Raw genomic sequence first — 144,179 nt, forward strand, 5'->3', positions numbered from 1 at the left:
CACTGCACACAGTGTCACAGCATTACAATACGCATTAACTAACACTTAAATAAGACAGGCAGACATTTATGCTCTTATGTTTATAAAATGGAAACCATTAATTCAGCAGACTGTGCAATCATCTCAGCTTTTCATTTTTCTCTTCCCACATTTCATTAGTACTTCTTGACTGTCTATGCAGTAAAATAAGCAAATGTGAAGAAATGGGTAAATATTTTAAGATGTGTGTTCTGAACTTACAGCCATTTTGCTGTCCATTCATTACCTAATATTGGCACAAGATATTCAACATGGAAAAGATTCAGTTAGAAAATTGGTTTTTTGGGTAAAAAGGGGGGAATGATGTATCATCTCTTATCAGAAACTGTTTTAATTTTGTGCTATCAGTCATTGCGTGGGAGTGTGAATCACTTTTTTCGAACATCTCGTTTTCAAAACACCTCGTTTTCACTGATGAGGTCATTGTGAAGGCATCGAGTGCTTTCCCTGGCATCATTTTAGACCACTCATCCACTCGAGAGCAAGATTGATGCGGCACGCAACTATGATAATGATTTTCAGTGGTGATTTTGAGCCTTGATCCTTATGGTTCTGATAGTAAATACTGTCTGGGATTCACTTTCATGCTCATTTCCACTTTGTAGCAGGTTATTTCAAAGGCCTTGAGATGCAGAATTACTAGTGTTATTATCATTATTATTTTTTTTTTATTCTTGTTTGGTCCAGTGGATTCATGCTGGTTGCTGAGTCAACCAGTGATCAATGGATGGTTTAATTTTTTAAATTGGCTTTAGGGTTGATTTGACAAAGATTTCCAGTAAAAGGAGGCTATTCTATTGCTATTCTTTTTTTCTTTTTACTTATACACACTAATAGGCACTGGGTGAACATTAACCCAATTTTGGTCTGTAAGTTTACATTTCATTGTATAGCACTGAGTCAAAAATAATGATATTTTAGTTGACATAAATAACCCAACAGTTATATATATATAGCTGTACTCTATATAAAAGATAACAGCAAAGCAGGCCAAAACCACCCACTTGTGCTGGGTAAAGTAACCCAGATTTGAGTTGGTGTTATATTGACCCAAACTGGATCAGTTTTCTACCCAGTGGTTTTTAGTGTGTATACTTTAACCTTTCCCCTATGAATTATACTATATTATCAAATTAAATAACATTTACTGAACAGAACTATTTATCAGCGGTAAGCCTTTTAACTTTCCTCGACCTTCCTGTGCTGCAAATATTCTATTTTGATTTATGATGAATAAAACTGCCTCATTATATTTGTATACACCTTTAAGCCACATGTAAATATGAATACACCCTACCTATAATCAACTATTATTGTGGGGGTTTTTTTTATTATGTTTGAGTGAAACTAATCAACTAAAGGACTAAAAACAAATGTTCCAAATGTTCAGAGTACATGTGCAACATGACTGGATTTACCTTATCTCTGCTGTGCTCTTACTACAGCCTTTTGAGAGGGTTTGATTTTAATTTGACGATAGAGGGCGCTAGTAAGCAAGGATAAAGCCACTGCTGGAATTCAGACAGCCGTCTGAGAGAGATGCAGCTGCTGAGACTGGCTGCCTCTTTTCCTCTTCCCCTCCTCCTCCTCCTCCCACCCACCCTCTATCCCACTCTGTGCCTCACTCCTTCACTCTCTCATTACACTCGTTCACTGTATAATTTCACAGACACACACAGCGCCGCACTGTCCCTATATTAAAACAGGAGAGCATCCCAAATCCCAAGTTAGAGAAGGAAATCCTCCCGCACGCTCACTAAAGCACAAAAATCCGAATTTCGTATTTTTTGCACTTCATACAGCAGCGCAAATGCGCGTCCTTGTAGACTTACTAGATGAGTCCACGCAAGCACCGAAAATGTGCTAATTTCCCTATCTTGCATTGTGCACCTCTGGATATTTTAAGCACGATGCTAGACAGAGTGCCCGCCAGCATCACATGAATGTTTGCTCAACACTGTACCCATCACAGGCACTTGGATGGCAGCTGTGGAAGGACACACACCGCGCACACTAATCTGACACAGGGACTTGGGTTTGCGCAGTGGCCGCATAAGAAACCCTTGCTCGGATCGTCTGAAAGGGGCCATGCAGGAGGGATTTCTGTCTTTATTCCTCTTTACGCAAATTAATTCATAGTCACAGTCTCAGATTCCTGGATGTAGAGTGAGTGAAGAGCATACAGGAGAAAGACATCGAGCCCGCTGAGCCGGAGAGTACAGCCACTGGCGACCACACGCATACATATTAGTAACCACAGGGAAACCACAGCACTGCGCACACAGCCATCCCCGTCCCGTCTCGTCTGTCCTGCAGCGGCTGTGCTGTGCGCTGCTGAGCAGACATTTGGAACTGTTTCACACTGTACTGAAAATACAGATAACTTACGTCAACCTATGAGTGCGTAAAAGTTATACTCTGAATTTGTCTGTCACACGAGGAATCTCTTGCGGCAAAGCCAGCAGCCCCGCGCCACTCACTGCCCAGCCTACAAAACGTGATAACGTTACGATACAGTGCTTATTATAAAGCATAAACACATCAAATAGATAGTTTTTTTGACGGACATCTCGACATATCGTGCACGGGATCATTAGGCATAAATATGAAGCATCCGAACTGTGCTCAAAGTGTCGAGCCACGTCTCGTGAAAATACCGGTGAAAACGACCATATTAAGGCATCTACCTCCCGTGTCCCTCTTTTCGTCAAATATTGTCTGCTGGCCCCTGGACCCGGCGATCGAGACCAAAGTCCGACCCTGTTTACGTGCGCTGTTGGGTGAGAAGAAACCAGAGGGGGTGGAGAGAGGGAGTGAGAGCGAGGGAGAGGGAGAGAGAGACTGCAATATCATTTGTGAATCCCTCTCACAGTGCTGCAGATAGGGGCTGCCAACACATGCGGCGCGTCTGCAGGTGAGGGAACAGGCTGAATATGCTGGACACACTGAGGAATTCAACCAACGTTTCCTAAAAACTGCGTCGGATATACATCTTTTTGTTTTTTAAAGTTCCTTCGTTTCGTTTTTTTTAACACAACCCTGATTTTTGAGGAGGTTGTGCATCGTGGAGTTGGCTCGTAATAGGAGAGAGAACTATACTGTCTGTTGGTTGCAAGTGACTTGGAGGAAAAGAACAGGATAGGCAACCAGGCAGGTAATTTGCTTCATATTCACATCCTCGAGACCGGAGAGTTGACAGGCTCCGCGCAGTCATCACTCTCTGAATGATGAGTTTGGAAACTGCGCGGGCATTTAAATGATACTCTGACATATGTGGACATATCATCGGATAGAGGAATATTGCAGCCTCACCCAGAAAGGAGATTCTAACACCAAACTGTGAGTAAAGCGGCGCGATATGGACTGATTACACTTTCTGGCGATATGATGTTAGGACAATAACATTTTGGCTTTTACGCGCATGAAATTCACATAGGCCCTTTTTGTGGCACAATCCAGAGCGCACGGAGCATCTCTGGTTTGTTTTTTTTTAATGCAATTGCATTTTTTTTTACTAAAACAAGGAAAGAGCAACTAACATCCAGTGCTGGAGGTGGAAAAGCAGAGGAGTGAGGGAAGCCCGTGCACTTGCTGCTTTTCACTGCAGCAGCAGGAGCGATGTAGGAAGTCGTCCGGAAGATGAAGTCTCACACATCCCTAAACCGAGGGCTGTGCTCTTAATGAAAGCGATATTTCATTTCTATTTTCGGACTTTTCATTACTAATTTTTTTTTTTAATTGACATTTTTTTCCAAATCCAAGTGGACATTTTCCAGGGGAGAACAATGAGGACTACTGGTGCAGTGGACTATTTGTACTATTGCATGCTCATCCTGCAGCTTGTGCATCAGCCCGCTGCCAAGCAAGTGCTCCGGTACCGTTTGGCTGAGGAGGGACCCGCCGATGTGAGAGTAGGAAACGTAGCCGCCGACCTGGGCATTGTTGCCGGGTCGGGCGAGGTGACATTCACGCTCGAATCAGGCTCAGATTTTTTCAAAATTGACAACATAACAGGTGAGCTCACCACTAACGAGAGGCGGATAGACCGTGAAAAATTACAACAGTGCCAAATGATATTTGATGAAAACGAGTGTTTTATAGATTTTGAAGTGTCAGTCATCGGACCAGCCCAGAGCTGGGTCGACCTGTTTGAGGGAAAAGTCATCATATTAGATATAAATGATAATACCCCGTCTTTCCCTTCCCCTGTCCTGACACTATCTGTGGAGGAAAACAGACCGATTGGAACCCTTTATCTGCTGCCCACTGCCACAGACAGAGATTTTGGCAGAAATGGAATAGAGAGATACGAGCTTATCCAGGACAATGGGGAGAACTCAAGGCGCTTGGGCTCTTCTGGGGATTCATACTCGGGGAAGAGGAGATTTGAGGAAGGCGCGAGCAGGAGCAGCGTCTTTGAACTGCAAGTTGCTGACACTACTGATGGAGAGAAGCAGCCTCAACTCATCATTAAAGGAGCCCTTGATAGGGAACAGAGAGACTCATATGAGCTCACACTGCGTGTCAGGGATGGAGGAGATCCCCCTCGCTCCTCCCAGGCCATTCTGAGGGTGATGATCACTGATGTGAATGACAACAGCCCTCGGTTTGAGAAGAGTGTGTATGAAGCTGACTTACCAGAGAACAGCTCCCCGGGTGCTCCCATACTCCAGCTCAAAGCGGCTGATGCAGACGTGGGGGTTAATGGTCAAATAGAATATGTGTTTGGGGCAGCCACAGAGTCAGTGAGGAGGCTGCTGAGATTGGATGAGAGCACAGGGTGGCTGAGTGTGTTGCACCGCATTGACCGCGAAGAAGTGAGCCAACTGAGGTTCACAGTAATGGCCCGTGACCGAGGCCAGCCACCCAAAATGGACAAGGCCACTGTGGTGTTGAACATCAAGGATGAGAATGACAACGTTCCTGCTATAGAGATACGGAAAATTGGACGCATTTTCTTAAAAGATGGAGTAGCCAATGTGGCCGAGGATGTGGTGGTGGACACACCCATTGCCTTAGTTCAGGTGTCTGACCGTGACCAGGGGGAAAATGGCATAGTGACTTGCACAGTGGTAGGGGATGTGCCCTTTCAGCTCAAACCAGCCAGTGAAATGGAGGGAGAGCAGAATAAAAAGAAATATTTCCTCCACACGTCTGCACCACTGGACTATGAGGCCACACAGGAATACAATGTGGTCATAGTGGCTGTGGACTCTGGAAGCCCGAGTCTGGCAAGTAATAACTCTCTTATCGTCAAAGTGGGTGACACTAACGACAACCCTCCTATCTTTAGCCAGAATGTAGTAGAGGTGTCGTTTCCAGAAAACAATGCCCCCGGCGAGAGGGTGACAACAGTGGCAGCCATCGACGCAGATAGTGGGAAGAACGCTGAAATAGCCTATTCCCTTGACTCATCAGTAAATGGGATTTTCTCTATCGATGCAGACAGTGGAGACATCCGAGTAAACAGCATTCTGGATAGAGAGCAAACAGAGCGCTACGAATTCAAAGTGATAGCCAAAGATAAGGGCATAAACACCCTTCAGGGCTCTGCAACGGTGGTTGTCCTTGTGGCCGATAAGAATGACAACGAACCAAAGTTCATGCAGGATGTGTTCACCTTCTATGTCAAAGAAAACCTTGAGCCAAACAGCCCAGTTGGCATGGTTACAGTCATTGATGCAGATAAAGGCCAAAATGCAGAGATGAGTCTTTTCATTGAAGAAGAGGAGGACATCTTTTCTATTGAGAATGATACTGGGACTATTTTCTCCACCCTGTCCTTTGACCGAGAGCAGAAAACTACATACACTTTCCGTGTCAAAGCTGTGGATGGTGGTGATCCGCCCAGATCCGCCACCGCCACAGTCTCACTCTTTGTCATGGATGAAAATGACAATGCACCAACTGTCACTTTCCCAATAAACAGCTCCTACACCCTTCTCCCTCCATCCAGTAACATCAGAACAGTTGTCAGAACTGTCATAGCCACCGATACCGACACCGGTATTAATGCAGACCTGAATTACAGCATCATTGGGGGAAACCCCTTCAAGCTGTTTGAGATTGATGGTGGCTCTGGGGTCATTTCACTGGTGGGGAAGCTGGAGCAGAAGCACTATGGCCTCCACAGACTGGTGGTTCAGGTGAACGACAGAGGGCAGCCTTCACAGAGCACCACCACTCTGGTTCATGTGTATGTTAATGAGACTCTTTCCAATTCCACAGTTGTGGAGGCCCAGGTGGCTAAAAGCCTGAGCACGTCTCTCAACACCAATATCGCCGGTGACCCCAACTATGATCTAAGCAAACAGCGGTTAAGCATTGTAATCGGAGTAGTTTCAGGCATCATGACAGTCATCCTCATTATTCTTGTTGTAGTCATGGCCCGTTACTGCCGTCCCAAGAATAAGAATGGCTACGAGGCTGGCAAGAAGGATCATGAAGACTTCTTCACCCCGCAGCAGCATGACAAATCCAAGAAGCCCAAGAAAGATAAAAAGAAACAGAAATCTAAACAGCCACTGTATAGCAGTATAGTCACTGTAGAGGCCTCCAAACCAAACGGGCAGCGCTATGACGGGGTCAACGAGAAGCTGTCGGACAGTCCAGGCATGGGCCGCTACCGTTCAGTCAACGGAGGGCCCGGGAGCCCAGATCTGGCCCGGCACTACAAGTCCAGTTCGCCACTCCCGACTGTCCAGCTTCACCCGCAGTCACCAACAGCTGGAAAAAAGCACCAGGCAGTTCAGGACCTGCCCCCTGCCAATACCTTTGTTGGCACCGGAGATAACATTTCCCTTGGATCTGACCACTGCTCTGAATACAGCAGTCAAACTATCAACAAGTACAACAAACAGGTAAGAGGACATGTCTCCATGTTTTTTTTTTTTCTTCCCCTCCACTACTCTTAAATGTCTTCTGTTTCTTCCTCTTAGTGTTCTCTCTACCATAATGCTTTCTGACAGGGCTAGTCTCAGTAGTCTTGTTGCCTTTATGGTGCTAATGTGTGTCAAGTTAGCGGTATTGATCTGTTTTGGTTTGGAGTGCCATTCACATGTAATATTGAAAAGGGAAGAGAAAGGTTTAGATTAGCTTAGGAAGGTTTATTGTTACCACTCGTCCAAACACGTCCAACTTTTTTACTTTTATCTCGGAATGTGTTGAGGCTGCCTTTCCAGTCAGGGGTGTCACAACTACTAACCTTAGCAAATATGTGTCGGAGTGTTCCAGACAGCTCACATAAGGGTTTGGTTTGCAGTTATTTTATCCCAGAGGGGAGCGTGGCAGGGGCTGGCTACACTCCCCTTAGCCATGTCAAGCCCTGCCCTGCCCTCTGTCTGTGACAAGGCTACCTTTTCTTCTTGAGAAAGTGAGAGAAAAAAAAGACGAAAGAAGAAAGGACAGAAAGGTAGATGTAGGTTGAATGCAGCACAACTACGGCTTTGTATTTTTGTGAGTCAGTTTTACAGTCTTGGCTTGAGTAGGAACATCTGGCCAGCACGTCATATTAACATTCTTCTGCACTTCGGGGTCTGCATCATTTCATTGACCTAGCAGTGAAACTAGACATTTTTATATCACCTCCCATATTGTGCCTCAGTTTCTTTTGCTCCCTTATCTTTTTTCCCCTCATATATAAACGTCTGCCATCTTCTCCCTGCTTTCTCTCTCCTCCACTCTCCAGCTAGTCTTACGTCCCTTCTGTTTTGGCTTTTTTTTTTTTCCCTTTTCCCTCTCACTAACTCTTTTCTTCCATTTGTAGTGCTGGAAAAAGGTGTAGGTGGAGTGATGTGATATTCAAATTCCAGGAAATGTGTGCTTTTATCAGTTCAGTCTTTAAATTCCTTTTGGCTGTTTTTGCACTATTAGGTGCAACAGCGGTGAGGAACACAGTTAATACATAATGAAGCCAGCTGATTTGCGTTTTCAGGAAAAAGAACACTGTTGTTTTATGTGTTTTCTATGGCAGCCTAATGAATTATTGATCTTTCTTTTACTTGGTGTCAGCAGCTACTCCTTCAGAATTCTGGAGTGCTGTTCTCTCCCACAGCTGGATTATTATTGCTTTTTTTTTCGTTTTATGTTTTTCTTTGTTTTTCCTCTCGATATCTTTATGTTTACGTTTTTAGATTCTGTGCCCACTGTCGCCTTCCCCCCCTCAAACTGTCCTTTGGCCCTGTGTAGTACACCCTTGCATGCCTTGCAGCCACCCGTGCTGCCTGTTTTCCGTCTGTGTTCCTTTTTCTCTCTCAGTGTTTTCAGCCTCCGCCACATCATACCCCTTACAATGGTGCTCTCTGCCTTGCCTTTTTTTTTTCTTGCAGTGGTTTCTTTTTTAATCTCCACTCTCATCTCTCTATATCCCTCTCCCCTCCCTCTTGCTATTTCTCCTCTCAAATCATTTCACTCCCCTTTTTCTTCTCTCCCTTCTCCTCCCCTGCTCTTTCTCTAACAGCTTCTAATATGGTGTATTCACTGAGCTGCTTCCCAGGGTGTGAGGAGTGCTGTTGCTTTCGGATGTCTCCTGCATAATTAAAAGGGCACTCTATTTGCTGCTGCGGCAGCAGCATGTATTGTGTGTCACTATGCTCCACTTATATAATTATTTATTTACTCTCTACATTAATGCTGCAGTAACTTTTTATGGACTGTGCGTTTGTTAGAATACTGTGTCTCAGACAAAACTTGGTGTGCACTGACCATAAAGAGAGTTTTCTTGTGATCTGGGGATCTTAGTCTAAATACTACAATTGTAGTAAAATAGTAAAGAAAGTGTTTAGTGGCCTACTGGGCAATTTCATCCATGTTTACTGTTTAGTGTAGCCTGTTAGGTTTTTAATATACAATAGCGAGCAGATATTCAAATTGCCTTTTATATCCCATGGGCTCAGTAAATACTCACTGTTGATACATTCAGTTGAGGTGAATAGAACATAATTTAATGGCTGCACAAGAGAGCTAATTGAAGAGAAGGTGTGTGTTCATGTGCTCCAATTACGGCATTAAATAGCAACCTCTATATTAGATTAAGTAGTGAAGTGGTCATGCTCTTGAATTTAGGGACGCTGAATCTAAAAATATTCTGTTGTCAGGTAAGTGCCACTATAGCTAAAGACATAATAAAACACTCAAGGACACTTATGTGCCTTAGTTAAGGGAACAATTTGATCTGGATTACTGGAAGCAAATTATGACGTCAAAGAATATCATTAACATTACACTTTTAGTACGTTTTCTATTTCTCTTAGAATGTAAGGTGATACTATTTTACTTCCTTGAGATTTAGTGGCATTGATTTTACTTGAATTTTACCTTTTAAACAAATTTTGCATCAAATGAGGTTGAATACTTTTAAGATTTATGACAAGTGATAAGGGATATTTTTCACTGTGTGTGTTTTCTCTCACACACACACTACATGCATGTGCTTTCCTTCACCCAGAAACCCTTCTCTTTTACCGCTCCCTCTCTTTTTGTCCGTCTGTGGGAAGAGATAGAGACAGGCACAAGAAAGACGGCCCTGTTAGTGGTATAGAGAATGGCCCCTACTGTTTCACAAGGGACTTGGGGTCGGGTGGAAAAAGAAAGACGGGGAGGGAGAGGGGGAATAGTGCTGACCATTGACTGTAATCTCTAAGGTATCGGGTTCAGTCTTTTTCTCTCCTCGCCTACCTAATCCTGCTCGGGCAGGTAACCAGGCAACTGAAGGAGTTTATCGGTGAGGTGAGCCCTTCTTTTTAGCCCGTCAGATATTTAAACAGTCATTAAGCTGAGCTAACATAAACGCCGGAAAGACAAAGGAGATGGTGATAGACTTCTGCAAGAATATGCCCCAGACTGCAACGATGAACATCAAAGGATTGGATATTGAAATAGTGGGAGTGCACAAATACCTGAGTGTCCACTTCAACAATAAACTGAACAAAAAGGGCCAAAGTTGTCTCCATATGCTGAGAGTAAGTTCCTTTGGAGTGTGCAGGACACTGTCAAGAATACAACACTGTGGTGGCATCAGCAAGCTTTTACACAAAGACAAAGACTCAATAAACTGGTTTAGAGAGCTAGCTCTGTCCTCTAGATTCAGTAAAGGAGGTGGGTGAGAGGAGGATGTCATCCAAGATGCTGTCCATCTTACACAACTCCTCTCATCCCCTGCATGAGACTGTGGGGGCCTTAAGCTGCTCCGTCTGCAGCAGACTGCTACACCCACAGTGTAAGAAGGAGCGCTACCCACAGGTCCTTCATCCCGACTGCAGACTTCTTAACAGAAGCATACTGTAACACTGTGTTTGTCTCTGTCACCATCACCCAGCAATTATAACATCACAACTACGCAGCACAATATATCTCAGGCAATATATCTTATTCATTCATTTATCATTTTGTCATTTATTTATCATATTTATCTTATACTTCAGCCGAGTTTTTTCAGTCATCCGGCCTCCAGAGCAATATTTTAGTACAATGCTACACATCATGTGTGTATTCCACTGCAGTTCATATCTGTAAATGTGATAACTGCACACAGTGTGTATGGTTTTTGTTTATCAGTCACTCTTTTTCTTCTACTTTTGAGCGGCTGTGACAAGTGAATTCCCCCTGTGGGGATCAATAAAGTTTCATCTTATCTCATCTAACTGTGAGAGAGGAGCCGGTATGTCACCCAGCAGCTGTTGAGGGCTTGAACAGGAGGGGCAACAGACCTGACTTTTCATCTCTTTCTGTAACTACAGATTGCAGCTTGTGTTATTCATGTTTTGTTTCCAGTTCTTTTGCCGTGTGTGGCTACAACACTGTGCTCGGTTTATCTGCTCTTTACATACCTGTGTCCAATCCTTCCATCTGAAGGCTAATGAGAAATGTATGCACTTAACAGAACACTTAACTTTATTACTTTTGGCAGTAGCTTCTGTTCTACCCAGTGCCAGAAAATAAATGCTGCCTAACCATAATGTAGTGAGGAATGGAATCACTTAGCCATTGAATTAGCAAAAACCATCAGCTTTTGTTTTATCATTGCACTTCAAAGCACCACTCGTGCCCAGGTGGATCACTTTTAATCAGTGGTGAGCCACAGCAGCTTGTATTCTGTGCTCTCGCAGCGCTGCCCCTCAGGGTAGGCAAAGCCCCCGTCCACAAACTTATACCAGGTTATCTTGCTTCAGGGCTGATGCAGCAAACACAACTGGACATTGCCCTTAACCCAGTCCCCTGTGTTCACCTCCCGCGCTCTGGCCAGCTGTTCCTCCTGTGCCGTCTCATAGCTGCAACCTCTACTGCACAAGCTGAATATGCTGCAAAGCACCCAATTTGCATAGGGCAAATCCTCACCCTGACAAACTCACGTAGGACAAACGATATCACCATGCAAATGGCAGTCACCCGGATGGTGTTTGTAGCCAAAACACGGGACGGGATTGCCCTTCAAGCTCCAGGAAAGATCAGGAAACCAATATGGAAATGTAATACTTTGCCTCTGGCCTCATTTGTGTTAACCTACAAGATGTATCTGCCTAAACACCAATGAAAAGCCACAACTGACGCAATTGAAACTTGCAAAGCCTCAGTGACCCTACACATCAAGAGTCTTCAGTTTTATATGAACATCTAGCTGTAGGATTAAACAACCATGCCTCCATTGTCCAGACTTCTGTGTTTTTTATTCTTTAGCATTCATCACCACGTGCATTTTACAGGCACCGAACTCCCTCGATGCTGCTCGTGTGATTTTATCTGTGAAATTGTTGAGGCAGTCAGTTACTCATTGAGCTCAATAAGGTAATTACTTGATAAGAGGTTCCACAGGAGCTTTAAGTTGTTTGGTCATCCCCCACCCTCCCATTGACGCTGATACAGGTCAGCTTATTTTTGGAGAAAGCAGAGAAAGTAGCCGTTGTCTCTCTACAACTTTGCTTCATTTTCAATAGAATTTAATCTCCGTAAGAACGTTCTCGGACAGTCAGTTTGCAAAGTCATGCAAGAAATCAGCTGACGATCACAAAATATGAAACATAGCAACTTCTCTGGAATTAAGGATGCCAAAAGTGGAAAAGAAAAAAAAAAATCTGGGAATCTTGTGTTTCATAAGAAATAAGATTATGTGCAATGAGCTGGTTTGTTTATTGCCACATTATTATTTGCACTTGTCCTTTGTGTGGTGCTGTGTACCGCCGACTGTGGCTAATTTTATCAAAATCGTTTTGGATCTATTACAGCTTAATTCAATCTATGGCTGCTCAGGCTTTTGTTGTTTATGTTCTGAAAGGAAAATGGAAGGAGTAAGAGTGCACAGTAATACTCATGAAATTGCAGCGGGCAGCATTTTCTGGTATAATTTGGTTTGGTGATTTGAATGCATTCGCTCTAAGGCAATTACTAATCTAAGGATTAGACTTACCTGATATGCAGGCAGAAATGGTGGAGACTGAGAGAGAAAGTGGGGGAGAGATATTGCTATAGCTGGTTTCTACAGTTTCTGCGATATTACTCTGCATAATATGTTAATACTGAGGCTTTTTTCCCACTTCCTTTACCTATAGGGGAAACCATGAAAAGTATTGCTTCACTTGTGTTTCTTTGTCTTCTTTTCCCTTCATCTTTAGCTCGCCCTCTCTTCTCTACACACAAAAAATGTGCCAGTGAGCTCAATTGTCTTCACATGAAAATAAATACTCATAAGTGAATCAGCTGAAGAAGCTCTGGACTCATCCGCAACATTTGTCATGATAAGATGCCGAAAGACAAGGATGGGGGCGGGGGGTGGGGGGGTAAGTGAGGGAAGACACAGACAAGAAATTTAAGCCGCATGCCACCTTGATTGCTCTCCACGCTGCTGATTGTAAGTGGCAGTGTCGAGGATGCCACCTTCTTCTCGCCGCTTCTTTCAATTTGATGTCATCGAAAATGGAATTTCATTTCATACCAGCAGCGATCGCATTAGATAGGGCTCACCAGGATAAAGCTGATTCATATTTGCAGATTTGCCTTTCCTGTGGCACTATCAATCATTGCAGACTCACCATATTGCAGACTTGTTTTTCACACAATTGTTAGGAGGAGTTTGTACAGTAAATTGACTTTTACAAGGCTCCCAAGGTCTGTGATATGCTATGCTAGTCTTGTTGTTTTGTTTATAGCTGTCCTCTTGTATCGACTACAGAAGCTAGAATAGTTCCCCGTCGACGAGCTGGATCACAACACAGATCAGACGTAAGGGTTGTTTGCGAGACTAATAGGCAAAACAGAAGTGTTTTGTTTGCTGTGACACTATACCTCATCAAAATTGCAAAAAGTATCAGAGTCAGCCCCATAATAATGGGATTTTTTTTGTTGTTGTTTTCCAGAAAAGGTCACAGGCCATTTGTGCTCTTGGTGTTGTTTCACAGAGGTGGCAGAGGGGTCTTTGTATTTCTGCTTTTTTGCCGCATTCTCAGACGAGCAAAGTTTCTGTTTAGCCCAGCTTCAGTTCATGTGTGTGTTCTGTGCGTGCCTCCCCTCTGTCTCCATTTCTGCCTGACTGTGGAGGAAACGTTGTGATGAATCAGATGAATCACTCGCTGTCAGCGTTGCTCACATGGGTCCAGGATGTCAAGGGAACTGCCAGCAGGGTCCGTGGCCCCCCGTCAAGAGGGCGGCGATTTAAACCCCATCGAGAATCAACCACATTGTCACACGCGGCCTTCGTGAAGATGAGAATACGCGCCATGAAAGCCCGGAACACTGATCCATAATTTACCCCTAAGTGCCACCTTTTGCTCTGGCAGCGAACTGTAAAGCTCCTTAGTGCAAAATGAACTTGTTTATTAAGTAGCGCTGACAGGTGAAGAAAAAGACATGCCAGATGGACAGAAGAAAGACGCTGGACTTAGTAAGACGATAGGTAGTTGAGCGTGTCTACACAATGGTGTTGACAGGGGAAAAGTTAACAAGTTCAACAGTGTAATTGGAGCGTATTTAATAGGTACAACCTTCACCCTGGGTTCAGGTTCGCATTGATTTTTTTAAGGCCCTGACAGACATGCACCTGCTCTGCCTCTCTTCGCACATACTTCCCGTTTTGACTTTGACCTTCCTCTTTTGTATTAAGAAACTGCTAAAATATTAAGATGCGCTGAGACCTCCCGACTGCATAAGACACATTAAGAATCGTCCAGGATAAATAATGCATCCGAAAGCTTTGTGTTTTTTTATCCAAAGGATATACCTTGTTATTAACAGACTGCAGTCATACATATTTGCTAAGCAGCAGACTATAATGGATATGACTTGACTTGGGAAGGGGAAGAATAGGACAGCTTGACTGCTTCTATTAGCCCTGTTTTGGTGCGGCTCCCACCATGTGGCCCCCAAATGAGATTATATGTGTATGAAACAGGAGGTAGAGCACTCACCGACCATCCATCAAAGCCTGGGGGGACCTGTGTGAAAGTTTGTGCATGTGTACTCAGCGGGTACACTCACTGTGTTGATGCGTGTGTGCATGTGTAAGGGTGTGATAAAGTGTGTGGGTGTACAGTATGAATGTGTGTGTGAGAGTGTGTGTGTTTGTGTATCCTGTGAGGGCTGGAGAGGAGAGCAAACGGGGCCTCTACAGTTCAGCCTCTCCATCATCCTGCACGGCAGGCACACGCGCTGCGACATGCCTGAGAGGGTTTCAATATCCTGTGTGTGTGAGTGTGTGTTTGTGTTCCTGTGCTGCTGTGTTTACCCAAGGAATGCAGTTCATTATATCTGTATGTGTGTCTGGTTATTACATATACTCTCTACACACATGCGTACAGAGGCAGATGGAGCCTGAAGGCTAGAGCAATACTTTATCTTCACCTGTTAAAAACCCGCGACAAGCTCGAGCAGTCTGTGATGCGACGCCTTCTCGTCACTCTCGGTAATCAAAAGTGCCCTCGAGCAAGGCACTGGGAGCTCCTTTGCCCCAGCTGAACTATTTATTGGACACTGCTCTGACTACAATGTGTACTTTAACCCTATTCAATTTGGACATGCATGTACCATCTGTATTAAACTCCGCAGGTACGTGCAAAAAGGCAGAAATATTCATTAGTAAAGCACTGGCAGGGGCAGGAGGAGCCCCTGTATCGATGAGGCTTTACCTGGCAGAGAGCAGGCTATTAGCCAGGCCCAATAAATCTTGTCAGAGGCTGGAAGAGTCTGCCTGCCTGCTGAAGAAAGAACGAAGGTCACGGGGCAGCTGGAGTTACGAGCGGCCTCGCAAGGTAGCTGCTATCAAATCAACTGAAATATGAAGTCCAGCCTGCCTTTTTTGAAAATGCTAATTTTTCAATTTGCCTTTTTCTTGGTGTGAACTTCCCTCTGCTCGCTCTATTAGCACGCCGCACACAGCGATTAAATTAAAATGCGAATAAGGTAACAGCCTTGGTGTAGTTTGTGATCACCGTGAGGCAGATGATGATTGCTGGTTGCAGCCTTACAGTTCACCTATGATGGAAATAATAATACAACCTTACCCGAGGACTTCTGTGTTTTACTTATTTGACATGCAAAAAAATATTAAAGAAAATTTGATAAAACACAACTTCATAATGAATGATGTCAATATAAACTAAAACAGTTCAGTTCTAAAAACTAGACTTTGACACAGACTCCCTCTACAACTAACAAACTTGTCATTAATCTAATTATCTAGACCCAAATGATATGGAGAAAACTCAAAGGCTTTGGGCCTGGGCAGTTTTACCTGGTTGGTAATTAAGCCTTGCTTTTGACCACTTCACTAGATTAATTAATATTGGAAATAATGGTTAGTTGCAGCCCTAACAATATTGGAAGTGAAGTGTCCAAAAATCTGAGAAAAACTGCCTCACAAATAGGTGATCGTGCCCTGCTTGATGATACATCAGTAGCGGACTTTACTCCTTCGAAGAAAAAATATGATTTTAAGATTAAATAGTAGTTAATAAACTAGTTACAATGAAAAGTTTTGTTCTTTAGTAGGGCTACTGTATATATTGTGCTGCCAGAATAAACTGTGCTGTATACAGTCTGACACCGGTCCTCATATGTCATATATTCCCATTGGCCTGCCATGTTAGAAACTACAATATAAAGTGGAGATGACTGTAATGCTGGCTTTAGTTAGACATATTCTACTGTGGATTGAGGAGCTCCAGACATTTAATATGGGTTCAGGTATTGATTTGCGGCGTCTTGCCCTATAACCTGTTTATTATCTAGCTTTGGTTTCACCTTTTACTCTTTTTCTCACAGTATCTCAGGAGATGGAGAGTTCTCCTCCTTATTTCTCCCTCTCTCTTCCCAGCAACAATGTTCCGAGTAACAACTACAAATAGTCAATCAAACTGGCCACTGGCAAAGAACGCGTCGGCCATTTTGGTTTGTGAATGAGTGTGTGAACTCAGGTGGTTGAATAATAGCATGTTCTGAGCTGTGGCTTTCGCTCAGTTTGCTTGCAATTATGGATGGAGAGAAACAGGGGGATGTAATCAGGACTGAAAGACTGATCTTTGACATGGTTCATTTACCCTGAGTTGGGCCAATGCAACACATGGGACACAATAGCCAATTGTAAATTACAGAGTAGATTCAGTGGCGAGAAGTGCCTTGAGGGGGAGCTAGCACACAGAGGGGGGGCCGGGGGGGGCAGAATAGGGAATGTTGTTATATTTGTTGCCGTTTGGTTCTAGGTTGATGAGGTCTGGGATTGGGGGAAAGGCAAGGATATCAATCAAATTGACATGTCTGGGGGCGGTAAAATGATTAGAATAATGGTAAACAAAGCCGCTTAAACACAACCAGGTTTTTCATATTTTACCTCAACTTTATTTCAAACCCAGCCTTTGCTTAATAAGCCTCACTTAACGTCAGATTCATCATATTTAATCTGTCCAAAATGATATATTAATAACAGACTTCAGTGGAAGGAGGCAAACTGCTGGGAACATAAGTGCATAAAGGAAGCCTATCACACGGTGAAGAGCTCTTATGAACTGGTGACGTGAGGGGAGCTCATAGCGACTTTGACAAGCAGCTAAGTGCCTACATGGGTGACATTTACGAGTGTGTCGTGGAGATCCCCAGCCGGACTTGGAGGGAAGACAGTTACTTTCTGTTTAATCACCATCAGAATTCTGCGGGTGCTGCAGCAAATGTTTGAGTAGCGCTGATTACTTTCCCCCGTGAAGCCAGTTGCGGATGATCATTTGATGTCTAACGCAAATGTGCTTAACATGCAAACCGATCTTGCCTCCCTTTCCTTCCCCTGCACATTTGAAAGATTTACGTCAGGGTGTGCGCCTACTCTTTTGAATCCCTTTGAATGAGCTTTTCTTTGCCGAGGCAGCCTCTTCTCTCAGTGAATCGGGGACATGACATGACAATTGGAGACCTTGTAATTTATGTTTAAAATGTCAGCGTTATCTGTGCCAGCACGATTTTGTTTGAACAAGGAGGCATACTGGCGAGGGTCCTCAGTCACTGCTGTTTAAACCGTATGCCTGTGTTTGCTCAGGAATCTTTGGTGGGCTATCCATTGTTACTATGGCAATATACCTCCGCTGTGCTCGCCCCCACCCGCTGCAACTTCTCCCATGGCCATATGCCTGGAGTGTTTTTAAAAGATTTTCTCTGCTCTCTCATCTTGCTTGTACCCAGTAATTCAGGCACATCACTGCCAAAAGCGGAGCTCAGGGTCGACATCCTCCCCAAAAAAGTCACGGTATTCTAACAGCTTTGGCCCGGAGTTGGATGAGGCGTGGGAACGTCATGTTCCACTAAACTCTTTTGATAAAGCCACCTGGGCAAGCGGGGAGCATTTCAAAGATGAAGGTCCCTGAACACTAAATTGGCAGCAGTTGCTTTACTACAATGGGCTCATCTCTTCCCTGTGTCACAGCTCCTTAGGGATCCGTAATTTACTGCCCTTCCCACTTTGAGTTCTGGATTCATGAGATCAAATTAGACAGGGAGAGAACATCAGTGGCTGCACAATGCTTTGCTCTTTAACTCGAGGCGCGTATTTCGGCACCACCCCAAGTCTGGTTTGGTGGCTGGTTAACCATTTCCTACATCTATTGCTGCCTGGGAAATGTGCTTAACATTGTGACAATGGACTAAAGAGAAGTACAATATATGTGGCATATTCTTTGAGCCAGGGGAGAAGAATGAGCTTGATGTGTCTAAACAAAAGCATTTTAAATGATTTGAATCGCACTTCCTCCCCTTTTGAGAAAAGACATGCCTTGCAAGGTCAAGTCTATTATTGATGTGATGCGCCTCACAGGAATCTAGTGTTTTCAAACATTCCAGAGAATCAAATAGCCATGAATCTTAAAGACAGATGAAACAAGTCCTCTATATTTCATCCCATATCTGATGAGCATGACGGCTGAATAGCAATGAATTCATTCAGACAGATTAAAGGAGCCGGTGTCAAGGATCAAAAAGGAGGAATGTTGAATAAATACAGTAAATGACTATGCATAAGGAATACGAATGTAAAGCGTTCTACCGTATTTAAAGGTAAGCAGGAAATCATCAGCTTAAAGCCAGACGCTCCTCAGAGAAGTGTGTGACTGCGTGCATGTGTGGGCAAATCTAACTGGAGTGCATCTCTTCACTGTAATGACTCTTGGCATGTATGTGGCCTAATGAAGTGGGACTTTGCTTATGTTGTTGTAGAAATTCTTCCTGCATATATATATATATATATATATATATATATATATATATATATATATATATATATATATATATATATATATATATACACACGCACACACACACACACAACATACTGATAAATGCTCACCTTTTTAACCCTTACATTTCCACTACCATTTCAACCAATTATGCCACACCCACTGGTAAGAGTTTACTGTCATGCTTAGCAATATTCATTTTTCAACAAATGCAAATTTTAATCAAACGTGAAATATTAACTTTGTCTTTATGAACTTCGTAAGGCATTGCCATGCCTCAGCGGAAGCCTCAAGAACATTCTTTAAGTACAATATTGCACACCTTAGTCTACAGCAGGCTGCCTTTAGGAACAGGCTGCCTTTAGCTTGATTACTAGCCTCAGCATCTCTGTGGATTTTGTGTCAAAGCTCATAATGAACACTGTGGGCAGTGAATAGTGTGTGACTCTGTGTGTGCGATAAAGCGAGGAGAAAAAAAAGTGTCAGGGCATGTGTGTCTGCATGTGGGAGACATGTTCCTCAGGCATAAGCCACACTAACACTCGCTGTTGACTACATTTTACCTGCCTGCCTGCAGTGGCCCGGCCTGTTTTTACAGCTTAGCACGAAACTCACTGTAGGCGAGACAGTGTCTGAGACTCAGCTGTTTTTATTAATATCCAGGAGGTGTAAAAAGGTTGAGACTGAGGAAGACAGTGGGAAAAAAAATGATGTGGATTACCAAACAACCAGCTTCACTTCAAACTGCCACCGCTGAACTGACAAGGCAATGTGTACAATTTCCACATCCTCTCCTTATGTATTGCTCAAGCCATCGTCGCTTATTTACACAAGTCATATTTTCAGGCATTCATGTGATATTTCAACACCCACTGAAATGTGCTACACAGATATTGTGTGCTGTCAAAACGCGGGTGCAAGAAAAAGAAAACACTCACTGTCCCACCCACGGTAATGTTTGTCGCCTTACAGTGCAATGTGAGAGTGATCCATTGTGGGGGGGAAATGGACGACACTGCCTCACGTGTTTACCTTGCATCGGCACAATGACAACAACAATAGCGACAGCACTAGGAGGAGGCCCTTTGTGCAGCACAAGCTGATACACCGAAAGGGAGTGACAGGTTTGAAAAATTGGCAAACAGTGTTTGCTGGAAGGCTTCCTTGGGGCTTGGATACCTTTGGAATCATGTGCGAATGCAGAGGAGTGTGAATGAAAAATAGCTGTGTGATCCTGCCATGTTGCTTCTGTCAAGAATGCGCGATTTTTTTTTTTTCCCTCTCTCACTGTCTCACTCCCTCCCACCGCTTGCTGTCATCCTCATCATCTGCCCCTCAAAGCTTGCTTTTTCTCTCTCCGCTTCTCATCATCTCTGTTTTAACACTCCATTCTCTCACCAACATACCCTCCTCCATCTCTCCTCTGTGTTTTGCTCTCTCCCATTCTCACACTCCTATCCTCCCCCTCCTCTGTTCTTCCAGCTTAGCGGACGTGGTTATTTAAGGCTTAGAATCCATAAAACCCGCCTTAGGTGTGTTTGCTTTTGTTACTTTCCCAAAATGGTGCACTGGCTGCCACATTGTTAGCTGTTGATCCTTGTTCAGCCACTGCCCGTTAGAGGGGAGTTTCATGTGGTTTAGCAGCGTCTTAAGCCCAGGTGGAGCCCTGTGAACCCATCAGCAGGTTTTAAGTAGTGTAGCTGCCACTTAGCGGGGCAGTCAGAAAGACATTCTCAGGATACCTGTCCCTACCTTCTCTTCCCCTGAAGGAAAACCGTCAGGGACCCACCCTGCAGGGCTGTGGCTGTAAGCTCTTTAACTGCTAAGACACAGATTTACAGCAACTCGCTCTCTCCGTTCTGTTTTCATGGGTGCATTTGTGCACCAGTATCACCATGAGATTCTTAACAACACAACAAGAGCACGCTTGCACACCAGGCACCTCACATACGTGTGAGTGTGTGCACAAGAAATTGTTTGCAACAATTAGTTATTTTTGTCTTTGTAGAGCCGCGAGAATGTTTTCTCTTTTTTCTTCTTCCTCTTAACTGTGACACAAACCAAAAACAGTCACAGCGTGATCCCTCCTGCAGAACATCTGTCCCAGATGGTGCTACCCTTCCTAATTAAACCCTGTTTACCTCAACATTCTTAAAGCAGACTACTGACTAATTATTAGGCACAAGCTCCTCAAAGCCGTGTTTAAATCTTGTACACTGATGAGAGTGTATGTAGCTGGTGAGCCAGCATTAGAAATAAGACAGGCAACCCTAACAAGGTCTTTCTCCTTGACCATCCCCTCTTTGTGTCCATGTCTGGCCTTGATGATGCCAAGTCTGCTACACAACGTATTGGTCTTTCACACACACCCCCCCCCCCCCCCCCCCAAAAAAGGAAAAAAAAACTTTAATTAATGAACCGGGAAGCCTCTGAACAGTGCTTAAACAATGTTTTCGTGTATTCAACGGAAGGCGGTATAAAGGGAGAGGGGAAAAAAAGGAATCTAGAACTTGCGGCAATTTCCAATCATACATTTTTAATGTTTATTCCACTGTTTCTTAATTAAATCCATGCATCAGAATATAGTAAAAAGCCTAGTATCAGAAGTGGGTTTGAGAGTGGGGAGTAGACAAATTTATAAAGCATAATTTCTCAGGGAATGTCCATGAGGGATTTTAATAGATATTTTCTGAAAGAGATTCTTATGACTTTTTAGTGCTGTTATATATTTGCCTTCTGGGTTTTGGCAGAAAGGGGCATAAGGCCTGGTGGGTTGTGTGTGCACACAATATTCCCAGTCCTTTCTCGTGTGAAATATATTGGATGGTTATCTGAAGCTCGGGTCATCTCCGAAATACACATTTTAACAATTTTAAACCTGGTTTAACAGACTCCTCACAAACACACATACACACACACCTTCACACTCTCTTTCTGACACACACACACACACACACTGAATTATCCTGGGCAGCAGCCTGATTCAATTAGTTGGAGGTGAGGAGCAGAGAGATGAGGGTCACACTTGCCATTCCAGCCCAAATGGAGATGCTTCCTGGGAGACCCAGCTTGTCTCTAAATTTGGCAGCTCCTGGGTCATTGTTTCATCACAGCCCAGAATGGCTCCAGGGCTCGCTGCGACTCTGTAAGTCCGGCTATCTATACATCTATAACGTACATTTCAATTTAAAAGCCACTCTCTCTGTGATGCTGTTTTCTTCCAATGTTCTCTGCATCGCTGCAGTCACAACCCAGGACCCCCTGCAGCTATGAGGAGACGCAATGGTTTCTTTGCACTAGAATATCAATGAGGCTGAGATTTACAGAACTACAAGTTATGCATATGTGTTTGCTTGCATATTACAACAGCGAGATATTGTTTGCAGATTCTTACTGAGGGCTTTTCTTTTTTCAAAAGATGGAGAATGAAAATAATATAAACAGCAGAGTAAAACACAGGAACCTCTGTAAACTCACTTATCCTCACCTGCTCCTAAAGGAATAAGGATAACTGCCCACGCTACTGCACCAGTGATATTGAAATTTTAAAGCGAGCATTCATAATAAGGAGGGTATTAGGTATAGATTTTCTGTAATGATAGTTACTGACAACGGCCAGTCTTCCCAGCAAGGTGTAATGCACAGGGGGATCAATGGTGGATAAACACCAAGCCTTCATATTTGAAAGTTATTCAAACAAGCGCCAGTTTCTATCTCTAATGGGAGTGTTTATAAAGACCACCTGGCTCTACGGCGTCTCCCTCTGCTCCCTCTCCCCCAGCCTGTCTAGACGGCCTTGCCTGTGGGTCACTAGGGTCTGATAAAAGAGAAAAAAGAAACTTCAAATATACATTTTTATCAAAAACATTTTCCTCAGAATTCAGTCCATATTAGATTGATGTAACCCCAAGTTCTCCTTGGTCTGTGATCCTGCTGTTATTACTTTTTCTAACAGTCTCCCATGTGGACCTGTCCACCTGATATGTCAACAGCACTTCAACACAAATTCATAAAGCACAAGTTTTATACACTTGCTTTTTCTTTCCATATGATAACTGCCTTATACAGTAAACTCAGAGGCTTTTACTGTATCTTTAATGACGTCTTTGCCTTATTTTGTTTGCTGTGAAACATTCCTGACCTTTTACTTTACCAACAGTCCTAAAAAGCTTTTCTGTTGCTTTTTCTCTGAGTTGCTGTGAGGATCTGGGTTTAATAAACAATAACTCAAGCCAGAAACATCTCCAGAAGGGCCAGCTGTCTGAGATACAGTAGTTTAGCACGACTCTGACAAGACATAGAGCGGAGGAGATCAGCTAAAGACAGCAAAGATACACAGCAAGAGAAAGCACTAGCAGTGGGGTCCCTATATTACACAAGGGAGGTTAAAAAAAGCTACATACAGCTACAAAATGTTTTCTCTTGTTCAGTGTCTCAGCCTTTTAGAAACCGTGGTACCTAACCAAGAACAGTGCGAATTTTGATTTATTTTTCTGTGTAATTTAACTTCATTAACCATTCAGCATAGTCCAAAAAAAAAAAAAAGTTATCTGCTTTGAAGCACAAGTGTATTTTCCACACATCTTTAAGATTTCAGCCCTCCGTTGGTGTCACCTCTGCAGAGAGTGATATATATCAAAGTACAGAGACAAAGGCCTTTGAACACTTATGGAAGCCACCCGGGTCTTAGCTGTGTTCAGGATTTAAAAAAAAAAAGGATGACATCAACAACACCCGCAGGATTTAGTGTTTCATCCTTTACACGGACACGTCGACTTTTATTAATAGCAGATCTCACAGGTTCCGAGAATGTGGGCATGAGTCTTCAAGAGTTAACACTGTCTGAAGTCAAGTGAGTTTGGATTTGGCACTCGGCTCTGAATCAAATTGCGTGTGAGGCATCTTCCCCTCAGGGGAGAAGGGGAAGACGGAAAGAAGCGAGTAGCTCAACAAAAACAAGTCTTTCTTGTTTTTTTGATTCCTCTCAGTGATCACTAATTACAGACTGACAAGGCTCTTGTTAAAAAAGTACAAAAGGAGAAAAAAAAAGACATGAAAAAAACATTAAATACCCAGTGTAATTGCATTTATTGTGCTAAGTTGGAACAAACACATTCCCCACATCCTCCAGGGACTTGTGTGTGCATGTGTGTGTGGATGGAAATGAATATCTTTTATTTTATTAAACAAACAGTGATATCTGACTAATATGCAAGAAGTCTTTGATGTATTGAATTATGTCAAAGTTGAGAGCATCGCTGGGAGGTTGCAGTGATTTCCAAACCCCAGCAGAAGATCTACTGGCATGCAGTTTTGGAATGATGTGCTGTTAAATGTGATGTTGACAGAAAGTTCTAACAAGGTTGGAGCATGACACAACATTTTTTTTTTTAATTAGAGAGAAATGTTCATGCTACTGTTTCTGTGTCGCTTTTGTGTTTGAGAAGGTGTGTCCATCCTGTTAGTGTGTATCCGCATAAAGAACTAATGATGTGCTGTCAAAATGGAATTTCACAGTGGCCTTTGTTTCCTTCTTGTGGTCTGAAGGTATGCACACTGTTAGCGCTAGCTATTCAAATACCTTCTCTTTTATCACCTCGTTCATCCTCTCTCTACAAAGCACGTGACATCTCAGTATGTCTTGCATCTGTAGCTGTTGCGTGCAAATTCTAAGAGTGTTCCTTTCATGAGTGCAACAAGGTCACGGCACTCGGAAAAGTTATTCCACTTCAGAGGTACAGTATTTCTAGTGACTGGAGTCAGCGAGGAGTTGAAAGCTGAAGAGCAGGGAGCAGGCAGGCTGCTCATATCACAGTGTTTTTTAATTCCAGACATTTCCTTAGCCTTTGTAAAGGTTGCTTCAAAAACGGTACAGTCAGAGAGGAAGTATGAGTCACCTATAAATTTTGGTGCTGCATATTTTAAGGAAAGTGAAGGAAAATCATACTGTGTGAAATAAAGAGATTCTCCTTCCAAAAATGAGCTATCAGACGTCTGGAGGAAGTAATATCGACTCCTAAAAAATAATTAAATACTACTTTGTGTCTGATTTCTGATATATTTCTGATGTATAAGACATTTTCCGAGTAAACTGTTTACAGATTTGTATGAAATACTTAAATGAGACTTAATTATATTCCTTATTCAAATTGCAACATTTAGAATAACAGTGACCTTACACTTACTACCACTGGAAAAATGCAGAAAGACTGGAAAGGCTTGTATGAACTCATGCTGAACTCCTCCACTGCACACGAATCCTGCCTTCGTTTCGGCTCATATCCTCACATCTTTGAGGCCACCATGACACTCAGCTACCTGGCTCTTTTTTTCTAGATTTATGCGATGCTACAAGGAGATGTTGGCTTCTGTACACAGTAATAATTCAGTTCATGTCTGGGGCTCAGAGGAGTACCGTCTGTTGCTCACGTTTTTAGACCCCTGGATCATTAAAATGCCTCTGGCAATGCACTCCTAACGTAAGCTGTTTCTTGTCTTACACTTTGCTCCAGCATTTCATTTTGGCTCAGCACGGTTGGATCACCTCAGAAAAGTCCAAATAAGGTGTTTTCTGCACAAACATCTTTTTTTTTTTCTGTCTCCTCTCCTGCTCTTGCTGCCCCTCATTTTTCTAAATCAGCATGCTCTATTAAAACAAAGCCAAACAAGGAGCTGTAAGCGAGGCAACAAACTCAGGAAATTCATTAGTCAGGGCGTTGTTTTCACAAATTAAACATTAACTTTTCTTTCTTCTTTTTTCGTCTCCACGCCTCGCATGAGACACGGTTGCCCGGGTGTTGTTTGTAGCGGTTTCATTCGCCTGGGATAATGAGAAAATTCTGCATATCAATATTAGCTGAAGAAATCTCATATCCATACGAGGATGAGGTTGGTTAATTTGAAATTATACCATGGGGTTTACAGTCTCTCTATGCTTTCCAAATAGAAGGGTAGAAAGAAAAGGAAGAAGAGACAAAAAGTGAGGTTTGGTTAACAAACTTTATCATTGGAGTCCACGTGGTTGGCACCCTTTTCATGGCTTTTTGCTCTCTGTCTGCCCAGTAGGTTTATAGTAAATAAATTATATTAAGCTTGCTGGTGGGGGAGAGGGAGCTGGTGTGAGCTCAGTCAGGATTTGCTAAGTCAGGCTGAAGGAGAGGGATAGATCCACAGTCTCTGCATGATATGGGTTTTGGTGGAAGGAAGCAGCTGCCACTGCTCCATAGCTGGTCTTAAGTCAGTCAATACTGGGGCTACCAGTCCAAATAGCTATGATCCTGTCTGTTTTCTAATTAACCGCACTGTTTTATTTTGTTCTAATTACTGGAGTGGTACCATGATGTAACTGTAAATGTAGGTCTAACACTGAGGATGGATGATCCTGCACCACAGCCACCGTCCTCTTACTCAAGAATGTGGATCAAAACTAGAGTAAATAAACAAAATAAATAAACAGAAATATGCAATAATTTCAGCTTGGACATGTTTTTTAGGAGGCTATGTGGAGCATATTGTACTGTGCTGTAAACTGTAATTCTACTAGCAGTAATTCTGTACAGCACTAATAAAAATAAGCTGTAGTATTGATGTCCATTAGGCTGCCGTACATCACCCAGAGATGCTCTGAACTGACTGCCTTAGGGATACCGAGAGCCCTGGCAAACATAGCACGATGTATTGATCAAATTAATATTCCTTTAAATATTAATACAGATTCTGCTTGGAGGTGTGGCGGAAAGGTCATGGGATGAAGAGCTGTAAACGCAGCATTTAAAAAGGTGCTAGCATGCATGATTTTCTCAAGAATATGCAAAAACACATAAGCCACATCGCTCAGAAATGCTGCTAACGTGTCCTGAAACCTGCTTATGTACCATTAGGCTGAAGCGTGCCACCAGCCTTAGCAAACACATAAATTGGAGTCCATCGGTCAACTCTCATTTTCACTTCATTACTGGAGGTAACCGAATACATTAAGTTACCTTTGCATGCGGAAAATGTGTTCGCCTCAGCATTTTAATCCATAGAAGGCCATTTTAATGAGGGGTATTTTATACTACAGTGCATTATTCAATTAGAAGGAAGAGTAAAGAAAGGTCTGCTGTAAAAAGGCCTCACAGTGGGACACGCGCCAGGTGGCTGCAGGATCAAGGATGAGGAGGAGTGTAAAAGAATGACAGAGCTGGTGTGACAGAGACAGGAAAGGCGAGAGGAGAAGAAAGAAAGTGAATGAGCTACGCAACACAGCGTGTATTGCGTTGCGGGTTGTATGAATACATTCGGTCTCGGCCAGCTTAATAATGTGAGCCCGTCTACACACAAACACACTCACACACAGGCAGCCATAGCCTTGCCAGTGGCGAAGTGTGCATTAGCACTGATGACAGTTCTTGAATTGCAAATGTCCTCAACGGCATGTTCTTGCTTCGGTGGATTATTGGCCCAGCTACTTAACATTTTACTCTATTTCTCAGAGTAAAAAGCAAAATATTGAAAGCTAACATGTTTCTAGGTTTGTTCTGTTTCTCACAGAAAGTTTAAGACCGTCTTTGGCTGGCTGTTTGAGCTTGAACGATGAGGAAAATTCAACATAGGCAACACTGCAGCTTTATGTTTTAACGTATGCTAAGCCATATTTGTGTTCTGTGTTGGCAGAAGCACATTAAAAAGCAGGCAGGTGCACAAACATACTGTAGCTGCACAAAACAACACTTGTCAATGGTTCCTTCCCACTCTGTCACTATGTGAAGCAATAAGCTCAGTTTCTCAGGGTCCCTGAACAAATGAGCACTGATTGAGCCTGATGTTTTCAAAATGCTTCAGTGCTTTCTCTCTCTCTCAGTCTGCACACACACACACACACACACACACACACACACACACACGTACAAAGACACACATACACACAAACAGGTACACGCATACAGCTTGAGTTCTGTAAGATTACCAGATTGACCCCGACCTCACGCAGTTGGAAACAGAGTGGTAAAAAATATCGAAAATGAGCAAGATTTGCCTCAAAATAGCCGCTGCCAGTTGGTGTCTGCTCGGCGAGATTTGGTGTGATTTCTCTTCCAAACAATAACCTGGAATCAGAGAGGCAAAAGCTGGGACACAATCTCGCTCAGCGGCCAAAGCGGGATAAGAATACAAATGCCCGTTTTGTATGTGGGAGAGAAAGCGAAGCAGGCTGGGATTGCACACAAAGTCCTTCAAATCCTCTGAGGCGCTAGGGGCCGTCATGTACCGAGCGGTAAATTGATCATGACATAGCACCGTGGAAAAAAGAGCCCAGAACGTACAAGCGTGTCAAAGGCACAAAAGATGCGGCAGTGGATGCAGGGCCAGAGAGAAAGGGAACACACACAGACCGCATCATTTTTACATCTTTGCTGAAAAGCGGCAGCGGAGCTTATGTGTTGGTGTCTTTATATTGACACACACATGTGCACATTCACATGAGTAAAGATGCTGCTGCACCCTGCATACAAAGAAAGATCTGCCTTTGCACTTTCTTGACAGTTGTATCGTCATGTGCCCACCTTGCCTCTTCTTACAGATTGGAGTTGAATTTGGTTTCACAGCCAAATCCTCTGCTGTGCACACAGAATCAGATACAAACTCTTTGAAACTATCCATTTTACTGAATTGGTATATTTTCTAGGTTAAACACACCCTTACTTTGAAGTGAATTTCTATGTCCCAGAGCATGCAAGTATTATGCTCACAACCTTGAAATATTAAAAGCAGAGTGCTGCAAAGATATCTGGGCGAATCCTCTCTTTGCCTGTTACTGCATTTTTGGACTGTCACATATTGGATAGTGACCATCTGGATAAACCTTGCAGGATTTAGTAATATATCCAAATGGCCAAAGAAAGTAAATCTACCAGTGAAGTATTGGGTGGCAGGTCAGAAGAGTGACTGGCTTAACCCAAACAATCTGGCGTTCTAAGATTGGGGATTGAAGGAACTGCAGAAATGTGACTTTGAACCTACCTGCATTTTATGCTAAAATATTAATCATGAAATGTTTTATATCTCAAGCTGCTTTGTTTTGGTGGAATGTGAGCTAAGGCCTTGGCAAGAAGACAAGGGATTTTATGTCAACACAATTTTTTATACATGTAGGTTTTAATAGTTAATCAGGAGCCTTGTCACACATAGGGGGGATTGCTTTGTTTGGACTGGACTGTCAAGGCGATGCCGATGATCAGTAAATGAGAAGCTTTTGCACAGTACTTGTAGTCTGGCTTGTTTTTTGTACAGGAATGTGTCCTTCAGTGCACTGAGACAATTTTTCTAGTGTCAACTGTATTGATTTAGATTGTGTTTTAAATTGCGCTTGTATCAATCAAAATGCTTTGGTTTTCAAACTAAGTGGAATGCAATTTAGCTTTTAGTTAAACCTCCAGTTGTCAGGAGGCTACACAGTGTTCTGCAAGCCTAGTTAAGTGTCCTCTTTGCGCAGCTATTGTCTGACTTGCCTCCATACAACTGGTCCTTTGAAGGGATGCTTGCTCTCAGTCTGCCCCTTGATCTGCTTGCTTTGGCCTCCCATGAACTCTCAACTCAATGCATTCCTATTCTGCACACTACACATAACATGGGCATTAAAGAGCAGGCTGAATGAACAGGGATAAACAGAGGCCATCACCCTATCATCATCACTCCAACCGGGCAAAGAAGCAGTGCCTTTTGTAGGCACATTTTTGTCTTGCACAAGAGCCTCCTACCGAGGCACCTAAACAGGTGCCCATGCAAATAAAAAAGAGCACCATTGTGTTGCGAAGAGTAAGTGCCTTTCTCCTGGCACATTTTGCTTTTGACCATAGAATTATGTTGGAATTTCTTCTGTCTCTATTCATAAGACACCATCTCTTGTTCCCAGCAAGTGATTAGGCTAACCATTGAGCGGCTAGTGGTTATTCTTTATGACTCATGCCAACATCTTTTTTCCCTTGTTGCGGTGGGGGGGTGGGGTGGGGGGCGCTACCATTTTGTCTTTTATACACCCAACAACAATAGGAAGTGCCGAGTTCTATTCCCCTTTTGACATCAATACCGTTTTAGAACTACGCTGTTGAGGCGCAGCTCCTGCAGCCGACCTGGCCTCTCTCTGCCTCGGGCTACAGACAACGCGTGCAGCATACCTCAACAGTATTACACAGCTGAAGAACCTTCGCCCCAGCCTCTTCTTGTCTCCAGTCCCCTTCTCCCCTACTCTCCCGGCAAATTACCAATTCCCCTTTGAGGTACAATGACATTGAGTTTTGACAGCTGAGGGGTTTTTTTTTGTTGTCATTGAACTTTTTTCTCTCACCCGCTTTCTCTTTCACCCCTCTTTTTCTCTCTCTCTGTCTGTTTTTGAAGGTCTTTAATCTCAACTCAAAGACAGGTGTGGTGGTTGAGCTGGGCGCTAAATGAAAGCCTGTGGAATTGTAGTTGCCTCTTTGACCTCAGGTTCTCCTTCCTCGAGAGCAGGCCTCGTTACTGGCAGCAGGATGTCACCTCAGTGCGAGCCAGATCAAAAGCCGTGTGAAGTACGTGCTCGTGCTCGCGCACATCTCTGTGTATCAGCCAGAATCCTATTAGAACACCTGATAATGTCAAAAACTGTCGGGGAAAGAGATAAAAAACCCTCGACATGGACACATTTTAACAAACTTTTCAGGGTTCAAACTTCTCTGACAGACACAAAGTTTTAGCCGAGAGGATCAAATTCCCCTCGGCTGTCATTCTATTTTCTGCTTGTCTCCTGATAACCATCTGCGATTTACAACCGAAAGGTCAAAGTCTGCATGAGGAAGACCGGAGCTAATCCATCCGCTGAGGATAACTCTTTTTTGATGACACTTTGTGATGAGTATGGCGACATCCTGGGTTTGGAGAAGATCTAATATTTGCAACATGCTGTGTTATTGAAAATAAGATTTTCCATTGTGGATAGAAAAAAGCCCCTGTAGACAATAAAACAGTTTCGAAACTATTGATAATATTCTTCCCCTGGACTTTTGATGCCTGAAGCAGCATCTTTCTGTCTTCCTCCATTCTTTTTTCTTTCCCCTGTTTATTTAGTTTTCTCTCCGCTCCACTCATTCAATCTTTTCTCAATCTGGTGTTTCTGTCTACTGGCGCGGGAACAGGTCAAGGGCAGGAAAATGATAACATTCGCTCATTCTCTGGTCAAATTAGGAGTGCAGCAACCTGCGCACAAACAAGTGCGCACACACAGACAGACCGCGATGATGGATGAAAGGTCTTGCGCCAAGGGTGTAAACATGATTCATGGCCCCTTTGTGGGTATTAGTCCTACACACATACACATGAATGTTCACGCGCGCTCTCAACTGTACCTGTATTTGAGAAATGCACTCTTTTGTCAACACATTTCTTTATAATGCCAGATGGATTCCACCACTGGCACTTCACTAGCAACAAAACCTACTACACTGTTTGAATGTCAACAACAAGAAAGAAGCAGAGAGCATTCAACACATTGCCTCCAGTCAGTCACGGCAGGTGGAAGGAGGTTCAAGGAGGTGTGTTTATACCCAGACACATTGCCACACATTCTCACACACACCCAGACACAGATGTCAAATGCCTCTGATAGTATTAGCTGTTCACGCGTGAAGTCATGCGCACTTCAAGTGAAGTGGCGAGGCAACTCTTTGTTGATGAATATTCTTTTTCCGTCTCTTAAACAGGCATGGCTCAGTCTTCACACAGTCACAAAGCTGAGTGGGTGGAAAAGAGAAAGTGAGGCACACAGAGATGGGAAAGAATGAAAGAAAGAAATAAAGAAGTGGAAATAGGAATGAAATGATGAACAAGGGTGATAAAGAAATGGAGGTAAAAAGATAGAGAGGTAGAGCAATGCTGATAAATAAAGAAAGGGAAGTCTGAGGTATTTAGGGAATGTCTATGCAAGGGCCTCCCTCTCACTGCCCTCTGCAAAAATATATACAAGACACACTGGATATTATCAGTCAGCACTACAACATAGGAAAACAAGTCTAAGAGTCTACAGCCATGATAGCAGCTCTGTGAGGCTACGCCTTTCACCTACTTTTATTTCTTCCCTGTGTCACTTTGTTAAGTAGCCCGTCCACCACCATCACCACTTCACCTCACACATAACACACATTAGTCTTCTCCTCCCCTTTTGTCTACGTGGCTTTTTCTTCACACTTTACAGAAGACGTCTGTTTTGTCCCTGTGCTGGATGCTAAAATTTATCTATTTTAGGGCAGAAGCAGTTTTTTAAAACTCAGGCCAGTCTAGCAAAGCAAATGTTTAAAATCCTCCCCACATCATTGTTTACGAATTTGTCGGTGTGAGTTATTTAAGTTTATATGGATAAATGTTCCCATCGCCACTAAGTGAAACCCCCTGCCCATCCCTGATTTGAAACACTGACAGCGCAGACAGCTATTTCTCAAAGCAAATTTAATTTAATTCTCACGTACTTGAAGTTTTTCACCATTTGTCGTCATAGACAGGGAGCTCGCCACACTTTGCTTTAGATATTTTTCTCAAGCTTCTTTCTCCCACTTACTGTTGAGCTGCCTGTGACCAAGGAAAGGCTCATGGCTCACCCATTGGGTGCTGTCCAACGGATTTGATCCCCTGCTCTGGCCACGGCCATCTGTGTCTGTTGGCGCTGTAATGAGGGTGAAACGCCCACTGGTCTCTCCTCCAATCCCCAGCCTCAGTCCTTTTGCATGTGTATGAGCTCTGGACAACAGTAATTTGGTATCAGCCTTTCATGTGTTTGACCTTATAGCCCTTTCTCTGCTCATGCTTGCATAACCTTGCGGATGATGAAAACTGGATAAAAGGATAAATATATATTTGGAAATGTAAAATGAGCCAGGCACAAACAAGTACTATTTTGCTGTCTGTCTGCTCAGTCAGGCTGAAGAGATACGTGAAACATTCTGCTTATCCCCTGAGCTAATCCCTTTAGACAAACGTCCAATCCCTCAAAGCATGGTGCTCATTGCAACACTAGCCAATATACTGCATCTTTAAATGATGATTGTTTACAGTCTTGCACTTAAATACTTGATTTATTTCTTTTGATTAACCCACTTCTTAAAATTTTTTTTGATTCACTGTCTTTTCTTGCCACAGGGCTTTGGCTTTGTATTTTCTTTTGTAATAAAAAATGCCAGATGTTATTCGACTGGTACAAAAGGTCATAGACTGCGCAGGTGGAAAACATTTATGGAGCTACATTCATTCCACAGTGGATCCTAAAATCTTTGAAACAGCACAAATAATCCCATCTTCACAAACTATAGGTTGGTGCTAAGCTAATACGTTTGATTCCATAAATCCACAACAGCCAGTAATATTTCTAGATTTATTTAAAACAACAAGGACATTTTTCCAAATTGTTTATTTCTTTAATACTATTTTTTTTTTGTTTGTTTGTGTTTGTTGGAAAATACCTGAACATTATTAGCCTTAACTGATAAATGGCTCTGTGACACGTCGAACTGGGGGAACAAGTCTTTAAATTGACTTGTGCATATGAGTGTGTGTGTGTGTGTGTGTGTATTTGGCTCTAAATCCCATAGTGGGTGCCTCCCTATAATAATGATGCTATTAAACCCTTCGCTTAAGCTGACTTTGCTTTCCTTTTCCCTCCTCCTTTATCCCCCCCCCCCCCCCCCCACCTTCCTCCATCTCTTTCACTCCCTCCCTCTCTCTTTACTCTCCCTGCCCCCTCCCACACTTTTAGAACACTCAGTTGAACCCCCCCCCTCAGCCCCACGCGCCCAATCCCGCTGCATTATTAGTGTGTATAGCTCTCTCCTGGCTCTGCAGAAGCCATTAGCTGAGATTAGCAGCATAGGAACCAGGCTTCTCTCTCTCTCCCTCTCTTTCTCTCACTCACTCACTTTATTTCTTTTCTTTTTTTTTTTCTCAGGCTAGCCGTAGCCGCCACGCTCGCTGAATGATTACCATCCATTATAGAGCCTTATTGTGCTGACAGAGGCAACTTCAGGCCCTGGCCCCGGTCGTAAAGAAAAAAAAAAAAAAGAAAAGAGGGAGACTCATAATCTTAGACACACTCCCTTTAAGTGTAATGTGTGTGTATGTGTGTGTCAGGGAGAGACAGAGAGAGAGGCGACTGTTGAGAAAGGAGGGAGGCTGAAAGGGAGAGGAGAAGATAAGGCGAAAGGGAACCGGGATGTTAGCATAAGGGATTTGGAAGCAGGAAGTGGCTGTGGGGAGTGCAGCTATGAATGCGAAACAGAAGAGAAATCTGGCAGTGATCGGAGCGGTTATTACTTATTTGTTGAGGTTTGATGGATGCTACAGCCACGCACGGCGGATGCCGGTGAAGCCACTCGCACGCCGGCGCACGAACGCACCATAGGGAGCGATGTTAACCTTCTCAGCGAGGTATGGGGCGCGTGTTCCCCCTGCTATGATCTCTCAGTCAGAGGCATCCACTCTCTCACAGGTTGCACCTTTAGCTTGCAGGAGTCACACACAAATACACACGGCTGCACAGATACTAGCACTGAAAATACTGCTGAGAGGGTGACAAATCAACTGTCATTTTTTATTTAGAATATATATATATATGAAAAAAGAAATAGAAAACTTCCAACAAAACAAAACAGGCTCATTTCCTGGCTGCTGGCGCGGGTTGTTAGAGAGACAGAGAGGGAGAGATAGAGAAACGGAGAGAGGAATTTCGTCACTTGACTGGAACAAGACGGGGATGGAATATCAATCATTTCTCTCATTTTTTTGTTATAACATCCTTCTATGTATAAAAGGAGACAATGCTTCCTGTTGACTGCTGTTTTGGCCCTTCCAGCCTGCGGTGAATAATGTACAGCTCAAGTCCTTATTATAAAACATACTTTGAAAACATACTTTTCTGGAGCGTACTTTAAAAGGTTGTATTGGTGGTTGGGTTAAACAGTACAAATCTGTGTGATTTTATACAACGTGTAGGGGATTTCTTTCAAGCACTAGAAACTCTCAACACTCCCCATCACCCTCCCTTTCTCTATCTATCTGCCTGCGTCTCTCAGCTTCGTCTTCGGTGGTTCGCTGAGCTGCATTTCAATGAGTCTGTCCCAAAATGCCCCGTCAATATTCTTGACAGATCTTTAAAGCATGATACTATAAAACTGCAGAGAGATGACAAGTGGTGGTAGAGTTTCACCTGGGTTTAAATCTGTATTAGGATTTCCATGCTTTAGAGAGAAGAGTGTGTGTTTATGTGTGTGTGCAGACAATTTGCTTCTGCCATCCATCAGCTCACGGTCGTGACCATGTCTGTCGCACAACCCTGGCCCTCTTTACAAGGTCTTGATTAGCATACCGTCAAATGTGCCGCACCCCTCTCACTTTAGCGGTGATCACCGAAACCTCCGCTGTGGAACAGTGTATTTGTGTGTGCATGCAAGTATCTCTTCATGTGTGTTCATATATAACGTGACAGATTGTCGCTTACATATATGCCACCTCCAGCATTGGTAAACATGAACTTCCTGTATTTGTACCCATACATTAGCACCTTCTATGATTGCATCCCCCTCATCTCCTCTCTCCTTTGCTCCCTCCACTCTCCTTTGCTCTCTCCATTCTCCTTTGCTCCCTCCACTCTCCCTCTCTCTCCAGACGCATCACTCTCAATCACATCTATCTCCCTGGATCTCTCCTCCCATCTTCCCCTTTTCTTGAGCCCCTTCTTTATTTGTAATCTATTTTCTCTCCTTTACTCAACCTTTTTTCTTGCCAATACCCTGCTATCTCTTCCACTTCTCCCTTCTTTACTACTTTCAATCTCTCCCCGCTCAGCCATGCTATTCTCTTTTAGTTTTCCATCGCGTCTCGCTTACTCTCCTCTCTCTCTGTGTCTCTCTTTCTCTGCCTGTGTTTCTCACCAGTCAATAATGAAAATTGCTTGCTACCTTGAATGGATTATGGGTGTGCGCAGGGGCCCTAGGTAGTTTGTTTGAAGGCGCAGCGGTGTCAAATGAAAAGGCCCGGGCCATTTTCTACCTGCCACAGGCCCTCTGCCTCCATCACACTACGCACACAAACACACACACACACACACACACACAGAAAGGGAAAACAACAAACACACACTAAGTCACACAGGTGCAGAGACACATGAATAGCCGCATGATGGAAACAACCAGAAATAAACACACTGGCGCACACATCTGATCAATGACAGCGGATCAAGCTTTACCACTCCTGCCGCCACACTCAAATGCTCTCCTGTACCTTTCTTCTCTGTCTTCCTCCCCTCCCCTCCCTTCCTCCCTCTCTCCCTCCGGTCATGTATTATGAATGTTGCCTAATTACGCAGCCCAGAATTCTTCATACGGGCTGGCACATTTATTTGTTTGCTTTGTATCTCTTTGCCTTTCTCTTGTATGCAAAATCCTTCTGTGATAGAGTTGTTTATTCTTTGGCTCTGCCTTGCTGAGATCAAACAATGAGCAGATTGAACAGGGACGGTGTGCGATTGATGGTCAATCCTCGGGTTGATACACACCGAGAGGCGGGATGAAGTAGTAAAACATGCTAGCAGGGGTACGTGCCTCTCTGCTTCTTGTGGAATCCAATCCAAAGCACATATGCTAAGACTGTGAAGCAAATCTAAAAATATGTTTTGTTTTTCTGTTAGCCTGCCACCGTAATTATGCTGCCCAGTTTGCTGTAAGAACCTGATCTGTGTGTGTACATTTGAAATTCACCATACTGCCATGGTTTGTTCTTATGTGTGATTTAATGTTGCTGTCTTTTTTTTTTCCTTATTTGTGTTTTCTCCTAATACCACAGTAATTGCCTCTAGCAGTGACTCATAACAACTATTGAGTGGCCCCACGAGTGGGAGTATGTTTTTGAAATTTGGTCAAGCTCTGACTGACAGCTGCTGTGTATCGTTGAAGAAAACAGAATCACATAAAGCTTTGCACATTGCATCTTCCTCCAGCAAGTGTAAAGTAGCTGCATCTGTTTGACAAATATGTTAAGACATCGTTGTTTCAACATTGATGCGGAGAGTGAGAGAAACAGAAGGAGTGTGATTCTGAACCAGACGCAATCCGAACGGGGTTGCCTGTTTTAATGTCACATCCATTTAAACGCCTCGTCCGTCGGCTGCAAGTGCACGGATGCGAGCTCGCCTTCGTGTTTTTGGTATGTGGGAGTGTGTGTTTTTGTCCTGGTATGCGTGGATGCACGCTTTTATCAATGTATGAATGTTTGCGCATGTGCGTGCATGTGGGCTCTTTCTAAAGATCTGAATTCTTCGCTTGTGTGTGAAGTGGCTCATTTCTGAGCTGTCCAAGCAAATTGTTTCAGGATAACAAAGGATCAGAATGAGATAGAAACACAGCCCAGCGATGGAAACAGGGGAACAGGCTTTTCTAGGGCCACAGCATCAGAAACGAAGGAAAAAATAGCATTACCACAACCTAATCACCTTGTGGGAGGTGAACTTTTCCAACAATGTCCATTCACTGACTTTAATTTTGAATTTAAATGTGCGGTGAATACTCTCAGTGGATGGTCAAAGTCTACACAGCCAACCATTCCTCCAGTTCACAGAGCAAACTTGCGTGTGATAAAGAGAACCCTTTCTAATTTCTGAGAATATGCTATATCCTTCTTTTCTAACGCTTACAGTAACAGATATCCATGTGATTACAACATGAGGTTTTGGACATGATACTTCTTCTCTGCCACGTCCTTCCCTGCTTTCACTCCTATGTAATTTTTATGATTTTTTTTGCAAAACTTAAAATGCTGAAAAAAAAATCCTCTTAAAGAAAAGCATTGGTGCTTTCTGACTGAAGCCTGTGAATGTAAGAGGAGCTTTGGGGCTAAGATTTCACAGCCACTAATAAGCATTCAGCCTCATCTCCTCCTCTGCCTTGTGGTGACTTGGCTGCTAATGTGTGACTGACAAGCCTCGGCTTCTGTGTTGATTGGGGCAGTTTTGCAGGTTGGCTAAACACATGGCTGATGGACAGATCTGGGCTGCGTGTGGGATGGGTGTGTCTTGTCTCACGTGCAGCAGATCATACACGCTCGTATCAAAGTTTCATCTGGCCATACAAAAAGGTGAAGGCTCTGTTCTTTCATTGTAATACTATGCTCACTGGCTCGCATTGTAAGGTTTGGTTGAGACTGTAACTCTGAGAAAGATTCAGTGGATTTTCGCCATTTCTCAGTGAGATGGCCTTGGTTAGCTGGCTGCAGCAGGGAGCATTGGTTTTTATTTTGCCAGATTGCTGGGCTGCCTCTCTTGTTTGCCTGCTTAAATTAGCCCAGCAGGGACCTGGAGTTGCCAGAGTGATTTTTTTTTTTGGTCAAATTTTAACATTAATTCCATCCATTTGTCTTTCTCAGTCCCTCCACACACTCCCTTCTCCTACAAACAATCAATACGTATTAGCTCTAAGCAGGCTACCAGACAGGAAGGGCATGAGGTCATATATTAGAGTGCATTGCAGGTCAGGCTCTGAATGGTCACTGCTAATAATCACTGGTCCCAAATCAGCAGCACAGACGTACTCCTGACCCAAGTCAGTGCCCGACGATTGCATTAAAAAGGGCTTCAGTGAGAACGCCGTTTATTGTTTAGTGGTCTATAAAAGCATGATGAGCTCTTCTCTGTCTTTATTTAAACTCTACTCAGTTTCTTAAGCAGATAAAGACCCAGTGATCTTTTTAAATCCATTCCACAGCCGCTGTGGTGACTTCCTAGTGGAAATAACAGGAAATGGCTCATTGATCACTCTCTTATCGTGTCCTACATTTGAATTACACAACAATGCAGAATGGTGTGGATCCCCCCTTACATTTACTCTCCGCTCACACCATCTTGTTCCAGTGTTATCATAGATGCGAACAGGACCAGGTATTGTTAAGCCTCCTAATGCCAAGAGGCACAGGCGGGGTTAATCAAAGATCTCGCAATGAGTGAAGCATTTGTTAATCCAGATACTGTATCTAGGGTAAACCCAAAGAATCCAGCATTCACTTAAGACCCACACAACACACACTTAATGCGCCGTCACAGATGTCCTTTAGTCAGCACACGTAATTACACACAACAAAAGGAAAAGGCAAACACACAAATTCATTATGCAAACAAATACACATTTATCTCTGCACAATAAAATATTTAATTCCCCAAATCACACAAACTGGTGTAAATGCTACTAGAATTATCCGCGGTTTCCAGTTCATTGTGTCTCCAGCAACCATGGAGATATCACGTCCTTAGTTTCCTAAATGAGGGATTTGTCCAAGACCAAAGAGAATCTGTACCCAGCAAATGGCTGCGGTCGCTTCTCATTTAGCTGCACAACACTTTAAAACCCGTAATGTTATTTTATTCATGTAGATCTGGGTGGCCTCTTTGCTATCTCTGCCTCTCTGACTATGTATCTATCTCTCTCATCAACCACCACCACATTCCTCCCCCTCCTCCTCCCATCCGCAGCCTTCCTCTCGGCCCTCTGCCTGCTCTCGGACACTCTTGGCGATTGCGCTATGAGGATTTAAGCAAGGGCTCAAATTAATTTCAACTTGTTAATTCCCTTTGAAAAAAGGGTGCGCAGAAGGGTGAGGAGAAGAAGAAGAAGGAGAATTAAAGAAGCAAGCTAGGTTGCTATTTGAGTTTCTAATTGCCGGGGCCCAGAATGTGACCTACAGATGTGAAATTCCCCACTTGATGAAATATTAACTAGATTGTAGGGCTTGACGGAGATAAGCTGCACTGGAAAGGACTGTATAGAGAGAGAGAGCAAGGGGGAGACAGAAAGAAGCAGAGAAATGATGGCATTGCAACTCAACACGACTGAGGTTGATAGGGTCGTGTAAAGGAATGTGGGAATGAAATGGAACTCATTAGTGGAGAGAGGGAAGGATGACAGGGACCTTTATTCATGTGTGTGTGTGTGTGCTTATGCATGTGAGTGTGAAGACACCAGAAAGTTCCTCCAAGGTCTAACATGGCATAAAATCGTAATGTGAAACATACTGTTCACCTTATCTGTGGATTTACATCCCAGCAAGCCATTCGTCTTTCTCTACCTTGTTAGTATTACGCCTCAGCTCCGAAGTATTGAGATAAGCAGAGCGAGAGACATGAGAATTAGGGAGTGGATTGAGTGTGATGGATGACTTGGTGGGTAATATTCTTGACAGATGGATGAGAAATGAAAAGTTGTTGGTGCTGAAAAAACAAACTCACTAATGGTAATGATCACATCTGGATGGGCTGATACCTAGCACACGTCTGTTTAAAAAAAAAAAAAAAAAAGACGAACAATGACTCCTTGACAACTTCTGCAAAAAGAACAGCAGCATTACAATGTAGGACCACAGTATTTCTGCAAGACTTCGAGGACATTTGCTGTACATATGTGTGTTTACAGCTGTGACAACTGTTGTCAGATGTTACAGCACGATTATAATACCACTAATGTGCCACAAAGAATCACAAGAAGCATCTTGGGAAAAGGGACAGCCACCTCCCACCCAACGCTCTTCAAACCCATTCCCTTGGGAGTGCATGTCAGCAGTTAAAATTACTACAAAGGCAGCACGTGCAGATTTCCAGCACCTGAAATAATATTTGAAGACAGATTTGCATATTTCGCCTCATAGTGGTGTTGTGTTGCATGCTAACACCTATGACTACCACTCAGTTTTTTGGTGTATTATACTTAGTCTATTGAGTTGTCATCTATGCCTGACCTGCTTTTCATTCTGGCCGAAGAAGAGGACCAGAGGCACAGTGATGGGAGGGAGGGTTTGGGGGGGAAGAGAGCAGGGGAGGCAAAGTAAATACATGGGGAATAACAGAAACTGTAGCCTTCTAAATAACTACTCTCCCAATGCCCCAAATTCATAATAATGTGGTCTGCACTGCAGATAAATAAAACACACCCAATTTTCTTGTTAGCATAGAAATGTGGGCCAGGCGTCTGTTTTTTTATTTCTTTTTTTTTTTTTTACTTTTACAGAACTGATTATTGTTTTAAGCTCAAGCTGCTTCAGCTTTAGATGAATTGCAGCCCCTTGCCCAACTCCCTCCCCCCTCCATGACCCCTACCTCTCAATTTACACTGGGGGTTAAATTAGCCAGCCTGATGAGGGCCATCATTAGTGCAGTGGGGTGCTGTGTGGTGCTGAGCTGCTGGCAGTTGGCTTTTGCTTTATGAAGCGGTGAATAGGGAGAAAACCTGTTCAGCAGAAACTAGGTATAGCTGAGCGGAAGGGTTTGGAAACAGCCCAGTCTCAGGCAAATCCTGGCCATTGTTCTTAGATCAAAGAGAGAGAAAGTGGCAATGTAATACGAGCTCAAATTAAATGGATGTTTTGTCTTTTTATGTGACAGCCTCAATTCTGGCCTTGAGTTTTGATGTCAGGTTGTTTTTTTCAAGCGGCTCTGTTGTGGCTGGGTGACAGAGGGAGGAAGATAGAGGAAGTGAAAGAGAGGGAAAAAAAAATAGGGGAGGGAGGCAGAGAGCCGCATCCCTCTTCTGTTCTTCCAGAAAATTCACAAGGACGCAGGAAAGCCTATTCATAGCAATCACAAACACACATATCGCTAACCCGACTTCGTGCCTCTGTATTGATCTGACATCATAGATCCTTGATGATGCTGCACGTGATGCGCTGCGCCGTTCTTAGCGCTCGTCACTACTGTCTGCCACACCGATGTCACTTTAAATCAATAACCATCTCGGTGTCATTGACTTCCCCCGCCACACACACACACACTCACCACCACCAACACCAGCTACTTCATGGAGTCAGGGAGCAGAACGGGTGCTGTCACTGCAGAGTCTGTGTGTATGTTTGTGTGGTGTGTCCACACAGCAGCTATCTTTCTCCGGTAGCTTAGGTTACTTCAATAGCAGCCATTCTTTCTCCGTTCTCCCTGAAAGCCCCCCCGTTAGTTCTAATCAAGAGAATGATAGAAATGAGAAGACGGCGGGTGGGGGGGGGGGTCATGCATACAGTTAGGTGCTTTCACCTGCAACGTGTGGAGAGGAGGGGGGCGTATTTCAACGTGACACAGGATCCGTTCCATCTGCTAGCCCTGCACACCACCACCACTCTCCCACCCACTATCCTCCTTCATCCTCTGCCTCCGCTGGCCATCTCACTGACGATTCTTTTATTCCGAGGATACCAGCTGCCGGTAAGGTGATAGGTGAAACACACAAACACACACACACACACACACACACATACTTGTAGGCGGGGATTGATGGCACAGGGGCATTTGTACACTGGTACAGAGCTCAGTGGAGAGCAGGCACAGGTGTCCAGTAATTATGCCTGTTTGACCTCCCTGTAACCTTTGGCTTAAAAAAAAAACCAACAAAAAAAAAGATAATATTTTCTGCATTCTGCCTGTTTACTTAATGTCTTAACAAAGAACTTCATTGTTGGCAGTCTCCTATGTAACCTGACCACGTTACTTTTTTTTCGTCCTTCTTATTCAATAAGTGGGAACAGCTTGCAGCTTAGAGAGGACAGAAAAACATGGCCAAATTGAACTATGCATGAATTTCTTTTGTACTCCTCCTCCCATGTTTTTTCTACATTATTTTGACTTATTGGGCAGAAACACCAGAGGGAACAAACAAGCTGCACTGTTAATTGTGTTTTTTCAACATTCCTGTGCCCCCCTTAACAAAGTGCCACTGCCAGCAGAGTGCTGGAGAGCTGTGACAGTGGGGACCAAAACAACCTGACGCCATTATCAAATTTCCCATTAGCTGCCCAAAATGGCTGCCCAGTCAACAACTGAGTAATGAGATCTAATAGGGCTGCAGCTGAAAATGAGACCTTAAGAGCACATTGTGGATCTTTTGGGCTTTTTTTTTTCCTTCACTGGGAATAGCGTCAAAGAGAAGGCAAGAATGAGGGAAGGATAGGAGAGAGGAGAGAGACTGTTAGCTAAGTGCAATCGAAGAAGTGCCTTGGAGGAGAGGACTATTTTACATGCGGATTAGTGTGCATATCGCCGCCATCAGACAGTGATACGGAGCCTTGATAGACTGTCTGTCTGAGGCACGGGGCCTTATCCCTTTCGCCTATCTTCTGTAACACGCTTCTCAAACACACATACACTGATCCAGCCCTTTAGAACTGCTGAGATGGGGAAGATTGGATTGTAAGATATATGTGCATGCGTGTGTCACTTTTTGTAAAGCAGATCATATGCCTTTCAAAGTCAATGCAAATATCAGAATAGGCACATGTCAATATGCAAACATGCTTTCACACACACACCTAAGCGAGCGACTACCTTTAAACATTACACGTAAATTCAAGATGTTTCATCTTTGACTGTTGCACACAAAGCCCCCACAGCTGTGCATGTTTAGTGTTTCCAAAACAAAACCTCCTCTGCTCCTGAATGGCTGTGTTGTGTACTTCAGCTACTTCATTTTGCATTCCTACGTCAGACAAAATGAATACTGCTAGTTTAAAAAAACAGGCACCGCCTTTCCACTCCCCCCCCCCCCCCCCCCCCCCCCCTTACATGCTATTAAAAATTTTTGTTATGTTTTCTACTTTGGCCCCCTGGTGAAAATAACACATGGGGATTGTCTGGGCTCGAGCCAAACACACATAAATTTCAATATTAATTTGGTCGGCACCTCAGCAGCCTCCCCAGCTTCCTAATCTCCCGCCGCATATCTTCATTATCTGAAAGTGTGCTTTCATCTTAATTCCATTTTCATCCATCAAACGTCGGGGAGGTTTGACCTTGCGTGATCTCGACAAAGATAGCAAGGTATGGAGGGAGCGGGCGAGAGTGACAGAGACGGAGATAGCAGAGAGAAGGAAGAGGGAAGTTGGGAGATAAGGGGCAGAGTTGAGATGATGAACGAGGATGGAGGGATGGTTAACATGACACGGAGAAACGCGGGGGGAGAAATATCTTCCATGCCAAGTTACGAGGTCTCTTAAATGTGTGTGTGTTTGTGTGTATGAAGCCATTCCATTTCTCATAATCCTCATGTTGCACCAGCGGAGTGTAGCATGTTAGTGGCTGCACATATCTCTTTCAGTTCAATTCCTTTCCCACAGCTCTTTATTCATTCTCTCCTGCACTTGCCTTGGGCTTTTTCTACCCTCCTTCATCCTCTCCCTTCTCAACGTCAGTTTATTTACTCTGACATTAGGGTTTAATTACTCATTTGTAATAGTTGTTTTCGTAATTGTCGGGATCGTAATTGTCCTATGCCTCTATTGTCAGGAACAGGTGGTGCATGGGACCTGTAAGGGAAGTGTGTATGGATGTGTGTGTATGTGTGTAAGTGATATGATCGGGACATACAATTGGCATTCATTTCATCAAGGAAAATACGCGCCACCTGGTGGCACAATCCTGATGAAATGAGGAAAGTGTGTGTATTCCTAAAGATGCCATAAGGACACACACACACACACACACTCACACACAGAGGCACGGCCAGGCGCTACACAAGGAGACACACACTACTTATCCCACATGAATGATACATGCCCGCATGATCATACTCAAATAGAACGCCTCATTAGCGGATAAGCTGGATATGCTCTCTAACCTCCCCCAATCTATCTCGCTCCTCTCTTTTTTGCCTGTTTGGATGGCAGCCCTGATCCCCTAAATGCAGGTTATCTGTCATCAGTGACTCAGCATGGTAAATAAAGAATCATTTATCAGCCTTATTAAAGCCTCTACACTGTCTCGTTCTCCCTCCCTTATCTCAGTCTTTGTCTTTCTTTATCCTTCCCTCCCCAATCTGTCTATCCCCGTAGATCATATCACTGTTTTTTCCTCTCTGTGGTGACATTCATTTCTTGAGATGCAGCATTTGAAGGCTTCTAAATCTTCCATCTGTGCTTGCGTGGGACAGGTAGCAAAATAAGTAAGCTGCTGTTTCTCATATCCGTAACGGAAAATGCTCTGCTCTGGCATTTGCCCGCTTTGCGCCAACTCCGGGCTTTGTTGATGCCATGTCATGCTTTCTGCTGACACCCAGACCTGTGTCACAACAAGCCAACGTTAGTGCCAGCCCCAGGCTCATCACAAACTGACAGTAGTAGGCCGTTGGTCAGACACAGCGCTGCCAGAGCTGTGATGGATCCCCACACACGACACCTAGATTCCTCCCCCCTTCCATATGCCAGAACTGGGAACCTAAGCTGATGGCAGGGTGACATGTGAAATGACATGACAATGCCAAAGACATGACACACACATACACTCACAGATAGACAAGAGGCACTTGCACGCCTGAGTGCACCGGGAGTGATTTCACTTAACACGTGCACACATGTGCTCGCATGTGCTCGCATGCATGCGCTCAGTGAACGGTATGCCGTTCAGCTGTCAGCATACAAACAAGGGCTGAAGTTGAAAAAAGTGGGAAACGCTATCTCGAGATTTTCATGCAGACTCTATGTAAGGAACACCGGGGTCAGGGTTTGGTTGACACTCACTCCCAGTGTCTGCCAGCACTTGTGTCAGCAGCAGTGGGTCTAACTTGGCGACACAGGAGAAGGCCCCATCCATTCATAATGAGAGGATGTAACATAATTCGCAAGTGACAGCCGCGGATGTTGCTGAGGAAATCTGCAAAAATTTACCACAGCGTAAATGGAAATACATTAGTTATTTGGCCGACAACGACAAGCCTCCCTTTATGAATTATGAAGCTTTCATTTATCCTTTTTTTTTTAAATGTCCTTTTTAGCCTCATGCTATCAGTTACATGACACTAGGCCTGCCATGATGGTGTTCCTGTAGCCCAGCAGAAAAGCAGCAGAATCCCACAAAGGGTGTTATTTGTCAGCGTGAAGCTAATCCACTGCCACTCAACATCAACACCCCCCCCCCCCCCCCCCCCCCAACCCATAAACCAAAAAAAAAGCACTTCTCCTTTGCCATTCAGAGCAGGTCAGGGGTTGGGCTAAGCTTCTGAAGATGTTCAAACGCATCCCCCCAGAATAGTATCTCTGTTTCACCAGTGGCCTAATCCGCCACTTGAAGAGCAATTAAAAGTTTAGCCCAGACTTTAAGAAAGTAACCATGTGTGATCTTTTTTTTTTTCTCTCAGTTTTTTTTCTCTTCTTCCTGCGGGTCTGTCTCTCCGGCTGTGCACATGGGGTGCATGCTAATAGGAAAGTGCTAGCTGTGGCACTCTTCCAAAGGCATTCCAAACACACTGGGAAAAGAAAAGACTAAAGGGGGATGTGGATGAAGGAAGAAAATGGCGCTTGGGATGGAAGGATCACCCACTCATTCGTTTCCTTATCATCTATTTCCCTCCCTTTTCCTTTCTCTCTTGTGCATCTTTTTTTCCCCCACTTCAAATCCCACTTCCTTTTTACTCAACCCAAAGTGGTTCCCAAGGCACAAGCTATGAGACTAAGAATTTATCCCCACAGAGTTCCTTCAGGGGACCTCTTGTGCTTAGCAACAACTTTTTTATGGCACAACCCCAACCATACAATAGTCAGCAGCATCAGGGAGCTCATGTTTTGGGTTTCATGCTGTCTTTTTGGATTGGTTAAAGGGTCCTGTCGTACTGCAGCACATATATTTATACAGCTATTTCTTCTGCCAAAGAGTGCAATAAAGGGTCAATAAAGACTCAAGAGAACGCCAATGGACAAGCACCGAAGGACATTCAATTGATTGGTGTGCTGTCAGATCATAAAACGGCCACATGGTAAAATGGAAGGGTAAAAAATACTCTCAAGATTTCAAAGATCGACAAGAGAGCGCTAATAGCGCCATCGACTCTTAACGAGACTGTGTGCTGTGTTGCCCATAATGTCTGCACCTCCTGTAATAAAACTATTTTTAAAGGTGTTTAAAAATGTTATTATCAAGCGTCGCGCCCATGTGGATTGTATGACCTCACGGCTCTCTGGCATAATTTCAAATAAGAAATAAGCATTCAAATCTATCAGTCTAATACATCTACCTCTATCTCGTTTTTATTTTCAAATCCATTGCACAGTTTAGGTGAGGAACTGGCAGCTGGATACTGTTGTAAGCCTGGCTGTCTAAAAAGATGTGAAAAGACAACTTTTTTTCAAACTCAGCAGACGAGAACAAGAAGAGAAACAAAACACGCTTTGCATCTCTGTTGACTCTGAAGATAATGTTAGAAAAATCACACAATGAACTCGCAAGAGTCTCTTTTATCTCAGCTTTGTTTTTCTTTCTTTTCTCCTGGAGTCCTGGGTGTTCTTTGGAAATGCTACCCCAGTTTCTTCTCTTCATTCAGTGCTTTTTAATTTTTTTTTTTCCGGGAAAGAGTGACCTGGGAGGAATTTGTGTGGAGGAGTGCAGTTTGAAGAAGACGGGGAACGTGAAGACGTGAAGAGGAGCGCTGAAGCTTGACAGGGCCAAAGCTATCAGTCAGGCTAGAACATGATACCTGAGACTCTGCAGGCGGTTGCGCTAACAAAGCTGCAGCCAACTACTCTGCCAGCATTCCCACAACTTACTCAGCCCTATCCAAAACCCTTTTTGAAATTCCCCTGGTCACTCATGGGGGGCCTAACACACCTGAGAGACCATCCACATCTCTTGTTTTGGATGACTGAGGCCCAACAGTATCAGCATTCTGTTCTCTTGTGAGCCTGGAACATAGTAATCAAGCGCAACTGAGTAGCACCCAAATAGAACCTGAATCCACCCGGATCAGATTCCAATTGATTTCCAGTCAGACATTCACCTTGAGGGCATTTGTCTCATTTATCGCTTCAACATCAGTGTATCTCATGATCACTTTAATTCACAGTACTGGAATTACACCAAGCTTCACTTGCATTTGAACTTTGCAAAGCAAGCAGCCATGAATGGGTTAATCCTATTTAAGATCCCAGCAAGTATGTTGTTTGGTGTACTGTGGCTATTTGGCACTTTGTGTGTGTCTCAGGTGGCATATCACAGGTCACTGTCTGGTTGCCCATTAAAAATGGAACATGGCCTCTTAATTACAGACCGGCACTTTTGGCAATCATGGCAGTATGTGTTACTCTGTTCTATCACTTGCTTTGTCTTCCCCCCGTTCAACTGGCCACTTTATCTTCCTTTCCATCTCACTTACTCATACCTCCTTCTCTGGATCCCTCCATCTTCCTCGGTTGACTGCAATAAGACACTGGCCCCACAGTTTATGTTTGCTTCCCTTGCCCCAAGTCCGGCCTAGCCACAATTACTTCCTGTGGTTCATGGTAGTGGGTCACTGCCATCCGCCAAAGGTATTTACAGCTGAAATTACACACACTGTGTTTTTTCAACCACTCCCACCTCCACCATTCCATCATCCTCCACTCCTTTCAGAGGATCTGGTGAAGGTGGGCTAAATTATAAATCCAGACATCCAGAGACAACGGGTTCAAAAGTCTTCCCCAATGGAATAAGACTAGCAACAGAGCATTAACACAGTCACCACTGTCCGTTCTGTACATATACTGTACCACATGAGCATTAATGAGTGACATTAGGTATGCCAAATGGGATGCTGACCGGAGATCTGACAATGAAAATGCTGACATTAAAGCTACTGAATAGTCAGTAATGTGTCTTGATTGTGTTCTCAACTGATGTCTTTAATCAGAGCAAATCTGAGGTTTTACTCAATGCAGAAGGCCTCTAACAATGTGTTACCTATTGAAGGTTTGCTGGGACATCAAAAAAAAAAAAAAGGCTGAAACAGAGTGCTTCTGACAGCAGCTCAACATTTAGTTTGAGGGAGGAGGAAATGAAAATCAAATCCAAGAGGTCACACATTATTGACATGAGTGGCACGGTCCTGTTTTTATTGGCTCCAGCTCTGCTTGAGTCAGGCAGCCCATGTGTTTTCCCTTTAGCATTCAGGAAATAGGCCGGGCCAAGCTTCGGCCAGAGCTCCCAATAAACCTGTGGCTTGTTTGCGTTGTTCATTTTTTGGGATGACGGATTTGCTCAATCACCCGTGGCTGTCACAGCTGGCTTTCAATCACAGGCACGCCCCAAAGAGGCCCTCTGCTGTCGGGACCCGAAAAAGTGTCCCAGCATCTGGTAAAGATAAAGCCAACTACTGCTAACTTGTAATGAAATCCATGTATTATCTTTGTAACTGTAAAAGTGGAACAATTCGATGCAGGCTTTAGTGTTGTTTTGATTTTTTTTTTCTGTTTTCTAAATCCACAACTATAAAAAAAAACCATCCATCACATAATAGACGTCACTAGACTGAGCTGAAAGTAATTTTTTAGCCATAATGCAGCTCTCCTTTAAAATTAAATGTGACTGGGGTCATGACATTTCCTTGCTTTTGTGTATGTGTGTGCACCAGTGTTTCTGGCTCGGTCACAGTTGAACTGATTGGCAGCTGAGTGGACCGTGAGAGCAGGAGGTCAGGGTGGAAGGTAGAGGGGCCAGCATCAAAGGGCATGTATTCAGTCAGGCTTAACAAACTCACCGGGTTTGAAAATGGCCAGTATCTGGTCAGAGGGGGGTCAACTCTGTGCCACATGAAAGCATGGACTGACAGCGAGGGGAGGACTTTCACAATAACACCCACAGCCTGTTTTTATTTCTCACAATGTAAAATCTCCCTTGCCATCGCTCACTCATTAAAGTATCTTCGGGGCAGCGATATCCCCAGTTGCCAGCCCTGACTGTGTGTGAGCATGGCAGATAATTTTGTTAATTTTTCCCTGTGGTTTGGCCACATGAAAAGGCCCCAAATTGTCTTCCTTATGAATACTTGAGAGACAGACAGAAAAAAAAGATTGGTTGTGACAACCACAAAGCCATATGTAATTTCACATGGCACGTTGGACAATTCCTTTTTCTTCCCCAGCTACTACTGAGACACACACACACACAACTATAAGGGAAATATGACCAAAAAAGAATCACTTTTTATTTTATTCATTTATTTAAAAGACACAGAATGAAGGGAGCGAAGGTCGCTGTGCAGACGGTGGTTGCTGCAGATTCTAATCCAAAGCCTCCGGCGATCTCTGCATGAACTCCATTTCTGGTCTGCAAACAAATTAGCTTTTTTTTTTCCCTCTCTTCTATCTCGCTCTCCCTCCAGTGAAAATAAGGGGGAAATTCAGGTGAATAAAATCTATTTGTTCATTTAACTTTTTTTCTTCCCGTCAGCTTCTTTTCTCTCTCCCAAACTCAATTTTCCCTCCGTGTGCGTTTGCTCGGGTGTTTCTTTTCTTTGCAGCGGTCTCGCCAGCAATTCATTAGGCAACAGTTGTTTAATCTGTATTATTAGAACACCGTGTTTCCCAAGGAGTACGGCACTCCACTAAATCTGATCCAGACAAAGTAGTTTCTTTTTTTTTTGTTTTCTTTCGACCACACAAGCTGCGGCACTTGTTAACAAGCACCTCACACCAAACACGTGAGTAAAAACAAACAAACAAACAAACAAAACAAACAATATCTTAACATCTCTTCAAGTGTTATTACACTTATAGAGAGCAGTTTTCCTTCTGGGTCCCGATTTTAATTATGCAACAAATGTTTGACTATCCAAGTGAAATTTGCATGAATATTTATACCAATTCATTTGTTGAGTGTTGATTGTAATTACATGGAAACATGATTTATTGCCAAGATTGCTGTGTTAGCCAGCCAGCCAGAGAAAGAGAACTGAAAGGAAATATATAAATAAATGCAAATTTCCTCACACACACACACACACACAAAGCAAGGAAGCTCATTTTTCCCAGTGGCTTGTGGGAAATTTCATTATCAAAAAGAGAATCTTCAACAGTGTGCGCCTGGCAGAGATTCAGAGGTGCTCACAAAATGTCTTGGGATGACAAAATTACAATAAGGTTCACCATTCTAAGGTGGCCTGTCAACATTCGCTGAAAATGTTCTCTACACCTGTGGGTGTGTGTTTACGCGTCGTTTGCTACTCTTTTTCTAGATATGGAGACATACTTTCACACACCAAATATCGGTTGACACGATAAGAGCTTGACGTGATGCTTTGACGTGCACCTCTCAGATCAAAAGACACGGTTAGATGGGTAATGGATAGATGTACAAATTAAAGATGCAGTTACGAGTCACAGAAGCTGATAACCGATTTCACTTCATCAGGTGAGACAACTAGGGAACAAATGGAGGGATAGGCAGAGAGGAAGAGAAAATGTTTGAGTAATGGGCCTCTGTCCTGTGTAATATTCTCATGATGGAACAAGGAAACAAGTACGGGGGGGGGGGGGGCGGCAAAAGCAGGAGAGGAGGAGAACATGAGGACGTGATGAGGTCCAGCAAGGGGCAGAAATAGAAGATGCGCAGCAACAGAGGCGAGCTCTGACTGTGTTTGTATCTAATTAATGAATGGCATTAGCCATTTGTTATGCCATTTATTCTGGTAATGACCAAGCCTGGTCTTTCATTGCTCGTCTCACGCTCATTCTCCCTCTTTCATTCCCTCTCTCCGCTATTACCTTTGTACAACGCTCAGACAGGGATTGAGAGATGTAGAGAGAGGAAAGGAAACGGGCTGAGACAGAGAGAAAGAGGCCTTGGCTTTAATGACATGCTCTGTTACTGCTTAACGCGGGACACTGTTCAATAATGTGTTCGAGCAGGCCACACATATTGACAGCGTGAACCCACAGCTCATCCAGCAAAACCTTTTGTGTGTGTGCACGTCCTCACATGCAATCAAGTAGATCTGCCTGTTTGTTTGCACTCGTCTTTGCCTTTGTGCTTTTGCTCTGTGGCGTCACATCAGACCTCCTGCAGAGCCGAACGCTCGCTCACCTCGTCCTCTTTTTGGAGGGAAAATAAACAAGTGATGATAAAAAAAAGTCTTTGATGACTATTGTGATAGAGCAGATGAGGTTATGTGTCTTATTTTTGGGGTCAGGAAAGTGAAACCACAGCTTGCTTGGAGATTTAAGTTTACCCTGATAGAACAAATCTACGGCTCCTGACCACTCCAACTAAAGCATAGCCTCCTTACCCTTACCCCCTTTTTTCTAACCCATTTTTCTACCACCCTGACCCGAATCCCCCCTCTAAAATCCAGAGGACCCAACTCTCCAGCTGCCGTCTAACTATAAAAGAAACAAAAAAGTAAAACAGTCCCTTTTATAGTGACCCCCGGCCGTTTGGTTTCTCTTGTAGCCGTTTCGCCGAGTGACCTTCTCGGTGGTGAGCCAGCCCCAGGACCCTCACCAGCAGGGATCGCTGCAGAGCTGCTACGACAGCGGCCTGGACGAGTCGGAGACGCCCAGCAGCAAGAGTTCGTCGGGCCCCCGGCTGGGCGCCCTTCCCCTGCCTGAGGACAGCTACGAGAGGACAACGCCGGATGGCAGTGTCGGTGAGGCAGAGCACATGGAAAATGGTAGGGGCAAACACTGAAAGGAGATTAAGAAACGCTAAGCTACAGGAAACACACACGCACATACTGCCTAGAGTATTCACGTAGCACGTCCGATGGTAGACAATCTCACAAACATGCAGAAACGTGAGGTTATCTCTCGTCCCATGTTAGTACTTCTATTATCAAATAGACCTTTCCTCAGGCACTTTTGGTTTGACAATTTTTGGCATCGGTTATTTATTTCTGCAGTGTATCAGGTATGATATGGTGTAGTTGTTGAGATACAATAGCTGTTGCAGCTTTTATGAAAGCTGAAGCCCTTCCACCAATGTACATCATGCGAAGATGAGGTCTGGGACTTAACCTAAAACCTAAAAAAAACAAAAACCAAACCTATGGCTCTGTTTCAGAAACAGCAGGATTATTTGATCAAAGGTGCCAAATGTAACATATTCTTTTAGTTCAACACCTTTCAGACCATTTTTCTCCTTTTAGTCTGCAGCCATTTTGGACTTCTTTCAAATTCCCATTGAATTTCATTTGGCGCCTAGGTTTCAGCTTGAATGAGGATAGATTTTCCATAAGATCTCTATGTCTTATCTTCTCTTCTTTGAGATAAAGTAAAAGAAGTGTAACAATGGGGCGTTAATACTCAAGTTGAATAGGTTTGAATCTATATGGATAGCTGCTGTGCTGATTTGCAATGTGTGTTTTTTGGCTTGAGGCCCTTATGAAGGAGCTCATTTTGCTCCAATTGGGAGATAGAGCTGATGTTCTGTAGGTTGTAATGTGAAAAGACCGCAGCCTAGAGGGCGTGAGTGGGAGCAATGGAAAAAAAAACAAAAAGCTCCTATTGTCAAAGCAGTCCCTCGGTATTGTACTGCATCTTCCCTTGCAGAACCTTCTCACAGCTAGCCTGAGCTAGTTTTCTACCAAGGCTAAAATATATGCGTGTGTGTGTGTGTGTGTGTGTGTATCTGGGTATGCACTGAGAGATGGGGGTAATGGTCCCATTCATAGTCTCGGAGTCTGAGGCGATGCTTAACAAGGAGGAGCTGTCTTGAGAGCGCTAAGCCTAAGTGCAGAGGCTTTCCCATTGCAGCTTAGGATAAGGATATTCAAATGGCTTAAAGATTCACATCCTCTCTTTTTAGATGGAGTTGTTTGATAGATGAAGTCTTAACTCAGATCAGTGTAGTCAATATAATCTTCCGCTGTGTCCACAAGGTGAGGCGTGGACATAAAGTGGTAAAGAGGGAATAACTGAGTGGGTTAATTGTCTAGTTATGGTTAATTTGATGACAGCAGATAGTTGGGAAACCAGACAGCTGTGCATATCAAACAGGCAGTTACACAGGTGTTCGCAGTGACCTTTGTCAAACTTTGGTCACTATGCAGATTAAAAGACATTTGAAACAGTTCAGTGTGAACTCATAGGGATAATTTGTGAATATTTACAATCCATGTTTTCAAGTAATAGGTACCCATTTGCTGGCCAAATTAGACCCTGTTAAAAGGCTCATTTGAATTTGGTCTCTGTTTAAAAGTAACAGGACGCAGGGACAGCCAAGAGCAGACAACCCAGTTAGATCAAAAGTGTGATCAGCCTGTCAAACAACTCCGCCTTGGGAACAAAAACAGCAGAAACAGTGAAACAAATGAATCCAAAAATGGAATATTGAATACCAAAAAAGCTCAAGTATCATAAAATATTGTCTGATTTGAAATATTTTACAGTTTGAACACTGACCCAGAATATATACAGACATAATCCGAGTCAATTTTGTTTTCAGCTCAGCGCGCATGTGTTATTAATTCTCCTTTTCCACGGTTTCAGAGGGAGGTACTGCAAAGTATACTGAAGCTTTAGAGGAGATTTGTTGGAGGAACAGAGTCAAGGTCAATTCATGAATCAGTCTCCATCCAAGAGAAACAACATGCTCTGCTGCTGCTCGCTATCTTTAGTGAGATCAACTGAACTGGTGTGTGTGTGTGTGAGTGTGTGGATGGAAAGGCAGCTGTACAAGTGAGACTGGAAGTGAGTGCTTGTTTTGTTTTTAATCTCAAATCAACTTCTAAATCTCACATCTTTGCAGCACATTTATACAACTCTGAGTTCTTACACTTTGTACTCTGGGGCTATGAGGTGATATAATCTGGATTTAGGTGGGCAGCTCAGCGGCCTTGTGGTCTGAGAGACTGTAATTGGCCTAGGTCCTGTGATTCTACCCCAGAAAAAAGCTCTTAAACTGTCCTTGAGGAAGACGCTGAGCCCCTGCTTGCTCACTTATGCTAGGTCACTCCGGATAAGGGCGTCAGCTAAATACCTAAGTGTAAAGTAAATGCAATCATCTAAGGTTAGGGCAAATATTGGCAAGCGGCTCCAGCCTCTTGAGGGATGCTAACTATGGTCATTAGCACTCCCTCTTGTGTTGTGCAGAGCACATACAGACACCACCAGCACTGCATTTGCTCTATATGAAGCCCTAGCTCTTTTAGAAAATTAGGGAGTTATGAGGAAAGAGGGAGAACAAAAGTTAGCAGATGGCTTGCTGTGGTGCTCAGTGCCGGCGTGGGCATCATTAGCGACAGGTAATTGAAGACATTTATGCGCGTAATGCGACGATGATTGGTGGTGAGAGTCTGTTTTAGACCTCTCTTGTCCTGGGGAAGACCAGAAGGAAGCAGGGAAAGGGGAAACGAGTAGAGCAGATGTGTGTTGGTTTGATTTGAGATGTGTATATGTGTGAAAGCCAATTGTGGTTGGGTCAATACAAGACAATGGAAATGTTAACCTTGCAGATAGGGGTATAAGTGTCAGTTTGAAAACTTTGAATCTGAGGATTTGATTTTTGTTATTCAGTCACCACGGTACTGATTCATCATGTTTGATTGCCGTCGCTTTGTGTCAGGGTGAAACGCGGACAAAGGCTAATGTCTCCTTTTTGATTCTGTGCTTTTTCCAGCTCTGACTTGCTTGTTGTCAATCGATGTTCACACAATGTGCAGGAATAATCGTCCTCCACTGCAGCTGCTGTCTCACACACATGAATGCACGCACGCAAGTACCCCCCACAATACACACACGCGCAGGCATCCGTACTAACATCGACCCAGACAAACCCATGTGAAAACGACACACACACAATGTTTTTCACTCTCTGCCTCCCGTTCCTCATCCTTCCTTTCCTTCCACCCTGCACATACGTGCCGGGGGGACCGTATTTTATTTTCCTCATCTCCTTCATCAAGGTCAGGTTTCGAACTTTATTATTTTCTATTGGTTGACTTCTTTCCATGGGGAGTGTCAAAAAGAAAAAGAAAAAGAAAAAACAACCTCTCTATCCAAGACAGATCCTTCCAACTCAGAACAGGGAGTGTTGGGGTCACCACGGGAATATCAACACATTCTTGACCCATTCCACACTGCACAAGCTACCAGACAAGACTCCTCTGTAGTTTCATCTTCATAGACCTTGTTTCAGTAGACTGAAAGACAGTCAAAAGCTGCATGTCAGGAGCCTATGAGAATTCTGCTGTATCTTTACAAATTTTGCTGAATTTGTTCAGTGTACAAAGAATTAAATGTGCAGCCTTCAGTTTAGGACTTTTCCAGTACAAGAAATAAAACAATTTTACCATCATTCTTGAACAGCACACTGCTCCATATATCGCTCAGCTATGGCACTTTGTATGTTACATGGTCTTGATCTTTTTGATGCACAGCTGGGCCCCTCACTTATTCATAAGCTTACCCCAGTACTCATCAGATATTCATAAATGCTGAGAGTTTGGAGTCAAACACCCGATTAGGCCGTTATGGATGGCAAAGAGCCCTTCCAGATGTACGGTGTTACCGGTGGGTCAAAGACTCGTGCTCTATTATTGATCTCCACATCGCCAGGGGGGCAGTGGATTTTTCAATTTTTACCATGTTAGTTCAAGTACACCTCAAAATAACATGCTTCCACATTGCCCTTTCATCATGGCTGAGGTGTCTGAGGTGTGCAAAGAGTTTCCATGTGAAACCTCTGCACGGATCAGAACAGCTCCCGGCACTGAAGATGTAATATCATTGTTCAGTACATCGGTGAAGCTTTGCGGCGTGCTGTGCTTGTTACTGTAGGACACGATGCTAAGGATTTATCCTATTTGATCCATAGTATGAATCATTATAGAATTGCTTTTTATAGAAAAATGCTAATGCATAGTTTTAGCCTTGTATTTTAGCTTCACCTGAGCGGATACAACAACACGTGCTGGGCTGCCAGTGACATGTTATATATAGGTAAGCGAAGCTAACTTGTGTGGGCATGACAGTATGTTGTTATCTGAAGAAGAGAAAGAAATCCAAATTGAATTTAGCCACTTTTTAAATTAGATTTAAAGGCAAAAACTTTTCAGGATAAGGGACTATTTTTTTCATATTGCAGGGACTATTTGTGCCTTATGATGATCACCAACAGACAGGAGGTTGAACATTAGTTTACTCAACTTTTTATTTACCACTATATCACTGAGTCCATCTCACAGAGGCTGATGCTTGATTTCATTAATGCTGGCTGCTAGGGCAGATGAATAGCTTACTGCAAATTTATTGTAGTCTCTAAGAGAATAATAGCACATCCTACTGGCTGCTAACGTTTGCATGCCTCCCACGTTTCTGTGCTTTGGCTGCCAGACAACCGCCCCCCAGCACACAAACAAACACACACGCGCACCAGACTCTATCTCTCTCCTGTCTCTCCTGCTGAGAAATCTTGGGGTACCACCACTGGATTACAAACATCATCATTTACTGTTGGCTAGCTGGCTCAATAGAGTAGGACAGACAAGTGGCACACCACAGCAGTTATCAGTCAGGTCGTCGGTGAGTTCTAACATACACACAACCTGCAGAAACATAGGAAACCATGGACGGACAGAGTGACTTCCACAATTTTACACACAGAAACGTATGTTAAGCAAGAGCACACGTGCTACGTTCATAAAAATAAAGTCACCTTAGCCATCATACTTGCACACAGACACACTTCATTCAGCACAATGAGGCACTGCATCATTTTCCAGCTTTGTGAAGCACCTCACTAGAACTCTTCAATGTTGTTGTTTCTCTCTCTTTCCGAAGCTTTGCTCGTTGGAATGCCGCTTAGCCTGGTTAATAATGTGCATGTGTGTGTGTGCGTGTGTGTTTGTGTGTAACTCTGTTCATTAGGCAAGCCCAATTGTAGGGCCAGATGGCAAAGCGAGTTTGTTTAATTAAAACCATTCATATTTCAAGAGCGGAGCGGAGCGGTAGCAGCGCTGGTCTTAGGTCTGATTTCCCTCAACTTGGTGGAGAGATGGGAGTGTGTGCGCCTGTGTGTGCCTGTGTGTGCGTGTGTATGTGTGGTGTGCCCATCACCACCCGGCAGAGAGCGGTTGAGTGAAAAATCGCCCAGCAGTAAGCACTCACACTATCAATCAGCATGTTAGCGCCCCCCACTTCGCCTTCCCCAAGGTCACAGTCCATGTGTGAACACGAGTTAAAAACAATACAACATTTATTAGAAAATTAAAATCAGGACATGAGTGAAAGCAATAATAATCAGTTACATCTAAAAAGTGCATGAAAGGTTTGGATGCTTGCACATTTTGCAGCGGGGTTTGTAGTCTGTGTGTGCCTGCAGTCCTCTGCCGTGTCTCTCTCATTCATTCCCATCTGTCCCTTACCCCTCGCCCCTTATTTCTTTTCGTGATATCCTCAGGCAAGGCGACAGCAAGGGAGATAGAAAGAACAAGAGGACCTGGTGAGAGAATGTGAGACAAAGCACTGAGGGGAAGGTAAAGAGAGGGAAGCATGGCAAGGCAGAGTAAATGAGTAACACACTGCATGGGAGCCCAGAAGAGGATTGAAGGATGGGAGGTTGGACAGAGACCAGAAGATAGAGAGAAAATTAATAAAAAAACAAACAGGAGAGAGACAGAGAATGAGCAACAGAAGGAAAAAGTGAGGGATGGGGGTTACATGCATGGAGAAGTTGCCAGCAGGGAGTGGCGGTTGACGGAGAGATGATTGATCACTGCTCAGCCAGTGTAGGCAGGTATTCAAATCATACCCCAGTGTCACATCTACAGTCCTGTCTTCCTCTCTGTCTGTCCACACGGGCACACATGAACTGTAAAGCCCACCCAGTGCAGTCTTAACTCCCGTAACACAGCACACGGACAGAATTAAACTTGAAGAATACCGTCTCTCAACAGGAGAGACACAGGCCAAAAGAATCCCCGGGGAATGCAGAGATTGCAAGTGTATGTTTCGTGTTAAAGGATTAGTTCCCCCAAATTCGAAAAGAAGCTACAACTACAGTAATAGTGACGTGAATTTTTTAAAAAATGTTTTAGTATTGGAAGTAAAATTTTAATTTACCTCTGTTGTACTGTTTTAGGGACAAATTTGTTGTGTTTTGGGTGAAATGATCCTTTAAATCAACTTAAGTAATAATGCAGACGGAGAAGGGGAAACGAGTTACAGAAGGATTTTTTTTTTTTTTTAAGGCTTGAAAATGGGAATAGAATTGTTCAAAATTCATGTCGTGCCTCTAATTTTACACCCACTGCAACGTAAGGCCTAGAGGAGACTGATACATGTGTGCGGTGTACAGACACACACACACGCATTGTTGTGGACTGTGTGTAGATAATGGAATTGTTGCTGTGGTGTTTTGTGTAGCTAAAGGCGGGCTGACACTCACACTTGACACAGGTTAAAAAAAGCCATTCAGCTGGCTTACACATAGAAGCATGGCTCTGCCACAACTGCCAGTTGGTTTAAGAGAGAAAACGTGCTGTGTATGTACAGAACATGAGCCATTCTCACATTAAAAAAAAGCAGTATAAAATATCTTAAAGGTGTTATTTGCGAAGTATTTTTAATAAAAGCCCCACTCAAGGAAGACAGCCATATTGTTTCAGGGGTAATACCGTACTGTGTCAATTTTCACTTCAGAGATAGTTGTCTGTTGTATTTTTATATTGTTTTCTGCAGTTCGGATGCACAGTTGATAAAGCGCAAGTCAGTACTTGCAGGGCAGAGAGAGAAAGAAAGCAGAATGGCTTTTCATGGCACTGCAGAGACATGACTGTATTTTCAATGAGGGCCTACAGTCATACGCGCTGCCATGTGCATTTTGTGCCTTTTTAGGTGCAACGAAGCAGTGACTAGCAATTTGGCTTGTCTCCAAATGGCACAGGCATTTGTTATGTTCGGAATAAAATCACTTTCTCCGACAGCTGTTAATTTGGAATGCACCTAGCTTTTTTCTTTTTCCATATCTTTTTTTTTTCTTCCCACACCTCTCTCACGATATAATCACTCCTTGGCTGGGGTATGTGTATCAGATGTAGCATTTGGGGTGGGGGGGTGGTGGTAGGGAGGTGTTGGGGGGGCGATCTTCAATGAAGACAATTAAACACCTCCAAGGCGCTCAGCCAAAGCCTCCCGCCCTCCACTCCCTGCTTCCCTCTGTCTCTCTTTTCCTCCCTGGCACTCTGTCTTCTGCTTGTTTTCCCTCCTCCCTACATTTCCCACCTCCTCCCTGGATCTGTCCCTCCTACAATTCCTCCTGGTCTTCCTTCTCTTTGTGACTTTCCTCTCTTTTGTCACACTGTTAGGATTCTGTGCATGATCGTAAAGGAGACGGTGCGAACAGGTTGTGCAGAACGAGGAATTACATTTGCTGGTGCATGCTGGAACATCAGGTGTGCAGCACTGGGACGCAGTGGGTGCCGTGTCTTTCCCAGTGTGAGGCCTATAGCATGGGAGGGGCAGGCTGCAAGGGATGCCAATAATCGTACTAGCAGACTACAAGTGTTTATTATTTATTTCTTTGTACATTTTCTGAATCCTGAACGTGGGCTGATCATCCAAAGACGACCACTACAAGGGAAAAGTGTGTGTATGTGTGTATACGTATGGGCATATGTTGCAGCATGCCAACTTCACACCAGGAGCATATCTGAGAGGAACACTGAGAGAGCCAAAGAATGAAGGCTTTCTTTTTTTTTTTTTTTTAATTTTTCTCACTTCAGGGAATTTGTTGAGAAAGCACAAACAAACAGAATTCAGAAAAACACACTCAGGTGTTCACACATTCTGTAGGCCGACACCAAGCTGGGGCCGCTCATGCATTCATTCATGTATTCGCCAAACATACTATACTTTATGTGCAAACACCGTCTCTCACTACCCTCCTCCTCCAATCTCACAGTTAAGGCGCATACACAAATACATGCATAATAACTCTGCTCAACACATTCTTTCCACACGTCTGAAAAACTTGCCGGCTCTTTAATTTTGCACACGAGGAATGCTGCGTTGATTATAAAACACATCACATTTATATGATTACAGAACTTTCCGAGAAAGAACAAATGGTGAACGCGTTTTGCCAAACCCAACTGAATCAACTGGAACCAGATGTTACCTGCTTACAGCCAATATACATAAATGTGACTTCATTTTAGAGAAGGTTTGCCAAAGTTGGTAAGAGATATCCTTGTGTTTCTAATTGTGTGTGTGCACTTCAGTTTGAATCTAAGCAGTGACACGCTTTTTGACCTTTGAGGCACGAATTGCAAATTGTGTACTTTTTACTGGCTGTGTTTGTGCATGAGCTGACGCATGCATGTTCTAGCCCTTTCTCTGTTTATCTTACACATTATGTATGTGTGGCATCTGGCCCGCCAGCAGATTAACCTTCGACATTTCCAATACTTCACATTGTGCTTTTCGACCGCCCACAACTTTGTCCCCAACACAGATTTAAACTAGTTTAAAAATTTTTTTAAATCTACAGACTTAGCTTTCCTTTGCCACCCTTTCACCCACGTGTCTATTTCCAGAACAGCTTGCTGTGCCACATCTCCAGCAGGCATGGCTGTACACTGGCATTTCTTCTGGGAAGGGATTTTGCCAGCAGCGGCGGCTGCTACCACTAATTGATACCAATTAGGTCGTATTATTTAGGAATTTGACATCATGTTCGTCTCTAATCAGGGTGGTTTGATGACTCAGAGACACAGCTAAATGCTGTAAAACTGTCAAAACACAGACAAACAATTGCTTGCTTGCTGCAGGCATTATGAAGAAAGCTAATGATAATCAGTGTGTTGCGTGGGCTGTTTGTGTGTGTGTGTGTGTGTGTGTGTGTGTTTGGGGGGGGGGGGCTACAGTAGCTTAAGCTTAAGCTTAAACTGTTAAACACTCTTGCACCACAACTGTTTAAACCAACAAGGTCGAAGTCACTGTCCTCATATCTATCATATCGTATTTTCTTTACAGAAAGTGGCGTGGATCAATACTTACAAGCTAAGAAAAAGAAAATATGTGTGTGTGTGTGTGTGTATTCAAGCATGCATGTACCGTGTGCATCTGAGTGTGCGTGCACATGCCTGAGTATGCGTGTGAATCCGAGCGGAGATGCATCACACTCTCAGCGGTGCAAGACTACCTCGGCCCACCAGAACTTATTTTTACTTCCCTCCTTCCTCCTTCCTGTCCCCCCTCTCTCTCTCGCCCCTCCACTCCCTCGCTCTTCGCCTTATAAAAATAGATGAAAGCGTGTAACAATGGAAGAAGGGGGATTATCCTCCCGCACTCTCCCTCACTCCCTCTCTCGCCTTCTCTCTTTGAGGACACAGTTAATGTGTCTCATATGGGGGGGGAGGGGGGTTAAGGGGGAGACAGAGAGAGAGGATTGAAATGAAAAGCTAACACGGTTTATAGAAGGGGGCTCTCTGGCCTGCCTGTGGCGCGCAATGTGACCTCTGACACTGGGGATGCTGGAGGGTTTCATAACACGCCACACAAACACACACACCGCTCCAAACAGACAGGCACATACAGAAGGCTTTAACATACACAAAAGCACTCACGAAAACCTCCCTATACATCTGTATGCATGCTTGCACACGTGTGCACACACCATTCACCTGGAGGGACAATATCCTCCTAAGTTCCTCTAGCTGAGGAATTTCATTATTTTCTCGCTTCTTGCTTCCTTTCAGTGGGAGTTTTTCAAGGGACCCTGCTCATGGACACGGTTACTCAGGGTCATATATACATTAATGAAAAAAAGATTTTCTTTACCCTGAACAACCCTTCTGTGGTTCCCTCAGAAGTCTAAAAAGAACAGAGTGAAGGAGGGAAGGTTTTCTCTGGGCCGTCACAGAGCGTTGTAACTTAATGCATCTCAGAGAGACTTCTTTTTTTTTTTTTTTTTACAAAGGCTTGTCCATTTAGCCCATCGAACCTTTCTCCCTAGCGACTACGAGGCAAGAACTTCACATAATGGTCAGCATTAGCACCATACATGTTTTATGAAGGCCGAGAGCTCACCCTACTTAAGACAAACACTCGCTGAACCATCCGCACACCCGTGAAATCGGTGTGGTATGTGTGTCCTCTGTGCACATTGAGAGGAGGAAATTGTGGATGTATGTATGTGTGTGTGCTGCTAATATTTGCACTCCCCCTGCTTCTCTCTTGTGAGTGTGAAGCTGCTTTCTTATGCATTGTTGACCCATTTAAGGGTTGTAGCGTTTTTTCGCCATTGTGCTGTCTCTCTCAGCTCACGATGTGAACGGTTTATTTTCATACGTGTAGCAGCCGCATAAAGCAGCACAAAGAAAAAAAAAAAACTCAGTGTACTTAGATGTTTTTTTCCATACAAGAAAATACCCCTTTGTTTCTCTTTCTTCCTCCCTCATAAATACATTATCTGCCACATTCTCTTTCTTTTTTCCACTCTGTCACCCTTTTTCCTATCTTGGAATGCCAGGATTTGAAGTTGAAATAAAATGTTGTCAGCAGTACCCCAAAGCAGGGAATGCATTGCCGGGCTTCGTCAGGAAATAAAACAACCCACTGACAGCTCGGGAATTATTTCGGGGGCACCACGCACCATTTCCCTCCTCACGCTGGGATGAATATGCATTGGCACCCAGTAATTGAAGTGCCGCGTCAACTTGAGCCCTTGACTTGACAAATTTCACCCGAGTTTCTTTCTATCACCGCACCACGCTCCCTTCTTCCGCGTTTGTTTGTAATTTCAGTGCACCTGGTCGTGAAGGCGAGGAAGCATGCATGCAAACATACAGCACACACAGTCCCTCCCTACCTGCAGGTGTGGATTCCTTTTTTTTTTTTTTTTTCCTCACCTGGAGGTCACAAAACAAGGAGCAAAAATGAATTCTCCTCTCCTTTGTGTGCCATTCACTGTGGCAGCTGTCTTTTCAAGCCTATAAAATGCTGCAATCACCTCACAAAGCTGCAGCTCAGCTATGCACGGCTCTGATGACTGCGGTCCTAAGCACAACTTCCTGTGAGGGATGAGGAAAGCCAAAGTGGCAGTCAAAAGCTTCCATTTAAACCACAACAGAAAAGCACCCGAGAGCCAAAACACATCAGCGGACACAATCAGACCGAAGTAACTTGACACTGAAACCAAACAATGGAGGTAAATGCGGTAGGGATTTGATGAGAGGAAGCCAGGTGAGTTGTTTTTCTTTCCCCAGGGGTTTACAAAAGGATTAACCCTTTGAACAAATGCAGTAGGGGCACACCTGTTTCTGTGTATTTGTGGCAAAGTGTGTGACTCTTTGTGTGCTTCCTGCTCTTTTGTTTGCAGTCCCCACCCGCAGACTAATGACTACCTTGAAGGCTAAAACAATAGCATTTATCTTGTCTGTATAGCTCAAACTAACCCTCAGGCAATGACTTTAGAAGAAGTTGTGGAACTAGTCACAGAAGTGTCTCTACAGGCCAGACAGAATTGAGTGCAATAAAACCAACTAATGAGCAATGGTCAACAGAGAACAGAGGAGTTGTTTTTTTTTAAAAAAAAAAAAGCAGACTCACAAGTTACACATCTTCCCACTTAATCCTATTTTCAGTTATTTGATTTCTTAGGTTAAATTTTTTTTTTTACACAGTCTCAGCATCAGGCAACCTTTCAACTTCTATCAGGCATGAGGACAGAGAGAGAAAGAGAAAAGGAATAAGGGAGAGACTGAAATAATGACAAAAGACGCCCCTGCACGCGCCCCCGCCACCGATGGGCTGACAAAACAGAGCATCCTAATCCAGATGATGTGCCGGCAAATCCACTCACAATGCCCACAAACATAACACACATATACACACTCACAAGCACAAGCATAAGCACAAGCATAAATGCATATGTGCAGGACCAGATTTAAACACGTGTAAAAATCTCTGCATCTCTTTAAGTGAATGCCCTGGGATCAGCTTTTGGCAGCTTTGGCAAACATTGTATTGCCCATAACTCACTATGAGTGAAGGGGTTTGAGCAATTGTTGGAAGGGCGCTCCTGGGAAGAGGCTTACCTCTGGCAAATCAAGAGTCTGTATACATAAGCAGGAAGGAATCCTTTGTGCTGCAGGTTTGTATGTTGCATGGGGAATTCAGAAAGACTATGAGAAAAATGTGCTCTCTTTGGCTCAAATTATCACGAGTTCTCTGAGAGCTTTTTGGTTGCACCAGGCTACCGTATTGTTCACTGCATGTACACAGGGGCTGTAGGATGCAGAGTCGCACTGTTTAGCCTGCCTCCCACACACACTGTACAGCACGGATTTGAGAATCTTCTGGAAGTGACAGATTGGGTTCACACACTGCGCAGGGAAACAAGTTACAGTCATTATCCAGTTATAGTGGTTATGATGAACTCGTTTTCAAACTGCTCTTTGGGTAGTTGCCGCATGTCAAGACTGCCACAAACACACACACACACACACACACACACACACACACACACTCTTAAATGCTCTTAAATGGCATCTTCTCTTACATGGTTTTCTGCATCTAAACCGAAACTGATATTTGCCTTTAACCAATTAACCCAACTGATTTTATACATCAAAGTCTGTAGAGTAATTGTAAACTGTCAGATATTTTAGTTTTAGAGGAATCAAATTTATAAGTTTGATTTTACTGACAAAAAGAAAGAAAGGAAGAAAGAGAGAAAGAGAGAGAGAGAGAGAGAGAGAGAGAGAGAGAGAGAGTGAGGGAAATAAATGATTGTTCCACCCCACACGTTGTAGATGTGAAGTCACGCCAGGGCAGCATAAATCATTGTAATCCCTGAGAGATTGCAGATGGAGCAAAGGACACACACATATGCATAAACATACTCCCCTCACCTTGTTCTCAAACTCCCTAAATCACCATTCAAATCACTCATCTTTATTTGAAATATATATAAAAAAAAGAGGCTACGCTCCTTTAATAGCTCATGGGGCTTGAGCTAAGTTTAATCTTAATCAAAAACAACCCAGATTATAAACAGCGAGGACAGATGGTTTCTGGGTGAAAATTGCATTTTCCAGACATTTCTTGATTGTTTGCGCTTTTCTCCCTCCCTCCTTGGTGTTATTATTATTATTACTACCCCTGCTTTTGGTGATTTCATTTTGGTCTTATACGCATTATCTGGGCTTAAGACTCGCTGACCAATTCCAAAAATGCGCCTGTCAGGACCTTTCATTAGCGTCAAAGTCTTAATCCACCTCAGTACATACATACAGTAATCCTCCACTCCTCTCGAAAAGACCATAGCTGTCAACACTCGTGTTCTTTTGCTGAACTCTGCGCGAGGACAAAGCAATTTGTTTCTAATGTGTCTCAGGAAGAGTGGGGAGCCTTCGAGGAGGCAAATGTAACAGTCGGCTACAGAGAGGTGAAAGTGTATGTAGTGTATCGGCGTATAAACAGATTTTTGCAGAGAGGCTGCGAGAATAAAGACAGTGAGCTCCTTTTTGTGGTTTTGGGCTTTGACAAAAAGCCTGCAAGCCAAAGAGTTTATCCTCTGGCAAAGGTGATGGTGGAAGAGAGGATGGAGCGAGAGACAGACAGAGTGAATGTGGGAGTGTGTAGACGCGATTGTATTCTGTTCAAGGTTTTATGCAACCCGAGCAGACTCTTCCCTTTTCTTGTGATTAATTGTGTATGTGTGTGTGTGTCTGTGTGTGTATCTTTGCACTCAGGCAGGAGATTGTGTCAGTTTAATCTGAAGTGCTGATGATGTGAATAGGGCAAAAAATAATGAGGAACAAAGAATGCACATTTAAGATCCAGAGAGCACTTCCCCTAATGAAATGCAATGTCTGACACATTTTCATGCACGCACACACACACACGCTTTAAATGAAGCCTTGTTCTCTGGAGCTGCTACAGATACAATACTAAAGAAATCAGCTGCATTTTATTACTAAATAAATTCCTTATATATTGTGTTTCTGAAACCATTTTACAGACATCGGGACCAGAAAATACTGCACATCCAACTGACCAATGTGAATGTATGTCCTGCTGAAAACATGAAATTAATTGTGGTATTTCTGGTGCCAAAATAGGCCAAAAAATATGAAGTTTCCCACAATATCTAGCATGAAATCACTTGTTTATGTTGTAGTGAAAATGAGGCCACAGACTAATGTGTTCCCCTGAAAAAAAAAATAGGCAGCAGGAATGCAAGAATAATCTACAACGAGTTGCTTCACATTAGGCAAAAGGCAAATGTTCACAACCCACTCAGTGACACCAGGGTTTTGATTTTGGAGTGTGATGTGTGTGTGTGTTTATGCGTGTGCAGACGGTAAAGGTCCACTGGACAGGGCTCTCTTTACTCACCCTGACAGGCAGAGAGCTGTAAAAAAATTGCACCATATTTCCTCTCAAGTCTCTTCTGATACTGAGAAGCAATGTTTTCACAGCTGCCTCACTTTCTCTTTTCTCCAGTTTCCCACTGTGTGTGCAGCTATATGTGTGAGTGTCTGAGCGTGTGTGCTTGCATACTATTTTTATATGAATACTATTATATGAATAACAAAAACTAGGTGCCAACTGTTTGAGGCGCACAGAGACAGAGAAGATAGGGTCCTTCTTTGTTCCACAAACTCCCCCCCCACCCCCCCTTGTTTTCTCGGATACCCCACAACCCTCCCCCACCACCCCCCTTCCCCCTTCTCCTCAGACGTCTCGTTGTAATCATCTGTTTATGCAAAAGCCTCAGTATGATTCACAGAGTAATCAGCTTGCCACCTCCCTAAGAAATGTTATTGCTGGCATTTTGGGGCTTATTTAATTGAAAATGTGATTCTTGCCACTCGATGGCCGTTCACAGCGTGTGAAACATGGATACAGCCTCCTCTGTATCCAATTAGAAGCTAGTCATCTATGATGACAGCACTGTGTCGGCGAGGAGGGAGGGGGGTAGCCGCTACTGCAGCTAATAATAGACTAATAACTCTGACGATGTCTAGTAGCAGTGCTATGTTGCCATCAGATGTTCAGCAATGTAGGAAAGTTTTGAGTTATTATTACAAGTGTGTTTGGCTGATATTTGGATGTGTGTGTGCATATATAAAGCCACAGGGATGATCAAACACCCACCGCTATGTAACAGCAGGATAAATTATATAAACCAGCATATACAAATATACACTGAACAAACACGAACACTACGGCCTCTTTTACAAGACTGTCCTGGTTTCGTCACTGTGCCATAATCACAAACTGAAAAGCCAACACTCACTCAGTGATGACATTATTCCACCCATCATCACTTTGGTCTAACAAGATAAATCCAACACAAAAACAAGCTGCAAGCTTTTTCACTTCTCACTTCTAAAGCTGAAAATTCACATTTTGCATAAACCCCATGCCTCCATGACTCCATCCATCCTTGACTATCAACTTCTTCTTCTCCTTTTGGAAATAAAGGTAGAATGGAGAGGGTTGTGTGTTTTCACTGCTTATGTTGCTCGGCAGCTAGTGCACCCTATGCTCCAGCAGCTAATACTAGCAGAAATATTGATCTAGACGTTGTAGACAACCTTGGCTGTCGGAGGGCAGATATTTGTGCTATACATTTCTTGACCTAAGGTTGTCTCCGTCTGCCTGAATAGACAAACCACTGCAGAAAAAGTCATTAATGATGCATTTTCTCCTGCCGGAGAAAGCAGACGTACTTGCTCTGGTCTAAATGTTTGTGAGCTATTTAATTGTGTTTCCCTGTGAGAGGGAGGGTGGTGGATTTTACAGGCAAGGCCATCACGCCAGCCTGTGGAAGCCGCCACAAATGAAAATCAAAAGAAGCACCTGTACCTGGAGAGCCCTTCTCTAATAATAGAAGTTAAGGTCTGGGAGCAACGCGGTGCGAGAAGAGGTGTTTGCATAATGGGAAAGGGAGTTTGTGTGTCACAGTGTGTGCACAACAGAAACTGAGGAAGAAAACTTACTCTTCGTCCCACTCTTTTTCTCCCTCTGTCACATCTAAACACTTCCCGCCCACACACAATACATCACATTGGCTTACCTGTCACCCATATGCCATGACATGAGCAGCAGGACACAAAGCCACTTAATGATTGCTGTGAGTCCAAAGGCTTATGAACCTTAGTGTGTCAATGTCAACCTTTTTTAAAAACAAGCCTCTAACCGTGGCTCCTGCTCTGCCCAACCGTGCCCTTATTCACCTCATAATAGCATAAGGCTGGTGGATTAACACAGAACTGTCTGAACCATGGACATACTGTACAAATACCAAACATTATATCACTATGGTTATTTTATATCCTCTAAGTGGATTCATGCATTGTATAATGCACATTATTATCATTTTCTTATTAATAGAATTTCTATTCAAAATCAAAACCCTTCTTTTTTGTTGTTCTTTTCTGCAGATTACTTACTCTGGGGGACTCATTATCAGCAACTCATACGCTTTTCACCCATTTTTCTCATCCTTTCTGTGACCAGAAGCGTTTTGTCAGAGTTGAAAGAAGACCCTGTTTACTGTAAACAGCTGTAATCAGTGACCGTTTGCTGCAGAAAATGTAACTTTTACTTTTGATATGCTGAGACACAAAACCCAGGTGAGGTGTCTTTAAACTGATCTGCTCAAATGTGTAAAAAATAAAAAATGATGAGCATATGTACAAGAGAGAGTAATTGTGGTTGATTAGAAGGTAGAAGCCTGAAGGTGGAATGACTAATACTACTGCTGTAGCTGTAGTGATTTCATGGAGGCCAGCAGTGTGTGCATTGCTGACAGGGAGATGATATACCGGCTGCTGCAAGTGCTCTGTGACAGTAAATGTCTTCCCCCTCCTCCATGTTTACAGTCTTAAATGGATTATGGTCCATGGGCAGCTCCACGTTAACCTGCACACATGTCTGCTCCCGGGTTCACATGCGCCTCTGTGATGGGAAAGAAAGCCCATAACTAGCACCTTCATGAGCGCCAGTGTAGCCTCTGGTTGAACGCTAGCGTGTCACTAATCACGTTAGCATCGATCATGTGAGCGCCCCGGCTTTGACCTTGGTGCATTACATTCACTCTGAACTTAGATTGAGGTACACTGTAGCCAAGCTGCACCTCTTACAGAGCAGTTAAAGGCACAAGTATCAGCGCATTAACGAAGAGCTAATATGTGAAAATCGTGCAGAAGCTATCGCTCACTCGCATTTGACTGTGGTTATAACCGTGGGGTTGCGAGAGCTTACATGTTTTATCCCACGTGTCAGTGTGATGTGTGTGGGCTGCTGCCGCGGATACCCCCTTGTAATACGCTAATATGCATTAGAATTAAGCTCAAGCCTCTGAAATGAAAACACCGGAATTAGCCGTCAAAATGAGAGCCACGCTGAAGACAGTTGGAAAGAATGGGGGGCGCGGGAGGGTGCGTGGGGCGGGAGGGGGGGGGGGGGGGGGGGGGGGTTGGTAATATTGTGAATGTAATGTTTCTTTTCATAAAGTCGGGGATGAGGTCGCCACAAATGATTCCCCTCGACGTAAGTCCGGGAAATGAAGCTTGCTCTTTTCAACAGGGATAATTAGCTGGGCTGACAGTCGATCCCCATTTGTGACACTGATTTTTTTTTTACCCTTCTAGTTTGGGACTATAATCCCTCCTTTGAGGATGCGCAAGTGACAGACGTATTTTTTTTTTTTGTCCTTCTAGAATATTCCAGCAATTAGAGAAGCTACAATAATACCCATAAACTCCTTGTAATTAGCAAGCATTTGAGATGATGCAAGAGAAACTGAGAGCCCTTTTGACCTCGACAGGGGCTGAGCAGCAAAACATTGTGTGTCTTGCTGCGGATTTGTGTGTCTCTTGGTCTCGGTATACACAAGGGAGTCAAGTTAGGATGAGTAAGCAGTGTCCCTCAGCCAAAGCACAAAGTGTGTCCGTGCCACCCTTCATCTAAACCGCCGATTCAGCATTAATGCACATGCACGCACATCCAAAGAGCATCGTAGTGTGTGAGGTTGTAACTAAAACCCGGGCCTGTGTGTGCCTTTGAAAAGTTCTCTTCACGTCTGTTGTTGTTTTCAGCTGCCAACTTGTTGTTGACTGTCTGTGTCCGGCGATGGTTATCACAGCTGATGACGCCCTTCTCTGTCAGGCCATGACCCTTTACTCCCACTGAATTATCATCTGTCAGAGACAGAGAGAGGAAGAGCGAGAGGGGGGGGGGTGAGGAAGGGTACAGAGAAACAAGGGACAGAGGGAAGATTTGGCTGAGTGCCTCCGAGGTGTTTAATTGTCTTCATTGATGACCGCCCCACCTGCTCACTTGACACGCATTTCCCAGCCAAGACATGTCACGCATAAACAAATAACTCATGCACCAACTGCACGGGTGAGATTTATAGGGACCAGCCAAGTCTCACAGAAAGCAGTCCCAATAACATCTTAGTTAGATATGCGAGATAAGCTGAAGTTACGGCAAAGCAACGACTAACTTTATATACAAAAGAGGAAAAGCTATTTTGACACATAAGAAAGGTTTGTGTCATATTTAAAGTCATACCATTGGACACAGCAGCCAGAAATATGCTTTCCCTGTCCAATTAAAAGCATCTGCTAGAGCACAAATGATGGACACTTGCAGTTGAATACAGATGAAATATAACTTTATATGAAAATAACTTTCTTTTGCGCCACCATTTTCAGTCCTTCCCTTCCTCATCCCTCTCTCCTCCCGCTCCACATCTCAGATGAATTAGAGACTCCATGGAATGAATGAATTAACAAGCGAATGCTCGGGGTCATTAAATTATGTAACACGAGGAGAAATATGGCATCTCGGGCCTTCGACCTTGGCCCTCTCCCGCTCTATTTCGCCGGCGCAAAGCTAAGTCACTTCAAACGATTTAGACAAGCGCTCGTGTCATTAAATTTAATTGCGCAGAGCAGGGAAAAACGTGAGCTCCAAATAACACCCCTCTCCCCCACTCCTACACTTTGCAGCAACCTAGATTTGAACATAAACACATTGCAAAAATTGGAAGCGTGGTGGGGGGTTTTCTGAAAAAGAACGAGTCAAACCAGAACCTACTCCTCTCTTCATTTTCCCTCCCTAGAGTTTAGCTCAACTCTAAAAAAGAGTTGAAAAGTTAGTAAATTAGAGGGAGTTTGAGCCATGGCAGTTTTGCGCTCAACCCCCACCCCCCTCCCTCTCTCTTCATCGCAGACAGTAGTTTGTAAAGGTCAGCGCTGTCTGTCGGCTTTATTTGAGGGTGTCTGAAGACCCATTTAAGACTGACTTTAACTTCAAATGTGCTGACCTAGACAGCGCTGATCTGCTTGAGCCCAGGGTAGCACGTTGTGATTTCCCTCGCTCTCTCTAGCCATCTTCCTACATTAGTCTCTCACCCTGCTTCATTCATTTAGATCACTTTCTGAAAGAACTCTGAAAGCCCTGTTAAAATGCCTAAGCAGAGGCTAAATACTACATATGAAATTTAAATAGTTCTTTAGTCATGGACACGATACTGCATACAAACACACAGATGCACATTAGGTTATCTGTAATCTGAAGGGGGATTAGTTGGTTTCTGATTCTATAATTTGTCTGTTAATCAGAATATCATACATTTAAAAATGTGTACTTACTTTAAAGTATTTGTAAAACCTGAAATCACAGACCGTGCTTCAAAAAAGCAAACCACTTGCTTTTTTCAGAGACCCATGACTCTGCTTTGGCTAAACTCTCAAGTGAAGATTGGGTATTCTGCAGAAGAGCAAGCTTGCTCACGACTATAATTATACCAGCGAGACCTGGAAGGTCTCTGCAAGTGTTAAAAGTATGTGCATGCCCTGACTGAAGCGCTGAATGCAAGCCCTTGACACATGGATCTGCAAAGATGATCTTCACGTATCGACTAGTGATGTGATGAAGTGTTGTGAATCTGATCTGGCTATGTTGGAAACGCTAATGTGTTAATATGCATATTAGCATTGAATTGCGCGTTCATGTGATTCATATGCACTCTGTGAACCTGCCACATCCTGTAAATCGCAGAATATTTTTGGACTTTTCTACACTTCCCCCATGTTTTAACCTCATAGTCAGGTATGACACTAATCGTTTTAGACCGGGATGGAGGCACCAGGGGATGAAAAAAAGACGGGAGGGGGGTCGGCGGGGTGTGGTGTAATGGAAGGAAAAGAGTCAAAGAGTGAGAGTCGTAAAATGGCCAGAGGGGATGCTGTTGGCCAAAGTGGGGCCATTTGTGTGTGTTTGCGTGTCTGCGGTAAATAGATGTCAGGCCCTATCATCCTTGCCAGCTTAACGAGCCATGGCACTCTCACTAGGTGAGGGCCTTGGGGGTGCACAGGTTAGTAGCTGTTACAGTGGCACACAGACACACACACATACATTACATGCGATACAACCTTTCTCACTCATGCATACACATGCACACGCGCACACACAAACACTTGCCCCCCACGCAGACATGCTTTTAATATAAGGAAAAATTAATTAATTAATTAATTGTCTGGTTCAGAACTTATGTTTGCCTGTTAAAGCAAGGACACAAAGTTTTTATAAAGAACAAATTTTAAAATGCAACAACAGGAAGAACACAACTCCAACATTTGTTACTGTTTTGGCTCACAACCTCAGGCCCACTGGGTATGATTAAGCAGAGGTAAGAGCATGTCCAGTTAGTTCCCTCTAAACTCAAAGCGCCCTTAAAAAGCAAATGAGAGCTACAGATGCTGCTTGTGCACATTCGGCATGAGTCTGTGTGTGTTTGCGTGGAGGACACTGAAAATGTCCTGCCCCACTTCTCTCTCCTCGTTTCTTGGTGAGAGCAAAGAGGGAGACTGCTGTCCGTCCCTTTCTTTAAATAGCCCCTCCCTGGGGGCACCGCTGGACACATGCAAAGTCAACCCTGCTAACCCACCCACATTCTCCAGCCCGTTTACCCTTCACAACACAGGAGGCACTTGTTTTGAGTGTCGGCGGTGTTAAACATTGCAGGCTTTATGCCTCAGATTGGTCAAATCAATACTAAATCAGCACCTTCTCACTATTTCCACAAACCCCAGGTTTTTCTTACCGTATTTCCCCCCCTTATGTATCCTCTCACTTGTCTCCCAACCCTGCTCCTTGTCCATCAAATCATTCCGCCTCTCGTTCATTCACTCAAACTTTCTCTTTTTTTTCCCTCCCCCTATTGTTGCTGTCTCCCCTCACTCTACTCTCTCGTTAGAGCACATCCAATTTGCAGGGAGTGAGTTAGAGGGGGACGATATGAATCTTATCTCACCGCTGCTTTAATTATTCCATCTTCAAGGTGCGTTCCTTTTTGAGGGGGCCGGGGTTATTAAATAGTGTCCATTTTAATCAAGGCATGCTATAGCCCCGGATTGGGCAAGTAATTAAAGGTGGAATAATGAAATTGAATTGGAGAGTCTACTACATTTTTCTCTGAACTGGGTTTGGTTCATTTTGCGGTCGCCAATTGGTCCTCACTGACAGGCAGGAGACTCCTGGGACTGAACTGGATTAGTTTCTGAAGGGTCTCTCCCTCATACATCTAGTCATCTTCTGCACCTTCTCTTCCTCAAACTCTTTCCCTCTTTTACTGTGTTTTGAGACAAATGGGCCAGTAATGATACCCCTTCATCGCCTGCTTTCCTCCTGGTCTGTTCTCTTCTCCTCAGTGTCCTCAGTCTTTCCTATACTTTGTAATGAAGCATTACTGTCTCTGTCTCCCAGGCAGACAGTGATAATTACCAGCACAGTGAAGTAGACCGCAGTGCAGCAGCTTCATATACCACAAAGACACCTTTTATGGGATTAGAGTGTCCCTTTTATTGTGTATCCGTCATGTGGAACAAGCGCATGCATTTGTGTGTATGTGTTTGGGTTTCCTTAGCAACGTGGCAAATCACAGTGTCCAAAAGAGTTTTGCTGTTTGTCAATCACTGTTCTGATAGTTGTGTGCTACTTTGAGCATAAATATAAAAGCTTTTAAAAGGAGTCTGTTGGCTGATGCTTGCCTGTCAGATACAGGGTGTGTTTGCATTTTGCTTGTTTTTTTGCTAAAACCTATTAAATAGTCTCTTATTCTCACACGGGGAAGCAATTTGAAGACTAAAACATAAAACCCAGCCACTTTAAACTTACTTACTATACTAAATGACTTAATAATATGTGCTATATTAGGGTTCGCCATTATGATTATAAATATATATCGTTATATGATGTAAATTTTTCAACCACCAACAACAACCACTGCCAGTACATTTTGAAAAGTTGCATCTTTCTTGTAGAGGTGTACAGTAGGTCACCTTGGCCGTGGGGTTTGGAAACTTTTCTTCTGTATAGCTCTAGGGTAGAACATGCCAACAGCTAAGGATCAAGGATTCTAGAGGCAATGGTGCTCACCCAAACTTCAGTTAGAAAGTCACCACCTAAAGGTGTAAACACACACTGCTTCATCCTCTGACATCCACAACTTCCTGCCTCCAAATGTGCACCACACACTGGAGTGTCACAACCATTCTTTCCTTCATATGCCTGTTTGTCTCCTGTCTTTGAGCCCCAAGGTACCCATGTGCCCTATCAGCTGCACTCCAAACAAACAGCCCCTGGATCAGTCAGGCTCCCTGGGATATGCCTTGGGGAGAGAGAGAGAGAGAGAGAGAGAGAGAGAGAGAGAAAAAAGGAAATAGGGAGGAGGGAAGAAAAAGCGGATGAGAAGAGAGGGAGGAGAAGTGAGATGCACAAGGAGGAATTGCAAAAATGACGAAACGGGCGTTAGAGAGGGGGAAGCAACAGAGGTGGGGAGGGAGGCAGAGAGGCTTGCATGTTAGTGTCTACATAGTGTTTGTGTTAATGTACTTGTGTGTGATATACTTGGGGGATTGGGCTGCAGAGAATGAGCTCATTAGTCCTTAGTGTACCATATATTTCTTCCCTCTTCCAGGTAAACACTCAACACGAAGGTACCTCACACCTTTGAGTGATGAGTAATATCTGTGTGTGCACGCACATACGAGTCTGTCTGTGTTGTTTTCGGTTTTACTGTATCAATTTGCATATTCAGATTCATAGCTGCATGCATATGAAGTTGTTTGTTAGCAGCACCGTTCATGTGTGTAAAGCAAACCACAAGAAGCGGTTTGGTTGTGTGTGTGTGTGTTTCTGGGGTGGTAAGGCATTCTTCACACAAGCCCAAAGAACATGGGTGACTCTCAGTCTCTCTCGTGCTCTATTTCTGCCGGTGTCTTGGCAGGCCTAATGCAGAGCCTCTGTAAGCAGGTAATTAATGGGAGTGAACACTGCAGCTATGGATGGAGAGCAGAAGCAGGAGGGGTCGGTTTAGGAGAAGGCTGAAGAAATTCTGAGCAGTGGAGAGATTTTCACTCTGTTGAGGAGCAAATACGCCAGCATCAACTTGACGTAGTGGATGTGAAATCAAAATGGCTGCCGTGGAAAAGGCTTTTGTGCTGTGAATGTGCTGTTTGCTGAGTCACAGCTTAGCTCTTTAGCGACGCTTTATTACTCATTTCACACATTTGAGTTTTCCATCTGTCAAAGGCAGCAAAGAAAAGAAATCAGGTCCTGGAGGAAGAGAGCCAGATGACATTGATTGACGTTCAGCTGTGATGAGCAATCCTTGACTGAACGTTAGCAGCCCCTTCGTGTTAATGCAGGTGGCTGCACAATCAAGCCCGAGCACAAACACAGTGGCGAGGCGAGTCACTGAAAGGACGTTTAAGCTTAATGATGTGACCGCTCGCACCACCTGCATCGAGTCCAAGTTGCAAACCCAGAGCTTCACTTCTGTCTACACGCTGGCATCATTAGCTGGCTCGTGTCCACTTCCTGAGTCAAGGGTCACAACGACAATTCGCCAGTACCGTATTTAGGAACATTACCACCATCACTCACTGCAGTAATGAGGGAGCAGCAGATGGATGCCATTCTAGAAACCGCTTTTAATGACCAAACAGGGGATTGGGCTCCTGTCTCCAATTGGACCCTGCAGACTCTCACTCTTAAAGGGCAACTGCCAGATATCCAAGCCAAAATGGAGGCAGGAGGGCTCATTTCTACTCTTTTCCCTCCTTTTTTTTTCAGCTCTGTCTTGCTGTGGCGATTATGCTCTCCCTTATGCTTGTGGCGAGTGGAAACAATAGATGAGAGAGAGAGCAGCATTATCCTCGGTTTTATATTTTCTTTTTGCACAGGCTCAGTGAAGCTGGCTTTGGTTTGATCCAGTGTCGGCCATTTGGGAGGGCCTTGTGTTGCCTTGTCCATCCCCCCCCTCCTCCAATCCCTGATTCCCACACAATCCTCTGTTTTGTGAATGGATGCTTGTGATGGCCAATCAATACTGGCAGATTAGGAATGGGATTTAGCATCACAAAGGTGGTCCCACTACATTGTAATCCCCACCCCCTTTCCTCCTTCACACTTTTGTTAGGAGACAGAAAATACAGTGTATAAATAGCTTTTATCAACATACACAAGCTTAAGAGCTCTTTTCTGTCTCTTTTTTGCTTTTGCCTCTCCGCCGGCACGTTGATCATTAATGCAACCATTTTGCAGACTAATATTTCAGGTTTTAATTGCCGCACAGAGAGGCTGAGAGCCAGAGAGAATAACAACATGACTATTTCCTTCCTATTTTCTCACCGCTGTGTGTTTTCAAGTAAACCTCACAACAGCTAGAGGACTGAAAAATAGCTGTTTAGAAACTTGTTGTAAACCTCCCGGGAGGAAGGGGGTGAGGGGTTGCACCAGGGAGGGAATATAGTCAGGGGTGCATATTCCAGCCCCATGGGGTTTTCTGATGTTACCTCATTTCCCCTGTTTGTAATTAACGATGTGTATTAGCAGTTAGCCAGGGTAGATGAGGGCCTTTCAGGACATCCAGGAGACCACTAGGGGACCGCTTCAACAGGATATCGGGCCCTCTTTCTCTGGTCCCAGAGGGCAAGCCAGGAAAACAGCTTAAGCAAACAGCCTCCCAGGTAGTGTCCTCATTAGCGCTATCATCGCTATTAACAGCATTAGTGCCAATGTTTTGATTGCCGTCATTATCATTAGCAGCTTGAGCAACGCAGCTACCTAGGAGGAAGGGGTTGGCAGTGGGGTATGACAGGTGTTTTAACTCAGCCCTTGTTGACAGCCTGAAGCCAACAGGTTGTTGTTTGGAAGCAAACAAGCCAGTGCATGCAAGTGTCACATCTTCTCTAAAACTGTTAGCATTTACAGATAATCTCTCTATTGAAAAGCTCCTTAACCTGCGCATGAAGTTTCATAGCAAAACCTGTTGAGTAAAAGCTGTTTGCAGATGACAATGAGACAACAGAAAAGGACATTAACCTGTGGGTTGAGACACTATGAGGTGTGACACTTTTTTTTTCTTTTGTAACAGAACAGCATTAAGTGAAATCTCCAGGCAGCGTGTACTGGTCTCTTAACTGCTCTCGTCTTGTCCATATTGGCTTGATTCATGAGGCCATTGAGCCTTGCCGCTGCAAATTGCTTTTTCTCCCATAATGCCCCGCTGGTAACTGCATGGCATTATGGTCAGCGAAATCTCATGCAGCCCTGATGTTCAAATATATCTAATGAGATTCAGGCTGCACATGTCACTGGCTTGCCTCTCTCACCCCTGTGTCTGAGTTTTAAATCTTAAGTAAAATGGCAATATGTCTTCTAAACAATTATCTGCTGGCAACCAATATAGTAGGTACATAAAGAAACAAGTACCCTCTTGTGAAAGAGGGATTATAGTATGTTCCAAAAGGAGGATGAACAAGGAGAGAGGACAGAGTGTGTGGTAGAGGCAAAGGTAGAGAGGATGCACAGTGATGGAGGGAAGGAAAAGGAGATAGTGGAAGAAAGTGGTGCACAGAGGATTTGTATTATTTCCAGCTTGTTGCTGTACTGAAGCCCACATTTCCCAGGCCATCATGATTGACAGCTTTGGTATCAGCAAGGGAATGTGTGCATGGGGGAACGGGTATGTTCACACACATGTGCAAGTGTGCATTCCCCTGTTAATGTCGTCCGTTTGTTGCTGACCCCAATGTGTTGTGTGCATGGTTGGTCAGAGACAGCCACCCGGGGGAGAGAGAGAGAAGGAGGGAGGGAGGGAGTAGAAAGAGAAAGAAAGAAAGAACCTGCAGGTCTGTTACACGTTCCACTCTTTAGCCAATGCACACAGAGGGGCTCAAAGCAGGGAGAGATTGCAATAGAGATGGCGAGAGCAGAGTCAGAGAGGTAACCAAGTGCAGTGGTACTGAGTAGCAATTCACATAATCTACAAGCAGAGAGAGGCATGTGTTTGAGGGGGCCATTTGAAATTGAAGTAACATTGTGAAGGTGTGATACTACTTCAGCAAAGTGCCAAAATTCCATTTGTCTCTCCTCCTTCCTCTTCTCTGTTTTATCCCATCTTGAATAATTACATAACATATACGAGAAACACAGGGAACGGAAACAAGAGAGATAAAAGAAGGCATCAAAGATGGCAGCCATTCTCCAGCTCATCTCTGTCTGTCTCTCTCATTTCAAATGTAGCTTTTGTGCACGCTGTGGCATCTCCCACTCCGGGCCTATGATCAGGTGGTGGCACTAACAAGCATTTGACAGAGAGAGATTAAACATGCGACTGTCAGACGCCACACCCGAAGCATTAAATTACAGCTGCTTACATGTGACATTAAGAAACCTGCCAGTATCAGACACATCAACAAAAGCGATACAGAGAGTGAAAGAGAGGGGAGGGAGATGGGCGCTGGATGTGATGTCAGAAGAAATTAAAGGCTTTCAACTACTTATTGACTATTATGTTAGACTCAGAGAGGGAGGCAGGAGAAGGAGGGAGCAAGAGAAAACATGCTGAAACAGTGACTGCTTCCGACTTCTTGAGAGAAAGTAATTTACCCTTTGAGAAAGTTTGGACTGCAAATACACTTATGATGTCAAGGCAGTTTTGGCTGTGGTTCATTGGCAGCCTTTTATACAGTTAGGACGACAACAATAGGAACAAGCTTTTTTTTTTCTTTCCTAAATTCAGTGACAGGGAACAACTCTAATTCTATACATGTAGATCAGAGCAAAATGAACAACAGTGCCTTACATTTGACAGGTATGTGTTCATGTCAAATGTAGCCTTTCACATCTAAACATCCAAATGCCATGATTCATTAAACTCCAAGAAAACGTATTTAATACTAACCAGAGTCTAAGTTTATCCACCTTTTCCAAAGGGCAGATGTTAACATTTATAGGCTGTGCACTCTGGAAGTGGGTCTGAAAATAACTATTGGCTTCAACCCAAGACGCCAGCATCTTTACAGTCTAATCCTTCATCAAGGCCATTGTCAAAGCCATGGGGGTGATATTGATTGTAATCTGAAAAGAGAAATCTATGGTTTTTACACACTCAATGGCTGCTTCCCTGGTGCCTAACATTGGAGATGAATCACGCTCCCCTTAAGGCCCATTATTCAGCCATTATTGGCAAGTGCTTGTGCTCACTTAATTGGACAACTTGTCTGCAACTGCCAACCCCCTGGGCTGGCCAAGACAGAGCCTAAGCCAATCAGCCTAATTGATCCCAGCAAATGGTATTAGTCACCGCTCATGGTTGCTGATAGTGGAATCATTTTTGGAGAATGTATGATGAGTTGAGGCTGAATTTCAAGTCACTCTGAAGAATAAGAATGTTTGAAAATGTTGGCAAATTTTAAAATTATGTTTTACTACCAACAGAAATTAAATAAATTGTTTATTTACTTATTTATTTGGCAACCCATGTCTAAGGAACCTTGCCAGTTTTTCTGCCATGATCAGATCACAGAGAAAGAAATCCTCAAATTTATCTGTAAAATATTGGATCAACTTCAGCTTTAGAAGAAGCTAAGATATCTAATCAGAAAACGACAAGACAACACTGGAAAGACAATTGGGGATGAAAACCTCAATCCCAAAAGGATCCTCAAACCTCAACCCTTCCAAGGCAGGAGACAAAAAAGGACTCTCTGTCCATTATTTCCATTTCATTTCTGTGGTGCAAAAAGTGATGATAGTCAGAGGTACATTGGGTGGGGGGCAAGAGAAGCCACTTGCCCTGGAGTCACATTTAGACTTCCAAGCTCCTTGAGTTTCTTGTAAAAGCGCTCACAACAAAGAACGATGCACTATTCACGGGTTCTGAAGGAGAAGAAGAGCCTTGGCCCAAATAAAAATAAATAGTGCACGGAATGAAATGCATTAAGAGCAGAGTATTCAGATCAAATGAGCTCATCTTCTTTGTGAGATGTAAGAGAGGTACGAGCGAACTGTTGTGCGATAAGGTATTATCTAATGGGTGCGGGGATGAAGGAAAGAGTCTGCAGCAAATGGGTTCAATCAGCTGAACTAGAGTCCTAATGTTGTGTCTTCAGCATATACATCAGCAACAAAGTCAGAGGAAAGAAAGAGGAGTAGAGAGAAAGATAGAGGGGCACTCAGCGGGCATTTTAAACACTTTGGTGTTAAGCACACACATACTGATTCTGGTCCTATCACTCCAGCTGGAGCCAAAGACACATTTACATTCAGTTACTGATTAGAAACATGAAGAAGAATGTCAGGACAATCTGTGGAGTTTGAGATTTCTAATCACACACTCACACTCTTTTTCTTTTTTCTTTCGTGAGCGTACCTCTTCAACTTGAGAACTTTGTGATAAAGTAAAAGAGCAGCTTTGAATTTGCTGTGCTTTTAATCCAGTCTAGCAACTCCCAGATACATGGGGGGCAAGACAGAGATAAATAAATAAAAGGGAGAAGAGGAGTCGGGCTTGTGTGTGGACGCCTGCTGTCAGGTCCTTCTGTCAGTGTGAAATATTGCTGATCCCACCACACTTCCAGTGGGGAGGTGCTTGTAATGATTCAGTCCTTGCGGGGGTTCAAAATGTCATCTGTTTCACCTACCTCAGAGTGTACTGGTGTCCTCTAAGTACAGACTTCTACGACATAGGGACAGTTATTTAGAGGGATATAGCTATAGGGATTTATTTAGGGAGGCATTTAAAGCTGAAGCTATTATTAGCACTGCTCGTGAGCCGGCAAGGCAGTGCATCAAATGCTGTATTTTATTCATAAGTGGTGACTAGCCCCAGAACAGTAACTGTGACCATTTACCTGACTTTGCAGTCCAGTGTGGTAGATTGACTTCTGCAGGATACATTAATTCTCTAAGTGCTCATGGATGTGAGACCATTCCCTTATACAAGCAAAAAGTTGACTTTGCAACAGCCCTTTTCCATCTGTGGAGAAATTGACTGCATTTCACACGTTAATTACCGGTGTCAGGGATCACGGCTTTGCTTCGCCTTTCCAACGGGCCACATTCCAACTCTTTTCACTGGCACGCTCGACCCCTTACGCACCCCTGCTGCTCCTCCTCAGCTAATCGATAACCTGCCCTGATGAGTGGAGACTCCCTGTCACCAGCTCCTCAGCCAATGGAAATCAATAAAAAACAATACCCATCTACATCCATGAGCTCAGAGCCCATTTGTTTTTCCTGTTTACCAGTGGCGGGTGCTATTCTATCAAAATGCTCACAAACAGCAAAGAGAAAAAGTGTGAGGAAGAAGGGAAAACAAAATCAAATATGAAGAGAAGTGCCAATATTCCAGCATCTGTTGGGGAGAGTTCAGTGCACAGATGGCAAAGCTTTAAGTCCATCATTACAATGCATTCAACTAGTCAAGAAATGTATTCACAACGCATTAGTATTAAAGAACAAATCTTTAGCCTTTTAATCCCTATACATCAATAGCATAAAGTCACTTATTTAAATCTAAATACATAAATGTTGTCATTAAATCAACCTTCATTCTTAGGACTGACCACAAGAATAACCTCTAAATCTGGTGATCTTATCAAATGTCACTGCCTCGGCTAATCTGCTGTGCCATATAGTTTAATTTAACATTCATATGCTGGCACTGAGCAATGTGTATCTTGGTAATATGCTCCCCAGCTTGTTTGTGTCAGTAAATATGTGCTCACTTTCAGGAAGATGGCCTAATCCATACTCAGCTGTTAGCGGCTGATATGTTTGTTGTGTATTAAATATTTGGTGGGTTTCCCTGCCTTGCTATGATATCCACAGCTCCAATCGATTGGTGGAGATTTAGGACCCGGAATGCTTCTGTGTTTGAATTACATAAGCTGTGCATGGTGTCGAAGATTGGTTGGCACGTTCGTATGTCATTGCACTCCCACTCATGCAAACACACAAACAGAAAAAAAGCTTTGTTTCGGGCAGTTTAAAGGATGGAACAATATGCTTTATATAATGCACGGAGGAAAATAAAGAAACAGATAAATGAGCTAGTACTGCATGTACTATAGCATGTATCCTTAAGTGGTGTACTTTGGCTCTGTGGAGCTTACTAGGAAGAAATGCTTGTCCTCTCTTTTTCTTTTTTTTACCGTGGACACCAAGGCCTTTCATGTGACACAAAATCATTTCAGAAGCACACTATAGCATATTTATTTATGCTGTGCAGCAACACAGTAACTCCCAAAAATATAGGACAAACACAATCCAAGAATAGATGGCGTTTCATAGCCTAAGCTCATTCCTTTGATTCTTGCAGAGGCTCCCTGACTACTAAATCCAATGAAAATGTGATTTATTCTCCCCTTCCCTTTTCTAATTTATTTCACAAGCGTCATACCAGACAAGTTGTCTCAGAGCTTGGTCAGCTTTAAGCAAGGTATGGTGATGAAAATCAAGTTGCATGGAATATTTAGTGATGTGGGGGGATAAATAGTTTGGACACATCTATGACTACACCTCCTCTAGCCCTAAAATGGTCAGGCTGACCTGCAGAAACAAACCAGGCAGTCATTATCTCCTGAGACCAGAGTCGGCTTTTTCTCCCCTTAGACTGTGTCGGATCCACATCAATTTAATACGCTACCGCCGGCGCTCACATAGCATCCCTGTTTCTTCTGGACAGATTTGAAGACTAATCTCATACTTTAGGCCTAATACAATTAAATGGTATTGAACCGGTGCGTCGTTCCATACATCAGTTCCCATCCAGTGAGTGATGGAGCTCGCTGTTTGCCGCAGGCCTGGGAGAGACATATGAGCTGGGGTGAAAAGGTTTGATTGTGGCTCGGGGTGGGGCCAAGAAATGAATCATGTGGTGCTCCAATGTAAGAAACCCAAGACCATTATAGAACATGTATATATTATATTCATCTGCTGGTAACAATCTTATATTTTCATGTCTGCTCTTGTAATTTGAGCAGGACTGATGTTGCTGATTCATATGGTGAAACCATATAAAACTCAAGTGTCTCATAAAGCATGCTGTGGCTTAACAACAGAGATCCAACAGTGTTTTGTCTTATGTAGCTGGGTTTAAAAGGCAAGGACCATAGTAAGTTTATGGGCCTATAGACTTGATATAAGCACTGTCAGTGTCAGAACAGATAGGAATCATGGGGCTAAGAAAAACAGGCAAAGAACGCCAAAGAGAAAGTAGATTTATATCACTGATTTCATTTTGATTTGCCACACTACCAACTGTCCCATCAAAACAATTGAAAATAAATGTCAAAATGCCATGCAGGACTCCAATCAGCTTCAGAAGGGAGCTGCTTGTGTTGCACAGGTCGCTCAGGTGGTAGTTAATTCATCTAAGTCCTTAGCCGGAATGATGTGGTCTTGTGTTCACCTGCGTATCAAAGCTGACCAGTTGCAGTTGTTTGAAAGATTTAAAATATGAATTGAAGACTGCAAAAGTGGTCTAAGTCTGTTTTCAAGGTCTGGCCACAGGTCCAGCAGGTGATTTTCAGCCGTTGGCAATGCCATGCTTAGGCCCTCCATCATTTTGTGCTTGCTGTCAGTGAGAGGCTGCACACTGTGCCCTGACAAGACAGAGAACATTCATAAAGTTCCTGCAACGTCTCAGCAACCTTGACAGAACGCAGTGTATTTGTGTGTGTGTGTGTGCACGCACGCACGCCCCCTCCTCCAGAGGCAGGAGTTGAGGGGAGTTCTGCTGTTCACAAGTAGCCTAAGAGCACCTGCCACATTCATGGCGCAAAGACGTCAATAAATCTGGCTGCTAATGTACCGCAGAATCTTTTTCTCTCACTCACTCGCTCTTCCTCTGCCTCTAATATTAATGAATGCCAGCTGAATGCTGCCATGGGCAAAGATAGAAACATGTTCTTTCCACTATGCTAACATGAACAAGGTTATAGCTTCTTCCTTATTCTGAGTGGAATTGGAAAAGAGTACACTTGGCTAGCAAAGGTTTATTGCAGAGCCATGTGTAAGTATTAGCCAAGCGATAGGCAGGAATTAATGACTTTATCCATTCAGGATGGTTATTATTGAAAGCTGAGCCAATGAACTTCCCAGCACCAGGCAAGTAATTTTCAGCTAAATGATTAAAAGCTGTAATGAAGAGAAATAGTCCATATAGTGGTTGAATAATAAAGAGCCAAACCAGTATAAGAAATATACTTTTCCAATTCTTCTACCCAGTATGAGAAGATGGGTTTACAGCACATGAAACCTTGAGGCTATTTTTAAAGGCTGCCTTTGCCTGCAACTCAGCAGCTGTAGCAATGAAAGAAACTCTCTATTCTGTATTCTTCCCCCAGAAGAAATTGTGATAATGAGGCTTCACCAGTGACCATGTGCCCATTAATATTTGATGCATCTGAACACACACACACACACACTCACTCTTAAAATAAAATAAACAATACATACATATCAGGAAAATCTTAGTTGTCCTATATAAACTGTTGTATAGTTTGTGTGCGTGGTTGTGTTGCTCAATCTTCTTCCTCACTGCTCATTTCCCACTACTCCATCTCTCTTTAAGAAGGAACGTCAAATCATCAGGGAGTGTGTGTGTCTTGATATACTTGGCCTATATCCTGTTGTGATAGTCACATGGCTTCTCTGAGACAGCAGTCATTTGTTACTGTCCTTTTAATCATGCTAATGCAACCTCTATCTCTCTCTCTCTTTCTCCTCACAGTAGCCGACCAAACTCCGATATACACACACACACACACATCGGCGTGAACACTCACACTCACATGCGTACAGACGTTAAAGAAAAAAGAGAGAAAGAATGGAGGGCCCAAAGTCCCCTAAGGCATATGAATATCTTAAGTGAATTCTATAACTCTGTATCTTTGCATGCCTGTGGGCACACTTTACACACAGCCATACACATCTTCACACACATCAACGCACATGTTCATGCACACAAACAGAAGAACTATGGAAAACAGAGATGCTACAGTATTGAATCAAATTAAGTGGTAATTTTGTAGCACCAGAACGCTGCCACTGTCTTTTCTTTACTCCTTTTTTTTCTCGAGTGCTGCACTTTAGTATTCCACTCAGACATTACTCCGCTTTCTTCTCCTTCTCTCCTGCTCTCCCTTAGCCTCTCTCTCTCTGCTCCTGGGAGTTGAGCCCAGTGCATGTTAAGTGATAGGGCTTCAGAGTCTTACGGGCAGGGGTGTGGGTGCTGTGTAGGAGCCATGTATCAGTGAAGAGAGAAGAAAGGAGAGGGGCCCTTTTAGTAAATCCACCCACCTGTGTAAAAATGATCAATCTCATGAATTTGCCAATAGGGAGTCGTTGGCCGATCAGCGGAGACAGAGGCAGATAATGAGAGAAATGGGGGGCGGGAGGGAGGGTGAGGGTAGCAGGCGGGAGAGCGGGGAGGAAAGAGTGACTACAGGGACAACAGGGAGGAAATATTCAAAGGTGTTGAAGGGGAAAAAAAATAAAGAAAGATTGAGAGAGCATGAGTGCATGGATTAGTGAAAACAAAAGAGCAGGTGAGCCTTGATAGACGGAGTTGCCATGAAAGAACGAATGTGAACATCAACGTCAGCTCAGATAGGAAAGAGAGGAGGGAGGGAGGGAGGGAGGGAGGGACGGGGGAGAAGAGAGAAATGGGCCATGTTTTTTTCTCTTTCACGCTTTGTGTCCCCCGTCTGAAAGCCAGCAGCCCGTTTTGGCGGCAGTGGAGCAAGGTACATGTTTGGGGTTCTTTTTGTCAAGCGTGAGCAGGTCCCGGTGAGGTAGTGACAAGAGAGGTGGTGACTGAAAAAAGTGCCTGTCCTAAATTCAAGGCCTGTACAGCCTAAGGATGATTCCCGCACTACCAGACAGTGTGGTATGTAAATGTCATAAGACTCAACAGAGCAAGAGGCTGTCTTTCTCTGTTCGTTTGACAGGACATGACAGGTCATGGCGTACATTTCTCGGTTGTGTTGGTGTCAACACGAACACATTGGTTTTGACATACATGAGCAGGGTTTGCACTAAAGTGCAACTCAGGAAAACTCAAGAAAAGTAATACAAGATGATTCACAAACATAGAATTAAACGGAATTTATAGTACTCATTTATTCTGTAAGGGAAATATTACTGCTACAATATACAATAACATTTCACACGCGCAAAGCGAGGTCCATAAAGAAATGATTCTTCTGAGTTTGGTGTGGAGGACTTGGACTGACGTGCACAGAGCCCTGACTTAAACACTGTCAAACATCTTTTGTGATGAATTGGAACGCTAACAGCAGTACCCAGCATTAGCGGCCAACCTCACTAATGCTCTTGTGGATCAAATCCCTGCAGCTATGTTCCAAAATCTTGAGGAAAGCCTTCCCAGAGAGAGTGCAGGCTGTTATAGTAGTATACTAATGCCAATGGTTTTGGAATAAGATGTTCAACAATCACATCTTGGGCATCCACATTCTTTGTTCTGATGTCTGCATACTTTTGGCCATGCAGTGTGTTTACCATCAGTACAGTTTGAGTAATCCTGCCCTCTTATTGTGAAAGTACTTCTTGCTCTTTGGTCAAGTTTATCATTGACAGAGGCAAAGCTGTGGTGCCATGACAAATCTTACTTTTCAGTGGACTGAACATGGCTGCACAGGGTCAAATGCTCAAAGACACACACACACTCACAAAACACAAACAGGAACTCTCTCAAATCCACCGCTCATGTCCACTAACAATTCTGTGAGTAAAGCTGACACTATTCAGCTGGAGTCTGAATAAGTGTGCAGCGTGTGTGACCTTAAAGAGGGGAGGTTTGGAGAATCGCAGCATAAGGAGAAGAAAGTGAATAATTCTTTAAAGTGTAGCCTGGGGCACATTAGCATGTGCGCTCGCTATGGTGGCGGTGCGTGGCTGTTTTTTTTTTTTTTTTTTTTTTCCTACAGCGCTTTTAGCACACCCCGTTTGTCAGAGGGAGGCATCATCCTTTATCGGCACATTTCATGTTTCCCAGAGGACTCTGTGAAGCGGGTGATATTATTGAGGAGCGCTGAGCCTTATTAAATTCCCAAGCATATTACCAGTCTCTCTCTCTCTCGTACACACTTGCATCTCTCACTCTCTCTCTACCACTCACTGATTATGTTTCTCTCTCTCTTAATTTGGTTGCACACTCCACTGTAGCTCAACAACCCCCCTCCCATTCCTCTCTCAAGAGGAAATAAAGGAACTAAATACATATTATTACTTTTTTCCAGATGATGCTGATCAGATATTAACATACCGTACCCTTCCATAGCCCCTGACCCTCAACTGACACACTCACTCACTCCCTCACTGCATATGTTATAGTGTAGCCTCATCCGCTCTGTCCTACTCTTGGTGATTCCTTTTCATCAAAGGACAGAGACAATGCTAATCTTTCAACTAGTGAACTGGGTAGAAAGCAAATTCTCTGTCAGCTTTGCTAGGATTAAGTTGGGAGTCATCAAAAGGGTTTTTAGCTTTTTTCTTTTCTTTTTTTTTTTTTCTCAAGCGCTAAGCATAAAAAGTGATAAATCCAGTTCTATTAGTTTAATATCATTTTACTACAACTACAACCTCTTTCTTGAAAGCCCTCTCCAGGATAAGAGTTTTAATGGGGCCCAAAATGAGTTACAAGCCTGTTCCTGGTCATGACAAGGGAACATAGGAGTATGTACTGTAAGGGCGATAATGAGGATGATGTGTGCATACATCTTCATTGTCCCTGTACGGAGCTGAAACTTCCACAGCCCTCCATATCCACATATACTATTTTCTTAGGCCAAGGGAATGCATATGCACCAGGCGTATTTATCAAACATGGCTTTTGCCATTTCTTTATGATGGTGACACGGATGGTGATGCCCCTGTCTCCCTTGCTGCAAGGGAAGCCTATTTCCATATGACCTTGCATGCAGCAATTGGTGGAACGGGGATACACAGAGTTTTATTTTGCTGAAATGATGTGCTTTTAGCTTGTATGTGACAGCAGAATATGAATATGAAAATATGAAAACAGCCGTTGAGTCAGCGCGGGTCGTGATATTCATGAGGATTAGACATAATGTGTTTACTAGTTTGGTTGCCGACTGTACTGTACATTACGTCAGTGGGTTGTACAGTATGTGTGGGCTCCTGACTGTTAGAATGTACATATGTGTCACTCATTTTTACAAAAGGCACACATATTGGTTCTCTCTGTACAAATGGCAACCTGTCACTAAATACCAAAATGGCTATGAAATCTTTTGTATTTTGTATTGTCAGTATTGGGAAGATAATAATTCAGCATCACTTGGGCAGAATTCATGATTTTATGTGGATTTGTATATGTACACACACAGGGAAGATAGTAAACAGTGATGTGAGTCAGTGCTGAAGGTGTGTACCTGGGGGATTGTACACATACGCTAGCAAAGGCCCTTGAGGAATACCACTCTCTGTGAACCATGGCACAATGCCCTGTCTGCATCCTTCATACATAAGCCATACAGCATTCATTCAGAGAGAAAGGAGAGATACATAGGCTTTAAGAACTTCATCATTGTTATGTGTGAGTGTGTGTGTGTAAGACAGGGCTGTCGAGACTGCTTGGTGCTATGAAAATTTGATGCGGAAAATATCCTGTCGGCGCTGCATTTTTAATAGGGACCTCGCAGATGCAGGAATTATCACTGGATCGCTCCCTCTAGCCCTCAGCATCACGTCATGCACAGCACTCAAATGACTTTGCACCTCCAGGACAAACTTGTCCGGATCTGCTTCAGGTATTTCAATCATTCCAAGAAAAGTTCTATTTGTCTCTTAAAACACTGTCTCTGAGCAGCAACAGCTCATAGGAAGCATGATGGAATACACAAACACTCCATCACGGGTCAGACTATTGGTGTCTGGTGTATATTTTTCTGTTCGCTATTCTCTTGTAGGAAAATGAGTCTGGCCTCTGGGGCTTTATTGCCCTAATCTGCAGTCCGGCCCGCACTTCTCCCACCGGTGATTGATATTTGGAGACATCGATGGGACAAAAACAGTTTGAGTTCTGACGCTCATGAAAGACCCATCAGCTCTGTCGTCGATCAATGTGAATAAATATTTCCCACAACCAAGAAGCAATAGAATCAAGGGCGGGAGAGGGGGGCAGAGAGAGGAAAGAGGAAAAATCAATTGGGAGAGAGCTTTGCAAAAAAGGGGGTGGGGAGGTGGTGGGGTGGGTATAAGGGGGTACAAGGGAGAAGAAAAAATGGCCTGTCAAACTGGGTGAATAATGAAGCATGTTTTCTGTCTACAACGGCAAAGTGAAGTCATGTTGCATTCTCTGTGTCATTTAATGTCCAATTAATTTGAGTATTATATGAGAAATAAGCTACAGAGTGCTGAGGTGAACATGCAGGCCTCTGGACTCCTCAGGTGTTAATTTACCATCCTCAAGAGTGTCTTTAAGGTGCAATCAGTTATATTTGCAAAAAATATCTCTAGGGATTCTTAAGTATCGCTGATCAATGTCAGGTTAGTGCTGTGTTAAACTTTTAGCTGTTGAGGAATTAAAGTATTTGAAACAGGCAGGTTTAATCGGCTCTGTTTATGCGCTGGAACTCGCTCCTTCCAGCCAGTAACCAAACACCCTCTGAACTAGTCACTCATCAGTGCAGGATATAGATATGTGTAGCTGAAAGTAATCGAACCCATATTCTGTCAAAAGGGACACAATTTATTAAATGTCTTGATTAGACCTGAAATAGCGTACATACTTATATATTAGGTATCATAGAAACTGAACAGTTTCTGCCACACATTGCATTTTTTACACTCTAAGATTGAACATCTACTCCACTTAGCTGAAAACTGACTTCAGCTCAACTACAGTGATGGCATTTCTGTCCTATATCCAGCAATTTTCAGTCAACATAAGTGAGGATGAGTGTCCATATTCCCAAGTTACTGCCTACCTGTCCAAACCTCACCCACCCACGACATGAATCACTTTCTCCCTGTCTATCTCCCTCACTCACTCTCGTTATTTTGATAGGGGATCCATTTGGTTTAAATTGACTCATTTTGTCAGTGGGAATCGGAGCAGAGAAACTGAAGAGGGAGAAACGGGCAAGGCTGCTGCTGCTTTGATCCCTCCGACAGGCAGCGTGAAAAGTGCATTTCATAAAGGATGTTCGCCTGTGATGAGCCCGCCAGAGTGACAAATTGGGCCCCTGGTGCTTTAAATAATACACTGTGTATGGCTCCAGCCATGGCGCTGTAGTTCTATATTGCTAAACTGGCCTGTTAAGAAGGGTGTGTGTTGCGGGTTAAAAGAGGGGCATGGTTAGTGACTCGAATTCAGAGCCGATTTCTCTTCCAATCATCTCCCTTTCTTGTTCATCCGTGTGATACATGCGAATGTTAATGGGAAACTCGCTTTCAAGTGTCCACTTGCATTCAAATCAAGATTTGGTGCTTCAAGGATAGGAAGCGACTTTTGAGTGATGACTGAAAAGAGCCTTGTTGTCTCCCTGTGGCGTTTGTTGCTGGAAACAGAATCATGCGCTGATGAATGTTTAAGATATGGCATGCCACTGTTGCTGATACCCCCTTAGCTGGTGAAGCAAAGCAAGGAGGAGAGGATAGTGGGAATGTTCTGATGGACTGTTTGCTTCTTCAGTTTGCATAATTTGACCCAACATGCAAAACCTCTTAAGGATTGGGAGAGGACGTGGGTAGAGCACTCACAGATTGAATGTCTTTGTGCTGACACATGCATGCAAACAACCACCGAGCATAATACAGAAAAATACAACTCGATTAATGTATGACACATTTCACATCAAAAGTGTGAATGTGGTTCTAAAGAAAAACAACGTGCAGCTCTAGGATGACACGTCTCTAGCTCTCATTCATCTGAATTCCTCTTAGTAAGCCTCTTCATCTTACAAATGTTCAGCTGCAGATGGTCCTCCTTGCGCCACGCAGCAGATCTCCCTACCAGACTCATATACACCTCCTCCTCTCTCTTACGGATGCATCCCATAAGGAAGGAGGAATCATCAGAGAAAATCTGGGGGTGGAGTTACCCATAGTTGAGACTCAAGTCAAAGATAGAGAGTGAATAAGGAAGGTGACAGCACAGTGCCTCTCTGCAGCAGCAAATCCAATATACTGCTCCAGGAGGGAACAAACAGTGGCCTATCTGTGAGATAGTCTATAATCCAGGACACCTTGGCGTTATCAGGCTGTATCGCTCAGAGCTTCTGCCTGAGCAAGAGTGGCTGGATAGTGTTTAAGGCACTCCAGAAATCAAAGATCACAATTCTCACTGAGCTCCCAAGCCTCTCTGTGCAGAAACAAGCCCAATATATGCGGACATTTTGTCACGGTGCACTATATCTGGACATGTTTTGTACATATGAGTAGCATACCATCATCCAGACTGCTTGTGTCGTATGAGGCCTTCATGCTGTCACCAGAGTCTTTGCTTCCATTCTTGAACACTCAAACACTGTGGGAGATTTTACACAGCAGAGGCACCCTGGTTAGACTCAAGGATACATTAAAGAGCTTCTGGAGAACCTATTTGCTGACTGGCACATCCTTTTAGCACTTTCATCAAGGGCCGCAGTGTGCAGAGCCATTTGATGCAGTTTGTTTTTAACCTCCCCAGTAGGTGTTCTATCTGTCCTGGAGGGAAAATCCTCTAAAACCTGTCTGATCGCTTGTTTCCCTTGTCACTACACTGTAAAACTGAGTCTAAGAGTGTTGGCACATCCAAATAATCGTTATACTTGTGATTTGTAAGTCATCATTACAGAAAGGACTAGTTACCAAACTACAAACAAAAGACCCAAGTAAAAGGCTAAAGACAGCTTATTTTCTTTAGGTTTTTGTAATTAATGCAACAGGTGTCCCACCTTGAATCCACAGCGCAGCCATTGCAGATCATTCTGACATTTTTGGTCCTATATTATAAATGAGGTTTTAAATTGGCCATTTATTTTTATATGCAAAATGTTCATTGCTCCTGCAAAATTGAACTTAATGAAACGGTAAAATCTGTAAACAAAGTAAGCATTTCTTCACCCAAATCAGCAGAACTTCATCAAGTTTTTCAGAGTTTTGAGGCAGAGCACAAAAGGCCATCAAGCTCTTTGAACCTACTGAAACACAGAAAACTAATCCCTCCGGAAAACATGGGCCTGGGATAATTTGCCTTTTCTGCCCTGAAGTGGAGCTCACTGTGCCTGTTTATGAGCCTACATGCTGTAAAACTGAAAGCCTGTCCCTTGAGGTCAGCATAATTACCCCCACCACATTTCCAGCACCAGCTTTCCATTAAGGTCGTGACTCACCATGCCCAGCTCACGCCGGCCTAGGCTGTGCTAGCAGCTGAGAACTAATTGCTACACTCAGGATGACAAGCATGGTAGATAGTAGGTGTTATTTGGCTGACTCACAAGCTAACTAACTAGCCCACCACCGCTAACTACTCATCACAAGTGGAACCTTTGTTTTAGACATTAGGTGCTGAGAGAGTACATTTTATATTGGGAGAGTATTGTGTATTTCTTTTATCTCAAATACAAAATAAGGAGCTTATAGGGTGGTTTCTTTTATTTTGAAATAATAATTATGCAATGCATGAACACATTTGTGATATGTAGGTCACACTAAATCTTTCTGGTAAGCAGGACACAGGGAAACTCTGATGCAAATTCGCTGCTAGTGCTATGAGTCCCTTTGCCAAGTAGTATAATACTTTTTGTTACAGCTTCATAGTTCATGTGCTGCTCAGGGCTGAACGTGTGCTGAACATGAAGTATGTTCAGTGCAGCCACCATTCATTTTAACCGCATCAGATAAAAATTCCACCAAAGCCACAGTTGCTATCATATTTTTTTAAAATTACCCCATGTTCGAAACTGTACCGCTCAAACAATCCTTACCACTTTCCCCACACAGACCCTCGGTGCACCCATACTAACCTATGATTTAGATGTTTTCTCTTATTAGTACGATCGGTCAAAAGCACAAATCACAGACTTTTTTTTTCCCTTCTATTTTTTTTATTTTAGGGAGGATTTAATTGAAATTGTATTTTGACAAATAACCATTTAATGGTGTAAAACAGGCTATTGTGTGAGTGCGCCTGGGAGTGTGCGATAAGAATAACAGTGGAGGAGAAGCAATGACACTTCTTTTTCTAAAGACCGGAGAGAGAGAGAGAGGCTGAGGGATGGTGTGTATGTGTGTGAGAGAAAGAATTTAGAGGAATAATAAACAATAAAAAAACCCACTTTTTTTTTTTATAACTGATTTAACCCCTCGCTCACACACTCACAGTAGCTCAGTAAGCCCTACCATTTTCTATACTCCCACCATCCCTTCATCTGTATTCTGTGTTTGTCTTATCAAATAGTGCTGTGTGCTCGTCGTCTTGTCTGTGGCTGGGAATGCCGAGCGTCGACACACACAAGTTTCACACATGCTGCATGGCTAATGTAAGGTTTGCCACTGTGCAAAAGTGGCAGCATCTGTGTGCTGTGAAAATGAGCTGAGCCTGCCATATTGTTTTATCGGTTGCTAGCAGTGTTGCATGTGTGCACCATAGTAGAGCAGCTAAAGCTAATCCTTACGCGGCTTCCAGAGTATTGTGTATAAGCTCAGAGCGCCATACTGAAAAAAACACACATGAACGACGTGCATTTGTCTAAGTGTGTGTGGAGGGGGGGCACATTAGTTTATTTCATAATGTAATTGGGTATTTTTTGAAGCGTAACTGAATTACATATACAAAGATGTGAATTGTAGCTTGTAAAGGTGATTATAAGTGTTACGCTTCAGGGATAATATGAAAGCCTGATGAGAAAATCCCTTTGTCTTAAGATTTTGTGGATTTCAGGAGGGGTTTTTCTTTCTTTTTTTTTTTTTTTGAGTTAGGTGTTGTTTCACCAGTTTTGTGTGTGTGGCAGGAAGCCAGCGCCATCATTCTTATTAGCAGAGTGGATGAGTCACTCTGCCTCTCTCCTCTCCACATCATCCTCCTGTTGTTCCACTTATAGATGAGGTTAGGGGTCAGAAGTGCTCTAAGGACACGGTCTGTGGTGTCTGCATTTATGTCGTGACAGATCGAGAGAAAACACGCTTCCAGCAAATGCGACAACTACCTGCTGTGCGAGAAGCTTCGCCTGCACGCGTATGTGCACATGCATGTCAGTGAATGTGTGCACGCAAGATGAATGAGGGAGCATGACATACAGGGACACTTTATTTATGGGGTCTTTGGATTTGAGTGCTGACTGTTCAAATGGGCAGAGAGAGGTAGAGACCCAGAGGGAGAGGACATGTGCATAAGGGAGGGAGGGTGCAAGCTGCATTTGATAATTGGCTGAGAGATCGTCACCAGAATGAAATTATGCTAGTTAATCTCTCTTCAATTAATTACCTCAGGAGCAGCGCAGTACATTCATTATTCCAGAAAGAGTATTGACCCTGCTGAAAGAGAAAAGCAGCCATATCATACCCATAATGCCTGCTCGCAGTGTTATTGTAATGCCAGTTCACGTTTGGGCAAAAGCACTTTCCAAAAAAGGAAGAATGAAAAGGAAGTGATGTCACCATCTACCCAGAAAATCTCCCCTATAAGCACTGAGTGGCCTCATGTGTATTTTTTTATGCTGAGTCTTTGTTCCAGTCAGAGGTTGGGCATCTCGAAAAGCGAGGCAAAAGGAGGTGACAGCTCATTACAAAACTCGATCAAGGCTCTGTATCTTTTCCCTCACTCACTCTCTGCCTCTCCTCTCTGGTTTTCTTTGCGCCCGTCCTGCACCTCTCGAGGCATGGCGGGGGTTCCAGATTATTCCCTTAGTTGCCCTTGCCAGGCAGTAAATACTTCAAGAAGCTCAGAAGGCAGAGAATAGATCACCTGCTGCCACTTTGAAACAGCATTCCTCCTGTCCTCCTACTGCTAAAGCAAAAAGGTTACTGCTGGGTGGAAAGATGGTGGTTACGAAAGAGGGCAAATGTGGGTCACGTAGGGTCAGGAACGGGTGTGATTTGCGTTAAAGCATCACGGATAAACAGTCATCGCTCCTGTGTAGAGCAGTAATTAAGAGGGACGGAAAATTTGTTATTTTCTACTCTTTCGATTAAATTGGCCCCCTGCTTACAAGATCTTAACTGGACTAATAGGGGTTACATGTTTGAGGTTTGGATTTAACTTACTGTGCCACTGAAAAAATCTCCACCGCTGACGTTAATGCCATCAATTAATGCCGTTGCTAGCGGTGCGCGCCATGACTTGCGTTTTCAAAGGTCATTGCTCCCCAGGACTCCCCTTTTGTTCTCATTTTCCCCTGCACCACTGCGTATCTTCTCCCTTCCGTCCCTCCTTAATTGTCTGGCAAACATCTCAGCAAGAGAAAGACAAATATCGCCTTTTCCTGTGGATATTGTTCTGTCTGAACTCGCCATCACAGCCTTAATAATTCAGCACCTATTCTTTTTCTCTTTGCTCCTTTCTCTCAAAAGCACTTCCTCCCTCACCTTATTTTCTTCTCTTAGGCCATTCCGTGTCTCTCTCCTTTTTCTCTGCATTTCATTCCCCACAGCCACCTTTGGTTGTGTGTGTGTGTTGATGAATTCAGCGGCACTGAGTGTCTGTCTGCCTGTCTGTCTTTGATCCTGAAGACCTCTCAGCTAGGAGGCGATGCCACAGGGGCCCTGAAAAGCGAGACAGCCAAACACAGGGAGACTTACACCATAATTTGTCGGCAAGTTTCACCTAATTAAATGGGATCTTATTAGAGGCGAGAATGAGTAGAAAGGGAGAAACAAGAAAGACGACTGCAGAGCAACTGCTGAGAGAACGCTAGATCTCTTTGGTGTTGTTTTCGGTTTGAGTTTCATCTCGATCTCATTCTCTTTTTGTTGCTGTCTCCTTGTATCACTTTTCATTTGTCTCCTTTCTTTCTCCTCTCACTTTCCTATTTTCTCATGAAGGTCTGAGTATTTCAAACAGCTGTTTTTTTTTTTCAGGATAAATATTTCATTTTCTCTCTCTCAGTTGCACGGAGTAATCTGTGTGACACCCAGCAATGTACACTGTCATCTTCACGCTGATTGCTCCGCCGTGCGAAATAGATCTGTCTGTACAGGGAGGTCTTTGATGAGGGGTGCAAGGCAATCACGAGCTCATTTGAAAGCTAGACTCTCTGTTCTCACACAGGCGCCCTCTCGTGCCTTTTTTTGCTCAAGCCTTGAAAACTTTCTTGTTCCTTGTCTTGATGAAGAATAAGATGTTCCACTCTGGTTTTAAATTGGAACCATGTGGATGGCTGTAAATGACATTTGGAGGTTAAAGTGTTTTTTTTTAGCTTTCTTAATGTGGGGAATGTGATGGAAGTAGATTAGACTGAATTAGCAGAGAGGTGAGTGGTGCCTGGCATCTTCTTGGACACAGGACTTTATTGTTAGGGAGATAATTTGAAACCTTAAATAGGCAAAGTCAGGGTGTTTGGACTGATAGCTTAATATGTGCATGTGTGAGAGAACACAGACTGACCTTGGCGCACAAGTTACCAGGATTTATTTACAGTACGGTACATCTTCTGTTATCAAAGTTCTTTATATCATCACTCTTTCTCCTCCTGTACTCATCTTCTGTCCTTTCCTCCTCTCCTCTCTCCTCCTTCTGTCTTTGCGAATGTCCTCAGTTCTTTCTCTTCTCATCCTGTCTTCCTTACTCTCCTCTCCACTGCTCTCTTTGGCAGTGTGTTTGGCCTGTGACAGCCCAGAGGCAGCCATGCTGTCTTCTCCACTCAATCTGCTGTTTCCCTTCTCCCAGGCCCTGACCCTGCTATACTCAGCACACACACTCTCCCTCCTCTCTCTCTCCCCTTTATTTTCTTTCTATCTATCCTTCCCTCTCTACATCATCCCTGTCTTCATTCTCTCCTTCATGCACTCCTCCTCCCTTTCTGCTCTGACCCCTATCTGTTGTCCAGCCAACTCCAATGTCTGTCAAAGACAGTGTAGACACACATACACAAAAATGCATGCAGGCACATCACCTCTGTTTTGTTGCCTCTTCTCTCTCATTCTTTCTTTTTTTCCCCCCATCTCTCTCTCTGCTGCTCCCTCTATTCCTTCCTCCCAATGCCTCAGCTGTTTGAGTTGAATCTGCCGGCCGGAAAAGAGAGGGCAAAAGGTCACAGAGCTTCAGTCTGTGTAGCAGTTCATAGAGAAATACAGAGAGAGGAAGGGGAGGAAGGAGAGGAAGGAGAGGAAGGAGCGATGGTGCGGGGGACGATACAGTTCAAAAGTGAAAGAGTTGGTGACGTAGATGAATGCAGACTGGCAACTGGACTTGCCGACATGCTGCACTGAAAACACGGTGCGCATTACTATGACACAAACAAACATACTAAACTGTAATTGCCCAGAAATGCCCACGCAACAGACATTGGTGTGCATATGCCCAGAAGCGTTGACAGTGTAACCCTCCTTTTTTTTTTTCTACCACTGCAACATCTTAGCAAGGGCTAAAGACACCGCATCGAATTGCTACTGTACCCCAGCAGTGAAGGTTCTTTGAAATATTCCACAGTGTAAGCTAGTCAGCTGATAGGGTGGCTGACTAAAGCCAGCTAAGAAAAGCCACAGCTCAAGTAGTGCAGCTACTGTCCCACTTTCAGTCTGCTTTCTTGCACAAATGAAGAAATTCTTCACTATACAGACTCCTTAAAATAAAATCACCAAATGCACACAGTATGAGGCGCAGATATCTCAGAGCACTGCTGCACAGTGGCGCCTCGGTGGGTAATCGCCACTTCAGCAGCGCATGACTTTTGTCCATATGGAATTACATCTCAGCAAAAGCTGCTGCTCTTCCGTTCTGCCCGTCGCCCCTCTAACTCATCTGCCAATCACTCTCTGATCCACCATCACCATCCCTCCCTCTTCCGGAAGCCTCTTTTGAGTAAATGTAAAAGAGGGCTAATGGCTTGCATAGCGAGCCATTATGAGCAGACTAGCCCCTGCTTGGCTGAAAGCTCTCCCAGCCACGGATATAGCGGGCATGTGCCTGTGGCACCCAGACTGTGCCACAGTTTTCTGGCTCTGGATCCCCAAATAACAAAGCCTGAGTCCTCAGGGACGTAACCTGGGATGGAGAGGCCTCCTTGTTCGGCTCTCAGTGTTGCTTTTTAACACAGCAGGGTGACCCACTTGTATTGTGTTATGTTGTGGTTGATAGTGTGGGCTCGCAGGATGTTTGTGAATATGTAACAAAAGCCTGCTACTGTGCTGTGTGTGCTCTGAGGGCTTTTCTTTGAAGATATTTTCTACGTCCTGATTTCTGAATTGGGTCTTGAAAGGGCCTATGGATACATATAGACGCGGTCTGTATCTTCTCCATGGAAATTCTTGAGAAAAAAAATGTAATTGATTTTTAATTTTTTGGCTATTTTGTAATGTGTCTGCTTTAATTCTGCTGACTAATGTTTTTAGATTTAAATTATGCAAAGAGTCAAGCAAAGTTAGGGTTTATAAGTTAATGAAGAATTTCATTCGTCAACACGCTGAGTGGACAGTAAAATTAATCTTGCAACACCTACAGCCATTTCTGAGCCTGTAGGTTAAAATACTAGTCCAGGCTGAAGCGCACTTACTGTCCAGAGCTATAGCACTGATGGATTTAAGTGGTTTTAAAGTACTCATATTGATGGCCTAACCTCAGGAGGAGGTGACACTTTCGAAGAGAGAGAAAGAGAAAAAAAATGGAGCGTTTTTGCTTTGATTTTGCAACCCAATTTATTAGCTCTGTGGGAAACGTCATCATTTTGAGCAAGCCTGCAGAGTCAGTGGACCATGGCTAGGAAATAATCAGCCTCCTTTCAGTGCACACAACACACTGAGTGCCGGCTAACTACCTCAGCACCTCACCGTGCAGGGCAGCGGAGATGTGATGCTGAAGCTTGGCTGCTTACCCGTGAGAGCCGGAGGAAGGAAGAGGTCAACCCTGCTGATTTTTTACTAGTTTGTCTGAATGTTACTGGGGTGAGGAGACAATTGGATGAGCATTCAGGAGCGGGGCGCAGAGGCCTCCAGAGAGCTGATGTGCATTGTGGGTAGCCTGATGGCTCAATCGTAGGTGTAAATGAACAAGACAATCAGTACCTGGTATCCTCTTGTCTCTTTGATGGCTGTGTTTGTGAAGCTCCGACAGAAAAAAGGAAGAAAAGGGAGACAAAGATGTCATCTTCATCACATCAGCTGGCATGTTAACTGTTTGTGATTGCCATCACATCTCTCAATTCTGTTTTATTTTCTTGCCTCCTCATTTATTTAGCTATTTACATTTCATTAAACAGAACTATTCAGTTGTTTGGGCTCACTAATGACAAAAAGTTATTTGATTTTTCTGTCGAGTGGCAGCTACTCCCTGAGGCATTGGCTATACATTGAATGGCAATCATTAGTTGATGCTTTACAAAGGTAATTTGTCACACAAAAATGGATTCCACAAGGTATTTAGCAGAAATAAGATATCTAGCGGCATAGGAATGGCACTCTTGAAGTAAAATCAAATGCTCTGCTGAGAGGTGTTCGTAGTGAAACAAGTGATTCATTTGTTGATTAAAAACACAAATCAGTACGACTTTAGAGGACTCTCATCTTGTTTTCCCTGTCTCTTCTTTCTTTGCTGTCCTTGTCTCAGCTGCATTGTGTCCTCAGTCATGTGTCTGCTCTGCATAACAGTTTTTTGGTGCTGTTGTCAACGTGACTTTTAGTTACAGTTTCAATTCTGCTCAAGGTTTCTCATACAGTTTAAATATATATACTTATATATTTTATTGCATAAGTGCGAAACATAAAGAGTGATTTCTGTTCTATTTTTTTCTTTTACAGGAGAAAAAGAGCATTAAAAGTAAGCCATGGTCCAAACTCTTTTGTTTTTCTTTTTTACTATGGGCAAAGGCATGCTTGGCTTGGTTTGCACTCACCCTCGCTTCTGCTTGATTTTGGTTTTCCATACTTCGCATCAGGTCATGAATAAATTACATCTAACATAGCATCTCTATAACATTGGCACTCTTATTAACTCCGGCACTGTGTAATGTCTAAGCATTCGGTAACGGCTGTGGAGTAGACTCCTCCTTTCCTTCCCTCTTCACAGTTTTTGTCTTAGATTGAGCCAATTCCTCAGCTTTGGTTTGCTGTATTTGGGATAATTATCTTTCACATATTGCACTGTCTGACAAAAGTCATTGGTAGTAGGGTATCTGTCAAACCTGTTGTCCTGGTGTACCATTGTAAGCACATAATTTGCTTTCCACAATAACACAGTAGACGTAGTTAATCTAAGGCCAGCGCCCAGTGAGGTAATTGGTTAAGACCCCTATTAGTGGATTTAAGAGGATATCAGGGCGCTTCAGCCATGCAAAGCTATTAAGCTACTTAGATCAGAATGTGATTGCCGTCTGTCAATCACCAGATAAGAAAATAGGGTGTTGTTGGTGCTCCCATCTCACAAACATACTCAACTGCACACATTGCAGACACACATACACACACACACAGAACAGGCCTAATTGTGCGACTTAAATTTTACATCAGGAGAAGCTGAAAAACACAAACTGACTTCCTCCTTACTCTCTCCATCGCTGCCCCCTCCCCTCCCCTCCTCTCCCCTTTCAGCACAAACACGTTTTGAAGCATGACATTATTTCAACTCTGATTCACGCCACTGTTTTTTAGTTTGAGGCTGTTGTCGTAGCCAGTGGAGTCTTCTTTTCATCGTTGTTTTCTGTTACTGTTGCTGTCATGTGGTATGGGTTCTGCATGAAAACAAATTTTATCCGAGCTTAATACTGTTCACTGGTGAAAATAAAATTCTGAACTCACATTAGCTGTCACACTAGGTGCCTGGTAACCATTGTGACGAGTTTTTATTGTTTTTCACCTTCTCCATTAACATTCAGATGCGGTGATGACCTCATTAGGGAGAAAATGCAGATTCACGCATCTAATGAAGGAATTCATAATAGCCATGTAACACATACCACAATAAACACTTAGTGTTAGGATTTTTTTAGTCAAAAATGTTAGATTTTCATTAAATATCCCACTTTAGTGAAACAAACAGCATCATTTACTTTTGTTTTTCTCTTTTTTGCTTCCTCTAGACTCCCGGCCCTTGCCTGACGTAGCCATGACTGGCAAGTGCACCCGGGAATGCGACGAGTACGGCCACTCAGACTCCTGCTGGATGCCTGTGCGCACGTCGCCCGAGCGACGGCCATCCAAGTCAACCACCACCCCCCAACAACCAAAGCTTTCCACTTTCATGAGCGGCAACGGCAGCGGCAGCAGCAGCGCCGAGCAGCCCGGCAGCCAGGAGACCCTCGCCATGGCCGCCATGGCCAATGGAGACCCCACCGCCACTCACATGATGGGCGACCGCAATCGCAACCTGCTCAACAAGAAGATGGCCTCCTCCTCCTCCTCCTACGAGGCCTTTGGCTCGCCTTCCTACAGCTCGCCAGGAGGCGGGGAGGAGGCACTGGGCCACCCTACCGAGGAGATCCCTCTGGCACCCACTGGGGAGTACAAGCCCACATCCTGTGGCACTCTGACGCGACGGGAGGTGTACCTGTGAGCTGGGAGGGTTAGACACACCCACTGTGCCATAACATATGGCATTAAAATACAACACTAAGCATAGCTGCTTACCCACCACCGTTACAGCTCTAGAAGCTTTTAGCCACCCTTGTTCTGCGCAAGGTAGGACTAAACTTTCTCCAAAGACTTTTACGACAGCTCCTTAATGAAAAATCTGAGTGGATAGATAAACATAGTTCCATTTTTAAAGTGCTAATTCCGGCCATGACCTGGAAGAAAGGAGGAGGCGGAGGAACTCTTGCAGGCACTGATTGGACTTGGGAGGGGGCTATTCTACTGGCGAGTCGGGCTCTTGGGACACTATCTGCTGCCTGACAGCCAATCTGTACAATAATCAACTCATTTTACATATACAATACAAGCATGCATTACCCCCTGTCCCCCATGAAGGCTCTGTCCCCTGAAGATGACACTATATAAAAGAGACCATTTTTTCTGTTTCTGTTTTTTTTTCTAGAAACAAATCTGTACATGTGGACTATTTTGACTTCAAAGTGTGTCTGGTAATGCCTTTTTTTTTTTATTTCAGCACACTTCGGCCATGACATTCTATGGCTGCAACAATATATTGGACATAGTGGTCTCTATCATGAGCTGTCCATGGATTCTATCATCTTGACTGTTTGTGATAAACGTTGCTCGATAGCAGAACAAAACTTGACCATATTCAAATCTTATAAGGACGGGAAAGACTAAGCTTTAAATACTCAGCCCAGAAAACAACATTTAGTTCAGTCCTCTCTTGAAATGGATGGAAATGGGACCCAATGGAATTTGCTGCAACAACCCCTTGGTTCAGACAACAACCCCACTGGTACACTATTGATGAACATATGATGACTGATTCTATCTTACCAGTGTGTACGTTCGTCACAGGTGAAAAGTCACTCATTGTACATAAACATTGGACCACAGCAACGACGCTAACTGCTCTCATTCCCTTTTGTCTCTCTACCTTTCCTCAGCCTCTCGTTCTTTGTCTTTGATTAGCGACATTGAGACCAAAACCCTCTTTAAGAGATGCAAGATCTTAGAGCCATGACCTATACATCGCATTGGCTGGAAAAGCATGTGTGTACATGGTTGTGCATTTTCGGATCACCTCAGTGGGATGCTACTGTTTATATCAGTACTTGCCCTGTGTTTCACATGCAGACACATACATATACAGACGCAGAAAAGCAGATTCATCTAACTGGGGCCATTGGCACTGCTGTATTGACTGAAAACCCTGGGTAAGCACAGTGTGTGGCATTCTGAGATTATTATTATGAATTATGGAGGTGCAATTGAAATTGTATGTGTGTATGGGCCAGATATGCAGTATATTGTATGTGTGTATAGGCCATATTTAGTGTATACTGTAGATGTACACCAATAATAGGCTTAGGAGGGTGTAAACATGGCCAAGCTCGTCCTAAAACAGCTGCAAGGACAGCTTTTTACTTTATTATTCCTTTTTTGTTGTGTGATAGACACAGAGCAATAAATTTCATAATGTACATGTGACCAACCAGCATCAACTTCTTTTTCACTTCTTCTCAAGCCCTCAACGTGACATTAACCCACACATGGCTGTCCTAGAGTCCTTTTAGCACTAGCAGATGTTGCTTTCCATAGTACATGGTGATGGCATCTTTGAGCACGAATGTAAGAATCAGCTCAATGAAGAACAATCAAAAAGCAACGTCTGAATGAGCAGATATCGGGAAGTTTTTGAATTACAAGCTGAGAAAAATGGTGTCAAAGTGAAACCAAAGCTTCGCAAGCAGGATGAAGCATTTCCCCATTACTCACAAAAATAGCTTTCTGGGAGAACTTTGCTTTAAGTACACATTACAAGAAGAATTTTTTAATGAAGGATTGAGCTTGAACGATAAGAATGTGATGTCTCAACAAAACATCCATTACATCCTCAGAGCTGATGCTTAATGACCACTTACACACATACATAACAATGTTGAGATGTTGTGCCTCCTTGTCTACAGTGATTTTTCTTTTTCGCAGCTACAGAGGCGTAAAATCTCATGTCTGTAATAAAGCAAAAGAATATCAGATGCAATGGAACTTTTTGTATGTTAGCAAAACCCCTTTGGTTTGACCGGAGCTGCTTTTTCAGCATTCCGGCAATCTATAGTCTGTAAGTACTACTCGTTGTTCGAAAGAAAGTGCTCCTATACTTATCAACTGTATACATAAATATTTACTTTTTACTGCACGTTTAATGGGAACTTACTTCACTTACTGAGAAGGAAGAAGAAAAAAACTGTAAAACAAAATGTACAAAAAAATGTTATCCCTGTAAACATGGAAATCCACCTTGTTGCTTGCTTTCGTTATACCTGAAGAGACATTAGCCATGTATTAGCTGACTTAGTACATCAGTTAAGACTCTACATACCATTGATTTATTTTTTTATACTCAATTTCATTGTTGTCTCTCATATCACCACACCTGAATCTTTCGTATGTTTCATTTATATCAACTTTATACCATGAAATCTGCAAATTTCTATCTTCACCTTGTATTTCTTTTTAATCCCATAAACTGATTTGTTACACAATAACAGTCAAAACCGTGGAAATGATCATGGCAATGTACTATGTGTTTTACTTTTTTTTCTTTATCTGGTGCCACTTTGTATATTTAGAGTGCTTCTGAAAAAAGAAAAAAAAAAAACAAAAAAAATACTAGAGTGAATGCAAATATGCAATTGTGCCTTTTTATACCAATTGGTATGATTAAATGTTGGTTTGGAATGGTGCATAAACAATGACATGCTTACAAAAGTAGATGGGGTGGCATTTAAGAATGGACTGAAATACATTTGCATATCTTAGATGAAATCCCACGATGTCAAAGGCTTCTCGGAGGACGACCAGTCAAATGTCAGTGAGCCTATAGGTCTAATATTCAAATGGCTATTGTTCACTGGGTTGAATTATCTTGTTGAAATATCCATTCCTAGCATAGTGCATTACCGAATGAGTACAGGTACTTTCAAAAGTTGCTTGTTGGTAGTAATAATAATGATATAATGGATTTTTTTTTTTTGTTGTGTTCCACTCATGTACATGTATGACATCAGAGGTCAAGTAACCATCTTTGTGCATGAAACAAGCTCTAGGACTGAATATAGAAGCATAGAGAGATAGAGGGGGGAAAAAAGAGAAAAAAAAATGCTTGGAGACATTTGACTGCTCAGAGTTGAGGGAGCCTAGAGATAAAAATGCTAATGTGACGGTTTACTAGGAAGAGTGGAAGTGGAGGGGGGGGGATAAAAAAAAAAAAAAAAGCTGCAAGGGAGAGTAGCTGACAGAACACACACCTCAGGATGTGCCAAGCAACACAACAACACTCACACACAGATTTACAGTTTATGCATATCAGTAGATGATGAAAACCTGTCCTACAAATAAGCGGGGTACGATGTTTGCTATGATACTGCAAGGTGATGCTTTGAATTTCTAGATCAGATGAAGTGGAAACAAAGACATTGTAGTGTGAACCTCAGACAAAAAGAGGTAGTGAAAGAAAATATGTCATATATTGGCACTTACATTGAATACGGTGCACACTAGTTCATTTCTGAGCACGGATAGACTAGTAACTTTTTTTTTTTTTTACTGATATCCACTGAAATAAATGCTACAGAAATCTGGATGATGAGCAGATGGTAGTAATTTTTGTCTTAGCTTTTGACAGAACATGAAGTACTCAACACCTGCCATCAAAATGTCTGTATCCCGTTGCTGCCCGAGGTGTGTGTTCAGTCTGTGCTCACCTCTATTCGTATAGCATTCACAGTGTGTAATGAGATTTGTAATATTAACCATTACTATTTGTCCTGCGACTTGGATGTTGATATAGAAATTGAGGAACAAATTTATCATCGTTTAATATGAGTCACTATGCACGCAGCTTAGCTGAACATGGCAAAGTGTATTGAACGCAAGTCCACTTCTATTTATGAGATATTTTACATAATTTAATTTGCTTTTGTACAGGTTTGTGTAAATAAATTGCTTGTCATTTTTGTCTCTGCAGAAATTAAAATATAACATGTTAAAACTAATCTTGTCTTTCAAGTGTATTTAGTTTAATATTTTAGTGTGTTTGTTTTTTATTGTTGAAAGCGCAACACCATAGTGCATTAATGCTCTTATTACAACAGTAATTTAAACAGCTCAATTATTTGTTGTTTTAAAGTCACTCCGGGTAATTTCCACTCAGCATTCTGAACTCTAACATTAATTAGGTACTTCCGGTAATCTAAATGAGGCTGCATTTTAAATTGTTGTACATAAACACTGTATTCCAGCCAACTTAGAGACAGAATTTATCTCAGTGTGTTGGCCAAACCGTGCAAAAATGCATTTTAATTAACTAATTAATTTTTTAAATTAATTATTTACTGGTATAAGAATCATTATTATCCACAAGTATTATTTAAAAATGCATTATTTTATTTTTGTCCACTTGGGGGCACAGAAAAGAGCTAAAAACACAAAATGAGCCAAATTGTTGCCTCATAAGGTAATTATGGCTGATGGGTTAGCCAACAGTTGCCTTCATTTGGAGTTCATTTGGATTTCTGTCCACCTGACAAATGTTCACAAGCTAGTCGCTAACTTTTGGTTGGCTACAGTTGGTTTTATTGGAGCCTTTTTGCTAGGTTCGCTTTGCAGCTGGAAACAATGAATGGGCTCATCACTATGAGCAAAAATTACACACGGTCATTTAAGCATTGATAATGGAAAAAAAAAGCCAATTCAGTAAGATTATAGATTATAAAATGTTTTTGAAGATAAAGATTTTCACTGATGCAAACTGGAATCGTATTCTCGGGAAGAACAATATAAACTGGATAGGTGATCATCCTGTCCTATTCTAATAACCGTGTCAGCTGTTCATGTATGTATAAGTACTATTTGTGTGTATGCACACTTGTTGACATGTGTGCATATATTCGTATGTATCTGAGTGTGTGTGTGTGTGTCTCATCCTGACTGTATGTCTGGGTTGATTTACGAGGCGATTATAGTCTAGGTGATTAGAGATCCATTCTACTCTATTCCCTACGCTCTGATTAACAGCGTGCCGCAGCCTCTCCTACACTCTCAAACCGCTAATGGTGTCTTAATAGAAAAATACGACGTGCTATAAAATTACATCTCCGAAGTTCAATAATTTGGAGAAACTTTTCCTCTCGACTGTCACAGGAATATTAGAGGGCGTACAGTAAGAACACGACACACGGCAGTGTTGTGTCACATCATTCCCCAAATTATTAACTGAAAAACATTGTTTTTCCACAAGGCTTGGAAGTTTTGTTTGTGTCGCCTGCGATTTCAATTGGAAATTCAAAAGTGTGACAATTATGTTTTTTTTTTTTTCCTGCATGTTTGTGTTCAAAAGATGCCACTTCTAAGAAATACTAGGTTTGAATCATGTTGATATGCAAATGGTCTCGCTCATTTTCTTGTCCTCTCTGAAGCATTTTGAATTGCCTGGCATGGAATAATCAGCGGGTAGTATTAATTTTTCTGTTGAGAGAGGGGGAAATTAAGACAAATTAGAATGAATTTGAATGTAATTAATGTTTAGGCAATGCATACCAATGAATTGTTGAGAGGATTTTTTTTATGAATAAAACAGTGACTGAATACTATGAATACCATAAATAACAATAAGTCGTGCAAAATTACTAGCTGCTTTGATATCACTGGATAGCAGGGGTTATCAGCAACAGGCGGTGATACTGTTTTGCATAAATTCTTAATCCTTAAATGGAACATATAACCATTCTGGCATTTGTTTTCTGAAAATATTCATCTCTTAGTACCAACTACGAAACAGGTCTTATCAGGTAAAGTTGCCATCATGGTCGCAATAGTGTGGGCGTGAGTGTTTTTCTGACTGTATCACAACAAAGTGCTGTACAACAAGTTCACAAGCACCTGATACTCTTCCGTTGGCAGCAAAAAACATCCTCTGGCAGCTATCACCAGCAATCATATCTGACATTGCCCTGTTATCATCGGTCTCCATGCAAAGTTGCAAACAGGCTCCTACACAACAAAGGTCTGGCAGTGCACTGACCTCCCACACAGGTTTCTCGGTGAGAATAGGAGCACAAACAGAGGCGTAGGTGAAGCCTCGATAATAATCAGGCATTCACCTGAATCAAAGGTCCACTCTACAGTGGCGTCGTGTTCAACCAGCCTATGAGGGAAGATAGTGTGGGACAGACAGGCAGATAAAACTGCAGGCGCAGCAGGATAAGGAGGGGAACAATCTTAGTACAGGGCAAGGGAGAGGCAGAGAGAAAATCAAAGGTACTATTCCTCAAGCTCAAATAAGTAAAGCTAATTAATGAAATCATTGATCACTTCTCCAACATCAAACATGAAATATACCATTTTAATATAAATTCCATTCCCATTTATGCTCACTGGTGCGAAATAACGACTCAAAATCACATCAGCGAAGGGAATTCGACCATAAACCTTAGAGGAAGCTATTTGATATCCACAATTTATGACTTTTTTATTGTCTTTAAATTATATTTTTCTAGCGCAACCACAGGAAATGGCATCTGAGGAATAGCAGTTAGGGCTTTGTTAAATTGATTTCTATTTCATATTTATTTTACGAATGCACTGAGGGATTTAGGGCTAACTTTTTTATGTGTTGTGGATGGAACAAATAAACAAGTTCATAAGGAAACTCCTGCAATAACTTTGATTTAATTGTGATCACATAAATTCTATCAGCGTTTATTTTGCAGACGATCACACCCCGGAGGATGATGTCATTACAGTTAATTTTATTGCTCTCCAGGCAGAGATGGACACACACATAGAAAATGCAGTCACTGCGTCACCCTGTGATCACACAAACTGCTGAAGTCAATGTTTTTTGGTGGAAATCCATTCATTTGAGTCAGTTGGTGGCAGTTGTTATGCATTGTTGTACTGTAGAATACAGTGGGCTATATTTTTTTATTGCCTGAACAACTGTGTTAGCTCATCACTGCACTCATCCCTCCAGTACTGTACGTGACGAACAGTTTTCACCTGCAAACTAGGACACAGTGGAGACAGGAACCGGACTGGCAGAGAGGAGTTATGAGTGATATCTTTCCACTGTGTACAGGTCACTTGTTATTACCCACAAGACTCAGCGTGACCCCAGCTGTCACATGATAGATTTCCCACAATGACCCGCAGCCACGACAGAGCCTTTCACGAGATCTCCCACCAAAGACGAGGTATTAATGCTACTTGTTGTGAGGCCAAAAAACTGCAGTGGAACAGGCAAATGTACTGACTCCCATTAATCACACATCAGTTTTGAGTTGAATGCACACAAATTTATATGTGCTAGATTTATGTGGCAGAGGCAATTTGACAAAAATCCATACAAGTCTTAGTAGTCGGAGCTGGGCCGTGATTAATGAGAACTACTTACATAAGAAAAAGTGAGCGGGTGAGAAGAAAAGGGGGAGAGAGCTGGAGGAGGCAGAGAAATGACAAATAGATGGCTGTAGACATTGGGGGAAAGGGATTGAGAAAAAAGTGAAATACTAGATTGACTCTCCAACACCTCACGCCCCCCTGACGCCTTACATCCAGACCTAATGTTCTAAAAAAAAAATAAGCCTTAACAAATACATTTATTTATGGCAGACAAACTCCCACTTTAAAATTTGCTTACTTCTAGAAGTTGTGGAAAAGAGAACTCTGCATTAGAAAATCCAAAGTCTGCAATTTTACAACCCAAAGAAAACACGTTTGTTTTCACAAAAAAAAGTAATATCTTCACCTTTGACATATGGCAAAACATGAAGTTTAAGGTCCTTTATGAAAAACTTGAATAGACTCATAATAAGTGGCAGGTGTGCTGAAAAAGGAAAATATCCAGCAGAAAATGTTAAGTAACAAAAACCTTTTCAGACTGCTGGTCCTTCTGAAACGTTCTCGTTATTTTTGTAAAGAAGAATTTAAAACGTTAATTCAAGGTTGCTGAATTAAGCAGAGTGTCCAAGCTCAAGGGTCAGACATGAACAGAGTGATGGTGAAGAGCATTTCAGTCCTGACTGTCATACTGAAATGACTGATGGTAAAATAAATTTATAAATATATAATTATTTGCTTTTTGTGATTTTCTTTTTCCAAAAAAAAAGAAAAAAAAAAAGTTATTATGCTTTTGCAGACTGGACCCTTTCTAAGGGCATCTTGAAAGCTTTATCTTGTTTATTTCATCCTTTCATGTTTTGCAATAGAACATTTCAACAGAGTTTTTTGAATTGCCATCTTATGTGTAATTACAGTTTACAGGTTGTTGTACAGATGCAAACCTTTTTTTCACTCTAACAAGTCACAGGCATTACAGTCTTTTTTTCTAATGTGTGCTGTGAAATGCAATTTAAATCAAGTTCAGAGTTATTTATACCCTAATTAACCTTCAACATATTAAATTATAAGAATCAAACATTCAGGTAATCTGTGGAGTTTTCTTGGAAACAAAAGGCCTCCATTTTTCCAAACATATTACACATATCATGAAGCTGAGTCACAATTTTAATATGGGCCAGAAAGTCTGTCTTGTAAAGCCAGAAAACAACAAAAGCATCAGATGGATTTTTTTTCATGTTGTTACACTGTAGCTCTGAATGTTAGGGTTATTTTGCGTTATGGAAATGGAAACTGTTCTTGTACCTTGTAATGTTCACCAAACTTTTTTTGTAGTGCTGCCATGTGCAGTATTTGCCTTGCCACACTTGCTCTTCATTTCCTCATCAGAACATGAAAAAGACCTTACTTTTAGCTCATCGATCACAAAACGGTGCCACTTGGGCAAAGGCCACCACATAAAAATTCTCACTTACGGCAGACATCGTGAGAAGGATCATCTCTGACATATGAATCATGCGGTGTTATCATGCAAAACTAGCCCGAGGTGCTAATGTTTTGCTGCTTACTCTTAGGCAGAGGGAGTCATATCTCATCCTTACCCTTTTCCACATCCGCAGTGCTGCATTTATGTTTCGGATTCACACTTTCCAACTGTGTACAGTAGGTCCTGTTGTTCACTGAGAATGTTTTACTACAGCTGAATCCGACTACATGTAGCTTTTCCTCAAGTCTAACAATGCCTCTGACTACGTGACTGAACACTGACCCTGTTGTCAAGCTGGTGAGATGATTTTCACATCTGGTCTTTGTTTTGTCTTCACTCCTACTATCACCCTTATTCCGTGTCTGTGGAGCTCTCATGCATTTTCTACTCATGCTCTAATTTTTGCATCGCGCAAAGCCAGAGGGAAAGAGAGAGCAAGAGAGATGAGAAACGAAAAAACAAAGTGAGAGAAGCGCATAGAGGGAGAGTCGGTTTTGCCCCCTCACCTCATGCCGTTAACGTGCGCAGGGCATCAGCCATGAAAATGCAACTAATTTCTTTTTCTAAAAGAATGATCTTAGTGATGCCATCATTTCCAAAGTGGATAAATGTATAATGTACGGAAAAGCTGTGTGTAAGGGCCAGATTCCACACGTGTGCACTCTCTCTGTGGGAGCTCACTACCTCAAGAATAAACCCCTGCTCAAGTTGTTTCTGTTGTTTTTCTGTCTGTATCTCTCAGTTTCCTTCTCACACACACACGCTTCGGTACCGGATCACAAATGCCGGGGTTGACTTAGGAGTGATTGTATTGACCTTACAGTGTAGGTGTGTGTCAGCGTGCGTGCTGAATCCCTGACTCACCCTGTGGCTCGAGGCCAGAGTGCAGCACAGCTATATTCCATTTTGACACTTTGATAGACACCAAGCCATTTCCATCCCACTGTGCCCGACTAGCTCTGCCACTCTGCTGCACTTCTCATTACTGTTAGACCAAAGGAAATCACCAAGTAGGCATAAGGATTGTGAAAATGAGAAATATAATAGGAGTGCAATACAGCATATGGCCTTTTTAAATCATTAGTTAGCTGTATGTCAAACATCAAAAATACACCAGGATATTTTTCAGGAACATATACACAAAGCAAAAATAAACACAGCAATCAGTGTCACTATAAGAGGTATTAAGTAGATATTGTGGAGCTTTCAGTTTTTGTAAAATAAATAAATAAATAAAATAAAATAAAATCATTATCATCCTCACTAGACAAAGTTGTCCATTCCTTAAGAGGACTCAGAAATTAGCAAATCAGATTCCCTACAAGTGGGCTTTTATTAAGTAAGAAGCTAACTTAAAAGATTAGTTCAGCCAAATTACATAAATAAATAAATAAATAAATAAATAATAATGTAGTTTTGGTTTTACTTGCACTGCTTTTTGAGATCTCTCTCTTTCACATTTCTGCTACAACCCACGTACATTTGAGGTGGGATTCCATTCCAGAAAGGAAGCTTTTTAAAAACTACCAGTGTTTCCAATAGAAATTACTCCATAATGGCAGGGGCCAGAAATTTTCTTAATAATGCATTTGATCAAAAGATCATTTTTACGGTGTCTTATGTGTATTTCCATCAACAGTGCTGACTTTTTTTTTATTCCACTCCAGTCCACATCACTAAATTCACACAAACATGTACAGTATCTGACATGAACATGTGTACATACATAAACAAACACATTCACTCCAAACCATTCAGCTATTGATCCCTCAGTGATCTCTTAAACCAACCAGTGGTCCAACACGCTCCCATCTATTTACATATCTCATTTGCATACCAAAGTAACACTGCCCAAGACACTTGCTCATGAATTATTCATCAGAGGTGTATTTACATAAGGTACAGAGCCAAGCCTCAACCTGAAATCTCCACAGGCATGGCAGCGACTTCAGGATGGGACTTTGTTTTGTGGATGACTTTTGCATCAAGCTTTCTGTCTTCTGCTCGTCCCCCGCTCTAATTAATTAGCTAATTTCAGCCTCTGCCAAGATCAATGGGTTCGCTATCCGTGCGGGCTAATACAATTCATCGAATGAGGGTCGGGAGAAGAAACTCAGATCTGTGGGCTAATTCTCTGGGGAGAGTGGCCTCTTGCTTGCTGCTTATTTTCTTTAGTGCATCTTGGCTATATAGTCACCAGCAAACAAAATACTCTTGTGATGTATATAAAATATCTGTTTATGCATGCATTATTCTGACAAGGATGGCACTTTGTCTTTGATGTTTTATGGTAGATAGGGTTCCTTGTCTGCACATTTTGCATGCATGTCTTTGCATAATTATCCCACATATCTGATTGTGGTAAGACACTGCAAAGTTGTGGAGGAAAAAAAAATGTAATCAGTCAAGCATGTACACATGCATGTTTTATTTACTCATTTGCATAAATATGATGGCTCTATGAAAAGGGTGGCTTGTTTGTCGAAGTATTTGGGTTAGAAGCTCTGGATGAGAAGAAAAGCTTGAGAAGAATATCGGTATTTGCATGTGCTACATCAAAGGATGCAAGCGTGTGACAATCACAGCTCGGCTGGCTGTTTTTGATTGATGCATTGGGGTTGCAGGACTCCCATGCATCAGAAATATGACGCCCTACATGCAAATTTTCTATGTGTGAACTCAAATTCACTCCTATGGCGGGATAGTTAATTCAAGGTAGGTGTAAGAGGTCTGATTTCAAATGAAAAGCACATCCCATCACATCTGACTTTGCATCCTTTCTTTCTCTACCTCTCTTTCCCACACACACTCACACACACTCACTATGGTCCCTATGGCCACCTTGTTTACTTCCTGCCTCTCCTTCTCTTGCTGCACCCAGTGAGATGAAGAGAGCAGAGGGGGGTTGGGAGCCACAGTGCGTGTCCCATGAGAGGCCGCGCGTCTGGACCCTTCGCTAAAACCTCTGCTGGCTGCTTTCGGCCCTCAAGGAGAAAATTTGTGTGTGTGTGTGTGTGTGTTGTGCAGGAGCCACAGTTAATTAGCCCATTGCACATAAGCACAAGTGCCCACGCCATGCATACAAATTCGTTCTTGCATGTATGGTAATGCAACACACATGCAAATACACAAACACACATACACACATAACAAATCCACATGGATTTGATGATGCTAAGCAGCAGGGACCCCGGGGAACAGCCTGTCTTAACAAAACAAAACAGATGTTTATGTGCACAATGTCACCCTAATGTCAGCAGCCATGCTCCAACCCTCTTTATTAATCGCACACTTCTACAACGTGGTCCTCAGTTTCTGTTTTGATTTAATGTTTTTATCTCAGTGCTACGGGGGCATGTGTGATAAAATGTGTGACAAAACCACCTGTGTCACCGCTGGAATGTTCAGGATTTACGCTGTCAGGTTTAATCATCTGCTTCACATGCCTCTTCATAAAGCAGGGGGGGATCTGTACTACTCCACTGACAACTGCTGCCAGTGTGCCCTTGAGCAAGACCTTTAACCTCCTCTGCTGTTTGGTTACCAAGGGTATTTGAGTTTGAGTGACAGTATGGCAGCGACTGAATTTGAGGCATAGCAGTTCTGAAAAACTCAGTAAAGTGCTCCTGTATGAATAACAAGTGTCTTAAAGAGCTTCCTAAATGATTCGGGGGATGGATGGGGTGAGGGTGGTATGCACGACTGGGGTGAGTGAGACTGCATTGACTTTAAAAACTGTGGTTGTTAATACCAAAGTGCTGTGGTAGCACTGGAAATAGCAAAGGAAAATATTTAATTCATGTGTCGATTCTGCAACTCAGAAAATCACCAGGCTCCTTCTCATATGTGAAGTGTGACTGCCAAATTCCCAGGCAATACAAGCGCACACCAGTGTTTCCCTAATGCCTAATGCAGGGAAAAACCAATGGCTGTTCACTCCAATTGCCACATAGAACAGTGAAACTGAGACATCTTTCTGTACAACACAAACATTCCAGAAGTACTTAATGTATAATCACACTATGTGTCATTAGGACTAACTAAAACAAGTCTAGAAGTGGTGTATTATGCTCCACTGTCATCCGCAGCTGGTCACTAACTTTGTCTGCTTGATGCAGCTGAAAACAACACTATGAAAGCAGTGAGTGAACCGAAACAGAAACGTTACAGGCTGGAGAGACAAACAATCAGCTGAAACTCGATATAAAGCTCCATAAATCCCAGTGGAGCAGCAAATTCGGGCAATAATCCTTTGTAGGTTCATCACTGCCCTTTCACATTTTTCACATTGTCACTTGAGACATTACTGATATTGATTACAGCCACTTTAAGTGAAGATCACGGTTACTCAGATTTGACGGTTGGTCTGTAACAGAACGCTCAGCTTTTAATTTGAATAACCGGGTTTTAATTTGAATGAGAATAAATGAGAAAGTACACAGTTTACACTTTGTTTACTATATCCATGGGATGTAATTTCCGGGGATAGTGTCCCGATTTTGCTTAAGACAAAAATGTTCCCTTGAGCCGGTATTGAACTTGTGAACCTCTGGTCTGTCAGACCACAACATCCTACGTGTAAGACCCCTGCTTAAAACTGGCAGTCCCTCAGCATCCATGTCATTTATTGGGTTTACTGACTTACTGCAGCGGCATTACTTCTGTGGAAGTGATAACAGCCCGTGCGATGCCTCCAACCTGGCACATGAGATTAGTGTCTTCCTTCACTGCTGCCATGCCAATCAGTTCAACAGAGACGGAGGGATGGCAGCCCACCCACAAACACACATGCAAATACAACGCGGGCGCACACACAGAGCCACCTCTCCCCTCTGAGGAGCCAGATGATGGCACAGGACTGGAGCGCTGGTGACAGTTTTTCTTGCGAGTCAACATGAGGAATACAATGGAGCGTGTTTAGCCGGAGGGTTGAAGGGACAGACGCAATGGGAAGGGGGAGCGAGAGGGAGAAAGTTAGAGATGTATTGTACACACAGTACATGCTGCAGATGTCTCCTCCATCCATCTGCTGTGGTGTAAGAGAAGCAGAACTTAGATTCCCCCCTTTTTTTTTTCCCTTTTTTACACTGTCAGCCAGGTTGTGTGTGGAGAAGCATTTAGATGACTAACTCAGAGCACTAGTATGTGGGCCATTAGGGTAAAAGAACAGCTTACGTATGGCGAACATTCTGCAGCATATGCACATTGCTTACATTCATATTTCATAATCATCTGATGTAAACAATATGTTTTTAAGCAACGTGTCGTAAATCTCTGTATCAGCAGTGCTTCAGCTTTTATGGACAAGAACTGAATGAACTTTGTTTTACCCAAGATTCATTTTTTCAGGATAGGGTAATTTATTGATAATATAATACTTGTTATAGGAAAATTCTGGTATATTTCAACCTGGTGTATTTAATAAATGAATGTGGCTTAGTAGTTAGTCACAATTACTATTCCAGTTGGCTACTCTCTGTCAGTTTTACACAAACCGACATGGTTTGAAACTATTTCCAACAATAGCCTGTGTTTTTTTCATGCCTCCTACTTTCCTGAGGTGAAAACCTGTTCGTCGGCTATTTCCTGCACATTCTTTTGCTTGAATAAATAGTTTGATATTTTGGGGAAAAAAGAAAGTGCATTCCCGTGTTTGGTTTCTGGCAGATTTAGTTCAATACCATTATTTTTAAATGTTTGTTTTTGGTTAAATTTATGAAGTACTCAGAGAACCTCACAGACAAAGCCACAGTGTCTCTGTCCAATATGGCTGCTTCTCCTTCACTCTCTGATGGCGCATGTATACCCATTACATTAGGTATTGGAGTGTGTGTTAGGACTGAACTTCTTTCAGTACGTTTAAGAGTGATTGAGGCGAGAGTGGAAAGCCTGGGGCTTCTGCATTGCTCTCCATCAGCATTCTGGCCTGGCTTAACAGGTTATTTGTCATCCCTCTGACACCTCTGATCACAGAGAAAGGTCAGCAGTCTATCATATTATATTATATCTCTCCCCTTCCCCATATTGACACAAGTGGTTTGGGGGGTGGGAGGGGTGGGGGTGGTAGTGTCTTGTTTGCAATGCATCTCATAATGGAGTGCAGTTGAAATATTAGCATTTTTCACTCGGCGCTGGCCGAGCAGACGGTTAGTCACTAGAGGTAAAAACTAATGATAAAACAACACAGCGACGTGACGATGTGAAAAAACAATGAAGAGAGGAGGGACTAGAGTGTGGAGAAGTGCATGAGTGTGTTTTGTTGTTTGTCTTTCTGCCTTTGAAACGCATTTGGCTAAAATCTTCCAGCACACATTAATGGACAGAGGGAGGACTTTCTGGAAAATTACCACAACCATTTGTGCAAATATATGTCTCTACATGTCCCTTAGCACCCACCTGTCAACTGTGTATTGCTTCTTGCCATTTCCCAGACGCTGCCTCTCTGTATTTACAATATTTTCATTCCCATCACTCTCTTTCCTCCACATCTCCCTTCTGCATGTCAACTCCCTCCTTCCTCAGCTTCCTTGTCTCCTTCCTTGTGTCTCTCTTTCCTCCCTCACATCCTCTCCCCTTCGCCCGGCTCAACACAGTAAAACACAGTGATGATAATGAGCACTCGTTGGTATTCCCAGGGTGCATGCTCCTCTACCATGCTACCGCGCTCTGCCTCGCTTCCTCTCTGACATTTATGTTTTCAATTAGGCGATCCTCTGACGAGCCCTGTGCCCCTCCACCTTAACCTCTACATCCAAAAAAGCGAAGGGAAAAAATGCATTAACTAGAAAACCCCCTGGGAATTTTTCCAAAATATTGGGAGAAACAGCCAGGTGATGTTGGCAGCGGATCCTGTACATTTAAAGCACTGTGGAGCTCTCCTAAGTGCATCCTCTTTGTGCCTTCATCGTCTTCTACATAATCACTCTAATATTTGCACCAATCAGGGTAAATACAAACCGCAAACTGCTTTTCGATTTTCCATTTGGCAAGATTTTTTCAGGTTTTTCAGGGTTCATCTGCTCTGCGTTTCCAGCTCTTTACATAATGTTGTCTATTGTAGGAGAAGTGTAAATGTTTATTTTGGGGCTTGGCAGTGGTCATTTCTCTTCCGCTGTCACTTTGAGGGCTAAGAAATGTTTCCTCAGGAGTTCTATAATCTACTCCGAGGCCTGCTATGTGTGTGACGCCCTCCCTGATTCTCACTCACTTATCCAGCCGCTGGCACGTGTGTGCATGTGTGCTTTTCTCGCCACTACACATGTATTTCTCTTCCTCTCCCTCGTTGCACACTGTGCAGAAGTGATGATGACTGAAAGGAAAAAGAAGGAGGAGAGAGGGTTGGGTGACTATTTGACTTTCCCGTCTTGTCCCCCTGTCTTCAGGCATGTGGGGTGGGGGTGTAGGGTTGAGCCTGCAATTAAGATTCTGCTCAGCCAGCTTACTCCAATGGCTCAATGGGGCGAGAATAAGCAAGCCTACTGGTGATAAATGGCCCACATCGCTGTCCATGTCCTTCCAATATAACCTGGGCATTAATTACACCAATTGATATTGCACTATCATCAATATCCATCTGTGCTGTAGCCTATATGTGTGAGAGTGTGTATGTGTGAATTTGTTGAATGCATCACTCTGACCAGGCAGATAGTGAAGTGCTTGCACTGCACAGGAACACAGTGGAATGATTTCATCTCTAAAGCAAACTTTGCCAATAAAATGCACTTAGCTTGTTTGAAAGGGTGAGAGTGTTCAATACTGATATGCACAGTGAGTTTTCACTGTGACCACTTGCTTTAAAGACACTGCCCTCCCATTTACTGCATCTTAAGCAGCTTGCCAACATGATTATGGGTTTTCGCAGCTTGTCTAGACTGTCCTTGTCTGCATTATCGCTTGTGTAGTTCAACAACTCTACCGTCAAGCCATTTAGTTTCTCAACAGTCAAAAACACACACAAAATGCAGAAACCTAATCAAGTTTTAGTTTTGGTAATTCATCACAGTGAGCGCAAAGCATTTGATTATTTTTGTCTTATAAAAGCATTCCCGGCCATCAATCAAAACACATCAGAGGAGAGAAACAACAGTAATAAATCTGCAAGAAAATATTCCTGGAAGACGGGACAGTGTTATGATGCTCTAAGCAATCATGATTCATAATCAGTGGCTTCACTGCTGGCTAAACCTGCAGGGGGTTTCAGCTTCGGTTGTTAACTTAATGTTTGTGGCCAAAACTTTGAAAATCAAATAAATGTTAACAAATTGAACAGACATGCTGGAAAATAGCTTATATTCACGGAAAAGGGGGAATATTGTGTGAACCCTTATCACTGTCAGTTAGAGCCTTGTCACATGAGTCACTGTTAAAATGAGACAGGTTTGTGAAGGGCAGCTATTTTTAATATGAAAAGGACCAATTTCTGCTATTTCAGTTCAGTTTAGAGGGAAATCTATGTTTTACTCCATTACATTTATCTGACTGATGTAGTTACAACGTACTGTACTTTAAGACTTTTAAGACTTTACTTAAAAAGATGCATGAAAATTAAACCAGTAGCTCCTGACCTTTCCTGCTTGTGAACACAAGCAGCATAGACTAGCTGGGTCGCCTTGTTATAATACATTTTAGATGTTTATGAGTTATTAGCGGTTCCACCAAAGACAGGACTAAATTTATTTGCCTATTCAGCAACTGCAGTACAGTATAAACAGAGGAAGGTGAAAAGAGTGCAGCCGGGTAAAGTGACTTTCGTTCGAAATTCAGACCATCTGGCCTGTCATTTAACCTGCACCTTTGTGTTTGCTCCTTGTCCCTCGAAACCTTACTGTACGAGATCTGTCGTCCTCTCTTAATTAGCAGAAGTAGATTTCAGGATGGAGTTATGGTTGGCATTGGAGTTATCAAACCAGCTACGGCGGACTGGAAACTTTTGAGAAGCATATGGTGAGCAAGGCCGATGCCATTCTAAAGTCTCTGGGTTGTTGAGTTATAGAGGGCATGCTGAGCTGATTCCTTCTGCATTCTGATGCCTTAGAGTTAATTTATTACATTGATAAATGCATCAAAAGATGTGTAATTTTATGCCTGCATTAAACCTATTTTAATTTATATGTTCTGCTATCGCCCTTGTATCTAGTAAATCTAATTTTAATTTCAAAACCTGTCTGGGAAACACATTTTTCCCACTAGAAACTTAAGTTCTGGGGTGAAATTAAACTGAAAATGTCAGCGGCATGCCTTGACTTTTGCACTGTTTGCAGTTCTAGTGCTCTGGGAGTAGTGATAGTGAGGTATTTATAACCAATTGCTTTTTGTGACTGGATTCTGCAAACATAAAAGCAATTTGGTGCATATGAATACGTGCAGATTTTGCCAGAGACCATGTTATTTCATTTGCTTTTAAAAGCTAATGAGCAGTTGCCACAGTACCATTTCTTTTCATTGATGTGCATCTTCGGTTTTTTTCTGCTGTTTTGTGAGCTAATCAGTCAACACTCAAGTTTACCAAAGTCAGACACAGCCAGCTAATCAGCGAGCTCTGTGGCCAAAGAGCTGTGAAATGTGTGTGTACTACATTATGCATATTGTGGTGAGCCAAGAGGCCATTTGTCAAGATTTATGCGTGACAGAAATGCACACAAAAGCACGAGCTCAACAAACTGCTAATCAACCTTAATAAGGTTTCGGAGTTATGAGTCGTCAAGATCAGGGAAAATACAATCCACTGACATCATCAAATTTCATGGGCTGGACTGGCTAAGAGAAACTTTGGGAACAGTCATTAAACACGGAAAGTCATCAAGAAGGGCAGATGTTTGTTACGTGGTAACAAAAAGTGCCTATAAATTAGTTAATCTAACTATAAAGTGAAAAAATAAACTGTTGTTGCGACATTCATCTTAAATTACTTGCTAATCTGAGAACATTTGCATGAATTTATGAATTGCCTCTCACCAGATCTCAAACATTTCCTTTATATAAGTTATCAAGACAGTACAATGTGAGCGAGCATTCCCATGAAATTCTAGTATTTATGTTAAATGATGTTCTGGCCAAACATTAGGCCCTGCAGTAGGTATCAGGCTGTGCTGTCATAAATGTACTGGACCATGCACTAGAATGCAATGTTAAGCTGTCAGTCACTCAGGCAACCACTGTAGTTCAGACTGAAATATCACACCAACCTCTGGATGGATTACCATGAAATTTTGTAGACATTCATGGTCTACCCAGAATGAAGCCTGCTGACTTTGGTGATCTCCTGACCTTTCCCCTTGTGCCATCATAAAGTTGACATTTTAGATTATTGGTGGAATCTCTCAACAGTTATTGGATGAACTGCTGTGCAATGTGTTACACATATACATGGTGCCCAGTGTATAGGTCCTGATGATTTGGGTGATCCACCCACATTTCATCTAGGGCCACCAAGGGGTTAAATATTTCATGTAAAACATGAATAAAATATCTCAGCATCTGCCAATTCCTTGTAATATTGTTGTAATATTTATTGGCCCCAGACAAAACATGGATGACATGCTGACTTTTCCTCTAGCACCTCCATGGAGTTGACATTTGTGGTTTTAAGTAAATTGTCTTGATATACTGTAGATATTCTCTCATTAAAAAAAGCACTGGACTGTGAGCTCATCTCATCTTTTCAGTGAATCTCTTACTTGGCTGTTTAGAGTTTTTGATAGCCACAGCTTGAGATGGATTTTACCACTATGCCTCTCAACGTGACCTTCACAAACATAAGCAAGAAAGCAGACACACTTTTGTCTTTCATACTCATGCACAAATGCACAAATCTTCTCGCCACTTTTTCTCCAGCTACCCATGCACCTCAGGGGTCACTGAAATTAGGCCTGAGGACAGAAATATCTCCTTTTGTTTAAGCAGCAGTGGGCAGTTTGTCTTCCAAACTATATTTATGAGATCTCATTATTTTCATTTCCTATCCTGTCACTTAGTATTAGGTTTCTTCCGTTCAGTGCACACAGGAATAGCTCCAGTCTTGATACGAAGCCAGGATTCTCTGAAAGAGATGCATTTCAATAACAAAGGGATATATCACTAAGGATTGGCGGTTTAGTACCGTAAAATATCATTGATTTTGCTCAAATGCTTCAATCTTTTTACTATGCTGGGATGTACCCGGCTGAACTGGAATGGAAATCAACATAAAATGGGCCACTTACTACAAGCGGGATGGGTCTCTTTTTTAGGCCCTCCCTCATAATATTGCAAATGAAATTACAAACCGTTGTGTTCCCCAGCACCATGTAAAAATGGAAATGCAGAGCGTTAATTCATGCATGAAAGCATTGTTGGTGCTGTTGAAAAATTCCACTGATTCCAGACGCCGGAATCCACCATGGTATTATTCATTAAGACAAGTGAAACGTTGGGAGTCTGCAAGTGTATCTCAAAACAGGGCCGACCATATGTTTAGTGTCAATATGACTTCACGGTTGCCCATGTGGAAAATAGCTCTGGGCCACAGAATGCACACTCGCACAGTGCTGTGTTTAGATAAATAATCTTGAACTGTGAAATGCGAAATAGGAAATGAGTGCCATGTCTAAAAATAATTTGTATCTAGCGCTTTTTAATTGCGACAGAGAGGAAAGTAAATGGTTGATTATGAGGAGCTCAGGTCTGTTTTTGGGAGAGGGAAGAGTCGTCTGATTGTTTCCAATGCCCTTGGTGATTCTCCAAGGACTGGCCTGGCATGAAATTGGCAGAAGCAGGGACCGGAGCGAGGAGAGCAGAAGAAAGCAAGAAAATAATGTGCAAGCGAGAACAGATATAACTGTGGGTAAAATGTCCAAGAGTAAAGGAATGGTGTGCAAGAGAGCTGAAATGATGAAAAGACCCTGAAAAGGAGGAGGATAATTTGAGGTCTGCTGGGTTTCCTCCAAGCCATATACACTCCAGAAACTTTATGGTGAGAAAAAAAAAAAAAAAAAAGGCTCAAAGTTCAACACGAATGACCAGGAGCCTTTAGTCAGACATGGTGAAGCTTCTCATTAGTGGGAGGGTTTGCACCAAACATGTACCACATACACTTTCATCAGATTGAAATGTGTAACATTTTAACAACCACCACAGTTCTTTGATTGTGCTCCCATTAATCAAAAAGTAATTCTGGTTTAGTTCAATTTTGGTCATTATAATTTTCTAGCGATAATAAGATTGAACTCACCAAGTTAAAGGGGCACTCCACCAAACTGTACACATGAGGTGTACCTCTCAGTCTGTGAAAACAGTTGCATAATATCATCTGTGGTTCTGGCAGAGTTTTGTCAAGTCTGAGAACATAACCCTGATGATCATAGTAAGGCCATACTGATGTAATTAGGATTATCTCAGCTTGGCCTTGTGAACTAAGGAGTTGAGTTTGAAAAACTTGGATATTTAGACAACTCAAAGTTGCATTCTTGGAAATGTAGGATCCAGTGTTTATGGAACTTGACCCATACAACCTCCACGTAAGGTAGGCAGAGTTCTTGTTAATAAGAAGGGCTTGCTCGTTTGGGCTTTCTGCATTTCAGTACCAGTCATGAGGGTAATTATCAACAATCAATACTGTGGGGCCTTTGAAGCACCACCTCTCCCCACTGACAAGGATCATCCTCTCTTTTAGTTCTCCTTCCCAGGAGACCCCATACCACTGTCTGCTTATGTTCCACATGGCCTCCCTCACGGCTCCCTGCTGTTTTTATGGACCCGTTTCATTAGCCACCTAGCTCGAATTGTCCCAAAGGAAAGCCCAGGGGCTGCACTGTTTACTAAATGTGCCTTTTACTGCACATCATCCTTGTAAAAGATGCAAACGCCTCCATTGAGGAAGAGGGAGCTAAACGAGAACGAGCTAATTGGATTGGCATTTCACAAAAGGCAGATTTGACTTCATGCTAATGTGATTGTGCTTTTTCTCTCTCGACGCTCAGAGACCAGAATGAGGTGGGTGAGAATCGAAAGAAAGCAAGCATGTGGTCTGTGCGGAGAAGAGTTTAAAAGAGTGTTTTCCAGAGGACAGATGTGCTCAGCTTACTTTTCAAAGCACTGGCCAGTCTTTCGTGTTTGACTTTTTTTTTTTTGTTATGGTGTCTTTTAAAATCATTTCAAAAAAGCTCAACAACATTCCCCTGAATTAAAAAACACAGTTGCATAATATACTGTACTATTGACCAACTTTCTCTTCTTCATATTAAATGCCTACATGCAAAATGTTTTTTGTTCAAATGATAATAATCCGATTTCAAGAGTGCTGTGACAAACCCACAGATTGAATTTGATTACATTTTGTTCTTGCTTGACTGATTTGAAATGACTACTTTCCAAACACTCACAGTCACAGCACTGATACAGAGTTACTCAGTGTCATGACCTGATCAACTTTGGATCCCCTTGTGTCGTTCATTTCATCTCTGCCTGTTTTTGTAAAGCCCTCCACCGCCCTCCAATGCTATTGGACTAATCAACCTCATCAGTTGTTTGAGTCTTGAGCACTACCCAATTACAACCTCAGTGGATCTCAAGATGCTGACGAGTGTGAGGGTATTACTGTCCAATCACATACCCGGCACTGACACTCTGCATCGAACTCATTGACCCGGCCTCCTAATCCTGCTCCAAGAATCAGTCTGAGATGCAGATGGAGTTGATTCCAAGTGTCTTCATTTGTTTTTCTGCAGTGGCTGATGTATAGACCCTGGCTCTCTCTCCCTTTCTCTTCCTCTGCTGATTATGACTGATCCTCCTGCAGGCCACACCAAAGCTAAATTAATCATCCCAGAAATGGGTTACATGTCAATTTTGTGGTGATAAGTGTTGAGCTGGATAATGGTTGTCACGCTATGTTGGATGAGGGGAAAACAGAGAAGGTAAGGGATGACTTTTCTGCTGATGCAACCAATATGGATTTCAATAGTATGGATTGTGCACTGCGTTATTTATCTAAAAGAATATGGCAAGCAATTATAGATGTTTTAAACTAAAAAACAGCACTTTAGTTAGATAGGTCTTTCGAACTAAATAACAACCTAGAAATTTAGAATATAAAATGAATTTTTCAACCGGTTCTTGCCATCTGAATCTCAACCAGAGCGGGGGTGGGGGGGTTGTGGTTTTACACATAAACAACCCCAAAAGGAAAGTGAGGGCAAGAGAGTTGTTTTCATCTTGTAGTAAACAAAACATTCCCCTGCGGGGTGAAATCTCCTCCAACATCTGGCTCCATTATAGGCCCCTGTCCAGTCTGCACTTGCTGTAGAAGCTAATTAGAAAGAGAGAGCAGATGAGGGGAAAGAGCGAGGGCAGAGAGAGGAAGACCCAAGATAGAGCTCCAGATTTTTTTTTCTTTGGCCAGCAATACACGACCCACATTTTCTTTAAATCTCTTCAAATACATCTCTGAGGCTTCATACAAACTACAAGTCAGCAGACGAGAGAAAAGTGAGTAAAGAGTACAGGTCCTCCCCTGTCACGTTTTTGATATTCAGTAAGTGGTTCAGTCGTTGACTATCAGAAATAATTTCAACAAGTTTTGCTATTTTTTGATGTTGTCTAACTAAAATTGTGGTACGGCCCCAGTTCTTAACTGCCCACAGCCCCAAACCAAAAAGACTAGAAAGTAATTAAGCACTATCTGAAACTGCCAATTTGATTGTTACAGTCCTTTTTTTTTTTTTTTTTTTTTTTTTTAATCTGCTTGTCCTGTGTATGCACCTGCCAGTGGCATTTCTCTATCGAGCAACAGTCTTGCTTGGTTAGCTGAGACCTGGTGGCCCAAACTGAAATATCTCAGCAACTATTGAAAAGAACTATCAAGGGTGTAATTTACTGTACAGACTGTAAAGGCTGGCCTGTCCTTCTTGATAAGCAGGATATGAATGAATTGTAACCAACACATGCAGATTCTAAGAGCAGTGTGAGACTGTAATCAATGCCTCACACATGCTTACATACTACAGGAAGTCAACAGGAAGAGAAAAAGACCCAAGTATGTCACCTAACAGGTATAACAGAAAAAAATCAAATTAGCCGAAGGCGTGTGTGTGTGTGAGGTGATGGATGTGGCGGGGTATGCATTTGTCTCTGTTCTCTGTTTTGTCTAGTTCATAGGTTGGTCTTTTCTAAGAAATAACCATGAACCTGGAGAAGAATCAAAAAGAACACCACCGGTTTTTGAATGAGTCACCACTCATCACATCCTCTTCTATGAAGGAGGAGAGAGAAAAAACCTGTTGAATGATCAGGGCCTTAACCATGACACCTTTACACAAATCTCCATTACACTTCACACATACTCCACTTGCTTAGACTGTGCATGAGCAACAAAGACAGGGTCCCTCCCTGCCAACACAGACAACTGTCATATGCTATCACACAGGAGTGGCTGACCCTGTAGGGGTGTATCCTCTCCCTCTCCACATAACAGACAATGAGCTTCACAATAACATGTCAACGCATGTCGGCACACAGAAGACAAAAGATGGATCTTCTCTTCCCCGTCTCCCCTGTGCAATGGAGACTGAACGCCTCAAGCTGAAATGTTATTAGGCATAAAGGTTCCGTCATGAGTTCGGATAAGCATGCAGTTCATGCAGACCAAAAGTGCACACAAACACTCAGGCAAGCAGCAATGCTGTCTTAATTGACAACAACCTGAGAGAGATCTGCCCATTGGGCCTGAACGGCTCTTTTGAAAGATCCTTTGACAGAATCAGGGGCCGCTCCCGCTGAGGCGCAGAGGAGCGGATCACCACACATTTCCGCCTCATGCCTTGTTGGAAATATTTCAGGAGAGGATGTTAGAAACCAATCTCTCCCCAAAGCCCTCATGACAAGCAGAGACTGCTGACGCATACACTTTGATAGTTGGATGTGACAGAGCCCTATCCAGCAGAAGCTGCAGGAAAGAGAGTGCACTGTTGAGCAGCTCACCAAATGAGCTTCTCTGTCCTCGTACCACTTTTGAAAGCTCAACAATTTACCTTTTAAGCACAACTGCTGCACTGCGCGTGTGTTTTCTGCATAATCTGCACCACAGCATCATCAGCCAGTGCCTCTTACATTTCAGGCGCTGATAGGCTAACTGAAACTCTGCAGTGGCATTTGCCTATGACTACACTCCCTGGCCAGGGTGGCAAATGAACAGCTGAGTCATTTTTGTAAACCACAGAGCTGCCATACAGTCTAGGTGACACCAAAATGAATATCAATCTCTCATGTCAGTGTCAAAAATCTCCCCGTGTGACTGCTGAATATTGGTGCAAAAAACAAATTTAACGGCTTTGTCCTCAGTTTTTGGAGGAAACCTGGCCTCCAAAATCTAAAATTCCATTATTTTGAAACCAACTCCCTTTGAGCCAGGATGGCAGCAAGTAATGTGACAAATCAAAGCTGAGCCCAGAAGGGGATATATTGACTCCAAACCTGAGCTATAAACGTAATGTGTATATAACATAAAAATAGCTACCACTATATACATATTTTGCATTTGACAGATTGTAGGGCTAAGTAAATGTCACTGCAATGTTGTAACAGCGTAAACTGAAAACAAACTTGATCCGTTTGTGGTCAGCATGGTGAAATTAACTGCAAAGCCTTCAGTATATATTTAACAAATTAACATCTCTTGTGTAATGTAATTTTCCAGCTTTAATTTATGGAAATAGTCATTAGCAAAATTACTCAGGTGAAAACAGACTTAAAGCTTTTCTTGCATTCAGTATGCAGGAAGCAGTCATCCCAATTAGCAGCACTCTTCTAACTCTGGGAAGCAAAATGTAGAGGTGCAAATGTATATGACAACATCGCTGGAAAAAGGAGGCTGGAGATAAACAGGTCTGGGTTTGTGACGTGAGAGGTGAAAAAGCATCTCTCACATGTTGAAAATGAGACATGAAACTTTCTGGCAGCTTTGTTAAGACGCAAAAAGATAATAACATCAATGCTGAGTGCTCAATTTAGCATTTTAAATTAAGAGTTTTTATTTTTAATATGTCCTTGTATACAGCAGATTAATTAGTAAATCCAGAATGCACTGCATGCCTGATTCCCAATGTATATTAATTTAACGTGAATAGCTCATCAGCAATGTTGCCTGACAGACTAGCCCTGTCTTGTGATAGTGTTGCAACATTGCCTACACACTCAGTTGTCAGTTTATTGGGTACACCTAGCAGAAACTAATACAGTATAATACAACAGCCTTGCAGTAAATCCTTCCTTCATGAAGGTTCTAATATTCGGATGTTTTTGTTGCAACTGTCTATAAAGAGACTGGTGGATTTTCTCTCATCGAAGCTCCTCCTCATATTAGTTTGGAGTCATATTGTCATCACTCAGTTATATTTATGCAAACGACTCTTGGTGAGCTACACGCATCGCACTAACCTCCTACTGTAATTCTGTGCGCTGAATCGCAGCTCGGATTAATCCCGTGGCCCTAACCTTTCCCTTTCTCTGTGGAGAGAGCAATTTGCCTGATTCTGTCGCCACCGTGGGTGGCTCTCCTCCCGATGACATCTCCCGCTGCGTGCCCAGCATCGGAGGCCAGCGCACTCCCCGAGGGGTGATCGAGAAGCCAGAAAAAAGCTCACTAACACCTGCCACCGAGAGCATTGTGCTGATTAAGGGAGAACTTTGACTCTCAGCCGACAAGAGCAGAAGGAGAGGGGGAGTGAGAGAGGAAGACAGTGAGGGACGGAGGAAGCGAGCGGGGCATGTTGGGGGTCAGGGGCAACAGTCTTGTTATGCTGACAGGATCTTCAAAGTCACGACACTCTGCTGCTTCGTTCAAGCGTTCCATTCACATGAAACGCCAACATTTTGTGCTTCTGTCGATGGATGCAGTCTGTCTCGAAACTCTCTTGAAACAACTCTGTGATGACTGGGGTTGAGGATTGGAGGCCCTGTGCATGAGCTGCTCTGGTTCACACTCTGTAAATTGGCTCATAATCCCGGTGAGAACATGCTTCAGCTGCTTGTACATCCAGACAGTGTCTTTTATGTGCTTTTAAGGGAGTCTCCTCAAGATGATATTCTTAATGAGCCCTGGAGGAAGCCCTTGTCATCATTAGAGAGGCCCAGGGGAAAAACTGCTCGGACTGCCTCCCACTCGACCCCGCCCTTCTGTTTGATAGACAGAGGGGATGAAGTGGGGCGGCCAATGAGGCTGCAGAGGAGGCGGCTCTGCCTGTTCGAGGTCAAGAAACCCAGCGTTGACCCTGTCAGCAGTTACCAACCCTAATTGACCACATGCAGAGAGAATTTGTTGACCCCAGAATGGCCTTGGATGATAAAGATAGGGAAGGAGAGGAGAGAGACTCTAAGACAATCTGAATGACATTGTTTGTTCAAGGCTATCCTTTTTCACTTGCTTTTGTTCTTCTTTTAGCACATCCTCTATTGATATTCAGGCCGTGAAAAAGAATCTGTAAGTAGTCCATTGCGACTCGTTAGCTCAGCCATTGAAAAGAGTAAATAATTCCATTTGTTTGGCTCAGTCAATTTCAAAGTATAATCTGAAAAGTCAGAGCGTGCAATTATTTTCAGAAACAAAAATGAGTATTAATGAATATTAAATATTTCTTGTACTTTCATGACCCTTGCGTTGCCCTCTGTGCCTCACAGTTCTTAATTAACCCCTTCCTCTACTGATTCAACATCGGAGATCCCCTTTTCCTTTACAGGATTACAATTACATACTAATCACTGTTTGCAGCCTTTTCTGTGTTTGTGTAAGCTTCTAATCACTGTGTTCTGCTTTTTGGGGGATTCCATGCTGGGTTTCATTAAGGAACAGCACTCCCCCACCTCCAACCTCTGAACCAAACGGGCTCCAGGATGCAACTGGGAGATTGTTGGCAAGATCTGTTGATTGTAACTCATTAAGCTGAGGTAATTAGGGCCTGTGAAATAAGTTTATCAGGATTTGGTGACATTTTTTTCTCACATTGCTGTTGCAAAGATACCACCATTTGAAACAACCATTAACGGTAATTACGCCTCGGTGAAAAACACAAAGGCCTATACTAAGAAGATGTAACACAGCTAGCTTAGAGGCTTCTAAGACAAGCAATGTCTCTCCTTTCAATAGCTTGAAAGGGGCGGCCTATGTACTTGGACAGTGTAAGAATTTGTAATTAGGTCTATACTTTTTCAAAGTATCCAAAGCAAATTAATATGCTTGAAGTCAAGGATGAGAATTAGACCATGACTGGAAACTAATATTGCATGTTTAACAAAAGTGCATTTACAGTGTGATTAGTCTCTAAAGTAAGGCACCATTTTCTTTTACTGGTCATCATAATGGCTTACATTCTCTAAGTTGCACAACCACTTGGATTAAAAAGTTCTGTTGTGCAATACAATCAATGCAGCCACAATAGTTAATACAAATAACCCATTTTTACTTACTTAAATGGTCTAAGCATGAAATGAAACAAAGTCTCCTACCATTTAAATAGACTTGGTTGTGATTATATTGCAAAGTGGAATGCATTTTATACTTCAGTAATCTGAATTCCGCAGTTTTGGGCTATACGTGGTCAGGGGAGGTTGTGGGGAAAACATAATTACAAAAGCTAGTCAAGCCTAACAAAACAGTGCTTAGAGCCTGTGTGACTATTGCTGCTGAGCGACCCTTTTTGTCACTCCCATTATTCACAGTCCGTGCAAAACAGGCAGGAATACGGTTATTGTAATTCTAGAACAGAGTAACGTGGGGGGATCGCTATAAGAGGACAAAACAGCAACTGAGACGAGGAAATTTGTCTGCATGGCCCTAATTGAGAAGGAGCAAGGTTAGAATCTGCAATACCCCCTCCGCTCATTTTGTTCCAGTTGGCTAGGAGTCTACCTCTCACCCATATAAAGATCATTACAACTTAAGTATGCCTCGAGCATAAAACAGTCATCCATCACAGAAAGGTGTGTTTTCAAAGTGTGTAAAGGCACAGTGGGACCATACACAGACTGGAGATAATATACCATTTCAATCACTGTTGGACTTTATGGGAGTGTCACCTGCTGAGGTGACATTCAGCTTAAAGAGCTACCCCAACTTAAATTATTCATTTAATCCGTGGTGTGTGATTGTGATTGGCAAAGGTAATATTAGAAGAATGTAATTTAGATTTCTATTACCCCTAATGCCCTAATCTCCAAGATTAGAAAGAGTTAAGGACTCCGGACGGAATACAAGCACCACCTGGTTAGAAAGGGCTGGTGTACATGCATGCATACACATGCACACTCATGTTTCTACATGCATGCCTACACACACACACACACACACACTCATATATTTTTTTGTCACTGAAACATAAAAATTTGAGCTTTAATAGGGACAACATGGGGGGTGGGGACTCACAACATTATTAGATAGAGGCAGAAATGCCCGTCTTGGGCACGTGCCATCTGTCCCTGGGAATCAATCAATCGCCTCAACCCTATTACACCAACCAAATGAACGAGGAGAAAGACAGAAGGGAGTCAGTGAACACAACTGTAGCCTCCTTCTGACCAACTTTGCACAGCTTAGTGCCTCTTAGAATCTCTTGTCATTCAACTTATTGTAACATCCAGCCTCCACTATATGAGGAAATGAAACACCTGATCTCAAAATGAGTTCCAGTACCACCGACCACATGCCTATCATGCAAATCTTATTTATTATCTTTCAGTTTACCAGAATAAATTCCATCTGAATCTAAAACACCAGTGAGGTAAAGTCTGGGTCCTAGATTTTACTGAAACACCACATAGTTAAACATCTGCTACACTGACCTGAATCTTTGAACAGCAGGATAACAAATAGTGGTTTAAGTGGGGACCTACACTGCAGGTATGTAGCAGATCTGTTGTGGAAATGACCTTGTAATATGTGTGTAGAACCCACCCCTAAAAGCAAACTTGATAGGCAAAACAGGTAGAGTTAAAAAGCTGTTTACTAAATAATCAGTTAGGCTTAATGGGCAGTTGGGATTGGCAATCAAGAACAGGTTGCTGAAGACAGGAAAGGTGACACGAGTGGCTTAAATGCAAAAAGACAATCTAAGCAATGAGTTTGGCTCTGTTGTTAACCCTTCAATGATCCTGTCCAGAGACAAAGCAATGCATTAATTTAGTTAGCTTTACTGTATTTAGTGGCATCACTTAGTCCTTTTGGACACTTAAATGAAGAAACAAACGTTTTTTTTTTCCCTACACACCTGATACTGTACTTGTAAATAAAAGACCAGTTAACGCAGTATTTTTATTTTTTTTTTTAGGCCCAACAAAGTTCAACCATGAGCCAGGTGAAGTACAACAGATTTTTCAACAAGATATCACAACTACAAATGTGCACTTGTGCATGAACACCGCAGGGATGGATAGTCAGAGACAGGGGCAGGGGGAGATAGAGGCAGTGCAGTGTATGTGTAAGTGTGTTCACTTAGATGGATAAGGCACTCATCAAACCACACGAGTGTGCTCACACTGAGTTAATTGAAGAAGAATAAAAATCTGCCAGAGGCCGATAAACAACAACACTGATTGCCATTATTTGGCTTTAATGTCACTAGTGCCCCTTCTTCCCTCCCTTCTCTCTGTGTACTTCTGTCTTTTTCTGGAGAAAATTATAACTGAACAGTATTTTGCTGTGACACACACACACACTGTACTCTTGGTGACTCTGCTCAGCAAACAGGACCTGCTTGCTTCCTCCTTCAGGCCCAGAAACGTCCATGTGAGAAGCAGGAGTTGACGCCTGACCACATTTGTTGTCTAAATGGTAGAAATAACTGTAATTTACCATGCCACTGTGTTGACCTTATTAGGCGGCGAACAATAGCACTGCCATTTTTTTGAACTTCCTCTAGGCCACTGTCGAGCCCTTGATGATATATAATACCACTTGGCAGGCAAGTTAATTATAAGCTGGCCCCTAACACTTGGCGTCGGAGGAACCCGCCATCTGAAGGCAATGTGACTGTGGTGGTGTGTGTGTGTCTTTATGTGTGTGGGCAGTGAGGAAGCAGGGCAGCTCTGTTATCCAAACTGTCAGAGTCACTTTCAAAAGAGTTGGTGAGACACAATCGGTGTCCACACCTCTTACGCATACACACTCGTGCGCACATACACACTCTACACGCTGCTGCAGATGCCACCACACAATTGCAGTGGAAATACAAGCTGTAACAGGACGCCGCACACACTAAAACATACTGTAATCCTGACGCACAATAAAAGACATGCACTGACTCAAATACCACTGTCTCATTGTCATTGTTCTTCTTTTTGGATCAGTGGCTACTGGACATCAGGATTGTTTTCAAGAATGCATATAAATACAGATTTTTATAAATAAACAAACAAACCTAATGTGTTCAAGCAAGCCTAACATCTACAATATACTGTATGTTTGGTCTAGCTCTCTATATATCCCTGTTCATGTTTTCCGGCCAGCTTCACTTCCAAGCTAACACCGTATTTATGTCCTCAGAATTACAACTAATCTCCCCATCAAACAGACAAGATTTACAGCAGCTTACAGCCAGAGAATCCAGTTTGGCTTTGCCTGTAACAAGCCGAGCCATCTCCCCCTTGTCTTCCATCAATCTGACAGTCGACATCGCTTCAATAAACCTGGCCCCGTCTAGACTCACTCTTGCAGATTTAATTCAAACAGCTGTTCACTCCTTACTCCAGACGCCCTGAGCACTTCCACTGAGAAATGGGATGTAGGGGGGGGGGGTCTCGTGTCTATCTGGAGAATGCAGTCTGGAAGCGTGGGAGGAAGTGACCTCAAGGGATATGAGGATGTCAACTGCTAGTTAGCTACACATTTTGGGCTGTTTTGTCTCTGACTCTCATACAAATTGCTATGGCCTGAGCAGCTTTTGCCACTGCTTTTTAGAGCACAAAAAAAAAAGCTTTCCATGTTAGTTCAGCACTGACTTGTTCATTTGCAGGATGGCTACCTATGGAAACTCTAAGTTTCATGTGCCTGACCTTTCATGGCCTTTTTTTTCAACCTTGTCAGACTCGGGTACCAATTCCCTGACACCATTCATTATGTTCCACATGTATTCATTTCAGCTGATTTTAAAAGTGGATTTTTTTTGAGAAACTTCTTTTATACAGTCAAACTGTTTGGTTTCTTCTTAGGTTCAAGCTTGAATTTCTACTACACCTGAGGTGGCAGAAGATAGATGTTTCAACCATTTATCCATTATGTTTTGCCATCTGTTTATTCATACCTTTTAGCTAATATCAGCTGTTTATCTGTTAGTTTTCACACTTCATTTAAACTGCTGATCCACCACTTTTAGCTGCATCCTTCACTTTTACTTTTTATTTTTACTTTTACAGTGTATTCATTACTTTTAGCTTTCTATTTAAACTTTATTACCTTTAGCTAAAGGGAGGTGTAGTGCAGTTTTGTAACAATAAATATTTGGCTACAGATTAGCATTACACCAATGTGTGTAATTGAATATTTACTTTTCTCCTTCACATAAATATATGTATTTTTATTTAGTTATAATTTCTCGAGCTACTCAACAATCTTTTCACGTACTCCCTGGCAACTGCAGAAATATCCCCTGGCGTACAAGTACCCCTCGTTGGGAATCACTGGTGTATAAGTACATCAGTGAGTATAGGCTGCATGTGCGCATGTGTTTGTTGTGCCTCATCTACCATCTTGCCTCAGCTCTGACCGTGCCCCTCGGTGGGTGGGCGGACGCATTGTGTGTGTGTCCTCCACAGTCCAACAGGCAGGCCGGGGCTCGCAGAGCAGATTGCCTGGCTGCTAAAGAGGTGCTGAGGCCTGCGGTGCTCCCCCACCCTCCCTCCACCCACCCAGTGGAGCTCCGCAGATGCCCAGGTACAGTAAGTGCTCTTGTGCACATAAGCCCCTGCCAGTAGACAGGACGGTTGGAGGGAGAAGTGACAAGCACGGCCGCACGCTGGTCTCCAAGCTGTCCTGCAGATCTGCTCCCTTTGCATCTCCCTCCCTCTCTCGATTCACTTTTAATCTCACTCTCTCTTTCTCTTCTCTACACACTCCGTCCTTCTTTGCTCCAAAGAGGATTGAGAAAGAAACTTAGAAGAGAAAGCAAAGAGGGGTAGATAGAAGGGAGGGCAAAAGATGGAGGGAAGAAGGCCCAATGTGAAAGAACTGTGTTGACAGTGGGAGAGGCAGAACAGAACGGTGAATGCCCTTCATTATGAACAGTTGGAGGCCACGCGTGGCAGCCCACATCTGTCTCACTTGTGTCGGTGTGTATGAGTGTGTGCAAATCATTTCCTTTTCGCTTTTTGCTCTTTCCTTTTCGTCCAACCTTTCTTGTTGAAACCCACTTCCAAATCACTGCTGTCTCATAACCATTTCTTCATTACAAGACCCTCGGTGGAAATGGCCGTTATCCACTGTGGCTAAACTAATTTGGTGTGAATACTGATTTTTTCACCCTTTTTTTGTCTACCGTTGCCATTTCTCAGAAAATGACAAGTGGATGGCTGAACGGTGTCTCTGTCTAATGTAATGTAATGAATTCTGATTAGAGTAGAATGGATTGCATTGACTTCATCACCCATAGCAGTGTTTCAAATATTCACCATGGTCAATCACATTATCCTGAGAGTGTCTCAGATGTAAGAAAACCTCGTCTTCAAAAAGCTGAGGAAACAGCAGGGAAAGGAAATCTTGATTAATAGGGAATAATACTAGAAAGAAGAGACTCAGAAAGAGAGATTGGCAGGAGGACAAACAGAAGGAGTGATTGTAAAAAAAAAAAAAAGAGAGAAGGTGAAAATGACAGAAAGGACATGCATAGTGTGAGCACAAACCCATTTTGGCTTTAGATCGCCACTTTTGTTTGGCATGGCATCAGACAGGGGACAGCATGATGGGGTTTATGGTGACAAAGCTTATGACAGGAGATGTCAGAGCTCTGTGGTGAAACAGCACATATGGACCGGCTGCTACAGCGGGCCAAGTGTCGTGATGTTAGTAAGTTAACTTGTGCCGAGAGAAAGACAATGACAGAGAAAGACACTGTACATATTTGAGTGATAGTCGCTAGTCGATACTATTATTTTCCATGTGATTAAAAAAATATGAACTAGAGTGGTGTGAAGAAACAGATATATGAAAAACATGTTGTAACACTACAATCATTGGAGTTGGAACTAAATACATGTGGTATTTAGTTCCAACTCAGTGAATCTGAGTGAAGAGATCCTTGCACATAACTAATTCCATTAGATAAAATGTGATCCGTGTGTGAGAATGAGTGCTATAAGGTGAAGCATGCTCGGTGTCAATTGGCACTGAATTAAACAATTAATTTCAAGGATTTTTAATGAAAAACTAGTTCTCTTGAAAGGCCAACATGCCTTATCTTAAATGAAATAGTGCATAATGAGTACTGTCACTAATGAAAATGAAATGAATGGTTTTCATTTCACATTTTAATTTGACTGAAGTGAAACTGACCCTCCCATTCCACTTGTATTTGTGGCCACATACCTATCTCATCACACGCCAGCTCAGTGGGTGCTTGTATGCTGATTGGTCTAGCAGATTTGCCTTTTTTGACTGATTTTGAAAATAATAAATAAATAGATTAAAAAAAAACAAAAAAAACTGGCAGTCCAGCCCTCTCCACATCCATTTGTACAGAGGGACAGTAAATAAAGTGGAGAGGGAGACTCTCCAACTACAATGTGCTATCCAAATGAACCCTTTGCGGTGACAGCTGCTCACACTGGTGGACAAGCTCGACTAGTGGACCTGCTATCACATGTAAGTACACAAACTCCACCCACACACACATGTACTGATCATGGACACATTCCACACATGACATACAGAAGGCTATGTGAATTCCTACCCTTGGGGGCAATTATGCACTCCTCCAAACACACATGTACAGTGTAGGTACAAACACAGGACAAATGGACAGATGAACACAGATCGGCACAGACAGGTATACAGAAGGATACTCACACACATGCTGGGAGCCAGTACTGAGACACCCCACAGATTTGGCATCCTCTTGACCCCTCCAGAGGGCACTTAAAAGGCTTCAAGACAATCTCCCCCTCCCTCTTTCTGTTCTTCATTCCCTCTCACTCCCTCCCTCCTTCTGTCCTCTCTTTGGCCTCTGTCCAGACAACCAATCACATTGATGGCTTTGTTTTCAACTCTCTCAACCCCTTTTCCTCCACCATCACATCACTTCCTCCTGCAGTGTGGGTAACATACAGGAATCCAGGACTGGCGAGCCCAAAGAGATGTTTTGGAAAGCAGCCAGCTCTGCCAAGTCAAACGGAGACCAACCTCACACCGGCCTTAAATCAGGAAAGAAAAACTATGAGCGGACATTTTGTTGGTGGAGCCACGATAGGGGTTTTGTGTTTCTGAATTATGCATGCACATTTTTTTATTATACTCTCAGTACTAAATATTTACTGGTACAGAATTATTACAGGCAATATATAGCAATTACAATAAGTAACCTAGAGGTCTGATAGGAAACTTAAGGATGACTCATTATACCAATGTGAGGTTCTATTTGTAAACCTTCTACCTTCCACCTATGATCTGAGGGATACAGTCTGAAAAACAACTGCAGAGTGGAGACTTATGTGAGGCAGAATTTAACCAAAAGGCACAGATCTGTAAGTGCACAGTTACGTTTGGGTACATTACCATTAGCTATAGAAACAGGCAGGTTTACTGGTCTCTCCCTGAAGAGAATGTGATTTAGGTGAGACTGAAGACAAAAACCATTTTGCGCTTTATTGCCCATTATATGATGATTTATGGGCTACAGGTGTTAGTAAAGTGTCCTTAATTTCTGATGAGTTATTCTGGAGGAAAGACTTTAACAAACCTGAAGCTGTGTTTCAGGAAAGGAACCTTCTATCCAACCAAATACAACCAGAAGCAAAACACCTGATCATTTTTATTCCAAGTACTACTCATCACTAAAAAAGTCAGACACAATCTTTATTACAGATTGTGTCACAGGCCAACAAGCTGACAATTGTACTAAATATGTGAAGCTATGTAACCTTGTCATCCTGCTAGTACTTGAAATGCTGACCACGTGGAAGACCTGTTAGGGTGTGACAGTCATTGATAGAGCCAGTGCTTAAAGGGGTGGGTAGATCTGCTTTTAACTGGGTAAACTGGTGTGTGGTAATTTAAGTGCACCAAAACGAGTAGAAAAGCCCACAGAGCCTGTTAAGGGTGCTTTGCTTGTGTTCATGGAAATAGAGTTACGATACGTAACCTTTCTTATTCATTGTTTTTTATTTTGCTATTATTTCTAACGCCTTTGTCCAAAGGCTTTTCTGCCCATTGCCTTGAAGCCCTCTAATCTAGCAAGTTGATGGCCATCATCAGCAGGCAAATTAGCCTTTTTGTTCAGCGTTAATCCTCACAGACATGCTTCTTTTGTTCGCTCTATTTAGGCTCTTTGTCATTTTGGGCAGTTTTTTTTGGGTAGTAGCTATTATTTGCCAAGAACTGCTGTCTTAACATAATGTTCTCTTTTAGGATGATAGCTCCTGTTTGAGTTGTAGACACAAAAAGTATTTATAGTACACTTCAGAATACGTTTAAAATTTTGAAGAAAAGCTAAATATTCTATGAAATATCATCTAGTAGGCTTATTATTGTGTGTGATCTTGTTAAATGAAATCATATAACAACCGCATAAGACATAGAACATTAAAGAATGATCACACAACACAGTTGGGGCAATAGGGGGAAAATATGAAATAAGTCCATTTTTATGATAGAAACATGCAATTTCATTTGGGATTAACTTCCTTTATGAGGGCGAATATGCAAATGGAACACTAATGAACTTAAAGTATTCTCTTTGTGAGAACTGATTAACCAAGGGGCTCCTCTGCTGCACATTTACATTTTTCTCAAGTCAAGTCAGGGTTCTCCAGTCACAAATTACAGTGCTTTTCCAGGCCAATTACATTGAACAAGTGCACCATTATCCAGTTCTGAACATCACACATGTATATTTGCCCCCTTCATTTTCTCAAGAGTGCTTCAAGCCAAGGGCTTCTCCAGAGAGAGGGGGACAAGAGGAAACAGGGGAAGTCAGAGAAAGAGGATGGAGGGAGAAACAGACGGAAGGCAAAATAGAGAGAGAGATTTAAAAAGTGCTGCAGAGAGAGAGAGATGCATTAGAGGGATGTACAGAAGTGGTGCTGTTATTAAATAATTATCAAAAAATTAGTCAGAATGAAGAACAGGAACCATTTTCTCTCACAAGTGAGGCCAGCTTTTTTCCTGAGTTAGTGTGAGGACATTTTTCACAACAGAGATGGTTTATTGAAAGCGACATGAAAGAATTAAGGTCGGCGAAACACTTTGAAATTTTTAAAATGTGTGGAAGTATGTGAGCAGACTATTCAACACACACTTGACACAGACCTGGACTCTTACTGGAATGATATTATTCAACAGGGTTATATGATTGTTGGTTGTTGTTTGTGTTGGCTTTTCGTATTAGCAAGGCCAATCACAATGTATTGAAGTGCTGTGACTTGATGTGCCCACAGCCTCCACTTGCCTATTCCTGTCCCCAGAGGAACAATAAGGTAGCGTGGCTGCACCATGGCGCCCCGCAGAATAGGCTCTCGGATTAGATTGCTTTTGCTCTGTGCTCAAGCATCAGGCAAGCAAAGGGCAGGAATCGCAAATTATTGTTGGAATCCCACAGGATACAGTGTTAGGCAAGAACCTGTTTTCTTTTCCCATCAAAAACACTGCACCTTGCCACTTACATGTGAAGCTCTGCTGGCATTCAGGTGCAGAGTGGCACCCGTTTTTGCAAAACAACAATAATAAACCAAAATCCAATCTCACAACAGAGACAACTCCTATTGGAGTGACAAATGTTCAGGGGCCATCTCCAGCTAGCTTTCCAACTGTTCTATTCATTACCTTCCCCTCTCTCACTTATTCTCCTCAGCTGCTACTGCCGTCTCCTCTCCTCTCGGCATGAAATAGACTCTCCAGGAAGTACATTTTGTGCAAACTCTCCTCCCGCTGCTACAGCTGATTTCACAAATGATGGTGAAATGGCCAGGAGAGCGAAGGGGTAAATGGAAAAAGATGGCTGTTGCACACTAAGACCATATTCCTGCACTCTCCTTTTTCATAGATAACAGGGGATGATTAGAAAACAGCAGATGGGAGGGCCAACATTAACCTCCACCAGGGCCATGGAAAATTTGGTTTGAAGACTCCCCCGCATGAACTCACTTCTGAGGTCACACACACAAGTATACATGCACTCAGACAAAGGTGCGCACACATATGAACACACAAAAGGGGAGCTGTCCTTTCCTCCTGAATCCTATCTATTTTGACAAAAGGCTATTTTCTGTGACAGCTTTGACAAGTCCATTTCAGGACTGATCTTTCAGATGTATGGGTTACGTGTGCTATGGGTCTGTTGAGCTTTTGCCATTTTTGGATGTTTGTGACAGGCATGTGTCATAGAATAAAATCTGATTGAAAGTCAGTAATTAGGAATTTAAAAAATGTTATTAATTATCTTAATACATTTTTAGTCAATTTTGCAATACTGGACACATTTAAATTTCGACCTGATGACGATGCAAGAATAGATAGGGGATCACAAAAGAGGCCACACTTCATCCTGATGAGGGCGGGATTGAATCTACCAAATTTCTCGCCAAGGCTGATACATTTCACCAAAAAACAAAGAATGTGAAAAGTCAGGGCATCCTCAAAGCCAGCAGAAATCATCATTTGGGAAAGTCTGTGCCAATCCATCAACTACATGTCGAGATATTTAATTCTGGACCAAAATGGTGGACAGTCAGCCAGTAGCAGAGCCATGCTGCTAACCAGCAATGTGTATGTGTGATCCTGTTTTGTCAAATATGAATTGCCTGTCGAATATGAATTGTCCTTCCATGCTGCCTCCATCCTGAACATACTCCCAGATGCAGCCTCCTTCTATCTATACACAGAACCACTGCATCCACGCTCAATAACATTACCTTATAGATTGCCCCAGTTGAGGAAGATTTCCATCTCAAATTACATTTCCTCATCTCTTTGGGGCTACTCTATTCTAGAGGAGGATTAACATTCAGTGGGACTCCAATCACTCGCACAGTCACTCGGAAGCTTCAGAGGATTCCCCCGATGTATAAGCTCTGACTATTTAACAAGTTCCTCAGATTGTAAGTGACAGGTTATTTGCTGTCTTGGTACACTATGGACAAATGGGAATACTGCCCCATTTTTTCTTAACCTCACCAGCCTAATCCAGTTGGAGATTGGTCTACTCTTCAAATACTGAAGAGAATCAGCTGAACCTCGGGGGTATATATGTTTGTCTTGTCCCAGTGCTCATATATCAGATAAAGGAATCATTTTAAAAGCACTGGTTTTGGACATCACATATTTTTTTTTCACGAGTTTTGGATAAAAGGGTTTTATCACAGAGTGATTAGAAAAGTCTGTTAGAACTGCTTAGTCTTCATAACGGCCAGGGCAAATAGGTCTGTATGACAATAGAACAGCCTCACTTGCACGATCTGATTCACATGGATGCAATCTGACACTGTGGCCTATGTTGTTATGTTGTCTTTTGAAAACTGCATGTAAGACATCCCCCCTTGTGATGTCTTCATCATCACAGCACCCTAGCAGACATTAAGAGCACAGAAGGACCATCATGGTAAGACAGAGAATACTCCTTTCAATTTATGCTAAATCACTTTATTATTCAGATTCTACTGGTTTCAGGAGTTAACATTAACATGCCTGTCTTGTTTGTTTGCTTCTGGGGACGATGCCCATAATCAGTGTCTGTATTTACATTGGGACTGCCTAAACATTTATGCTGCTAGTCTCCATTAATGCTGTTGGATCAGGATTTAAATTGGCCCTGGATTCTCATTACACTTTCTATTGATGTATACACAATAAAAGCTCTTCATTTGATACTGCACCTGTGTCTGGTTTTGTTCTGTTGACTGCACAACACTGGAAAGAAAATGATCATATCAGAGTCTGATATGCCTGAGTAATGTCCTGTGATGAGGCAAAAACAAACCTGGAGCAGAAGCTGCTAATATTACAATTATTGGGCTTTGTGTTTGTATCTTATGAATGACATTACCATCATGATGTCATGTAGCTACATGACATGAGCTTTTACAAACTAAAGGCACAAGCTGAAGTGAGACATTCATATGGCTGAAAGTGCTAGTTAAGTGAACAACAACAGAATAGGTCTAGCAGTATGGTTTGCATAACGTGCTTGGCAGATCACTATAGTTATCACAGAATGCTACAGAGTTCAGCATCATTAAGGCAACAATTTTATCCACAGTAGCTCTAAATCTTGAGCTGAGTCAGTGCAATGTAATTTTAGTTGTTGAACACAATGTGGCTTCGCAGTATAGCTACATTTAGTACAAGGAATGAACCTGCACTTGCAGTTCGTCTTTGTGGGTGAATCTGTCAGACGTGCAGCTCTGAACAAAGGCCAGTAACCAGGCTGAAACAGGTCGAGAACATGTGAGAAAAGTTGTATGCCAAGTTGTGCTGTGCTTAATGTAGGCATCGCCTTTTGACAAGGATGAAAACAGTGTGGAATAAAAAAGAAGTCTGCAGTGAGTCTGTAAATTTATATGTAGCAATGCTAAATCTGTGGAGTACTCTTTTTGCACTTTGGCAAGTGCTGCAGCCTGTTGTAACTTCTGCTGTAACAACAGTTGCACCTACAAAGCCTATAAAACATCTAACTACGATGCTTCCAAGACTTCACTAGAATGTTAACAATCACAATGTTACTGCTGAACTCATCCACTGATATTTTCTGGAGTGCTGGAGATTTGTTAGCAGAGCTGAAGACTACATAACTCCACGAATTCAGAAACGCAGAAAATTAACTTCTCTTTCATTCTTCTGCACGGTGAAAGTGATGCAATTACAACTTACACATCTACCATGGAATACGAGTGGACATGCACCAACAGTGGGCACTGAATTCTGGCGAATTATGTTTAATTTTGGCTGCATAAACTGATGGAAAATCAAGGTAGGGCATGCTACAGTGACTCACCCAGCTGCACTGAAAACAAGGGCCAGCTGCACAGTGTCACACATATTTCATACCAAAATGTACCCTGAACAAGTGGTGTAATTACACACATAGCAGCTTACAGAAGTAACAACATTACACCATGGTAGTTTTATTTTTCTGCCACCATTGCACTAGGATTTCAAAACTGATAATACAATTCACATTGAACTACGTGAAAGGGCTTTAAAGATGTATGAGTTATCTCCAATTGTTCATGTGGGAAATGTGAGGGAAAACTGTACATACACAGTCAAAGAGGAAGCACAGGGCTCTGCGAGAAATCAGATCAATAAGCAATAGAAAGGAGAACAAGTAGCCGTCACTGAGGATCAAAGCGTGCTGATACCAGTGGCTCAGGTTCGATCTACTGCAGCATGTCTGCAGTTAATGGGGTTCAATCACTCCAAACTTCCTAAGTAATTTAATGGAAAGGTTAGGTACTATTTTTCCGGAACACTCTTCGCCTGCAGACTCCACAGCATTATGCATCAAATGTTGAAAGCATTATCAGTAAAATACTAAGGCCAGGAGGTGCTGATGCAGTGCCGTTAGCAGACTAGTAAAACAATTAAGGCTTAGCTATAAATACAAACTCAGCTGATTCAAGTT

At 42.8% G+C, this 144,179-nt stretch overlaps 1 protein-coding gene across 5 annotated transcripts; it reads left to right on the forward strand.

The window, feature by feature from the left end:
- The first annotated feature begins 3,824 nt into the window (after positions 1-3,824).
- Positions 3,825-105,276, forward strand: pcdh7b (protocadherin 7b). 5 transcript variants are annotated; one of them, XM_041031566.1, is made up of 4 exons: positions 3,825-6,899; positions 8,534-8,536; positions 51,928-52,147; positions 101,996-105,276. In XM_041031566.1, exons 1-4 carry the CDS (start codon positions 3,825-3,827, stop codon positions 102,466-102,468), a joined length of 3,771 nt encoding a protein of 1,256 aa, XP_040887500.1. In that variant the 3' UTR covers positions 102,469-105,276. The 5 variants fall into 5 exon arrangements, with proteins under 5 accessions (XP_040887500.1, XP_040887502.1, XP_040887499.1 ...); XM_041031568.1 differs by lacking the exon at positions 8,534-8,536 and adding an exon at positions 100,719-100,737 and having other exon boundaries at positions 101,996-102,131; XM_041031565.1 differs by lacking the exon at positions 8,534-8,536.
- Positions 105,277-144,179: the final 38,903 nt, after the last annotated feature.

This window comes from Toxotes jaculatrix, chromosome 23 (genome assembly GCF_017976425.1).
Source record: "Toxotes jaculatrix isolate fToxJac2 chromosome 23, fToxJac2.pri, whole genome shotgun sequence".
Lineage (NCBI taxonomy): Eukaryota > Metazoa > Chordata > Actinopteri > Toxotidae > Toxotes > Toxotes jaculatrix.

Coding starts and splice junctions, on each gene's coding strand:
- pcdh7b (XM_041031566.1), top strand. CDS start 3,825: ATGAGGACTACTGGTGCAGTGGACTATTTGTACTATTGCATGCTCATC. Junction 52,148..101,995: donor GGCAGAGCACATGGAAAATG/GTAGGGGCAAAC, acceptor TGCTTCCTCTAG/ACTCCCGGCCCTTGCCTGAC.